Below are 144179 nucleotides of genomic sequence, written 5' to 3' on the forward strand. Positions count from 1 at the left end.
TCACTATCTTCCGATGGTGTAACTATACGTTTCCTGCTAATGTATAGGCTTCTTAAGATCAATATCACGTACATGTCAGATCAGATTCCCCAGTAGCGCCTGGGGCCTCTCACCCCCTTGGTCTCCTGACCTCTGCCAGTCTCCAGCTTGGGGGCAGTGTAAGCACTTTCTCAGCTGGAGCTCCTAAATCCTCCATCTTGCAAAGGACTGGGATCAGCTTTCCTCATTTTTACTTCTCAATTCACCCCCTGGTGTTCTCATCCATTTTCTGATGTCTTTGTCTATTGACTTCCATGTGGATTAATCTTAAATATACAGCTCTATACAAATAGTTTAAATTAGTTCTTTTGTGTTTCCTTTGTCAAATCAATGACCATTGCTTAAACACGAAAAATACACACACACACACACACACACACACCAGCAACAACTTATTTCTTTTATTCTTGGGTTGAAAATGTGGCAAATCCACTAAAAAGGTGATCTAACTTTTAGTACTGGCCTTTTTTTCTAATTTTCTGCCTGCCTTTACACTAGCTGTTAATGTCTCTGAACCTCAGTTTTTTGGCTCTAAAATACAGGGGGTTGAAATAAAGAATTTCTTAAGTCATCTCCAGTTCTAAAATGTTATGATATTTTATCTATTACATGTCTTCACCCCATTTAATTTGTCCAAACAACTACTATCAGAATTTCTTTAAAATTTGAAATTTTGTTTATCATATTATTTTTCTGACCTTTTTTCCTCTTTAAATTGGATATTTTTAATGAGAAAATATTTTAAACATATAAAAAAGTAAATAGAATCATACAACAGACACCCAAGTATCATGTGTGATGATATATATGCACCTGGCACACAGCAGGTGATCAATAAATACTCCTGGAATGAGGGAATGATCTGGACCATAGGGAAGACAGTTTAAAATAGCTATTTTCCCAGAAAGGCCAGCAGAGGGCGAGCTTGTACATTGACAAAACCGACTCTTGGTTTAGATGGGTTACCTAGGTGTGTTAGCTCCCCTCAGTGTACAACTCGATTATTGTGCAATTACCAGCACTTTTCCAGCGACAATCTATTCGCACCTTGTTAACCATACTAAATAAGCACAACTACACATGTGTAAAAATTGTTTACAGACCTCAAAGTGAGTGGCATTTTAAATAATTATTTGGAAAATTTGCAATATTTAAGTCACCTATCTAGATCATTCTAAAGCCCCCCACCCCCAACTCTTCTTTCTAGGTTGTAGAGATATATCTAAATCATGCCAGTCAGGATAACAAAGCGAGGGTCTGAATTAATTATCCAAGTTGCTGCCTATTTTGTTTCACTAGTATTTTATACACACAGACACACCCACACCCATTCTTTATCCCCAGAGGAAGACACTGTTAATGGTTTTTTGGATCTTCCTAAAATTGCATATACATGTACCACTACAGGTATATAGCATTTTTTTCTATAAATGGGATCACAAAGGCACACGGTCCTATAATTTGATTTTTTCAATGAATATCTTCTGATATCTGCACATATAATTATGCTTCATTTTTCCTAATGACCATGTAGTCTTCCACACTATAGGTGTGTTAACCAGCAGAGATCTTGACAAAGAGCAAAAGGCCTGACTATTTCTGGTCATGATTACTGAGTATCCGTTCGGCCCAGCTAACACCCTCAAACTTCTGCTGCCTTTTGTGTGTAGATATGTGCTTTTAGTAGAAAGCCATAAGCAGAAGTCTTGAATCTTAGTTATCCTGGGTTTGTACATCTGCACAAGCAGGTGGAGAATTCCCACATCAACATGACACAACTCTCAGAAAACAGACCTGCTTTGCGGCGTGGCTGAGCTCCACAGCCAGGTCTGCGCCAGAATTCCCAAAGCCAATCACGAGGATTCTCCTTCCCATAAATCCCTCCGGACTCTTCTATTCCTTGCTGTGGAAATACTGACCTTTGAACTTCTCAATCCCTATGCAAAGAAAAAAATGGAAAATAGCAGTTTAGATTCAGGAAATGCAAAGCTTACTGTAGCTATTACATTGCATTTGCACAGTTTCATAGTAAACCACTTTAAAACCAAAATCTATATATAGTACCACGTTCAAATTCTTTTCCAATGGTCCTCTTATGATTCACAAACAATTGATATTAACAGAAATTTGATTTATCATAGCACACACGAAGTTATTTTATATACACATATATACAATTATATATACTATATATATATACACTTATATATACAACTTTTACGGAGCAAATTCACTTTCGTGATACCCAAATTCATACAGCATTCTATGTTTTTTCTGTGATTATCATTAGGGACTCTCAAAATTGGAAAATTAGAGTCACCTGGTCCAACCTTGCACTATATATTAATATAGCTTTGCTATGAAAATGCAATTCTCAGACCAGCAGCACCTGGGAACTTTGTCAAAGGCGAATTCACGAGCCCCACTCCAGACACATTGAATCAGAATCTCAGGGAGTTGGAACTAGCAATGTGATTTAACAAAGTCTCCATGTTATTCCTACCATACTAAAGTTTGAGAGCCACTGATCTAAAAAGTCCTCGTTAATGGTTATTGGTTTCTGCTTAAACATCTCCTGAATTGGGAAACTCACTACTTCACAAGGAAGACTATTTCATTTTGGGACATGACTTCTTGCTGGAAAATCCCTTCTTCTTTTGAGCCAAGTCTATCTCCCCAAATCTTCTACCTGTCAGCTCTCGTCCTGCCCAACAAGAACACACACAGCGTGATTCCATCCTTTATATGATGGTCACATCACAGTCAAAGATAGTGATCGTGCTCCTTTCTCACCCACAACAAGCACCTTCCTCCAGGCTAAACAGCTTCTGTAGTTTTTATACATTCACGATGTTGCATTTGCCTAAGTCTTTACTATCTTGGTTGTTCTCCTCTAATTATGTTCCCTTTTGTCACCACTCTTCTTGAAGGGGACACCAGAGCAGAGCACAACACTCCAGGTGTGGCCTGACAACACAGGTAAAACAGATACCTCTCTTTTGTTGAAAGTTAAGTGCCACTGGCTTGTACTCAGACATTCTGATTATAATAGGCTTTTTCCTTTATAAAACTTAAAAACCCACAGATGTCAGGTTTTATTCTAATTGCATTATTGGGGTTAATGACTTATTATATGCCATTATCAAGGGAATTTTAAATCCACTTTACTTAACCACAGACCATCCACCCTTAGGATCCCCTGAGATGAGAAAGCTACATACGTGGGAAAAACTGAAGTGGTAAATGAGGTCATTGTGACGGCCACTGCCGACCACGCCTGCATCAAAGGCAGATGGCCTTTGCTCGCCCTCAGCTTCCGCCACAACCCCCCGTTGGCCAGTGGAAAGAAATCAGGAGGCTTCCTCACACTGTACACCTTTGTCTGAGAACAAAAGGACAAATAAGGGTGTCACGTGACCATCTGCTTCCACCTTCTGGAAACTAGAGGACCACACCTGGGCCAAGAGAGGTCATTCAGTTTATTTCCCAGATTCCGGGGAAAGTGGACCCTGAATAATCATTTTCTTGTAGATATTCCTATATTTAAAAATCTTCAGTGAGATTTTTATGATCTTGTTTAGATTTCTTCCACAATGCCCCTGAAAATTGAGAAATGGGTAATAAGTAAGGTGTTTGGTTTCCTTTATACCTGTTGCTTGACTTTTTCTCATGCCATAGAGCTTATGAAGCAGATATATGTGCCAATATACCCTTGATTTCAAGTCTTCCAAATGGATGACCATATGGATGGATTAACAGACAGATGAGATGGTAAATATAGGGACATATGTCCAAAAGTTGTCTTTTTAGAGATTTATGCCACAGACACATTAAACACTACCTAATACTAAATCAGACTCTCCTGTGAGGTGGTAAACAACCTGCTGTGGGAGGTAATCAAGCAGGGACTAGATGTCCAACCATCAGAAAAAATGAATTGGAAAAGAGATAAGGCTGGCGTAGCCTTTCCAAATGTGAGTTTCTATGAGTCTAGAAAAATGATGATGATGATGATGATGATGATGATGATGATAACGATGATTATGGTAGCTAACAGTTACTGAGTATTTATCTTATGATAAGCACTGTTGTAAGTGGTCCAAATGCATGCACTCATTTAATCTGGAAAGAGATCCCTCTGCAAAGAGGATTATAGTGATAGTCTGAGTTTGTGCAAGGAAAATGCCAAGTGAGAAAGTCATGTGGTTGATGTATGCATATATATGCAAGAGACCACCATACAGGCAAAGAGCTTTTGCAAATAAATATAATATTTCCTCTAATTCAATAGTCAGTGTTTCTAAACCAAGTATTTAATCCCCTGAAATTGCACACAAAATGTTATATTTATGTGTCTATCTCTAGAAAAAGGTGACAATTGCCTTCATCAGATTCTCAAGAGTCAAGACAACAAAAGACCCTAAAGCTTACCTGGAAACAGCTGTACTTCACAAAGTCAAGGTGCTTGGCACACATCCTCAAATACTCCAGGAGCTGTGAGCTGTGCATGTAATTTGGAAAATGATCAGAATGGAGAAGTCACTGAAGCAGGGCATTTCCCTGGAAGTGTTGATGTTCACAGATCTGTAGATGCTGGACTGTCCTTCTTCTGACTTCTCCTTTAGAAAGTAAAGGAAAACACTCCCAATGAGTTCCTGGTGAATAATGCAGTGGAGAAAGATTGTGCTTTAAGAGGCGTGTGCAAGTCTACTCTGCTGCTAGATTTCTCCAATGCCTGCAAGGCAGAGCATCGACCAGTGCTTCCTTTCAGCTGACTTTTGATTCTGACATGCCAAGACCTCAGTTCTCCAGGAGGCCAGAGGCTTGTAAGGGTTTTGTGGGTTTGATTCTTCCTACTGACTCATTCCCAAGCCTGCCAGCCCTTATTGATGTACCAGACAGTACTCTCGAGAAACTCATCACACAGTCTTGCTTTTCTTCACAGACAAAGAGGGACTGTATCTGATCTGGAGTTCAGTTACATAAAACACATTTTGCCTGTTCTGAAGGATTTAGTGGCACCAAAATTCCTCCCCAAACATGATGGCTAAGGAAAAGAAGAGAGAGAGAGATTGCTGCATACCAACTCTGTAACCAATGACTAGGTTAGGTATTCTCACAGAGGCCACCTATGAACAACTGATTACTCGTCTCTTCTTACAGATTAGGAAACGGGGGCTCTGAGACTTGCTCAGCAGAGGGTTCCCTCCTGTTCTAGGGCCTTTTCTTGCCTTAGGGCTGCCCGCCTCCACACCAGCCTGTGCACCCACAGCACCTCTAGGACCCCTGGCTCAGCACTGGGCACTCTCTCTTGTACGGCAATGATCCGTATCGACATCTTCTTTCCTTTGCCATAAACCCCGAAAGCCAGGAACTGTTCATGTTCATCTTTCTATCCCCCACAGGGAGCACAATTTCCAGCTCACAGCAGGTTCTTGTTTTACATTTGTCGAGTTGCAGATTAGATGTGCACTGCATTCCATCCCAGGAACATTGAGACTTACTTGGAATCTCCAGAGTCCCCCAGTGTCGTCACAGGTGGGCTCAAAGCAGGTGGGCTCCAGCCCTTCATCCAAGCAGCACTTAATGGCCCCCACACCCCCGATCCCAGCTCCCATCACTGCCACTCTCTTCTTCCCCACGTTCTTCTGCATCATCTGGAGGGACAGAGAACATCGTCGGTGATGCAAGTCCACGCCACTCAATTAAAACACTGCTATGTCCATAAAGATCTCTAATAGTTCATTTTCTCAGAAATAATCCAATGTCCTAGAATTTTGGTTGATTCCTGCCTTCCCAGCCTTTCCCTGATGGAATCAGTGATGATCCAGCTCCACTCGGTTCCTAAGTCTCCTGACCATGGAAGGGAGAACAGGGGCCTGGATACTAGTTTAGGACATTAATTTTTTTTTTCTTTTTTTGGGTGAGGAAGATTGGCTCTGAGCCAACATCTGTTGCCACTCCTCCTCTTTTTGCTTGAGGAAGACTGGCGCTGGGTTAACACCTGTACCAATCTTCCTCTACTCTATGGGCCACCGCCGCAGCATCACCCTCTGAGCAGTGAGCAGGTCTGCGCCCAGGATCTGAACCCGCGAACCAGCGAAGTGGAGCACATGAACTCAACCACTATGCCACCGGGCCCGCCCCAGGACATTAATTTTTAAATCTCTCTCCTTTACCTCCATTCAAGCAGGTTACAGGCTCTCTGAGCCATTGTTTCAGGGAAGAATAAGCCAGGGCAAAATAGCAGAAGTTCCCATTTTCTGCTGTTCTCATCCTGAACGAGATGGAGGTGGGGACTAAGGGAAGAAACAGCAGTTGAATGGGCGGGAGGCAGGGAGGGGCCTCGCCCGGAACACACAGGCCCCACCTGCCTCCAGAACCACGCCAGAGTCTTCGGGCCCTGCTCTGCCCAGTCTCGCCCGCTCTCCCCCACCCGCCGTTTTTGAATGGAAATCCCTCTGTGCTTTGCCTCCGAACCTGCCCTTGTTGCAGCTAGTTCTGAAAATGTTCGCTGATAAATTCCCATGGCAACCTTACGTTTGTCCATTGCTTAGTTGTCTTCCCCCTGCTTTAGTAAGCTTCTTTCTTCTTTCAATTTGGTCCTCAGAAAAAGCAGGGAGGGCGAGTATTACTACAATCCCATTTTCCTGATGAGGGAAACCACGACTCGTTGATGAGCCGTCAATTGTTCAAGCTCCCCCGTGGCACACAGTGAAGCTGTGCCCAGCACGTGGGCTGACTGACTTCCCCAGCACTTCCCGGGACCTGCCCACCATACGTCACGATGTCCACCCACCCACACTTCCTTCTGGGGAATTCCTGCCTGCACCCCCTCCTGTCCTAAACACTCATGCTCTGGACAGGGTGTCTTTTCCCAGCCCTGGACTGGGAGTGAGCTCCTAACCCTTCAAGGGTTAGCACTGAGGGGAGAGGTCAAAGGGATGTAACATAGGGAGAGTCCCAATGCTACAGAGGAGGCTAGGGCAGCCTTTATGGGCCACGGGCAAGGTCAAGTGACGACATGACCCAGCAGGGGGAGAGGAGAAGACAAGAGAGAAGCAGAAGGTAGAGGCCCAGCCTTTACAGAAGGAAATAGAGAGACATCCCTGGGTTTCCAAAACAGCTGCGCTGTGGCTCTCTGTATCCTTGAAATCATCCCATTTTCTTTAGCTAGCTAGACTCTGTGCCATGATTTAGGGCTAACCTGAGTCCCAACAAGGTCAGAGCACTGAGCACTGAGCCACTTCTACCAAGGGTGCTGCCTAAACAAGTCAGATGCCACAACCAAAGGGGCCTCTACCAAGACAGAAGCAGGGAATACACGCAGGAAATAAAATTAGTCTGAAATCCTGGATCCCTTCTTCATCATGCACCTGGGGGATATTTCTTTGAACTATTACTTAGTCCCTCAGTTTTTTTAAGCAAAGTTTTATTAAAAATTCTAATCAGTTGTTCATCTCCTTGGCTCACATAACACTTTATTTCTGTACTAAAATATTCATATGTTAAATTGTGATTTTTTCACGTATTTGTTTCTCTACTAGACTGTGACTTCCGAGACAGAAGGGGCCAGATTACTCATCTTTGAATACCCTGTGTGTAATGCCACACTTGCACGGCATAGGGACCCAATAATAATGTGAAAAAATGAATGAATGAGTAAATTACCAAAGACAGCTTTCCCTCAGTAAATGGTGCTAAAATGTACTCTTAAAGCAAAAATAAATATGTAAAATTCTTATTACTGATCTAGAGTCAAATCCCCTCCTCCCACTCCAATTAAAAGAACACGATAAGTAAGCAGTCATAGCATAATGAATACATTTCATATCTTCTTTAAGTTGAATTCCAAGGCAGAATTATTGAAGCCCCATGGTACAGTTTTCACATCCTCTCATAGTAAAACATCACTGCTGGCTGGGTTATGGCCATGCTGCCCCCAAGCCTTCCCAACACTTGGCCCAGATGGTCTGCCCTCTGACTCATGAGCACAGCCTGCTACCACAACTGACTTTGCTTTACTGAGCGCTTTCTGTAAATGTAGCCAGCTTTCCAGGAAATGGCTGCAGAGATTTCTCCCCTAAGGGCCAGAGGCTTTGTGGAAGTGATCATTTACCTAGACACAGGTAATTTCTTTATCAGAGAAGCATGTACACCAGCCCACTAGAATCAGCTCATCAGACTCAATTGTTAAAGTTTCAAGGAATTTTGCAAGCCGGTTGTTAAACACAGTCATTAGTAAAATTTATGTAAATTTACAACAAAAATAATTTTGCTAAAAATGAAGATAAAAATTCAAAACCCATCACTTCCTAATTATTTTGCTACATTTTACTGTGATCCATAATCATGAGGTTATTTATATCTATCGTATTTGTATGGTGGAACCACTACATAATGATGTTCTATTATACGTCTCTTCCCAACTCCACATTCAGTGATATCACTTGCAAGCTTAAAATTGGCCTTGGTGGGAGTATTTACACCTTAGAGACCAGCAAACGCTACAAAGCAGGGCTATCCCCCACGCCCCAGAGCCTGTTGTTAACCATTTGCCAGCACACCACTGATGTACTATGGAATAAACTCTTAGCCTTCTCAGCCTGGCCTCAAATGAGAATTAAACGTTCAAATGAGGATAGTGCTTTAGAAGGCACATGGAGGATGCCGTAAACACCTGCTCAACAGTCTCTAATCCCTGAGAGAGAAAAAGTCCCATAAAATTGCTGGACTGAAGCTCCGCGGCTTTACATCATGAAAGCGCCACGTGTAGACCCTCCCTCTCCCTGGGAACAAAACCCTAGAAACGGATTATCTCTCAACTGTATTTTAATACTCTGGCTGAAAACGTTTAATAAAAAAGGCAGATCTCTTCAACAAATGGTGTTGGGAAAACTGGATAGCCATATGCAAAAAAATGAAAGTAGACCCTTACCTTACACCATGCACAAAAATTAACTCCAAATGGATTAAAGACTTGAATGTAAGACCTGAAACTGTGAAACTTCTAGAAGAAAACATAGGCAGTACGCTCTTCGACATCGGTCTTAGCAACATCTTTTCAAACACCACGTCTGACTGGGCAAGAGAAACAATAGAAAAAATAAACAAATGGGACTACATCAAACTAAAAAGCTTCTGCACAGCCAAGGAAACCATCAACAAAACGAAAAGACAACCTAACAATTGGGAGAAGATATTTGCAAACCATACATCTGATAAGGGCTTAATCTCCAAAATATATAAAGAACTCATGCATCTCAACAACAAAAAAACTAACAACCCAATTAAAAAATGGGCAAAAGACCTGAACAGACATTTCTCCAAAGAAGATATACAGATGGCCAACAGACACATGAAAAGATGTTCAAAATCACTAACTATCAGGGAAATGCAAATCAAAACTACAATGAAATATCACCTCACACCTGTCAGAATGGCTATAATTAACAAGACAGGAAACAACATGTGTTGGAGAGGATGTGGAGAGAAGGGAACTCTCATACACTGCTGGTGGGAGTGCAAACTGGTGCAGCCACTATGGAAAACAGTATGGAGATTCCTCAAAAAATCAAGCATAGAACTACCATATGATCCAGTTATTCCACTGTTGGGTATTTATCCAAAGAACTTGAAAACACCAATTTGTAAAGGTACATGCACCCCTGTGTTCATTGCAGCGTTATTCACAATAGCCAAGACTTGGAAGCAATCTAAGTGCCCATCAAGGGACGAATGGATAAAGAAGCTGTGGTATATATACACAATGGCATACTACTCAGCCATAAGAAACGATGAAATCCAGGCATTTGTGACAACATGGATGGACATTGAGGGTATAATGCAAAGTGAAATAAGTCAGAGGGAGAAGGTCAAATACCGTATGATTTCCTTCATTAAGTAGTAGATAATAACAACAATAAACAAACACATAGATACAGAGATTGGACTGGTGGTTACCAGAGGGGAAGGGGGGAGGGAGGAGGGTGAAAGGGATAATTCGGTACCTGTGTGTGGTGATGGGTTGTAATTAGTGTTTTGGTGGTGAACATGATGTAATCTATGCAGAAATAGAAGTACAATGATGTACACCTGAAATTTTTGCAATGTCATAAACCAATGTTACTGCAATAAACAAAAATTTTTTTTAAAAAAAGGCAGAAAAAGTACATTAACGCCTCATATTGATCCATCAGGCTTTTTATGATCATGGACACAGAAGTGGAGTGGTAAAGCAGAGGCTATTTTCTTACTGTGATAACAGCAGGACAAATAAACAGGAAAACATTTAAAAAAAAAGTGTAGGTATGAGCTTAAGTAAGCAGATTGCAAAGAAGTCACCACCCTTGGGACTTCATCATTCAACAAAGCGATAAAAGAGTCAGTGATTTCAACCAGTAGCAGACAAAGGTACAGCCTTACAAATCAGATACTTCTCATCCCAATACAACTGCTAAAATCCAATTCTTTTGGAACAGTCTGCATTTTTTAATTCAAAATAAACCAAGAAATTATTGCTAGAAATTTATGAGGGAATAAAATTTGTTTTTCACCCAAAATTAGGTCACAGTCCAAAGAATCAAGTCACAGATTTTTTTTTCCTGTCTAGGAGAATGTATTGTGAAGATGCATGTTAAAAGAAGACAGTAAATCCTTGCTTAAAAAAAACAACAGACAATAGTAACAATAATGAAAATAAACATTTACTCAGATGCCATATTAAACCTGATCATAGTCACTGGGTCAGAAAGGTACATATGTTGGCAGGTAATTCATTCTTTTGTTCATGACTTTCTCAGCCTGGTGATACTATGGATTCTGGAACTCAGAACACTCTTCTACTTCTACGATACTCAAAAAAAGCAGACAGTTTTATGTATTTCTTTGCAGATAGTAACTATTGTTTTCTTGAACCAGTTTGCTCGATTTTTGCTAAAGCAATTTTCCTGTGAGTTATTGTTGAAGTTGCTCACAAAAAATTTATAAGCAAATAATGTCAGTAATTCAGGTTAAAAAGAAAAAAAATCAATTTGTTAAAAGAGTGGCTGTTGTGAAAGACACACAAATGTTCTTAGGCTCAAAAGAAAGTATGCAGTATGCTGATCACCTGGCCTTCTCTGTTTTTATCTTGTTTTAGGGGCAGCCTGGGAGAAAATTTTGCGTGGGTTGGAGGGCTGCCTCTGGGTTAATCTGCTCATTCAATGAAACTAAGAAAGATTATTTTCTATTTGCCCCTCTTGGTACTATTTCTATCCCCATTTCTGAAAAACAGAGTGACTCCTTCCTTTATTTCTACTTTGGAAAAATATTTGAAAAGAAATTTGTCTTACCCGGTGAGCCCCAGGTTTAGCTAGTGTGACATTTTACACTATATAAATTTCCACTGTTGAAGCATTTCTAGAAAAATTAAAATATTTCCCTCAGTAAACACAGCCATAGCCATTGCCCCTTTCCAAGAGAGTAAATCAGCCTTTGATTCATTTGGACATGTAGTTACAACATTTGTGCATGCATGAAGATAAAACGCAAAACATACATTCTCAGGATCTCATAAAACACACATATTCACAGGATCTCAGAAAATTGCCATGCCCCTTAGTGAGGAAATTTGATAGCCTTCTAACCAGTCACCTGCTTCCTATGTCTCTACATTTAGAGGCCAGAATTACCTTTGGAAGATTACTCACATCATTCCCCTGCTCAAAAACCCTTTGATGGATCCCTGTGGCCTACAGAATAAAGTTGAAAATCTTTAATATGGCATTCAAGGCCCTCCAAGACTTAGTTCCAACTTTCTGGCTTTCCTTCCCCTACAATTATCCACAGGTGACTTATGGCACTTCCAAATTCATTAAATTATTTGTATCTCATGAGAATCCTATGAAGTAATGCTGTTATTATCAGCATTTTACAGAAAGGGAAACTGAGGCTCAAAAAGGTTAAATAACTTGCCTGAGGTCACACAAGGGGTCAGTGGTAGAGCCTGACGGAGGCGTTCCTGCTTCGGCGTCCCGCTCTAACCACTACTCCACCACCCCTGTGTTCCAGAGACCCGCTTACCCCACTCTGCCTTTGCTCAAGCTCGCTCTTCGGTTTGGAGCGCCATTTCTCCCCCAACTCCCGCCTGTCCTTCAGGATCCAGTTCAAATGCTGCTGCCTCCCAGCAGTCTTCCCTAATCCCGCCTGCCCCACCTCCCTTCGGGTTTCCCTCCCTCACCTCCTCCTTGAGCCTCTTAAAGCATTTCACTCCTCTGCTCAAAAAAGGTCTGTCACTTCTACAGCGCCTTGAAGGCAGCGCAGTCTCCTCTTCCTATGTATTGCCCACAAACACCTTCCATAGAATCTTGTAATTAGTTTGTGTTCAACAGATTTTGTGGAGTTGAATTGAACGTGGCCGCTTCCGGAATAACCGTTCCTTACTACAGGTGGTTACATTGAACGAACAGCAGGGGGCAGCAAATCTAGTAAAAATCTGAGACACAGGATGAAGACCTAGGGGACAAACATACATACATAGTGATGGGAGTCAGTGTGGTTTAACGAAAAAAGTATTTTTAGTGGAAAAATATGAGTACCAATCCTAGCTACTCCTTCTTAGGTGAGTAAGTCGTTAATAAAATGTGGATCCTCATGCCCCGCAGGGGCATCCTAAGAGCTATGGACTAGTATACACGTGATCACATTGTAGATAAATGACAGCCTTTATTACGGATTCGCTTAGTGTCTGGTGACGTGTTTTGTACCACGGTACGTCTCTAATTCTCCCCTCCAGCTTGCTCCCCACCCGTACCGTCTTCTCCACCTCATCAAATAGCGTCATGGTCCCCCCAAGTGCTTCACCCAAAACTGGAAGCCTTGCGCAATTTCTTTCATTCTTCCATCCCCCACAACCAGTACAATAGCGGATTATATGGACTCGGCCTCTCAAAAGTATCTAGCATCTGTCCATGTCTCCTTATCACTGCTGCCACACCCTAGGCCAAAGCACCATTATCTCTTGCCTGGGTTCCTGCAATGGCCTCTAAATGGGTCTCCCTGTTTCCACTCCGGCTCCTTCAATCCATTCTCCACACAGTATCTGGTCACCTTTTTAAAGTCCAAATCGGATCCCAGCCCCCATGGCTTGAAACCACCATTGGCTTTCCATGATCCTTAGAATCAAATCCAGCCCCTGCTACTCCTCCAACCCCTCACAGCACTCTTCTCACCCTCCTTCCCAGCCTACTTGCTTTCTTACTGTTCCTCAGACACGCTGGGCTCATTCCCAATTCCGAGAGCCTGCTGGCTTCTGACATTCCTTAAACACACTATACACGAGCTGTTTCTAGCTCCTACAATGCTTTTCCTTCTAGATTTTACATGGGCATCTCCTAGTCATTCAGCCCCCAACTTAAATGTCACTCTCTATCATACTTTATATATATAACGTGTGTGTGGAATACATACACACACTTTTTGTTTGCTTGCCAACTAAAATTTAAGGTTCATGAGAGCAGGAACCTTGTTTTTCGTGTTGAAATCTATATCTTTACAGGATAAACTATTACTTGATACATGGCAGGTGCTAAATAAATAACTATTGACTAATGAATATTAATAAATCTGAATAATAACTAATAAATCTGAATAATAAGAATCCACATTAGCAAATAACTGTAAAATAGTCATATTCATACATTAAACAAACAAACATTTATTAAGTACCTGCCATGTACCAGATGTTGTGTTAAGTGGTGGGAAATCAAGAGTGAAGCACATCACATCCCTCAAGGTCTGATATTATGTTTTTATTATGGCAATTAGGACTTTTTTATAATAAGAAAAAAGTGCATTCTTTATGTTATTCTCTTATTTCTTCATCTTTCGAGTCCTTATTGTCCACATGGCCTAGTGGGAGGGTGGGTAGGTTAATAGACTTTGACAGGCCTGGGTTCAAATCCCAAGATTCCCCCAACCAGCAGCATGTATATGAACAATTTATGTAACCTCTTTGGATCTTTTTTCTTCATCTAAACGAAAAAGAAGATAACAATACCTCTCTGGCAGGGTTCCTTTGATACTAAAATGAGTTGACACCTTTAAAGCACTTTCTCCTAACTTTTTACTTAGCTGGTCATCAAGATACGAGATACCCGATCCTGTGATTTCCTCCAGATATAAACCATGGTTGAAACATGTCTGTATCTTACCTCAGATCCTGTTTTTGAGTAGCATGACAGCAGAACGGTTAAGTGTGCAGGGCCTTAGGGCAGGACTACCTCTGTTGGATTACCAGGTGTGTAAATATTCAATTTCTGTATGCCTCAGTTTCTCTCAATAAAGAATGAGAATAACAGTACCTCTTCATAGGATTGCTCTGAGTGTCAAATGAGCTATGACACAAGAAGCATTTAGAACAGTGTTAAGCACACAGCAAGCACTCGATAAAGGTGCACTATTGTTCCAGTTATTCATTGCTGGGTTAACAGACCACCCAAACTTAATGACATAAAGTAGCAACCATTTTATTGTGCTTCTGAATTCTGTGGGTTGGGAACTTGGAAAGTGCGTAGGGCGGATAGCTTATCTCTACCCCACTATGTCCGAAGCCTCAGCTGGGAGGGCTGTGAGCCTGGGTTGATTCTACGGCTGGAGGCTGGAAACATCTGAAGGTGTCTTCACTCACAGGTCTGGTGGTTGATGCTGGCTGTTGGCTGGGACCTCAGCAGAGGCTGTTGGTCCAATACGGGGCCTCTCTATGTGGCCAATTGCTTCTCTCAGCATGTGTCTGGCTTCCACGAGTCAGTATCCCAAAAGACAAGAATTGCAATCTGTAAGTTTCTTAAGAACTTAGCCCAGAAATTGGCACAGCATCACTTCCTCTGTATTCTTCTGGTGACAGCAGTCACAAAGTCCTCCCAAGTTCAAGGGGAAGGAACACAGACCTTACCATCTGATGGGAGGAATGTCAACACCATGTTATAATAAGAGCATGTAAAGTAAAATATGTTGTGGCGGCCATCGTTGGAAAATACAGCCTGTCACAGCTATTATTATTATTAATATTATGCCCTAATAGTCATAAAAAACACTTAAGCCCTTAAAGCAATCCTGAGAAAAAAGAACAAAGCTGGAGGCATCACAATCCCTGACTTCAAAACATACTACAAGGCAATAGTAATCAAAACATTGTGGTACTGGTACAAAAACAGACACACAGATCAATGGAACAGAATTGAAAGCCCAGAAATAAAACCACACATATATGGACAGCTAATCTTTGACAAAGGAGCTAAGAACATACGAGTGAGAAAGGAAAGTCTCTTCAATAAATGGTGCTGGAAAAACTGGACAGCCACATGCAAAAGAATTAAAATACACCATCTGCTATCGCCATTCACAAAAATTAACTCAAAATGGATCAAAGACTTGAAGGTGAGCCCTGAAACTCTAAAGCTCTTAGAATAAAATATAGGCAATACACTATTTGACATTGGTCATAAAGGAATCTTTTCAGATGCCATGTCTACTTGGACAAGGGAAACTAAAGGAAAAAATAAACAAGTGGGACTTCATCAGATTAAAGAGCTTCTGCAAGGCAAATGAAACCAGAATCAAAATGAATAGACAACCCACCAGCTGGGAGAAAATATTCACAAAACATATACCTGACAAGGGGTTAATCTCCATAATATATAAAGAACTACCACAACTGAACAACAAAAAAACAACCAGATCAAAAAATGGGCAGAGGAAATGAACAGACACTTCTCCAAAGAAAATATACAGATGGCCAATAGGCATATGAAAAGATGTTCAACATCACTAATCATCAGGAAAATGCAAATCAAAACAACACTAAGCTATCACCTTATACCCGTTAGAATGGCTATAATCATCAAGACAAAAAACAACAAATGTTGGAGAGGATGTGGAGAAATGGGAACCCTCATTCACTGCTGGTGGGAATGCAAATTGGTGCAGCCTCTGTGGAAAACAGTATGGAGGTTTCTCAAAAAATTAAAAATAGAAATACCCTATGATCCAGCTATCCCACTACTGGGAATCTATCCAACGAACCTGAAACCAACAATCCAAAGAGGCTTATTCACCCCTATGTTCATTGCAGCATTATTCACTATAGCCAAGAAGTGGAAGCAACCCAAGTGTCCCTCGACTGATGATTGGATAAAGAAGATGCGGTATATATATACTATGGAATACTACTCAGCCATAAAGAAGACAAAATCGTCCCATTTGCAATAATATAGATGGACCTGGAGGGTATTAAGTTAATTGAAATAAACCAGAGAGAGAAAGACAAACACCACATGATTTTGCTCATATGTGGAATATAAACCAACACACGGACAGAGAGAACTGTGTGGTGGTTACTAGGGGCAAGGGGGCTGTGGGGTGGGCACAAGGGGTGAAGGGAGGCATGTATATGGTGACAGACAAACAATAATGTACAACCAATATTTTGCAATGTTATGAACTATTAAGACATCAATGAAACAAAAAAAAAAAACTTTTGTCTTAAGGGATGCCCTCTCCAGGGCCCGAAAAATTGGGATAAGAGAAATGAGAAGAGAGAAAGGGACAGTAAGCATTAGCCATCCGTGAAGCATCACAACTTAGAAATGTTAGTCAAATGCCGTTATTTGACAGATGACAAAACGTGGCTAAGAGAGGTGAAATGACTTGCCCAAAATCATACAGGTGCAGAAGCACCAGGATATTTCTATTTCCAACACATTGCAACACCTGGAAAAGCAACAAAAAGTAGTTAGAAGGAGAAGAAATAGGAAGATGATAAAGAGAGTACGGGAGAACCAGAGAAGGTCGTGGAGAAGGAATGGGTAGGAAAAACAAGTAGAGAGTTGTCAGCAATAATGTTGCCTTGGAATAACATTGGCAAAACTCCTTGGGCCTTTGGGAGGACTTCTGTTGCTTCCTCACCCTGAGCATAGATTTTGGGCTGGAGAGGTGAGCGAGGAGTGGAAATTCACCAAGTTCTGCTACAACAGATGCCTCTTTCTTCCTGTTATTCCCTGTTAGCTTGTTTTCCTGGTTGCCTGGACTAAGCTTCTACATCTTGTGTCATCAAACTCTCTCTAAGGCCAGTCTCCACCTCACCCCTCTTAATGGGTTCTTCTCCACGCCTCCAGTGTCCCTCTGGTCACCTAGTGTGCATTTGATTTGGGGTCCTGTTCACTCTGGTGTTTGGTCTCAGATTAGGGCTCTAAGCCCTTGGGGACAGAGTTCATTCTGAAGTTTGGTGCTTTGCAGAGCCTCTGTGTGTGGTGGAAGCACATCCACAGTGGAATCTCCAGCCTGGTCCTTTACCATCCTGGCTCTCCTGCCTTCATGCTGCTCTGTCCCACCACAGAGAACAACGCTGCTCTAAGAGCCACCCAGAGAAGTTCACCTTTTTTTTTTTTGTGAGGAGGTCAGCCTTGTGCTAACATCTGCCAATCCTCCTCTGTTTTTGCTGAGGAAGTCTGGCCCTGGGCTAATATCCATGCCCATCTTCCTCCACTTTATATGGGACGCCACCACAGCGTGGCTTGCCAAGCGGTGCGTCGGTGTGCGCCCAGGATCTGAACCAGCGAACCCCAGGCCACGGCAGCGGAGCGCGCACATTTAACCGCTTGTGCCGGCCCAAGTTCACCTTTCTTTTAAACTCACTTCAGTATGAACCACCAACCTTCCTACTGGAAGGCCTCCTCTATAGCCAGCTTAATTATGTCCAGTCACTAAGTAATCCTATTTCTCATTTTTGTATGCTCAGTGGTGCCAGAGACCAATAGCCATAAGAGCTAATATAATAGACATTCTTACCACTAATAGAGCAGACCTTCCCTCTTTCTTCTCCAACATAATTGTCCAAATTTCTTATTTTTACTACTTCATCAAGCATTTACCAAGAATTTATTACATGCCAGTTTCATTGGGAATACAAATATGAATAAAGTACCATCTCTGCCCTCATAGAGTTTATGGTCTAATAAAGAGATTATACACTTAGAATCCCTGGACTGGACTCAGGGAGTCTGTGAACCCCCAAAATTACATGCTAAGCTTTGAGGGGTATGTGCAATTTTTTGAATGCAGGATAAATCCCTTTTACCAGATTCTAACCAGGCACCTTGACACAAAGATGAAAAACAGCTGAGATATAGATCAAGTCCCAAGCAAGTGTCACTTTCATGATCAGAGACAAAGAGAGAAGGGGGTAGGGTTTACTACGTGTAGTCTCAGTAGAGGAGAGGTCAGTATTATGTCCCGGCAGGACTGTAGAGGGGAAGTGATGGTTTACAACCAGCTGGTAGGTGCCTGATGTTGAAAACACCTACTTGACCACTGGGTTGGAGAAGGAGGCTGGTTGCAGATGGAGGTGCAACTTTAAAAACCTTGTCTCAAGGGAGGCCCTCTCACTGTTATTTAATCCACTTGGGTGACCTCTTCTTCATATTTTCCACAGCTTTATCATTTTCATTATTATTCTCAGAACACATTTCACCACCCTTTCCATGTGCCTCTTCATCTATAAGCCCAGACCCAAAAGGGTTCTCTGGTGAGTTGCTTACACAAGCATGTCATGTGGTACTGAAGGACACTCTCTTCCTGGCCTCAGTCTGGATCAATTTGGCCAAAATAGTCACAAGTTAATTTAAAAAATGTTTTGCATAGTACTTGCTCATTCAGTTTAAGATCACTGTGCCCTAAAAATATTGTTACTATCTTCCAAAGTTTGCCATTCTTTTGAGTTTTTTCCACTGCTGATATATATAAAATGATACACAATAAATATGTATATATGATATGATATTAGATATTATATGATATATACATATATATTATCATTCAAACAAGCCCTCTTTTATCAGAAGTGGAAAATAGAAAGAAAGAAGAAAATTTGGAGAAACGAAAAGAGTGAGCATTGAGGGCCCCCACTAATCAATTTTCTGATATGATTTGTATGTCATTGACAGTTGAGGGAATCCTATTACTGTGCGAGAACAACTCATAGTTTTTATAGCCAAGAAGATCATAACAAAGCATTAGAATGAACTTTCCTCAGGTTAGGTCAAGTTATTTTGCTGTTATCCAAAGGCTGCTAAAATACCCATCTAGTAAACAGGCAAAATGTGACGTCTAGAGTAAGGAGCAGATTACACCAAGTTCCTTTGCATGAGGAAATTTGGTGTTTCAGAAGGAATTACATTAAAGAAAGCATCTGATCAATCATTCCATTCTGTCAGTATGGCAGCAGAATCTAAAAATAATTTTAGCTCTTACTTCTTAAACATCCACTTTTAATGATTTCATAACCTTTGTCACACACTTAGAAACTAACTTCATTAGAATATATTGAAGTCATCAAGCATTCACAAAACACCTATTGTTAGCAAGGTGCTGTGCTAAGCTTTGCAGAGGATACAGCTATGAAGAAGAAAGGGTCCTTCCCTTAGGGAATTTACAGGATGGTAATACAGACTCATATATTTATAAGCAACTATAAGTCAAGGCTGAAAATATTAAATGCTATAGTAGTAAAAAATTCAAAACTCAAGAGAAGCAGAAATGAAGGAGAGAGTATGTGGATTTCCAAAGCCTGAGAAAGGTCTCACGAAGGAGGCAAAATCTGAACTGGGCTAGGAAGGTGTAGGATGTCACTAAGTGAAGAGGGGGACAAGGTCATTTCAGGCCCAGCATATGGCAAGAGGCAGAGAGAAGGAAATTATAATACACGTCGTGGGAACAGCAAAGAGCCAGTTTGGTAAGAACAAATATCTTGAGGAGGTGAGTAGAAAGCAATACATCTAGAAAATTATGTTAAAAAAAAGAATTTTAAGGGCCAGCCCCGTGGCTTAGCAGTTGGGTGCGCGCGCTCCACTGCTGGCGGCCCAGGTTCGGATCCCGGGTGCGCACCAACACACCGCTTCTCCGGTCATACTGAGGCCGCGTCCCACATACAGCAACTAGAAGGGTGTGCAACTGTGACATACAACTATCTACTGGGGCTTTGGAGGAAAAATAAATAAATAAACTTATAAAAAAAAAAAAGAATTTTAAGAGTTTTAAATACATAGTAAGGAATTTAAACTTTTCCACAGGCATAGCCTATGGTTTGGATAGGGAGGGGAGTTTTTAACCAAAGTAATAGCATAAAAGTTTAGAAATTGAAGGGGGAAAGACCACTTAGAAGGTTATCACAATAGCCCATGCAAGTGGAAATCAGGCACTGGCTGAAGATAAAAACGTGAGACTGGGCTAGGAAGAATATCTATGAAGGCAAGGGATATTGGCAAGGTGACAGTCTCCAAAGAAAGCTGGTTTGAATTACCCTAAAGACCTTCTGGCATGAATCCTAATATACAAAGTAGAAAAAAATAGACAATATAGATGATTATCTGGATCAGGAGATCAGCAAGTATAAATTCTCTGAACCCAAGCAGTCCAGTGGCATTGCATTTAATCATGGAAGTCAGTCTGATGGACAAGGAGAGTTCCACAGAATCTCATCTGAAATCAGGAAGGATAAGATTAATCAGGTACATTATCCACAGTGATTATATTTGATTAATCTACTCTTCGTGGAAAATAATTGTGTTGAAAAATGTTATCTGATTGGAGAGCATTTTAAGTAAACCCATTAGCAAAGCCTGGTACTTGCTTGAACAATTACTTGTGAACTCAAGAAATTGCTATAATGAAGGTGAAAAACCCAGGTTCAAATCTTGCTTGTCACCAGCTACCAGTGTAACCTTGAAAAGCTACTTAAACTCAATAATAGTTGCTTTCTTCGTTTTGTACTATGTTGACAATAATACCTATCTCATTTGATTATTATGAAGATTAGAGGTGATAATGCATGTAGAAACTTGTCCTGGAACAAGGACAAGTGCAGTAATATTGGTTTTCTAGATTTTTGTTCTTTTTCTTTTTAATGCATTTGCATTGAAGTGGTATAAGCCCATCCATTTGGTTCCATGCTTGGGCATAGTGTGGTTTTGCTGGACTCTGAGATGGTGGCTACATGATTCTGCTTTCCAAGTGAGGGATTCCCACTACTGCTCCATTCACAGTTGACAGGTTACAAGAGGGCAAAATTGGAATATTATTTAGAATCTACTTGACCCATCATTTTATCCACCTCTCACTTGTCTATTCCTAATGTCATGACTTTTTTGCACCAGCGTGCCAGGCTGTGCGTCTTGAGATCTTGAGGATGGAGAGGCCAGAGCTGCCTGCTGAGCAGGCTCCTTTGAGCAGGAATGTGGGGACGATATGGCAACCATGAAGCAGCAGATGGAAGTATTCCAAACAGAATAAGAGCCACCCAGGCCAGGAGGGGCAGGAAACTCAATTCTTACTTCGAAAGGCTGACCTGCTTCTAATAAAGGGAGAGACAAATTGGAAGAGAAGAAGCTGGCTGGCAAGTCTTCAGTGGGGGAGAAAAACAGGCAGCAGGGTTGAACAGACTAGGTCTACCTTTTTTTGTCCCTCCAGAAAATAAATCCAGAACTAGAGAATTAAGAAGCCTGGTCATGTGTCTCCCTGTCTGTGGCTGCTGTTGGAGTTACGTGAAGTCCAGTCAACCACTCTGCCAGATCAGCTAACCAATAGAAGAGTTTCACACCTGACGGTAGGTTTACTTGGACACTCCCCTTAGATGTCATAATAAAGCTCTCACTGCAGCTTGTGTAACTCAGAAGAGAAAAATGAGGACTGAAACCAACGAAATTTATAAATGGTTCTAATTTTAGGGGCAAGTATAAATATGAGATATAGCCAAACTCTCCATCATTTCTAAAAGAGGCAGCATGGCACGGAGGTTACAAGTGAATGTTCTGCAAGTAGCCTACCTAGATTCAAATCTCAGCTCTATCACTTACGAGCTATGTGACTTCTGACAAGTTGTTTAATCTCTCTGTGCCTTGGTTCCCCATCTGAAAACAGATGATAATAATACTACATATATGTAACAGGATTCGTTGTGACAAATAAAAGAAGTAACATGTATGAAGTACTCTGTGAATGGGATCTACTGTTGATGCAGGATAAAGAAGCATGTGTAATGATGATCCTTAAAACTTATTTTAGTACAACCCCTTCTTACTGCACAAAATTTTCCAGAAAGTAGCTCACTCCCCTGTCTCTGGAAACAGCTGTTGAGCAAAGAAATAAAAAGGAAAAAGCAATACTTGGAGAGCGGAGATAAGAGGTAAGAAAGCCTGCATAATTTCCCTCTGGAAAATCCCAGATGGCCCTGTCGCCCTTCCTGGAGTGCTGAGGATGACACCTGATGTCATATATGATAAGAAGGGCAAGAGCATGATTAAAGAATAGACAGCAGGCTCCTTGCTTCACACCTTCTGCAGGGGCAACACCATGGGTATCAGTCCGCGAGTAACAGAGCAGCAGGCTTAGAGGAGTGAGTGCCAGTCCCAGCTCCTTCGCCGTCTATAAGAACTAGATTCAAAAGCAAGATGGTGTCTTCCTAGATTGGGTATTTTTGCATGGGTTTTGTCTTAACAAACAAGCCATCTGTAAACATGATAAATAACAAAAGGCAACTGGAAAGGTAGAAGCACATTTTGCACCATAAGACACAGGAACCCTGTCCACTGAGCTGTCTGCAGCCCTGGCCGTGGCCTATGTGAAGGAGTGAAGGAGTATATGCAACTTTTAATAACCATGCATCATTCATTCATTTCCTCAACACACATTTTTAAGTGTCTACTGTGCCCTGCACATGTTAGGTGCTTATGCTGATGGTTCCTGGCTGAAAAAGTACACAGCTCAGGGGTTTGCATGGTGGAGCAGAATACCGCATTCTGTAGGCAAACATGAAGACGTCAGCTGGAAGTAGCAACTCTTCTACTTCTAGAATTCTAGATAAATGACCAGAGTAGACGCACATCTCTATAAAATGAGAAAAGACAGCAACGGTTACCCATTCTCCCTAGGATGGTAGGAAGAATCATTTTCATTATCCATAAAAAAATATGTATAACTCCAGAAATACAGATAAATATTCTTTATAACTTTCCCAAAGACTCCCAAAGACAATACTTTTCCAGCCACATCGAAGACATTTCCACCCACCAGAGTGACATTGCTGAGGCCTTTCAGCCTGATTCTGAAGCCATGGTTACATTTGCTATTTAATTTAAATGAAGCTTCTCTCTACAAAGAGCCCTTTGTGCTTGCTAAATCCCCACATACCCCTGTGGAGCTCTGTCAATGATCCTGCGGAGGGTGATTTGATCCAGGTCTAAATAGCGAGGAACAAACAGCCATCATGAATTTCAGTCCAAGGCTGGGCTCTGGTAAAGCCAAGCCTGCATCTCCTACAGAAGGCCCTCAGATGTCTTCTGGAGCACCCTTCTCCACCCCAATAGCCAAAAGCTTGAATAAAATTCTATTTAGGAAGTATTTATCATGTAGTAAATTCTGTAAAGAACAGCGAGGAAGATTAATCCATTTTTCGAGGCTGGCTCAAGTCTACTTTCCTCTCTAGTCACAAGTTTCAATGAATTCACATATTGTCCCCACCATTCATTTTGTGTGGTTAGTTAACTCTCTACAAGTGTCATTTCTCATTTGTGGTTTTATTTTTCTGACTAGAAAAGTAATTTAGAGACAGCATGTAAAGGAAGTTTATTTCCTGGGCTTTAGGGTCAGTCTAGTTTAAAATTCTGTCACTTCCTACCTGCATACTATGGCAAGTTACTTGTTAACTGGGGACTATGATGTAGACATGAGAATTAAATGAGATAACGCATTTATTGCACTTGGCAGACACTCATTATGTTGATGATCATCGCATAAACTGTGGAAACACAGAAAAGAAAAAGAAAATAAAGCACACCCATAATCTTACCACCCAGGGGATAAAGCACTGTTGAGATTTTGGTGCATGCCTTTCCTTTATCAAGGAATACATATGGATACAGATGTCTTAGAAATTTTGCCCAAAACTAAATGTAGTTATATAATCTTTTTAATGTATTATATAATGAGATTTTCCTCACAATACTTATTTACTTCAAACTCATGATTTTAAAGGCTGAAAATTATTATTCTCTCATATGAGTTTTACATAATTTAGTTGACTCTCCCCATATTATAAGATGTTTTATTTACATTCTTCTTCATTATAAACAATGCAGCAATGAACATCTTTATAGATAATAACCTTTATATGTTAGTTGGTTTTTTTTAGCACAGTGGCTTTGAGGACAGAACTGGGTTCAAGTCCTGGCTCTATGACCCACTAGCTGTGTGACCTTGAGCAAGTAACGTAACTTCTTGGAGCCTCAGTCACATTATCCATAAAATGATGATAATAATAATACCTACTCATAGGCTTATTGTGAAGATTAAACTGATAATCCATGTAACGTGCTTAGCAAAATGCCTGACACAGAGTAAGCGCTCAACAAATATTATCTACTATGATTATTTTTTATAAGGGGAATTACTGGGACCAAGTTCGGGAGGGATTTGAGCAGCATACATAGGAGGTGATCTTCACAGGAAATTTGGGGATTTCTATTCAAAAGGGTTAAACTGAGACTACAGGCTCGAGAACTCTCACTGGGGTTAGTGCAAACAATAACCTGAATAACTGTGGACACCTGTCACCTCATCTGTCTTGTCTTGTGGCATCACTGAATGGAAGTACAGCCTGGGGGCAGCATAAATGTTTGAAGGGGAATCCCTTGTTATTTTTAGTTATCTGGTGGTGTGCTTGCCTGGAGCAGCCCTTGTGAGGTGTCTGTGGGATTCCCAGAAACAGCGCTCACTCTGTGATCCAGAAGGGGGCGCATCTGCTTTATAACAAAGCCCACTGCAGAAACTCCGGAAAGAAAGCAGCAGGGGCAGCACCTTATCCATTAAAGGATCAGGCTCAGTAATGGAAAGGCTGAGAAGGGATTCTTCTTCCGTGGGCAGAGCAGGTGGAGTGGGGGTTTGCCTTGGAGAAGGAGGCTGGGAACTGAAGGCAAGGAGGTCATTACACAAGCTTCGGCTGTGGCAGCGGTTAGGATAGCAGGGCACACTGCAGGTGTGCAGAACCGAACCCAACCCTGCTCTCCGCCCTCTCTGACATCTCACTAAAGGGTACCATCTTCCACCCAGCTGCTCAGACCCCAAAGCCCCACATTCGATCTATCCGAAAGTCCTCCTACCTCTCTCTCCAAAATACATCTGGAATCCATATCTCTCTTCATCCCCACTACTGTGACCCTGATCCAAGCCACCATCGTCTCTCACCTGATTACTGCAGCAGCCTCCTGACAGGTCTCCCTGCTTTCACTCACACCATGTCTCCCTCCCGCGTACATGCTCCACAGGACTGCCAGAACAATCTTTCCAAAGCATAAATCAGATCCTATCACTCTCCTACTTAAAATCCTCCTGTGACTTTCTCTGTAACTAGAATAATGTTCTGACTCCTAACCCTGGCTTACAGTTACATCATCTGTCCCCGGCCTGCCTCTCTGGCCTCGCCTCACCCCCCATCCTGCAGCCCCACTGGTTGTACTTCTCTTTCTCTGGAAGACCACCTCCTTCCTATTTTAGGACTTTTATTAACTGCTCCCTCTGTTTGAAATACTCCTACCCTGACCTCCACATGGTTTATTCCTTCTTCGACATTAAGATTTCAGCTGTTATGTCACCTTCTCAGAGAGGCCTTACCTGATCACCCATACTAAAATCTCCACTAAGCCATCCCCTCTTATATCCCTCTGTTTTGGTTCTCTGATACCACTTGTCATAATCTTACCTTTTGCTCATTTAGTTTTTGCTTCTTTTCTATCTCCCTCCACCAGAATGGTGGCCTCAAAAGCAGGGACTCTCCCACTACCCTGTTCACTGCTCAATCTTCAGGGCATAGAACAGTTCTCGGCACATGATAGGTACTCAATAAATACAATATTTGCTGAATAAAGTAGCTACAATTGGTGAAATATTGGTCATACTTTGCCAGAGAGTACGCCTCTATGCTGGTCTGGTCTGAAAATACTCTTTTCTACTGCATCCTGTTATTCTCCTTCTGCATCCCTCTCAGATCTTTGCCAGTCTATGTCACAGATACTTTCTTGTATCAAGTTTGAGGGACCAATAGCAGAAAATTCTCTTTCTGTCTACAATTACTCAAAGTTAGGCTTTAAGTTTCATTACGCCAATAACCCACACTTCTATAGCTCCAGAAGTTTCTGTTTCTATTGTTACACAAACAACTATATGTAAGGAGACATGGCTCTTCTTTGATACCTGCCTGAAAGAAATGCCAAGCGATGTGTCCTGTGCTCATGCAAGAAAGTAAATCTTATTAGTGTGCTTAGTTGTTCATGGGAAAAGAATTTCTTGAGGAGAGAAGTCAAGATGGCGGCGTAGGCAGAGTCTGAACTCACCTCCTCCCGCAGACACAGCCAATTTACAACTACTCGTGGAAAAATTCCCCCTGAGACAGAACTGAAAACTGGATAAGAGGAACTCGTGTAACAAAGGACAATCCTAATTCAGGTGGAAGAGGCAGAAACTCCCTTCTGGAGAGAAAAAACGCCGCCTTCACAAGCCACCAGCTTCACAGCCGCCTGGGAGCAGCCCACAGGTACGCAGCCCTCCCTGGAGGAGCAGGGCCCCGAGCCGGGGAGCACCCCCGCTGTGGGCATTTTGTGGACCCAGCACAATCCAGACGAGTGGCATACTATCTGACTTTGCCTGCTACTAAAACACTGGGGAGTACCCCCAGAAAACCTGGTTCACAAAGAAATTAAAACCGGCTCTTAAAGGGTCTGCGCACAAACTCACGCATTTCAGAAAGCATCTTAAAATCACCAGAAAGAAAGGTGCATAGTGCTTTGGTGAACTGAGACTCACCTGATAGGCCCTGAGTCCATCTCGGTAAGAGGTGAGACCTCTCCAGGGACTGGGACATTGGCGGCGGCCATTGTTGTGGCCTGGTGTGGGCGTGCTGACACAGAAGCCATTGGAGTTCTCCCTGGGGCCTCCTAGCCCAGGTCTGCCCCACCCATTAGAGCACCAATTTAATCCAGCTCAGCCAGGGCAGGCAGCCCACCCTAGAGACTGGCCCCACCCAACAACAAGCCCTCAGGCAACTTGTGGGCCTGCATAGATTGGTGACTGGATTCTCTTCAGCCTGGCAACTGAGCCAACTTCAGTGGAGCAGGGCATGCACAAGGAGCAGGTGGAGAGTGTGGGGCAGTGGTGGAGTGTGAGACTGGGTCCACTTCGGGAGGTCGGGGCACACACACGGGGCAGGACTGTGTTGACTGTGTGTGGGGACCTGTGGGCAGCAGGGCTTGTCAGCTACAGAAGACTTGAGCTTCTCAAAGACCCAAGTGGGGGTTTGCCCCACCTTCCAAAGTCTGAAACAATTGGGTGCTCCTGTGCCCAGAGCAGAAATAAATGAAATAGAGACCAAGAAAACAATAGAAAAAATTAATAAAACCAAGAGTTGGTTCTTTGAAAAGATCAACAAAATTGATAAACCTTTAGCTAGACTCACCAAGAAAAAAAGAGAGAAGGCACAAATAAGTAAAATCAGAAATGAAAGAGGAGAAATTACAACACACACCGCAGAAATACAAAAAATTAGAAGAGAATACTATGAAAAGCTATATGCCAACCAATTCGACAATCTGGAAGAAATGGATAAATTCTTAGAATCATACAACCTTCCAAAACTGGATCAAGAAGAAGTAGAGAATTTGAATAGACCAATCACCAGTAAGGAGATCGAAACAGTAATCACAAACCTCCCCAAAAGTAAAAGTCCAGGACCAGACGGCTTCCCTGGTGAATTCTACCAAACATTCAAAGAAGACTTAATACCTATCCTTCTAAAACTCTTCCAAAAAATTGTGGAGGGGGAGAAGCTCCCTAACTCATTCTACGAAGCTGACATTACCCTGATACCAAAACCAGACAAGGACAACAGAAAAAAAGAAAATTACAGGCCAATATCACTGACAAACATCGATGCAAAAATCCTCAACAAAATACTAGCAAATCGCATACAACAATACGTTAAAAAGATTATACACCATGATCAAGTGGGATTTATTCCAGGTATGCAGGGATGGTTCAACACTCACAAATAAATCAATGTAATACACCACATTAATAAAATGAAGAATAAAAATCACATGATCATCTCAATAGATGCAGAGAAAGCATTTGACAAGATACAGCATCCATTTATGATAAGAACTCTGAATAAAACGGGTATAAAAGGAAAGTACCTCAACATAATAAAGGCCATATATGAGAAACCCACAGCTAATATCATCCTCAATAGTGAAAAACTGAAAGCTATCCCTCTAAGAACAGGAACCAGACAAGGATGCCCACTGTCACCACTCCTATTTAACATAGTACTGGAAGTCCTAGCCAGAGCAATCAGGCAAGAGAAAGAAATAAAAGGGATCTCAATTGGAAAGGAAGAAGTGAAACTGTCACTATTTGCAGATGACATGATTTTATATATAGAAAACCCTAAAGAATCTACCAGAAAACTTGTAGAAGTAATAAACGTATACGGTAAAGTTGCAGGATACAAAATCAACATACAAAAATCAGTTACATTTCTATACACTAACAACGAAGTAGCAGAAAGAGATATTAAGAATACAATCCCATTTACAATTGCAACAAAAAGAATAAAATATCTAGGAATAAACTTAACCAAAGAGGTGAAAGATCTGTACACCGAAAACTATAAAACATTGCTGAAAGAAATTGAAGAAGACACAAAGAAATGGAAAGATATTCTGTGCTCTTGAATTGGAAGAATTAACATAGTTAAGATGTCCATGCTTCCTAAAGCAATCCAGAGACTCAATGCAATCCCTACCAAAGTTCCAACAACATTTTTCACAGAAATAGAACAAAGAATCTTAAAATTTATATGGAACAACAAAAGACCCCGAATAGCTAAAGGAATCCTGAGAAAAAAGAACAAAGCTGGAGATATCACACTCCCTGATTTCAAAATATACTACAAAGCTATAGTAACCAAAACAGCATGGTACTGGCACAAAAACAGACACACAGATCAATGGAATAGAATCAAAAGCCCAGAAATAAACCCACACATCTATGGACAGCTAATCTTTGACAAAGGAGCCAAGAACACACAATGGAGAAAAGAAAGTCTCTTCAACAAATGGTGTTGGGAAAACTGGATAGCCATATGCAAAAAAATGAAAGTAGACCCTTACCTTACACCATACACAAAAATTAACTCAAAATGGATTAAAGACTTGAATGTAAGACCCGAAACTATGAAACTTCTAGAAGAAAACATAGGCAGTACGCTCTTCGACATCAGCCTTAGCAACATATTCTCAAGCACCATGTCCTACCAGGCAAGAGAAACAATAGAAAAAATAAACAAATGGGACTACATCAAACTATAAAGCTTCTGCACAGTGAAGGAAACCATCAACAAAACGAAAAGACAACCTAACAATTGGGAGAAGATATTTGCAAACAATACATCTGATACGGGGTTAATCTCTAAAATATATAAAGAACTCATGCATCTCAACAACAAAAAAACTAACAACCCAATTAAAAAATGGGCAAAAGACCTGAACAGATATTTCTCCAAAGAAGATATACAGATGGCCAACAGACGCATGAAAAGATGTTCAAAATCATTAACTATCAGGGAAGTGCAATCAAAACTACAATGAGATATCACCTCATGCCCGTCTGAATGGCTATAATTAACAAGACAGGAAACAACATGTGTTGGAGAGGATGTGGAGAGAAGGGAACTCTCATACACTGCTGGTGGGAGTGCAAACTGGCTGGTGCAGCCACTGTGGAAAACAGTATGGAGATTCCTCAAAAAATCAAGCATAGAACTACCATACAATCCAGCTATTCCACTGCTGGGTATTTATCCAAACAACTTGAAAACACCAATGCGTAAAGATACATGCACCCCTGTGTTCATTGCAGCGTTATTCACAATAGCCAAGACTTGGAAGCAACCTAAGCGCCCATCAAGGGACAAATGGATAAAGAAGCTGTGGTATATATACACAATGGAATACTACTCAGCCATAAGAAACGATGAAATCCAGGCATTTGTGACAACATGGATGGACATTGAGGGTATAATGCAAAGTGAAATAAGTCAGAGGGAGAAGGTCAAATACCATATGATTTCCTTAATTAAGTAGTAGATAATAACAACAAGAAACAAACACATAAATACAGAGATTGGATTGGTGGTTACCAGAGGGGAAGAGGGGAGGGAGGAGGGCGAAAGGGATAATTCAGCACATGTGTGTGGTGATGGGTTGTAGTTAGTATTTTGGTGGTGAACATGATGTAATCTATGCAGAAATAGAAGTATAATGATGTACACCTGAAATTTATACAATGTTATACACCAAAGTTACTGCAATAAACAAAAAATTAAAAAAAAAAAGACATCATTGAAAGAAATCCAAGAAGACATAAAGAAATGGAAAGATATTCCATGCTCATGCATTGGAAGAATAAACATAGTTAAAATGTCCATATTATCGAAAGCAATCTACAGATTTAATGCAGTCTCAATCAGAATCCCAATGTCATTCTTCGTGGAAATAGAACAAAGAATTCTAAAATTTATATGCAACAACAAAAGACCTTGAATAGCCAAAACAATCTTGAGAAAAATGAACAAAGCTGGAGGCATCACAGTTCCCGATTTCAAAATACACGACAAAGCTATAGTAGTCAAAACAGCATGGTACTGGCACAAAAACGGACACACAGATCAATGGAACAGATTTGAAAGCCCAGAAATAAAACCACACATTTATGGATTGCTAATCTTCAACATAGGAGCCAAGAGCATACAATGGAGAAAGGAAAGTCTCTTCAATAAATGGTGTTGGGGGAAACTGGACAGCCACATGCAAAAGAATGAAAGTAGACCATTATCTTACACCATACACAAAAATTAACTCAAAATAGATTAAGGACTTGAATATATGACCTGAAATCATATTTTCTAGAAGAAATATAGGCAGTACACTCTTTGACATTGGTCTTGGTGGTACCCTGCAACTTGGGCAAGGGAAATAAAAGAAAAAATAAACAAATGAGACTGCCTCAGACTAAAAAGCTTCTGCAAGGCAAAGGAAACCAAGAACAAAACGAAAAGAAAACACACCAACTGGGAGAAAATATTTACAAATCATATATCTACAAGGGGTTAATTTCCAAAATATATAAAGAACTCATACAACTCAACAATAAAAATACAAACAACCCTATCAAAAAATGGGCAGAAGATATGAACAGACATTTTTCCAAAGAAGATATACAGATGGCCAATAAGTACATGAAAAGATGTTCAACATTACTAATTAGGGAATTGCAAATCAAAACTACAATGAGATATTACCTTACACCTCTCAGAATGGATATAATTAACAAGATGAGAACAGTAAGTGTTGGAGAGGATGTGAAGAAAAGAGAACCCTCATATACTGCTGGTGGGAAGGCAAATTGGTACAGCCTTTATGGAAAACAGTATGGAGATTTCTGAAAAAATTAAAAATAGAAATACCATACAACCCAGCTATCCCACTAGTGGGTATTTATCCAAAGAACATGAAATCAACAATACAAAGATCTATGCACACGTATGTTCATTGCAGCATTATTCACAATAGCAAAGATGTGGAAGCAACCCAAGTGCCCATCAACTGATAAATGGATAAAGAAGATGTAGTATATAGAATAGTACTCAGTCATAAAAAAGACAAAATTGTCCCACTTGCAACATGGATAGACCTTGAAGGTATTATGTTAAGTGAAATAAGCAGGCAGAGAAAGACAAACACCGTATGATTTCACTCACATGTGGAAGATAAACAAACACATAGATAAAGAGAACAGATTAGTGGTTACCAGAAGAGAAGGGGGTTAGGGGGTGGGCAAAAAGAGTAAAGGGGCACATATGTACGGTGACGGATAAAAACTAGACTGTTGGTGGTGAGCACAATGCAGTCTGTACAGAAACTGATATATAATCATGTGTACCTGAAATTACACAATATTATAAACCAATATGACCTCAATAAAATAATTTAAAACAATTAAATAAAAAATTTTTAAAAATGAATAAATAAAAAATACAAATAATAAAAATTCAAAGAAACAATTCAGTAAGTTGCTGGAGTAAGCGTGTAGGTTAAAGTGTTTTAGAAGTTCAAGGAAAAAGGAAAAACTTATATATTATTATATATATATTTATATAATAAATGTTATATAAAGCCACCAAAATCTGTTGAGGATCCTGGGCTGTCCCGTTCATGAATGTCCCATTTGTGACTCTGAATGAGGTTTAAACCTTGGGTTGAGTGCACCGAGCAGCACATTGCCTGACAAGGTGCCCAAGTAGGATCAGCCACCAGGTTAGCTGAGTTAATGCTAAATATTGTGACAGATATTGCTTGAGACAGTTTCAGGGGATTATATAGACCACACCAAAGTATTTCCATTATTGTGTCTTGAAGTCTTGAGTTTTGCGTTTTAGGAGTATGGAAGATTCAAAGGGCAATTTCTTTCATCTTTCTCAGGATATCCGAGGGGGTGCTCTTGCGTCTCTGCAGTAATGATTCCATACAACTGAGGAGAAGAAAAGCAATAACAACAGCCAACCATGGTGCAAAGAAACCTGGCAATAGAACAGGAAGGGAAGACAGACTTTGGAGTGGCTTGGACCCCAGAGTAAATTTTCAACTGGAAATTCAAAGACAGCCCCAGTGGAATACTTCCTACCCCAGCTGTGGAAAGCCAGGGAGACTCTGTAGTGGCGACAGAGCCTCGTGCTAAGGAGGTGAGACAGGATTCGACAGGACTGGGTTTGCATCCTGGCTCTGTCACTTCCTAGCTGAGTAACATTGGGCAACTCATTTAACTTCTCTGGGCTTCTGTTTGTTTACCAGTAAAAGGGGCAATATCATCCCACAAAAGGTTGTGAAAATAAATAATCTGTGTCCAATACTGAGCACAGTGCCTGGCACAAATAAATGGCTGCAGCTCTTATTGTGTGATTTAGGAAATCATTAGTAGCAGAGCCTTTTAAATGTGTAAATTAAGACCAGGTTGTTCAAAATATTTGCATTGGTATGTAAAATATATACATATATGTATTGGTATTTAAAACCCAGCACACTCAGACTGAAAGTGAAAAAAAGGGCAGCGTTCTGTAGGGAGCATTCCTTTCTCATTCTGGGCACCAAATCATGACTCTGGTCATCAGTGGGCACACACTGGCCCAGATATTTGACTGTAACAATGAGACATGAGTTCTTTGTGAAGACAATAGAGGGTGTAGCTATATACGATGGAATTCCTCACTTTGGAATAAGAACTAATGTATGGTCTATTGTACAGTTAAATCAATCATGAACGCCACATTTTTCAGGTCCTCTGTAGTACAGAGTTAAATTAAGCAAAAGAGAGGACATTTTGATAAATGTGCAGGACTGTCTAACACAGGCCAGACTGTGCCTGGCCTCAAGAAAGACTGGCTCCAGAAACTGGAAACTTACTAAAAACCCAGACAGGACTCTCTCCCTCCCAGATCTCTGCTCTGACAGCTGCTTCCTTCTCCCATCTCTCCACAGAGCAGCTTCCTCTGCTGCCAGACCGCAAGGTGGAATGTGACAGTCCATAGCTTCCCAGCTTAAGTTAACAGGTCCAGCAACATGAGGAGAATAAGTGTTTCTCAATTCCTGTTCTAAATTTCCAGTGAATGGACTACCTCAACTTGGGTCAAATTCTCACCCCTAAACCAAGTAACTATGGCTTATTGGAGAGGTAGGGTTATTTTACACTCACATGGCTGCTGGGAGCCCATCCCATGAATCGAGAGGGGGCAGTTAAGAAAGAAACTGAAAGCTGGGTAGATCTCTCCAAAAATGTTCACAGTAGATAATACACAGGAGTTCTGATTTCTGTCTCTGTATACAGAGACAAAAGCAAAGCTTCCTCTCTGCAAAATCTTGGAAACACTACTTCCTTATAACAGGATTGCAATAAATTCTTAGTCTATTTTCATTTGCTCAAAGGTTAAGTGCGAGTCCTCTTCAATTGTTTTTCCAACTTCCTTTCTCTAAAGTCTTCTGCTACATCTCTGCCACAGAGTTCCTTAGGAACGGCTTCTCTCCTCACCAGCATAGTTGTGAAGCTGCCCCTATCTCCTCTGAGCTCTGTCCCAGCTACTTCTGTGTTCTCCAGAAGCCACTGTGTTCTCTCTTCTGCTCCCCACTCCCAGCTCCCAGGGCAGCTTCCTGACTGGACTGGACATGAAAGAGAGGCCATTATACTTCCTCTGTAACACCCACACATTGTACAGTTAATCCACTCCTCACTCAACAACCTGCATGTACTGCAGATGCTGCAAATATGGGAAGTAATGACCTCGTCTTCAGGCTGGGCTAACTCTCCCACTTAGAACAGGTGCCCCTCCTCTCTGCACTGCCCTGGTATAAAATCTCCGAGTGTCTTGTCAGGCTGTTTTCTGCTCTCCAATGGAAGGCGGAAACCAGGTCTTTTCCTCTTTTTATCCCCACTACCTAGAAAAGTAAGCAGCACATAGCAGGTGCTCTATAAACATTTCCTTGGTGAACGAAAAAAAATTCCAGCCACAAAGTGGATTTATAAGAAGCAGAATTACAATCACTGAACAGATGAAAGTAAGGTGAACCCCACTGAGTAAAGTCACACTGGGGACACATTTTTAAAATGCTCTATCAGCCACATATAATTTGTGAATATTGAGTACTCTCTGACAGGTAGGAAGGGTGGTGCAACTGCTTCAAAACAATGCAGTGATTTAGGAGGTTTTATAATGTGACAACAATATTTCTTTTCACTGCTGACAACTGTTTATATTGTACCACTGTGAGGCTAACCTAATGTGTACCTTGTCACTTTCTCTCTCCTGCAGAGGTAAATACTCTGTCTATAAATGTATACAACCATAATCCCAGGAGTTTCGCAGAGACAGCCTAACAGTTTTGACTGAGTAATATAATATTTAATAGCTCAAGGAGTAGCTGACAAACAAATAATTAAGAGAAAACATATTTCACAAGCAGATAGAAATTCTTCCCATAGCACAGTTTGCTAACTGCAAAGGTAGGATTTAAATCCAGAAATAAATATTAGAGATAATTAGCACCTGGGCTCTTTCAAAAATAAGCTAAAAATAAATTTGAGCTTAAACGCACTGAATGTAATTAATGTCAGTTAAATTTCAGTTAAACCTTATTTCTAGGTTTTTGTAATTTTTTAAAAGTTGGCATTGAAAGATGATCAGAAAATGCTGGAGTATATTTAACTTTAAAGCATGAAATTCTTTCAGTATTTATGATTGTGGGCCTACAATATTCCAGATACTGTCCTTGGCCCTGGGGTACAAAGAGAAATAATACATGGCCTCTGCTCTCAAGAAGGTTACTATCTAGGGTGAATGAGCTTGTGACTCTATTTTTATAATAATCATTCAAAATTGAGGAAGCCTGGAATATCATAGACCTCTGGAAGTTTGTTCCTTAGCCCCAACCAGGTCCCATCTAAACCATTCCAGATGTCTGTGCGTGCTCATTTCTCTTGACAAGAGCTTTGAAAGACATAGTAAATGTCTACTTTACTACTATTAATAATGTGTGCCTTTAATTCTCAATAAAAACCATCAAAAAGAAAAGCAAGATCGAATAGATGTTCAGTGTAAACAGGATCAAAAATTCATTAGCTGGTATCAAATAATTAAAAGTTGATGTCTTAGAAGCCAAATTACAAATTTTCTGTAAAATTTTCTCAGAGAGCTTAAAATATCTGTGAGATCTTTGAAGTCTAGCCATATTCTATCATGGTAGGATGATTTAACACATAAATTCATTTTCCTTAGCAGGACTTTTTATGTCTGTAGTCTCCTTTAGGTGTCCACAGCCACATAAAATTCCTAGTTCATAGTTTCTTTAGTAACTGCAATGTCCCTACTGCCTAATGAAAATCTCCACATTACTTGAATGGACTAGAGTTGACTTTTAGGTCATTGCTGCTTTCTCCTTACTCTCAAAGCAAAAATACTCTCCAAAAAAGGGAAGATGAAAAGAGAGTTTTGATAACAGTACAAAGCCACAGTCATGCTAGTGTTAGAATTTTGATGAGGTAAAGGCTACATATTCCTCTCAATACACCAGGATACCAGCAGTTCTGCTGCTTTGACAACTACAGGCAAACCAAGATGGCATTGTCCAACCAGTATTTCCACTCTTGGTCTAGACTTTTCCCTCTCTCCATGTCCTGCCTTTCCTTCAGAGAGGTAACTGACAGTGAGGTAAGTGACAATATAAAGTTTACAAAGTGAGGGGAGGACTTTAAAGTGCAATTTCACTTGACTATAAGAAACTTACAAAAATGCAGTTTAAAAATACTTCTGAAGCATTTGAATGTGTCCACTAATAGAAGATCTATGACTTCTTCCAAAAAAAAAAATGATAGCATATAATGCGAAATAAGAAAACTTTAAAAAGCACAAAGAAAAGAAAACATAAGATGACACAAGAAACACAAATTACATAAATTAAGGTAAATAAATTAAACTTCCTCATTAAAAAAGAAACTCTCATATTGGGTTAAAATGCAGAATCCAACTCCAGGTTGTTTAAAAGAAACATATATATAACAAAATTACCTGAAAGGGTAAGATTAATGTAATTGTCCATGATATATCAAGCAAATGTGAAAAAAAGCAGAGTTTACTGTATTAAAATCATATAAAAAAGAATTTAAGGCAAAAATTTAACAGTTTCTGTTGATTAAACAGTACAATTCAAACAGATTAATAATAGCTATGAACCTTCATGCTCAAAAATCTCATTTCAATACATAAGGTAAGATAAGTTAGAAATAAAGAAAAACTTAACTAACACCCATTACTAGTGGCTACCTTTCACTACGTCATGGTCTATAATTAATATCCTTAGAGAGTCTGACAAAGTCAAATATAAAATCAATCTGGATGAAAGCATCAACAATCCAGGACACACAGGACTCTCAAGAAAAAAAAAGTTATCAAATAAGAATCATATAAGATGATCTGTCAATCAAAAATTATAAAATACATCTCTAAACATTCCATCAAAAGGGACTGTGTCTAGGTGTTCTAGGCACTGGGGATCCTGCAATGAAAAAACAAAACAAAACATTCAACTGAGGGAGTCTATAAATATATAAATATGTAAATATATAATATGATGTCAGACTAATACATGCTAAGGATATAAACAAAGCAACGTAAGGAAAAACAGAATGGGATGCAATTTTGAATGGGGTGGTTAGGGGAGATGTCTTACATTGAGTTCACTCAAAAAGCAGAGCCTGAGACAAAGGCTTGTGTGTAAGTGGCTTATCTAGGAGGTGATTCCAGGGAACAGGAGTGCTGGAACAGAGAAAGTGGACAAGGAAGAAGAAAGAAGCCAATTAAAGTGTGTATCATTGTTGCCTAGGGCAACAGGGGTTTGATTCCTCCCAGAATTGTATGCACAAAGGACAGGAAGCAAGAGAATTTATCCACTGGCTCCCAACCATCATTGACTGAGAGTTGTCCATGGGAGTGTTACTCCTCAGCACTTCCAAGCTGCAAGTGTGTATGGCCTAGTGAGCTCACACCAGAGTGCTAAGCATTGAAGAAGTCCCTAGACATAAAGTGAATGACTGATGGATGAGCTTGAGATACATACTGTCAGCCTGCGGTTAGATGAAGCCCATACATACCATCTAACACAGCTGTAGCTAGAGATGAAGCAGAGAGGATATGAATTTTATCAGATACCAAAGGAGTATGATAAAAACAGCCTCCTTGGGAGGCTGGCCTGTGGTGTAGTGGTTAACTTTGGCATTCTCTGCTTTGGCGGCCCAGGTTCAGAGGTTTGGATCCTGGGCGTGGACCTACAACCACTCATCAGCCATGCTGTGGCAGTGACCCACATATAAAGTGGAGGAAGATTGACACAGATGTTAGCTCAGGGAGAATATTCATCAGCAAAAGAAAAAAAAAAATGGCCTCCTTGAGTGGATGACCCTTTAAATCCATCCTGTAAACTAAAACTTCAATGAAATCTCAGACAAATCTCAAAACTTTCTGGTCACTCTCAGCCATTAACAAGTGGATTTGTTCATCAGATGTTAAAAACTTCCAGACCAATTGAACATCGCTGCTTTAATCAGGCATCCATTTTAAGCTCTCCAAGTTGAGCGTCTTTCTGAAGTCTCCCACATTAGTCCTAAGGGAGTACAGCTCCCTCACCTCTGTCCTCACCAAAAGATATAAATAGGTAAAAAAAAAAAAAAAGTAATGTGCAGTGTGTAGAGTATGCTAAAACTTGTGAAAGAACAAAGAGAATGTGTAAATAAAGTTATATAAGAATTGTCATTACCCAAGAAACTAGTACCAGAGGTTGTCTCCAGAGAGGAGAACCAGGTGGCTTACTTTTGAAGTTATATCCTTCTATACTTTCTAAATTTTCTACCATGCACATCCATTGCCTAGTCAAAAAAATAATGGGATAAAAAAGGGATTGATAGTATATTGTTAAATAGGAAACAACATAACATTATAACCCCATTTTTATAAATCATATACATATATGTGTCACTTAACAACAGGGATACATTCTAAGAAATGTATCATTAGGCAATTTCATCGTTGTGTGAACACCATAGAGTGTACTTACACAAAGCTAGATGGTATAGCCTGCTATGCACGTAGGCTATGTGGTACTAATCTTATGGGACCATCATTACATATGTAGTCCGTTGTTGATCAGAAAAACCATTCTCATGCAGCGCATAACTGTATATGTGAGTTTTAAACAAAAATTTTATCTTGATTTTATACTTTATGTTTTTCTGTATTGTTTTATTTTTTCAATGAGCTTATGGTTTATAGATAGAAAAGTCATTTCCATTTATAAAATATGTAAATAAGCAAATTTTGAAGTTGAGGGAAGCTGTTCAGCGTCCTGGTTCATCTTTGACATTGAGTGAAACTTGCACATCAGTTTTCTGCTGTGCAGTGTGCATTTTGACTGACAAGCACATAGTATAAAAAGAAGGCTAGCCACAATTAAATACATGGCCTAAGTTTTTACTCAAGCATTGTGCAGCTCTACTTAATTTGATTAGCAAGTCCTTGTGTCATGCCGCTTTCACTGAAGACAATTCATAGTGTTCCCAAACACTTATAAGATGAAACATTTCTGTTTCAGGAACATGATTATCAAAGATTTAGAAGGTTATTTTCCTAGGTTTCTCAGTTACTCAATAGTACCTGAAACCTCTGCTTGCTTACCAAACATAATCTATACTTATGCAAAGATACCAGGCATAGGGAAATCAAAATGAAAGCCTAAAAAGCATAGCCATCAGGATCCAGATATCAGAATTAGAAGTCTAAGTGTAGCTCGATTCAATGCCAATGACATTTCATATTGCATCATACCCTCTAAAGCAAGGATAAGCAGGGCTTATCCAAATAATGGGAAGCTTTATGTGATTACAACATAAAATTAAAAAATAACCTGTGGTGTGAGTTGTGTGTGGTCAGAGGTTTTAAGCCTGGTTACCTCAGATAAATTCTCCTCTGAAAACACCTCTACTTCACAAATCCACTGGGAGCTAAGATGTGGTTGTCCGTATTCAACAGGCTTCCAATTATTTCTAGAGCACAGATAAAGGAATATTTTTACAGTTCTCAGCAGCTTTTTCTGAGGTTCAGGTCATAGCAAACACTAACTTCAGAATCAACGAATAATGTTAGATTCATTAAATGAATGCTATGCATACAGGTAAGTTTACTGCTCTAAGCTCTGAAAGGACATTAAAAATAGACAATGTCTAAGATCACAGCCATTGGCTTCTTCTGATCTAATAGGGTGGCAAAAAACACACTCAAAAACTTTAATCTGAACATAAAATAAGTAGACATATTTAGGAGAAACCACACAAAAATGCAAATATCTTTAACTGCAAGTGTTTATTTGTTAAAGAAGAATTTAGTGGAAGAAAGTATATCTTAGGTTTTAGCCACAGGAATTCAGATATTGAATGAGAAAGAGGGCCTGATCACAAGCAATATGTATAGTTATTATACTTTAATTTAATGAACATTTATTATGCACTTGATTTGCTCACTGAATGCTGTGATGAAGATTAGATAAAGGTGATCCTTCATAGGAGGCATGGCCTTTGCAGTCCTGAAATAGCATTTTTAAGGGCAAAAATCTGCTCTAATCTGTAGTCATTTAGGAAACGCTGTCCTGTAACAGCCACATGAGATCCTTTGGTAAGATGGCACTTCAAATCTGGCTCAAATTTTTACCTATAATTAACAAAATCATAAGAAATCCCTTCCTAAAGCAGAGCATTGCACAATCATTTCCAAGTTCTGGTCCCTCCTAACACAGCCCTGAGCAATTCTTGTTGTCTTCCAAGGAATGTAGGTGTGGGCAGGGCAGGAAGAGAACATAATCAGGAAAGGCTAGTTAGCACCATTACATCCGTCAGTCTTGAAGAGACTTGTTTTTTGTTGTTGCTGTCGTCGTTTTTAAAGAATAATATTTTAGCATTATAAATTAATTATACTGTTTTCCTATCTTCTAATTCACTATTTTCTTGATTAGTACATTATTTCTTTTTAAACTTAAGGTTTTGTGTTTACCAACATATTATTATTAACTCTAGTTTAAACTTCATTTTACCTTTGCTTCTGTATTGTCTATTTTAAAATTTTTCCTGTTTTAATAAGTTTATTTCTACAGCTTTTGGTCTCTTATTTTAAGTTTTCAAGATCAAAGCACATGCGTAAAGAGGGGCCGAGGAGACAAGTCCTCATCCTGTGCTGGGAGTTAGACAGCGGGCACTGTCCTGGGCACCCAGATACCACAGGCAACAAGCCAGAGTGGCCCCATCTTCCACAAACTCACAATCTGGAGGGAGAAAGAGAAACACAGTATAGGAATATTTTCAGTAAAAGATGCCAAACACAAGCATTCCTATGGATGGAAAACTTAAATGTAGACTCTGAGATGGTAAATAAAGTATTGGATATTCTTTTTTTTTTTTTATTTTTTTTATTATTATTTATTTATTTTTCCCCCAAAGCCCCAGTAGATAGTTGTGTGTCATAACTGCACATCCTTCTAGCTGCTGTATGCGGGACGTGGCCTCAGCATGGCCGGAGAAGCAGTGCGTCGGTGCGCGCGCGGGGATCCGAACCTGGGCCGCCAGTAGCGGAGTGCATGCACTTAACTGCTAAGCCACGGGGCCGGCCCTGGATAGTCTAAGAATAAAGCTCCTCCTCACAAAATGGGAGAAAACACAAACAAAATTGTGAGGAAAAGGACATAAAAACAGATACAGAGAAGATCAAAAAATTAGATGACTACTCTTATGCGTTAATATACTTAAAAATCTCAATTAAGGATGGTGATTTTCTGAGAAAATATAAATTTCCAAAATTGTCACAAGAAAGAATAAAAATGTGACTAGACCAATAACCAAAAATTAAATTGGGAAAGATATCGAGGAATTATTCTAAAAAATCTCTGGGCCAGATGGTTTTACTAAGTTCTCTTAAACTGTTAGAGATTCTTGCTACTTCCAACGCTAATAGGAACTAAATATCTATAAAATGTACTTCTCCAATTGCCAAAGCTGCCACCCTCCATTACACTTCCTCACAGCAGAGCACTTTGCTGTACTTTTACCATGGCATAGTATTTGTTTATACATCTGTCTTTGCCACTAAAAGCATACTCCTTGAGGATAAGGACTGTATCTTATTTGTGTTTCTACTTCAATGCCTGCCTCCAATGTCTACCACGTGGTGGGGCTCAAAAAATGACTATTGAACTATACAGAATGAATATGCTTTGATTTCTTGCTCAGCCCTTCAATAACCCACAAGAAGTAGAGACATGTCTAAATTCCATTCCACCTGACTAGACCTCTGACATTCTGCCTGGAGAACAACCCCGGGTGCTGGTGTCTAATCCTTATGTCTCCAAGTTAGATAGATCCCTGGTCCCAACAGATGGTTGTATAACCCAGAGCTATTTTCTCACATACCCATCTGAATTCAAGTCTTGACTGCCTAGAACCATTAGCTGCCATGTCCTACTCATTGGAAAGGACCTCTAGAATATGAGGGGAGACCTGAAGCATCCCCAAGTTTCCCCAACCTTTTATCTAACAAACACTGTAGTTCCTCTTGGAGACAACTCTATGAGTACCTCAGGTTCTCATGTCACAGTATAGATTTGTCCAGGCTTCCTTCTCCTGCCTTCCTTGTCTCTTTGGAGAATTTCTAGGGATTCTTACTGCTAGTAAATACCAAATTGTAAGGGAATATCATAAAACAATGTTTTTGTCTCTTGATGGAAGCTTTCTTAGAGCAAGAAGCAGATTTGTTTGTTCGTTGATGTCTCCCGGCATATAATTGTACTATCCACTATTTAATTGAATTAAATTTAAATTTTACATACTTTATAATAGTAGTTATTCTTCTTGGTCATTAGGACATAGGATTATCCAAATCCTAATCTACAACGAGACTGGACTACTAATCATAGTCACAGTCATAAGCAATCCACAGCTGTAACCCCTTCAGATATTTAGAGTCAAGAGATCCAAAACCATTATGAAAAATAGCTACCTTTGTGATATTTTCAGAAACGAAGGAAAAGCCTAGCCCTTAGCATCATGTCTGGCATATTTGGAAGCTCAAAAAATTTTACTTTCCTTTCTCTATAAGACCTATGTTTGAATACAAATATTTCTGGGAAACGTAATAGAGAAATCAAAGTGATAGATACACATTAGCATAAAGAAGTATCAGATTCTTTCTTGAGCATAGAATTTTATGAGAGAATGAAATATGTAAATCCTGGATTTGGTAGGAGGAATTACTGTCAAAGGAAGAGGACTAAGAAAAGAGAACTTTAAAACCAAACTCTCCAAATGGGTCCTTGCTAAGGTAAGGTAAGTGCACAAGGTAAGGTTTTACAACAGCCAGCAGACACTAGAGCCTGCTCTGAGTGCCTGCCTGCCTCCCAGCTATTGAGTTCCTGAATATTATCTGATGGACATCTTCTCATACCTCAAGGGCTCCCAGGGGTCCTGGCTTTCATGTCACTCAAGGTGGAGGCTACTACATGTTTCTGGACTCCAGCTGGCTGGTGCAGGTGCAATTGACCCGGAGAGTTCAAGAGCTGCCTTCATTAGCGTGCCCTTCTATGTCTTCAAAGAGACCCTCATGACAGGATCCTCCAGGCCATGTTCCTCTTTCTTGATTTTTCTCTTTCTTATTTATGGAGGAAAACCAACATTATTCTGTACACACAAATGTATACAGACACTCCGAGTCATCCAGTTTTATTTATACATATGTGTGTGTGTGTGTGTATATATATATATATACACACACACACACATATGTGTATACATATATATATACACACACATATGTATATATATATATACACTCATAATGTGTGTATAAATGCATACATGATTAAGTATATCTTAATTACCAATACATAAATAAAAGAGGATCTGTAGAGACTATCAAAAGTCTCTGGGTTCTAAAAATTAGTAGGATTGAAGGACTTCTATTTCCACCAATCTAGTAGACTGAGCTAACATGGGAAACCATTCACCCCTGTCAAACAAATATAACAATAACAATATAAAATTAATTCAAATAAATATGGGAAGCTCCTGGAGTCAGAAAAGAAGAGAGAACTTAAAGCCAGAGTAGTAAGCTCTCAATCTTATGTCAAGATGGCCAGAGCAGATATTAGATTGAACAGATCCTACAGGCTGTGGGATGGAATTTTAAAACCAAACAGTCCAATGACCACATGACATGGGGATCTCAAAGTATGACCCCGGCATACAGCCAGGACCTTAAAGAGCTATGCTCTGAGTAAAGCAGTAACTAAATAATCTTTACCTAAGCCCTAAGGAAGCATCAAAGGAGGCTTATCTTTTCCTGGGACTCTGAGTGATAAAAAATAGGCTTCCATGTGAAATAGGAACACCAGGCATATGATACACATGGGTGTGGAGTTCAAATTTACACTACATGCATGTTGCATAAATTCCCAAAGCAAGAAATTGAAAGACCATAAAATTGCTCAAGTACCTGGAAAAAGCAGACGTAAAGCTGCTCTTCTATACTTCAGGTGGCATGAGACTCCCATGGGGAAGACAAAATCACCACTGAAGATGAGATTACAATAAAAAATTGCAAACCACACACATGGAAATGATGCAAGATGAGACAATGTCAATAGACACAAAAAATAGGGTGAATAGCTCCCCATGCATTTGAGATAACAACTATTTCCAATGTAAGAAAATAGGACAATCTTACAAAAAGAACAATACCAAAGTAATATAAAGTAAGTTTTAAATTATTAAAGAGATAAAAGAAGGACTATAAATCATAAGAAAAGGACCATGAAAAAATCAAATGAAAAGAATTTCTAGATATGAAAAATATAGTCATAGAAATTAGACTAGACATAGCTGGAAAGGGAATTAGAGGACTGAAAGATACATCAGAGGAGATTATCCAGAATTATCAAGATTATGCAGAATGCAACATAGACAGATGAAGTGATGGGAAATACTTTTAAAAAGAAGTTAGGACACATAGAATTAGTATAATGAGATCCAACATATGACTAATAGAAGTTACAGAAAGTAAGAATAAAAAAAATGGCAGAAAGGCAATGTTCAAACAGATAATGGCTGAGAATTTTCCAGAATTGAAGACTGACAAGAATTCTCCTTAAAGAGTTCTGAGCAAAGTAAGTTTTTAAATAAATTCCACTTACATATATTATTGTGAAACTGCATAACATCAAAAAGAAACAGAAAATATTTTAAAATACTCAGGGAGTGGGTGGAAAACATTCTTTTCAAAGGAACAACAATTAGATGGACGGATTTCTTATCAGCAACAAAAGAAACCAGAAAAATATCTTCAGAGTGCTAAGAGAAAACAACTCTAAGCCTAAAAATTCTATATCCAACTAGACTAAAATTCAGAAGGGCAAAATAAAGCCTATTTGGTTTTTTGTTTTGTTTTTTTGTTTACAAAGAACTTGTAAAAGGTTCTTTTTTACAAAGAACTTTTACAAGAACTTAGCAGTCACAGAACTTACCACTCACTGATTAATTCTGTAAAACCTGTTAAAGCATGTTCTGCAATGTAAAGGAAACTCAACTAGGAGCAACAGTATAAGAAGCAACAGAATGCACAAAGCATTGATTTAAAAAATGAGTAATTCTAAGGAATCGTCAACTAGTAAAATTAATAATAACAATTATGATTAATTGGGGATGGTTAAAAATAAGATAAGAATGAAATACCAGACAACAGTAACTCAGAATAAGTGAAATGTAAGAAGATGAGTAGTGATTGGAATTAAAGTATTCTGAGGTTCTTATATTATTCATTAACTGTCATGGTTAATCAAGTATACATGTTAAAACTTAAGAGGGATCAGTAAAAGAATAGACATAGAATATATAACTTCCTGATCAGTTGAAAAGTAGTCTAGTGGTTACGATTCAGCGCTCTCACCGCCAAGGCGCAGGTTCCTTTCCCCGTCAGGGAATCACACCATCCTTCTGTTGTTGTCATACTGTGGCGCTGTGTGTTACTGTGATGCTGAAAGCTATGCCACAGGTATTTCAAATACCAACATTGTCACCCATGGTGGACAGGTTTCATTAGAACTTCCAGACTAAGATGGACTAGAAAGAAGGACCTATCCACCCACTTCCAAAAAATTGGCCATGAAAACCCTATGAACAGCAGCGGATCGTTGTCTGATATAGCGCCGGAAGATGAGAGGACGGCGCAAAAAGATCAAGCAGAGTTCTGCTCTGCTGTCCCAAGGGTCACTAGGAGTCAGAACTGACTCCACAGTACTAACAACAAATCAGTTGAAGGAAAGAAGATAGTAAAAAAAAAAAAAAAATTAAAAATGCAATTAGTCTATTGGAAAAGTAAAGGAGGAAGAGAGAGCTAACAAAGGACCAGTTAAATAGGAAACACAATCTACTAGGGCAGCAGTAGATCACAATATGTCAGTAACCCTAATAAATGTGAATGAATCAAACTATAAAAATCTCAAAAATATGCCTAATTAAAAAATAAATTGTGAAAGAATGCTGACAGTGTGAGATCACTTAGGTAAACATTACGTGCACATGACAGTGTGGATTGCTGAGTGGACATACATGTGTAACTACAGCATTATGCGTGCACAGGAAGCACACACACCACTTCCAGGATAGTGGTTAACCTTCAGGGAGGGCAGGAAAGGAGCAGGATGGGGAAGAGCAGCTTTAGCGGTACCTGTGATGTTTTATTCCTTCAAAAAGGATTCTAAAACAAACATAGCAAAATGACAATATATGCTAAATCTGGCTGGTGTGTACACAAATGTCTTATGCCAGTGCTTCCCAATCATTTTCAGTTCATGGCACACATCAAATATAAGGAACACATGAGGCTGCTGGCAGTGTAATGAGACTGACTTGGGAGAGCCAGCAGACCCAGGACACTCCTCACCAGCACTGAGGACTGAGGGGATTCATAACCCAATAGATTGGGTCTATCATAAGCACACTATTCACTGTAGAGCCCATGACTATCAAAGCAGCGTCTGTTCTCACTTGGGGGATCACCACAATTTCCACAGGGTGCTGGCACTGTTTCAGTTCTTCCATGTGTCTCTTAGGAGAAAGGCAGACTCACACATCTAGAACACCGTGGACATGTCTTCCAATCCTACTTTCTTAGTTACATGTGGGAACATGTAGTTATTTAATAAATTAGGTGCAATTTGTGTCCTATGCAGCCACAGCCACAGCCTTCTTCTCAATAGAATAGGCAACTGTAAAATCCCCATAAGAAAATTTCCAAAGATTTCCAATAGAGAATTATGTGCTAGATCTTACCCTGGGTAGGAGGTATGAGTCATCTATTCTTTAAGTTCTGGAAAAGGATGGAAGTTTCAGAATGATGGCCTCATTAAGATGAAGAATTCCTCTGTTCCCAGTCAAAGGTGTGCAGTGTGCAAGTTTTGCAACATCTCTTCCAATGGCCAATTGGATGTTGTGGTCAAGACTGAGGGGAGGCAGGAAGTCCACATCTTCGAGGGGTCATGGTGTGCAGTGGTCACGACACTGACCTTACTTTGCCACTGCAGTTCTTCCTGGGTAGGTCACCCAAAAGACTGTTTCTAGAGATCCTACTGTTCCTTAATCATCATCACTCATTATAATGAATGTCTGGGTAGGAGGGTTGGATAATGGTTATTGCTACTGAAAATGTGCAGTTTTTGATAATCCAGAGTTTTGTGGTTCAAGTGTTTGCTTTTCTGGACACAAAGTGCTGGTTAATTAAATAATCATCTATCAAAAATCAGATTGTATTTTGTCATCTTGGTCAGTATGTCACATAGAATATGTCTCATATCTAATACACAAATCTATACATGTCTGCAATTACCATCGCCTTTTTTTATGTATCTCAGAAAGAATATAAGCCAAGAAATGAAAAATATGTTTACACTGTTATCTTTGCCTGAATGCTTTTAGTCCACATGTCAACAAATCCAAAACCCACCTACTCTTTATCTACAGAAAAGGGCACAAAACTCCTTGGATTCTCAAAGTAAGTGCTTGTTATGAGAGGTTTGGGGATTCGATCGGAGACGTAAAGGAAACTTTCCACTCCAAACAAATGGATTGAAGGTATATTTTATTATATAGAGGATAGTAAAGGCGATAGTCCGCAAACAGATCCGAATAGGTCAAATAATAAGAGGGAAAAACATCAGATCGATCGGAAAGGGAAACACCAGATCGACTGAAGGGAAATGACACAAATCAACCGGAAAGAGAAATATCAGGTTGACCGAAAAGAGAACATATCAAATCAGTTACTTCACAGTAAATCAATTACTCACAACATCCATGCCCCACTGCCGGGAGAGTCCTGTCAATCGACACGGCTGGGCAAGGATCACACATCTGGGCAAGGCGTCCCTTCCACAGGTGGAACTCTCACCAGGTCTCAGCTTTTAGCAGTTTATATAAGCAGTTACAGAGTTTACAGAGCAAGCATCTAGTGTTTCCATGCACAAAACAGTTATCAGTGGCGTACGTGCACTGAGCCCCTTGGCTAACGTCCCAGCCCAGTGGTTGTGTACGTGCATTGTTTTCTTTGGTTATCGTCTTAGCCCGGCACAGATGGCCAGTCCATCCCATGCTACGACGCTCCAAGAGCCTTGAACTGTTACAACTTGCAACTCCCTCCGTGGGAGAAAGGCCAGTTTTCGGGAAAAGGCCAGTTTCCACCACACAGAAAGCAGCTTTGTATTTTTTTTTTGTGTTGGTGGCTATAGGTCAATGGAGCGGCCAAACATGGCTGTACTCATGTCAAGACATATTCAGCCGTGGCCGTCTCCATTAACCATAAGACACCATATGCACAGACAATGAACTTTGTATATAAGCCCATAAGGCACATCCAAGAATCTAAAATCCAATGACTACAATAATTATAAAACTGTTTTGTAATAAAAGACCCAAACCCCAAGGTAGCCAATCAAATAACCCCTCAGAATATGAAATGTTATTAACTTGATCTTGTAAATCATATATAGCATCAAAGATAACATTAGATAAGGTAACATTTAGGCATAACAAACTAGCTTGCAGAAGTCCAGACCAGCCCCCATTACGGAGGGTAACAGAAGGCAGGGTAATAGGGAAATTATAACTAGTTTTGTGTGACTGATCAGATATAGGCTTGTACCGAGAGATTGCTTGATGTTTTTGAGACCAAATTTCTCGGCCATTTATAGTCCAGGTTATAGGTCCCACTGGTGTAGAGCAGTTGGTCTAACAGTAGAGGGTCAAAGGTTGTCCTACAGAGGCATTAGTTGGTGTGTAGGTCTGTAGCAGACATGGAGGTGCAGCACAGCATAGTGAACATAGCAGGAATATCTATTTACGCAAAGAAACAGAATTTTTAGGAACATGATATAATTGTTTATTTTTTGGATATATAACTATGAGTGTTGTAGTGGGCCCTTGGGCCACTACTTCTGTGGCACGGGGAGCCGCATTGGGTGGATGTGTCACCCACACCTTTGTTCCAGGTTTTCATCCATCTGTAGACCCAAATCCTTGCATTTCTCTTTTAGTTAATTTACTTGGAGGCTGTCCTTGTGACACATTTGGAGTCAAAAGGGGAAGCACCAATAATTGTCCCACTCGTTCCCCAGACTCTACAGTTAGTACTGTGTCACTACCATTATATAATATAAATTTTATTTCTCCTTGGTAATCGGGATCAATGACTCCTCCCAGTACATCAATACCTTTTGCTGCCAGTCCAGAGTGTGCTTTTAACAAACCAAAGGTACTTTTGGGAAATTGTACCCCTATCCCAGTAGGGACTATAGACTGCTTCTTAGGGGGCAATTGAATAGAATGAACAGTAGATAAATCCAATCCAGCCGCTTCGGCCGTGGCACGAAAAGGCGGTTTAGCAGACTGAGTCAGGGGCCAATAGGTTAAGGTCATAAGCTCATGGGTGGCGGCTGCCACTTCTGTAATCTTTGCTGGTAACAACCTTGACAGAGGAGTCTCATTAGGGCCTAGTGGCTTGTTATTTAACATATTTAGAGCAGTATTTAGATGGTTGTGTCACCCCTTTAATGAGCCATGACCAAGTTTTTTCAATTGTTGTTTAAGCAATCCATTCATTCGTTCTATGAGGCCTGCAGCTTGGGGGTAATAAGGTATATGATAAATCCATTCTATATAATTTTTCTTGGTATAGGTTTGAATTAACTTACCTGTAAAGTGGGAACCATTGTCACTTTGAATTTGTCTTGGTGTTTTATAATATAACTTAATTGTATCTAATAATTTTATGGCACTCTGTTGGGTGGCCACTTTAGTTGGCATAGTCAATAAATAACCAGAATATGTATCAACAGCAGTGTAGACATAAGTATATCCACAAGAATTTGGCAATGGTCCAATAAAATCTATTTGCCAGGTATGGGCAGGAAATAATCCCTTTTGGATATGACCTTGGTAGGGATGTGGAACTCCCCGTTTATTTAATTGTTGGCATAACTGACATTGTTGTATTGCAGTGGCAATATCATCATGGGTGACAAGGATTCTCCTTTGTTGTGTCCACCTGTATGACGCTTGTTTTCCCAAGTGTCCACTCTTTTTGTGGACCCATTGTGCTAAGCCTGGGTTGTGCGTTGCACGAATTTGCACCAGCTGATCAGCATGAGAATTATGCTTTTGTTTTGTAGAAATTAAAGAACTGTGAGCATCAACATGAAATATAGTAACAATTGTGTTTTGATACCATAATCATATGTCTTTTTATAATTTTTTTTCTATACTTTTTTATCATTAATTTTTTAATTATTTTTTTTTATTGTGGCATCCACGTTGTCAAACCTTGTGCCACTGCCTATGAATTAGTATATATATGACATTGTTGCCCCTGTTCTTGTTGAAGTGCCTGATACACCGCATAAAGTTTAGCATATTGGCTACTCATGTTATCTCCGGTGGTGACAATTGTTTGTTGGGTGGATGGGTTATAGGCAACTGCTTTCCATTTCCGTGAGCCCGATATTATTTTGGCAGAACCATCCGTAAACCAGGTATATTTTTGTTGTTTTTCATTTAATTGGTCATATGAGACACCCCATTTAACAGGAGATTCTGTTATATCAGTAATCAAATCAGGGACGGCCGCTTGAATAGCCGGAGTCACTTTGTGTAGCTCTTTGTAATCTACAGTCATTTTCCACGTCCCATCACCTTTTTTAACAGGCCAGATAGGATTATTCCAGGCTGTAGTTATTTTGCGAAGGACTTTTACAGCCAAATAATCTTTTATGGTCTCAGATATTTTTTGTTATCCTCCAGGGATGCGATATTGTCTTTGATTGACCACTTGCGTGGCAGGTGGAATTTTTACTTCATGATGTAAACATCCCATAATTACAGCATTAATATGAAAAGACAAAGCTCTAATAGCAAATTGGTATTGTCCATCAGCCAAATTTAATGTCAATCCTTTCAGAATATCAATCCCAATTATATATTTTGGTATTGGCACAATCATAACTAGATATGTGTCCCGGGGTAGTTGCCCAATTTGCATAGAAAGATTAGTGGTAACTGCCTGGATTTTTTTTCCTCCCAATCCAGTTATCAGAATTGATGTATCTTGAAACTTTGTTGGATTCCCATAGATAAGGGTGGCCTTGTATCTATAAGTGCCTGTACACTAGTTGTAGATCCATTCTTCCAAAATATTTTAATTGGTACATGTGGTCTAATACCTTTTTTTATAGTGGCATTAATCGATACAGAGGTTTGGCCTTCCCCTCAATCACATAAGTCAGCAAAAAGAGGATCCGAGGGAGGAGGCGGTGCACTAGGTGCAGCAGGCACTGGGTTGGAAGCATTTTTTATACTGTCCCCTCTGTTTACTTGTTTTACATTCAGCCCTTTTTCTTTATATAGTTTTCATAATTTTTTAGTGTGAACTCCACGAATTTGGTCTTTGGGTACTCCTGCCCGGAGTAGGGCCAAAAATATATCACCTCAAGTCATTTTATCCTTTTTAAAGAATGTTTTTCTTTTTTCTCTTCCTGGAGAGTTTTTAGTTGTCTGCCAGTCTCCCAAGTCTGCTAGCTGCATAAACTTATCTGCAAGTGTTGCTATAGGGTTTTTAGTTTTATTTATGAGAAGGGTTGTAATTATTTGTTTGTATGCCGGAGGTGCAGTTTTTATCAACTTGTTTTGCACCTGGACATTTAAAGTCATTTTATTTAAAGCTTCACCACACCCCAGAAACATAGCCCGTTTTATGTTTTTTTTTTTTTTTATCTTTTGGACACAATCTTTTAAAGTATACCACGGTCTATTAGTGTCTGGCCACATATCCTCCGTGGGGTATTTATCTTGAGCTCCCTTTACTGCAAGAGCCAATAAAGTTGTACCATCAGTGTCTTGTCCACGATTATTTGGGGGGTGAGCATTCATGCTCCAATCTCTGAAAGCTCCCCGTATTACTGGATCATTGGACAAAATTACAAATTTAAAAGCATCTCCTGCATCCAGATTAATTCTTGTAGCTCCCATATTATATAGGCGAACAAGCCAGGTTATAATGGCTTCTCCAGGCTTTTGTGTAGCCCGGGCTAAAATATCAGAAATTTTTTGTTGGTTAAAATCCTCAATCACATCTTTTCTTACAGAATGATTACCATACATTTCCATCCGCCGACGGTGAAGAGGACGTGCCTCTGTGCGTTTGGGCGGTTTTTCCTCTTCCTCATAATCAGTTTTAGAATCATCATCCCAGAGATCACCATCCCATGTGTCCGGGTCCCACTTAGGACCGGCCGATGCTATAGCCATATGAACTTTTCGTTTATTTACCTTTCCTCTCCTCTTTCTATATTTATATTTGGCAACTCTTACAGCAGCCTTTTTTGCTATAGCTTGGTAGTTACGTGCCTGATCTCCCAGTGTATGATATTGACATTGAATCATAGCCAAGCGAAACTGCAAATCTGAATTTTCTTTTTTCAAGAGTGTCTTTTTTTTCTGTATCTTATCCCTATCTTCTATAGCCCGACGATAAGCAGTCAGCAAACACCAACCTCGCCGTGTCAAAAAAGAAACATCATCTTTCTTTTTCCTTTTCACCGTCTGCAAAGCTTTGGTCACATCCAACGGTTTAAATCGTCGCAGACGAGCATCCCAAGCTTCACATAACCCTGACCTACGAGCCCACTCCCCAGCCAGAGTGTAAAAGGGAGGGTCCTCCCATCCTGGAATTTCTTCCACCTTGGCTTCAGTTACCTTTCGTTTGAATAGGAAAGGCATCTCCTTAATCGAATCCTGCTCACAGCGCCAATTATGTTATGAGAGGTTCGGGGATTCGATCGGAGACGTAAAAGAAACTTTCCACTCCAAACAAATGGACTGAAGGTATATTTTATTATATAGAGGATAGTAAAGACGATAGTCCGCAAACAGATCCGAATAGGTCAAATAATAAGAGGGAAAAAACACCAGCTCGACTGGAAAGGGAAAACATCCACATCGACTGAGATAGCAGCAGATCCGAATAGGTCATATAATAAGAGGGAAAAACATCAGATCGATCGGAAAGGGAAACACCAGATCGACTGAAGGGAAATGACACAAATCAACCGGAAAGAGAAACATCAGGTTGACCGAAAAGAGAACACATCAAATCAGTTACTTCACAGTAAATCAATTACTCACAACATCCACGCCCCACTGCTGGGAGAGTCCTGTCAATCGACACGGCTGGGCAAGGATCACACGTCCTGGGCAAGGCGTCCCTTCCACAGGTGGAACTCTCACCAGGCCTCGGTTTTCAGCAGTTTATATAAGCAGTTACAGAGTTTACAGAGCAAGCATCTAGTGTTTCCATGCACAAAACAGTTATCAGTGGCGTACGTGCACTGAGCCCCTTGGCTAACGTCCCCCCAGTGGTTGTGTACGTGCATTGTTTTCTTTGGTTATCGTCTTAGCCCGGCACAGATGGCCAGTCCATCCCATGCTACGACGCTCCAAGAGCCTTGAACTGTTACAACTTGCAACTCCCTCCGTGGGAGAAAGGCCAGTTTTCGGGAAAAGGCCAGTTTCCACCACACAGAAAGCAGCTTTGTATTTTTTTGTGTGTTGGTGGATATAGGTCAATGGAGCGGCCAAACATGGCTGTACTCATGTCAAGACAGTGCTCTTCTGTAACTAGAAACCAGAGTAAGAAAAAGAACACTACCTAAAGTGTAGAAGCCCTTTGATGCCCCCTTCAGTTAGTTACTAACTCACCACTCTAACCCTGCAAAGAATTCCACCATCCTCACTTTTAACTTTTAACAGCACAGATTGGTTTTATGTTATTTAAATTTATACAAATGGAATCATACGTTATGCATTCTTTCTTTCATTTCTTTTTTTTTTTTTTGCTAAATGTTATATTTGTGAGATTCATCCATGTTGTATGTAGTTGAGGTTCATTCATTTTCATTTCCATTAAGTATTCCACCATTGTATCAATATACCACAATCTACTTACCTATTCTGCTGTTAATGGACATTTGGAGTATTTTCAATTTTTTGACTGTGAACATTTTTGCACATGTCTTTTGCTTAATATACGTATTTTTGTTGGGCAAATACCTAACGATGGAACTGCTGGGTCATAAGAGGTATGCGTGTGCTTGTTCTACAGTTTGCCAATGTGGTTGTACCAAATCGCGTCTGCCTCTGCAGAACACGGAAGTTCTTTACAGTACTTGCTATTGTTTAGCTATTTATTTTATTTATTTTGAGAAATTCTCTTGGGTCTGAGGTGGTATCACATTGTTCTTTTAATCTGCGCTTCCCTCATGATTAGTGAGGTTGAACTTTTCACATGTTTGTTGACCATTTGGATAACCTTTCACTGTGAACTGCTTGTTCAAGACTCTTATCCATTTTTCTAAGGAATGGTCTACCTAGTTCTATTTATTTGTAGGCATTTTTAACATACTCTGGATAAAAGTCCTTTGTGAGATATGTATTGCAAAACTCTTTTTCATGCTCTGTGGCTTGCCTTTTTACTTTCATAAGGTTTTCATAAGGTGTCTGATAAACACAAATTCCTAATTTTAATGTAGTACAATTTATCAAGTGTTTTCATTTTGATAAGGGTTTTTCTGTATCCTGTTTATGAAATCAGGCCCAGCAGCCTTGTGGCCAGCTCCGAGGCAGGCCGAGGCCGCTCTCCAGGTTGCATGGGGACTTAGGTGCAAAGCTCACCTCGTGCAGCCCCAGGCACCAGCACAGGCCTGTCTGGGGCAGGATGTCAGTGTGTCCCCCAAGATTGGCCTTGTTTGGGCAGGGATTTGTCCTAAGAAGAATGCTCAGCCCCTTGGGTTTCTGGTACACTTAGCTTTGGGATCCAGCCTGCTTCTACTACTACTGTTCCTGCAGAATTGTTTTCTGGAATTCAGTTGTTCTGACCCAAGTAGTCGACATACATTTTCTGAGGGTCTACTGTGTGTCAGGTGCTGAGGGTACAGCGGGGAACAGACAAACATCTGTTCTGATCCAGTTGACTGTCCAGGGCAGGAGCCAGGCACTAAACACTAATCCTATAGATAAAATGCTCAAGTAACGACTATATTGTAAAAAGAGCGAGAGTAACATGTTAGAGATGGAGCGGGATGGTCTTGAAGGAAGCGCCATTTGAATCAGTTCCCAATACCAAAGCACATTTTATTTTTCAGAGATTATTCTTATAATGCAGTTTCGTAGTACAGGGATTCCCTTCCCTAATATTTGTTTGTATTCTAAAACTTTCCATTATTTTATGACTTTAGAAGCTTATCAAAACAGTGTAGTAAGTGGAAACTATCCCATTGACTTCTGTGAGGCCCAGCTTTTAATTATGCGTGGAGACACAGCACAACAGGAAGTGAAGCAGAAATGAGAAACAGTATCTCAGCCTAAGTTCCAGATCAATCAACCCAGGCCAGTTAGCACCTGCAAAGCCTGAAAAAACTAAAGCAGTAGAGAATTATCTTATACAGATGGCAAGATATGGACCACTAAATGGGAAGGTATCAGAACAAAGTTGAGTAGAAATCTGTGAAAAAGTAAGCCAACAGACAGAAAAGAAAACAATAGATTCAACAGAAGAAAACTAATGGACTCTGATGACGATGATGATTATTGAATTAAAAATATTTAGACTGCGCTCGCTTTGGCAGCAGATATACTAAAATTGGAACGATACAGAGAAGATTAGCATGGCCCCTGCGCAAGGATGACACGCAAATTCGTGAAGCGTTCCATATTTTTAACTAGAAGGATGGGCAACTATGACATACAACTGTCTACTGGGGATTTGGGGGAAAAAAAGGAGGAGGATTGGCAATAGATGTTAGCTCAGAGCCGGTCTTCCTCAGCAAAAAGAGGAGGATTAGCATGGATGCTAGCTCAGGGCTGATCTTCCTCACACACAAAAAATATGTATATTTAGACTGGAACTTAATGGAACTATTCTAGAACAGATAATACTTGGCAGAAGTTAAGACCTGGTTAAATGTTTACTTTGTGTATTGTCTATATGCCTTTAAAGAAAATAAATTTGTTGTGCAAGAAAAAAAAAATCTATGCCTATCCCAAGGTCACAAATACATTTACCCATGTTTGGTTTTAGGAGGTTTATGATTTTACTTTCACAGTTAGATCTGTGATCCACTAGAAATTGTTATGTTGTGAAGTAAAGAACTAAGATTCATTTTTACCGTGTAGATATCCAACTGACGTGGCAACTTTTATTGAAAAGACCTCCCTTTCCCCCATTGCTCCGTAGTGTAACTTTGTCATAAATCAATTGACTATGTATATTTGGGGTTTGTTGCTTGACTCCCAGTTGTTAACCTTTGATCTATTTGGCTATCTTACACCAATACCACAATGTCTCATTCCCTATAGCTTTATAATAAATCTTGACTTCTGGCAGGGTAGGTTCTCCAATTTTGTTCCTCTTCTCCTCTTATTCCTCCTCCATGTCCTGCTTCATCTTCCTAGAAGTTGTTTTTACAATTTGGATCCTTCATATTCCGTTTGAATTTTAGAATCAGCTTGTCAACTTCCATCAAAGTCCTACTGACATTTTTATGAGGATGAATCATATCTATAGGTCAGTTTGGGACATCTACACAACGTTGTGCCTTCCAATTCATAAATATGGCATTTCCCTACATTTATTTAGATCTTTTATTTATCTCTTTAGCTTTCAGTGAAGAGCTCTTACGCATCTTGCATTGGATTTATTCCTAGGCACTTGGAATTTTAAATTACATCTTTATAAAAATGTCTTTTTCATTAACTTTGTTGACAGTGTATAGAGTACAATTGGTTTTTCTTATTGACCTTGTATTTGGTGAGTTGCTAATGCTAATAAATTTTCTACATATTTCTTTGGATTTTCTGAGTTCTTAATTATGTCACCCGTGAATAATAACAGTTTCCCTTCCTTTTCACTCCTTCTATCTATTTATCTATCTATTTATCTACCTATCTATTTATCAAATGATTGATATTCCATTTCCATTGATAGGACCTGCAGTTCAATGTCAAATGAAAGTGGTGATAGCAGTTGATCTCTCCTCTCTATTGATCTCAGGAGGAAAACTTTTAATAGTTCACCATTATATAGGATATTTGTTGTGGGTTTTTTGTAGAAACTCCTAATCAGATTGGGGGTGTTCCCTTCCATTCCTAATTTGCTAAGAGGTTTCTATTTTTATCATAAATAGGTGTTGAGTTTTATCAAATGCTTTTTCTGCATCTACCGAGGCTAGGAAAAACATTTGTTTTCCTGTTAACGTAGAGAATGCTCTAATGTTATTTGTAACTGCAAAATAAGCCACCACAAAACCTAGTGGCTTAAAATGACAACATTTATTTTGTTCATAAAGCTGCAATCTGGGAAGGACTCTCTGAGGACAACTTTGCTCTACTCAGTATCAGATACTCAGTATCAGGGGTGACTCAAAGACTGTGAGCTAGAGTTATATGAAGGTTTGCTTACTCATATGTCTACTACCCGAGCTGGGAAGAGACTATAAGCTGGGGGCTAGAATAGCTGGGGTTCCTCTTGTGTCCGTGTCTTTATGTGATATCTGTCCTTGGTATCACTAGTCTGGCCACTGAGGGGAGCTCCAACTATCAACTGCTATTTTAGAAGATACACCATATCCTATAGGTCAATACCCCAAATTCATAAGGTATTCTTTATCCACTGACTGAGCATTCAATAGAACATTCCACTCTTTTATGAAGTCAGCTGCTTCTGTGGGATGGGATACAAGGTAGGACCAGTGAATTTCAGGAGCATCAGTCCATTGACTTACTTTCCATCATCAAATAATTTTCTTGATCAGAAGCAATGTTGCATGTCCTACCACAACAGGGAATAGGCATCCAGTAAGTCCACAAGTGGTTTGGCTGGCAGAACCCTGGCCACAGGGATGGTAACTCTAAGTCCAGATAAGAATGTATTGCTGAAAAGACAAATCACTGTATCATCCAAGATGGGAAGTCAAGTGGTTGGTTGGCCTCCCTGGGATATGGACGTTGGTAGATAAAGTGCCAGCTTTCTTGTTCCAGGTAGGATATGTCTGAGGCATGTTCTACACTCACTGCCTAAGATTCCCTAAAAGATTTAGCTTCAGTTGCCCACAGAGGTAACCTGCTCACTAATGCAAGCTGTATTCATTTTCTTCCCTTCCATTTTAACGTCCATATTTCTTTAATGGTGCATTCTAGGATCACCTCTCAGATAGATTGCTAGCACTCAAATCCTTGTCTTAAGGACTGCTTCTTGGCAGGCTAAGGCAAATAGTGAGTTTTTATCCATTAATGTATTTTGTTCATTCATAGGTGTTGATGTGATCTTTTCGTGATGAATTGGGCCATAGGAGGAGGGTTTTATCACTTAAGATTTTAGCTCTGTTCCTGCCCTTCCTGTCTATTTAAGATAATAAATATTTTTTTTCACTTTTTTTTGCCATTATTGCACAAACTGAGAATTTCTGAACTGAAAATATCAGAGCCCATTCTAGTCTCAAACCCTTCTTTAAACATATGTGGAGACAGGCCTGAGTTATTGAGACCCGTGGCTAAGCCACAGGGCTAATTCTCAGTAGATCATATAGGGATTTGGTCTCCTGATAGAGCAGGTAGTCTGGGGTCTTTTCTACCGTAGTAGAAGCAGAACATTCCTAGGCATGGTCTCCTAAATGACAGGTTCAGGATCCTGCAAAAGAAACGTTTGCAATCTGATTCCATTAAATAGAAATTAGTTTGGTATAGTAGAAAGAGCTTGAGATTTGAATCAGACTGGGTTCAGAAACTGCCATTTCCTCTGATGAGAAAAGTTTGGGAAGTATACTCAGTCTTCTTCATCTGAATCAGTTTCTTTATCTGTAAAATGTGGTTGTAATACCTATGTTTAGTTTTGATTTAAGAAATTAAATGCAATGATGCATGTAAAAGTTTGGAAGATGGTTAATAAATAGATGCTGTTTTTTTAAAACAATCTTCTGTTAAATTACTTAAAGTCTCTCTTTTATCTGACATACTCTGATTTTATTCTAGTTCCTCTTTATAAGATTAAGCAACCACATGGTGAGTTTATTTGCTTTCCTTTCTCTTCAGGAAAGTTGAAATTTAATTGGGCTGTCATCAATTTTACAGAGGAATTCACCCAGTTATTTCCAGAGAATGTTCCTCTTTATTTTTGAGAGCTAAACAATTTGGTTGTTACACGGCTCATGTTGCACTCATTATAGTCCTCTCTGGTGGTAAAGGTCATTTTCGGACATTTTCCAGTGTTCACCATCCTCTGTAGATGAATATCTATGTATCTTCAAGCAACAGATATCCACAGCTGGTCCAAGGGGGAAAACATGAAATCCAGGTTGGTAAATTTACCTGTGGTCTTCTCAGAGACTAAAAGAAATTATCTGAGTGAAAGAATCAGATAGTTATTAATGGACTAGTCTTAACCCAGATAGTTATTAACAAACTAAGTCTTGGGGTTAACAAATATGCCTTTTGCAACTTATCATTTACTGCTTTTGTCGGAGATATAATGCTGGGCTGGAAAGTCCTTCACTCTGATCCCGTGCCATCAAGAAATTCTTGAAGTTGTCATGATCCTTTGTCAATTTGTAATGCTTAATCCTCTACCATATAATTTTCCATGCATGCTTTATCTGTGCTGTAAACAGCACTCTGAGAAATTTGCCTTTACTCTCTAACTAGTGTAACCTCAAAGTTGATTAATTTGGTGTCATAGATACTCAAGGCAACTTAAATATTGAGGGAATAATTGTTGTTTGGACTGTTTTTTTCTCTTTTCACAATTGTGGACTTGCATACTTTCTCTATTCCAATTAGGCTGTCAAGTGTTTAAGAAGAAATTTAACTAGAGTTCTTTTTTATCCCACCTTCCTACTGAGAATTAACACTAGTGAATGAAGACCTGACACTACTGTGAGATGGCATGGAATGTACCTCAGCATCTCACCCTGATCCCTGAAGGAAGTGTCACACACACTGTACCATTTTCTTAGTTTTCCTTGATTACTCACAGAGCAATGATGTCTACATAGAGGCAACAAGCCAACAATTCACCCCTACCCCCTACAACAGTGAGACAGTCTCTGGGTTATGATCATAAGTATCCACAGAATCTCAGAGAGCTTTCATGTCAAGCTCATATCATTCTCCCCAAGACTTGGAGCTTTATTTGCTTGACCGTTTTGGGTCCTGTCCAATACCTGGTCTACTCAATTCTGCCCCTCCCCTTAGTGACTCAAAGCTGTGGCCTTGCCAAAACTTAGTTCCTTGGTTCAGGCATCCATTTACTACTGACTTAGAACCTCCACTTCAGCCTGATTCAGGGCATCTGAGAACACTGAGCCCCACTGCTATCTCTCTGAGACTCTTCACCATGTCCCCCAAGTTGCAGGGAATTTTCCCAGCACTGTGCTTCCTTGGGGTCCTGTCTCTACTGCAATGCCCACATGTCCTGTGTGGTGAGTACAGAGGCAATTGAAAAGAGGGGAGAGTTTCAACCAAGGTATGGAGAAGAATTCTAATGACTAAGAATTAGTTAGATATCACCAAATGGCAATAATTCAGTACAATTTTGGAGAAGTACAATGAAGTATTTTGTTAAGAAATGTATGTAAATCGTTTTAGTCCCCCCAGTATAAGCTACAGTTACTTGGAAAGCAAAATATTACAAATCCTTGAGGAGCTTATCTAGCCACAAAAAAACCTTTCAATTTTTATATGAATGTATTATATTTAAATGGATACTCCTAAATTCTTAAAGAATTAATTCTTCTATAGGGTTAATTACTTTCCTATTGCATTAGTGATTGAATAGAAAACTTTTGCCATCCAAAAAGGAAAATTTTATGTTATTACAAATAATGAGTAAATTTATTAGAGTAAAATTACAAAGCATCGTATAAATTGAAAACATTATAAAAGTGTTAGGTATTTTATTGCAAATTAGGTTATAATCATCCCTAACCAATGAGCACTAAAAATGTTTGCAAGGACCCACAGTCCACACTAGAGTAGTGCTAGTTATAAATGCAGATATGAGTACTTGTTTTAGTTTATAAATGGAAATACACCAATAACAGTCACATTTCTTATTCATATGCTGCTATGACTTCTTCTTTAAAAGAAAGAATTTGTAAGACTATTTTTTAAATATATACATACATATCTCTTATACCATTTATCGGAGCATGTAATGCTCTATGACAAAATCATGCCGTAGAGAAGAGATTTCACCAACAGCTACGTCCATTTCAATGGAGACTCTGTTTTCTATTCATGTGATATTGGGTATTTTCCCCATTCTGATGATACAAGGATTACATGCCAAGCAGAGGGAATGTGGGATCCCACAAATGCCACCTTGTCATCCTTTGTCAAGACTAATTTCTAGGGCCCCAGAATGATTTCATGCTGTTCAGGCTTTATGAATTTTCTTTCTTTTTTGTTTGTTTTTTGTGTGTGTGAGGAAGATTGTCCCTGAGCTAACATTTGTGCCAATCTTCCTCTATTTTATATCTGGGATGCTGCCACAGCGTGGCTTGATGATCGATGTGTAGGTCCACACCCAGGATCTGAACCCATGAACCCCAGGCCACAAAAGCAGAGCTGCAAACTTAACCACTAAGCCACTGGGCTGGCCCCTCTGAACTTTCTTAATATCACAGAGTGACTTCGGAGTTGTTTTTCTAAGGAAAGTACAAAAGTATTTTACTTTGGAAGTTTTTACATCATAATGATGGCTATTTTAAGGGAAATTGTAAGGTTATATAAAATAATTCATATTTCCTAGGTGATTCTCCTCTCTTAGAAATTGAAATGGCTAAATGTGTTATTCTTCCGAAGCTCTACCCCACCTCGTCACTCTCATTGCCTTCCCTGAGCAACATCCCCTGGACCTTCCAGGCCTCCTCTTCCTTTATGAGGCAGTGATGGTAGATTACGTTCAACAAGTCACAGAGACTTGTCATGATTCCTTCAGGTTTCTTTGTATTTATCCCTTCCTCTTCCATTCCCTCAAAATCCCACCTTACCTCTGGTCCATGTTCAGTATAAGATATTCCCCAATCTGTCTCACTCTGGTTCTGAGCTTGCCTCTTTTTCATCCTTCAATAACAACTTTCTGCTGCCTCTAAGCCTTTGTTCAAATCATCACTCCAAGACAAAATGCCTGTCTCTATCTCATCCATCAAAGAAATTTCTATCCAAACCTTAAAATATACTTCCAGTCTCCTCTAGGAAACATCATCTTATCCTTTCTCCCTTAGTTTTCTCTTTCCTTCTTTTTCATACCTGTTTTGCTGGCATTCCTTGTCTTTAAACACATTATTAAAAACCGACTGATATTGTGGTTTTGCTATTCATGTGGTTGTGATTTATTTTCCTTACAGTGTTGCAAGAATTATGCCTCAATGTCTGCTGAACAGCCTCACTGGAATCAATTTACATAAATATTTGCTGGGTTAATTCATAAAAAGGCATTTTTTAATGATGTGTTTGATCTGTGGCTTAGAAAATTCCATTTGTGAACCCTAGGCTTGCAGACAGGGAATGTGCATTTTGGACCTACAATGGCAAGAGCAAAGACACGAAGATACTTGAGACGTGTTCCCTGCTCTCAATAGGGAAAAAATATAAATATGAATAGTATAAATTAGCTGTTAAATAATCACTAGAGAATATAGACTGAAGCCACACATAATATGGACTTTTGAGCAAGACAGATCTCAGTTGTCTCTGTCACTCAGTAGCTGCCTCACTTGGAACAAGATACTTAACCTCTCCAAGGGTCTGTTTTCTGCTATAAAAAAGTAGGGAAGATGATAATGTCTACCTCTCAGGAATGTTGTGAGGATTGAATGAGAGAATATGTGAAATGTCTAGATTACGTATACATACTATCTATAGTATACATACTATACGTATACTATGTATGGTGTACATTATGTCATAGTATACATAAATAATGTATACATAATGTGTAGATTATAGTAAGATCTTAACAAACAGTTGGATAGGATATATAATCTCTTCCTAATAACTGCTGTAGCAACTCAGAGAAATAAATGATAACTATTTGCTGGAGCAGTAAGAGACGCCTTCACAGAGCAAGTGGGACTTGAGTAGCAAACAGAGAAAGAGTAACAATCTAGGTAGGAAAGATGATATAAGCATAGGCACGGATATGGAGATGTGAGTGGCATATTTGGCTAGATGGATTAATTAGCCTACAGAAGAGAGTTCATATAAGAAAATAGTGATAGTCAAAGTTGAAAGATCCATGAGAAAGGCCAGGAGAGGGTCTTCTAAATACTCATGTGTTGTAAATGTTTTTAAACTTTTATTTCTAAAATGTATACACTTCTGAAACTTCATTACTTGGTTTCAGTCTTAATGAAGCCATAAGAAGATGGATGTTATTTGTCACTGTTTTTGAATAATTTTTAAAATTTACATGTTCATATAGGTTTAATTCAACTTCTCATTTTGGAGTCTCCTATGAAATTATTTAGTTGGAGGGAGACGACTGCGTTGGAGAACTTTAGAAAATCAAGGACAGGGAGAGCAGACTCCAACTGTCTCAGGACACTGTTTCCCCAGTTTCTCTTTGGTGATGAGATCTTCCAAAGGTGGAAATGAGATTGTCAGCCATAGGAGCCTCCGCAGGGTGATTTTGCTAGCCATTAGCCTCACTTTTTATTTTTCAGAGTAATGTTGCCAATACCAAAGCTGAAGAATGGCAAAATCACTCACCAGAGAAAAAGTGGTTCCGCTAATAGCTGTGTCTATTCCTACGGAGATGTGGTTTCATATATACGCTATGAAAAATATGTTTGAAGCCAGATGTGAAGCAGATGGTATGTGGAGTCCCAAAGCTCCAACATGTGACCAGAGTAACAGCTTATGGAATTACGTTACTTTAGAAGTTTCTTCATATCAAAGTGATGGAAGGTGTTAAAGGAAGGTTTCAAATTAGGTAAAAGAGTTTGTATACTCTGCGTGATGCTTGGAATGGATAAATTTCTTAAAAAGCACTGCCTTGGTTCCAACTTGCTCTTTTTTTCCCCATTGTTTACCACCATTCTCTTGACCTTCTGGTTTCCTTTTCTTTTCTGAGTCAGTAAAAATAGGCCACATCTAATAGATCAGCTAGACTTTTGAATTATTACCTTCTGTTTCCTGTTATTTATTCTCTTTTCTTCCTTTCCTTCTGTTCATATGCCTTAACCTGCAGTACAAGACCCACCCAAATCTATTTGAACCTGCCTTTCTGAACTTCCTTCCTTTCTTGCTTCTTTATCTCCTATACACTGGAGCATCACCATGCTAGCTACTTCTTGAGTTATTTAGTAGAATTAACAAGATACCATTCATGTACTGGATCAATGTGGTATTCTGTGGATGTCCAGATAGTCATGATATCTTCAGACTCTATTATGACAGAGGCAGGTGAGTTATCATAGCCCAGGGCTAAAACAGCAAATATATGATCTTGACCCCTCCATGTGTATGCAAACCGTTTCTGACCCTCTTTTCCAATAGAGATGGAAAAGAAGGCCTCTGATAAATCAGTTGCCTCATTTACCCAAAGACATATTAATCTGCTCTAGCAAAAATACCACATCTGATACAGTGGCTGCAATTGGGGCTAAAATGTTGAGTTTTCAGTAGTCTACTGTAAGTCTCCAGAATCCTAGTTTTTGTAGTAGACAGACTGGTGAAGTAAATGTAGTTATGATGGGGATGACCAATTCTGCATCTTAGTTCTTTAGGAGTGGCACTAATTTCTCCCTTTTCCCTTACCCCTCAGCACGTGATATTTTTTTCTAATTTACCTTCTTTGCCTCAAGGGGGAGGGGGTGGTATCAATGGCTTTTACTTGGCCTTCTTGGATACAATAGTTCCTTCCCCATAGACCAAGGACCCAATATAGATGTTGTGCCAACTACCAATTTCCTCTATTCCGATTATACTTTCAAATATAATGGAAAAGACCACCAAGTGGTCTAATAGGGGAGCCATGTTGGTTTCAGGTATCAATGTCAACTCAAGATCTATGTCCATTAATCCTTGGATTATTGTGCACCTTTTACCAGCACACAGTTAGCTGCAAACATAGACAGAGGTTCACTTGGAAGACTTGGGGACTCATTACTGTACATACTTTCCAAGGTGTTGTAGTATCTTTCTCCTGGGAACTGTCTTTTTCTTCAGTCAATGATCTCCAGGTCTGACAGCCAGCACAGGTCCAAAACTGAGCAAGGGATTGTGACTTTTTATTGGGCCAAATGCCATCAGTCTCCTGATCATCCATCCTTAATTTCTTTTGATGGTACAAATTGAGTAGTATCTTTGCCAGCTGCTCATCTATTTTCACCCCTATAAACAACGTGTTCTATTAACCATCTTCATAACTCTTAGGCACTTCCGGTTGTCTCTCTACCTTGCCACTCATTATGATGATTACATTTACTTAGCTTCTAAAGCATATGAGCACCTCTCTGATTGCTATTTCTAAGAGTGAAACTTGTTCTTTAATGGTCTTCCTATCATTAGCTCTGGCCTTTGATATTAGTGCTCCTCTTGTGGGGGAATTCCTTATGACCTTGGTAAATGTATCCTCCAGGCCTTCCCATATAACATAATTCATGATTATGTTATATGATTTTCCAGCATATATAGAAGATCCACTCCAGCATGCTCACTTCCCTGAGTCATTTAATCTTTCTTTTTATCATCTGCCATGGCAATTCCAGAATTTCAATCTCACTTACTGTGGGCCATCATGTTTTCCATGCCTCTAGGAGGCATCTTAGGACAGTACTTATAACTACTAAGTCCATCAGTATAGTATTTTATCTGACATTCTTGATGATCTGTTTTATTTAAATTTCTCAAGCAGTGTTTGTGGAACCTGACAGTGTTCTCTTTCAGAGAGGTGCTCTGCACCATGTCATGTCTATTATTTCAACATGCACGTCATCATTTTTATTCTTTCTATGAGCTCTTTTCTAAAGGATATTACAGTTCAGTAAGTATATTCTTGGTGGGGATGGATGGACCATTTTGCTTGGGAGCAATGACTCAGAGATGGTGAATTTATTTAGCATCTTTATAGTTTCTCACAGATGCACTTCTCTGCATCTAGCCTGAAATCGATGCAGTGTACCGTTGGTACAACGTAACTTTGGGCTTAATCTAGCCTTCACGCCAAAATAGTCCCTAACCAGTGTAAAGTTTAGTGCACTTGTCAAAGAAATGAAGGAAAACCTAAGTGCTTGGGGCCGGCCCAGAGGCGCAAGCGGTTAGGTGCGCGCGCTCCACTGTGGCGGCCTGGCGTTCACCAGTTCGGATCCTGGGCGCGCACACACGCACCGCTCGGCAAGCCATGCTGTGGTGGCGTCCCATATGAAGTGGGAAAGATGGGCACGGATGTTAGCCCAGGGCCAGTCTTCCTCAGCAAAAAAAGAGGAGGATTGGCAGATGTTAGCACAGGGCTGATCTTCCTCCCAAAAAAAAAACCTAAGTGCTTGTGATTTCTTTTGTACTACCTACAGTTCCTCAGCCTGAGGCTTACAAGAGGGCAGCACAGATCTTGGGTTTGGCTAAGTGATCCTATGGGCAAAGAAGATGAAAGGACAGAATGAAACCTCCTACAAACCACGCAGATTCTGGGATGTGTTATTTTTTATAGTCTCAAGCTCACACTCTCTCACTTTTATGTCTCACCAACAAGGTTGCTATTTTCCTCCTATCATTGCCCATGGACATCCTACCTACACAAATACAGTCATACACTTGATTCAGAAAGGAGGTTACGTATGAATGTGACAAAGGATACACTCTGGTTGGACAGACCTGATTCTCGTGCAGTTCTTTATGCTGGACACCTGAATCCCCTCAATGTAAAGGTAACCCCAGATCCCTTTTCAGCTCATGACTAAGCAGGTGGAACTGTCATGAAGGGATTGAGAGTCAAGTTTCTTCTCTGCCAGAGGAAACATGAAAACATTTGATTTGATTAGATTTATTTTGAATAATTACCATAGTCAGATGGTGCTCAATACAAATAATACAAAAGGCATACAGAAGCAGTCATCTCTCTCTTACTTCTTTCTCTCAGGCACAAAATTCAGCCTTCTTGAGGCATCCCCTATTCCCACTTTCTTATATATATTTCCAGAAATATTCTACAGGTGGTACAATTTATGTGATGGTAGCTGTGGCCTGTAGCAAAATTTTCATGGATACTTGTTCTAGCATGAATGTAGGCTCTCATGGGCTAATTCCAAACACCATGAAATGACAGATATTTCCATGGGATCCTTGTGCCCGGCACCACCTGCCCATGATGTGGGCATGTGGTGGGGGACTCCCGGTTTGCCAATCTGTTACAGGGACAGGAGGAGTCAAGATCGGGTCCCAGTTTTATGTGCACACAGGCTCAGTATCACTTTGCCATCAACACCTCCAGGGATTATTTGCCACCATTGTCTCCATTGCACACAGGAGGATAATAGGCAAGAGGGAAGATTTCATACCTAGTGTCTTGCCGGAATCAAGATACGAGAGATAGCTGCTTTGATAGCTGAGAATCTGGGGTCACACGCCTTTTTTATATCCTGTCATGTTATTTAAAAATGTTATAACCTTGGGCAAGTTTCTTTCTTTTTTTTTTTTTTTTGTGAGGAAGATCAGCCCTGAGCTAACATCCATGCTAATCCTCCTCTTTTTGCTGAGGAAGACAGGCTCTGAGCTAACATCTATTGCCAATCCTCTTCCTTTTTTTTTCCCCCCCAAAGCCCTAGTAGATAGTTGTATGTCATAGCTGCACATCCTTCTAGTTGCTGTACGTGGGACGCAGCCTCTGCATGGCTGGAGAAACGGTGCGTGGGTGCGCGCCCAGGATCCGAACCGGAGCCACCAGCAGCAGAGCACGCGCACTTAATCGCTAAGCCACGGGGCCGGCCCTTGGGCAAGCTTCTTAACCTTTCTGTATCTCATTTTCTCCTAGATTTCTCCTAGATAAAATGGAAATAATAACAGTGCTCATTTCATAGAGCTGAGTTGGAGTTAAATGAGGTAATCACATAAAGTACTAGCCCGAAGTCTGATACATAGCCAATGCTTAATACATACGTTAATGGATATTATTTTAATCATCAAAATGAAAGAAAAGATAAAACAGCAGCACTTAAATATAGTTAATTTTTATTACCATAGACTCATATCTTTCTTTTTAGATTTACAGATTGCTTAAAACTGTCTCCGTTGTAGCTGTGTCTGAAACCAGAGATAGAAAATGGAAAGCTGTCTGTGGATAAGGACGAATATGTTGAACCTGAAAATGTCATCATCTAGTGTGACTCTGGCTATAGTATGGTTGGCCCCCAAAGTATCACTTGCTCGGAGAACAGAACCTGGTATCCCAAGGTGCCCAGGTGTGAGTAGATGAGTGGCACAATCCAAAGAAGTTCCTGTGCTATCGAACCCTAAAAAACCCCCGTGCCACCCACAGAGCACTGTCCTAACCAGCAATGATGAGATCTGACTTGTCAGGATTAATTTCTCAGTTAGTCAATGGAACTCTTTTTTTTTTTTTGCCTTGAAGAAATCTGATAAGTTATGAGTGGCAAGTTTCTCTGCTCTCACTTGACAGCAGAAAAAAATGAGCCCCTTAGGGAGAAGAGGGTCTCATAGGCTTCTAACATTAAATTTTCTAGGCTGTATAATATAGTGTTGTTCCTTTTTTGGAGAAGAAATAGCCCGTCCCAATGGAGGCCTTCTGGGAAGCTGTCTCAGAACAGATCTACATCCCTCTGGGAAAGACTATGATAGGGCCCAAAGTGTATTCTGGTTTTCCTGCTCACCCGCCAGTCCTGGGGTTGGTCTTGGACCTGATCCTGTAGTCGTGCCATTGTCAGGATGTACCCTCCTCGGGAGGTGGAGAGAAGCCTCTCAAGCACATTTACCACCCATATCACTTTTAGGAGGTCCCTGAAGTCTGTGAGCAAGTGCTAGCAGGAAGAAAACCTGGAGGATGTGAAAATGGCCCTGGAAGAGTATAAGCTTCTCTGGAGATTCAACTACTAGAACTAGGAACAGACAAAGGAAATCCCCTCTGGAGTCATCAGTGTAATTTCTCCCAAACGAGGCAGAAAAAGGCGCCTTGCTGCTTTCAATTCAATATGGATCACATTAGTTTATCAACTTTACCATCTCTTTGGTACCAAAATTCACTGTAATAAATATTCACATATCAAAACTATTTGTCTCCATGCTCGGTTAGGACCCCATCAAAAAGTTCCTAAACAAACTCATTACATTAATACTTTTATTTTACTGCGGAGACCTTGAAAATGTACGTTTGCATAATCACCCCTGTATATTTCCCTTGAATACCTTTATTCCAGAGCTATACATGTCCGAATCACTCATGTCCTTAAAACCTCAGATTAAATGTCAACACCCCCAAAAAGCCTTGTCCATTCTCCCCCATCTGAAGGGAGTCATGCCCTTTTCTAAACCCCCATGCCCCGCTGCTTGGCATCTGGCTCACTAATACTACTTCTTCACTTTTGCCTTACACAGCGGGGACTTATGTTTGTGTCTGACCTCCTTATTCCACCCTCAGAGAACAAATTCTGAAAGACTGATGTGTGAAGCCCACGCGGCAGCCACCTGTGTATTTCCAAGTCCTCCATCTGATTTGGTCCTCATTGTCCTTGATAGAAAAGTAAAATGGCTTGAGCAACTATCCCACACACACGAGGAGAAACCCCACATCAATCAGTTTTATATCTCGGGGTACTTGGAGGCTTTTATTCCTTCCACTCACCACTTCCTCCAACTTTGCATCCTCTGAAATCTCTTTCTCACTCATATTTCAGCTCTGCTGGTTTTCTCATCTTTCCCTAGAACACAGAACCGTATGGGGAACAATGACCTCTTTTGGTTAATTTCTCCAAACATACTCAGAAGAGGAAATAGCATGTTGCAGGCTTTCACTGAACTTTAAAGATAACAGAGGGGCTTGAACTATAAGAGAAACCTACTTAACATGGAAAGTACATATCCATGTTCTTGAAAGCCATTACCTGCTTCTGCTGCTAGGAATTCTTTTGGTTGATATTTATTTTGGTTTCCCCTAGACAAAGGATTTGTGGGTAACTAGTTTCCTTGGTTGGTGGGCCCAGAAAGCATAGTGAGCAAGAGGATGGTAAGACGGGGAAGGGAGGTCAGCCTAAGGAGGGAGCATTATTGAGGGGATTATTGTCATTACTAACAGGAGCTCAATTATGCTGACTACCCTCTGAAAGTGTGTGCAACACACCTTTGATTTATCCTCCTGAGGATGAGGACCTGGGATATTTATCCACCAACTCCCTTTCCTCACTGGTAGAGGCTTACTCCGGTGGCATTGACTCCCAAGACATCTCACAGTTTCTGCTGATCAGCTGAGCAGGTTTCTGAGCACAAGGACCCTGGCAACTGGTGACATATGGGGCTGCTTGCAGTAACCTCCAGGGTAGGGACATGAGTGGAGCACAGATGGCCTTTTCTACAGTTGCCTTTTCTCTGTGACTCTCTGTTGACACCTGTTCTAGTCTACCAGTCTCTCTCTCTACTCAAATATCTCATTTTCCCTTATCAGACCCCTGCATCATTTGCTTTTAGTTTGCTATAACACAATTCCCTTCACTTTCTTAGAGTGAGTCATTTAGCTTTCCATCTCCCATTGGACTTTGTGCCCATAGTGATATCTCTTGTTATTTGCATCCTCACAAATCAAATATTTGCTAGACTTACCTGCAAAACAGCTTAATTAAAATTTACAATAAGTCAAAAATCCATTATAACAAATATCAAGTTTCTCTTTTTGGTTCAGGGCATGAGGATGTAGTCTGAGCACTTGGGGTACCTCAGACATTTTCTCAATAGGATCACCTCTCTGTTCACATTGTTGAAATGCCTTGTGCATTATACATAGCATTTCTCTACTTTATTCACTGAAAATATGATCTATGAAAGTGGAAAAGACTATTAAGAGTGTAAGTGAGACTAAGAGATCTAGAAAAGCCTCATTGGAAGAATTTATAAGAGAGGAACTCATTCAATCTGCTGCTCAAGATGATTGGTCAAAGAAGAAGGAAAGGACCCTGAATAATTTTATACCAAATACCAAAAATAAATTTTAGAACATACAGAAAAATAATTGCCAAGTCATAAGGTGGGCAGATGTATCACATTAAAAACAAAAAACAAAAAAACGGAATTGCCAGCATAGTCTCATGTTAGCAGGAGCTGTATAACTGTAAGCAAAGGAAACCCAAACAGATGTTCAATCTATGTCTGTGGCTTCCTGTAGTGGTTCCCTATGTACTTCCAAGGTCTGCATGGTCTGGAAGAGAGGGTGTTGACCAGTTCCTTGGGGTTAGATACGGAAAACATTCTGGTACTTACTGTTTCACTCACTTGCTCTCACTGATTCTCACTCACCTTCTCCCACCGTCAAGAGAAACTACAGCACCACCTCCATCTCCCTCCTCTTGCCACCAAGCCTCCCTCAGAAAAGTCTTCAATCATTAAGTAATAATTTTTGATTATTACTTCCTTGTTTATTTTCTTTGTCAAGTCCAATTTGAATTAATTTTCTATCTTAAACAAGGTATTCAACTGTTCATTTACATTAGATAAATTTTTTTTTGAAGAGTAGAATGAAAACCTAATTTGTATTTGGTATTGTATCATATCATTGCATTCTCCACACAAAAACCCATTTGTGAGTTCATTGTGTGTTAGATAATTAGATAACTGATATCTTAAGGGTGTTATATATTCATAAATACTTGGTGGATTGTTATATAGGTGCTCAAAAATGTTTTTATGAATATTTGAGAAATTGAGTGGGGCGGTGAGACAGGGAAGGGAAGGCAGACAATAAGATGTGTATTGTCAAGCCACCTACCTCTGTGGGTGAGTGGAACGTAAACCCATGGGGAAACTATAAAGGGGTGTCAGACACATACCTGAGAGTTTTCCCATTCAAAGGGCAAGGGAGCTGGGATATTGGTATAATAACTTCCATCACTCATGGACATTAAGGTCTGCTTCTGGGAAGTGTTAATTACTTGGTATTTTTGACCTGCTGTGCAAGTCATCAGAGTAGCCTTCAATGGCTCTGTAAAAAGCTTGGGCGAACAAAGCAGATACTGGCTTTTGGAAATTGTCTAGGGTGTTCTGTAGTGGTAGGGCCCTGGTGATCTTGACAGGAATTTGACAGTGTCTGCCATACACTTCAACATGAGTGGATGCTCTCATGTCTGTATACTCACCTTCCTGCTCTGTCTTTACTTCTTGGACTCATGTTCTCCTCTTTCTTGATTTATTTCCTCATTTTACTGGAATACATCCTCAAGGAACTACCTATGAAATGATGCATAGAAAGTAAAATATTGAGCTCCTGTATATTTGAAACTGTCTTTATCTGAATACTTGATTCATAATTCAGCTGAATGTAGAAAACTGAATTACAAATAATTTTCTTTTAGAATTTTTAAAGAATATCTTCGAATGATAGTTTCCCCTACTGTAATTGAGAAGTCAGAAGCAATTTTTATTACTGGTCATATAGGATTTTTTCTTTATCTCCATTCTTCTACATGGAAACTCATATTCCTTTTTTCTGAGAAATTTTCTCAGAAAATTTTTATAGTATCTTCAGTAATTTTCTCTTCTTTGAAGAGAAAAAGAAAAATCATTTTTCTTTATGGATATCTTACTGGTCAGATATTGGACTTCTTTATTAATCCTGTAATTTTCTTAAATTTTTTCTTCTCTTTCCTACACCATCATCTCTGTCTCACCCTTCCCCCACATTCTTTGGGGATATTTCATTGACTTTGTATTTTAACTATTTTATTAATTTTATAAAATGTTCCCATCATTTAAAAAAATTGTTCTATTCTTTGTGGATATAATGACTACTCCCATATCTCCAGAGGATATTAATAATAGTTTATTTGGATGTTCTATTCTCTGTAAACTTCTGTTGATGATGATTCTAGATTACATGTTCATTTTTAAGGGTGAGACCCACATAAGCTGTGGGTCTTATGGGGAGATCAGACAGTGAGCTATTTTTTTCTTATTGGGAGCTATAGCAGAGGCTGCTAATTGTTTCCAGTACCCATTTTCCCCTACCTGCTTTAAGTAATAGAAAATACCCTCAGACCTTTAAATATCAGCAGGGCACATGGCTCCTCAGCTAGAGTCTCCCGTGGAGCAACCTCCCAATGGCTGCAACTTCTGAGTCACTTTCTTAAAAAGGAAATTGCTTACCTTCCACTTCCTCTTTCCATCTATGAGGGTTGAGATGCTGACAGGTTGCTGGTGAGCTAGCTTCCACCGTGCTGATGAGGACAATACCCTAGGGGATGTTGGAGCAACAAAGAGGAAGGGACCTGATCCCTGGATGACCTCATTTGACAGAGCTGCTGACCAACCTGAATACACTTCCACCCCTGGACTGTTGCATGAAAGAGATATAAACTTGACCTTCATTTCAACAGCTTAACTTATACCCTAACAAATTCAGAGGAATCCCCAAATATCAGTGTTTACTGGTGTCCTCTCTGTTGTTCTCCAGTTCCTTCCAAGAAGGGTCCTTCAGTCTCCTGCCTGCTTCCTTATTAACTTGAATTTTTACTAAGCAAGATGGGGAAATTACTGCCTTTCTCCTTGTCCCTAAGCCCTCAGACTATTTCCACTGAAACATCACTTTTGCACTGTCACCATTGAGAGCGTTTACTTTCCTTCTTGAAATGATTGCTACCACCCCTAGAAAGTAGAGCGGTTATATTCGTCTCCTTGTTTTATGTGGAAGGTTTTCCCTTCCTCTAAGACAAGTTCATCTTTGTACTTCCCTCGGAGATCTGCCCATAGTATGTGTTGAATAATTATATCATGAATAAAGAGTGTATGGAGTTACATGAGACACCTATCTGGTGCTAATATAACCCAACGAAAGATCAATTAAAATTTTCTGCTGGTAAATATTGTTCTCTGACTACAGGGAAACAAACTATGAGTATGCAATTCGTTCTCTTTCCAGGTTTAATGAGAGAGCCTGGGGAGGAGGAAGCTGGTGAATCAAAGACTTTCAGATGAAAAATTATCTATGAATAGAGACTACAGATTGAGGTGCCACTTTGTAGTGAGGGAAGCAAAGAGTCAGAAAAGGAACACGGTTTTCCAAAAATTCTTCTGATCCACAAACAGTCCTGTGAATAGCTCCTAATCCTGCATTCCCATCAGTTTTAGCAAATTATCAACTTTCTGATACTGATATTTTTAGCTTTAAAGACAAGATGAATTATCACTCATAATGAATATTTATACATAACAAATGATGTATATTTATACAACTAAAATTTTTTCTTGCTAAAGAGTTTTCTTAAGTTTTTCTTTCTTTCATGTTTAGCTCAGTACCCAGTATAAACTTAATAATTTCAAAAAAAATTTTAGAATATATCAGTTTATAGTAGATATGCATAATTTAAACTTGCCAAAATAAAAGTGAAAAATCAAAATCATATAAGAAATAGAAGCAAATTTACTAAAATTTAATTTATATAATAATTTCGATTGAGCTTATTTTCAGTCAAACTAAAATGGAAATATAATGGATCAAAGATTTCCATTGTCTGGTAAAAAGAAACTTATTCGTTCTAAAGGATAGGCTTTTTTTGTCTGTTATGCAACTAGAAAATAAATTTAATGCAGGGGTTATTTTACAAGGAACAGTGAATAATATGATAGATAATGCCTTCAACCTCAGTTCATGAATTTTTCAAAAAGCCAACTGCATCATTGCTTTATAAAACTGAAAGGATATAGGAAAACATGAGTCAGCATCGACACTTTTGCAAGGAGTTAAGCCACTGAGGTCCAGGCACATAGGTGCTAGAGATCTAATCTTATAACAAAGATTAGACCCTGGAATACACAAAGGAATAAATGAATAGCATCTCTCTTAAACTAGTAGTTCCCAGATTGGCTAGTTTTACATTTATGTCTATGATCCATTTTGAGTTAATTTTTTCATATGGTGAAGGTAAGAATCAAGGTTAATTTTTTATGCATATGGACGTCCAATTGTTCCAGTACCATTTGTTAAAAAGACTACCCATTCTCCACGGAATTACCTTGGCACCTTTGTCCACAATCAATTAACCATATATATGTTAGTGTATTTCTGGACTCTATTTTTTTCTATTGATCTATAAATCCATTGCTATACCAATACCACAATATGTTGATCATTGTGGTTTTAATTATTTTTTATTTACTTTTTTTCCCCCAAAGCCCCAGTAGATAGTTGTATGTCATAGCTGCACATCCTTCTAGTTGCTGTATGTGGGACGCAGCCTCAGCATGGCTGGAGAAGCGGTGCGTCGGTGCGCGCCCGGGATCCGAACCCGGGCCGCCAGCAGCGGAGCGCACGCACTTAACTGTCAAGCCACAGGGCCGGCCCTGTAGTTTTATAGTAAGTCTTGAAATCAAGAAGTACAAGTCTTTTAACTTTTCGTTCTTTTGCAAAATTGTTTTGGCTATTTTAGGTCCTTGGCTTATCCATGTACATTTTAGAAATAGCTCATCAATTTCTACAAAACATCCAATTTGGATTGGAAAGTTTTAAAACTTGAGATCAATTTGAGGAGAACTGAAATCTTAATAATGTTGAGTCTTCCAATCCATAAACACGGTATATCACTCCATTACATAGGTTTTTTTTGTTTTCTTTGATAAATGTTTTGGAGCTTTCAGCTGCCATGTACCATATAGAGCTTGTGTCATTTTTTAAACTTTTTATTTGGAAATCAGTATAGATTTACAGAAAGTTGAAAAGATAGTACAGAGAGGTTCCATGTACCCTTCACCCAGTTTTTCCCAATGGTTATATCTTAGAGAACTATAATAATATCAATAATATCAGGAAATTGACTAGTTCAATGTCTGTATAGTTCTATGCTATTTTATCACAGTGTAGACTGATGAAACAACCACAGCAATCAAGATACAGAATTATTTCATCACCACAAAGATCCTCCCTGAACTACCCTTTTGATATTCACATTCACCCCTCTCCCCTGGCCTACCATCTCTAATACTGGTAACTACTAATCTGTTCTCCATCTCTATCATTTTGTCGCTTTGACAATGTTTTACAAACGGAACCATACAGTACAGAATCTTTTGAAAATGGCTTTTGTCACCCAGCATATTGCCCTTGAGATGGAGGTACTTTTTAAATTTAAATTTCCAATGTTTCTTTGCTAGTATATACAAATACAATTGATTTTTATATCTTCACCATGTATATTGTGATCTCATTAAATTCTATCATTAGTACTAGTAAGTTTTCTGTAAATTCCTTGGAATTTACCAAATAAATGATCATGTTGTCTACAAATAAACACAGTTTTGTTTCTACCTTTCCAAACTGTACACCTTCATTTGCTTCTCTTACTGAATAGGAATGATGAGAGTAGATAGTCTTGCTTTGATTTCTAATCTTAGGGGAAAAGCATTCAGTGTTTCATCATTGAATGATATTATTTGCAGGGTTTCTTTACAGAGGTTTTCTTACTGTGATAGCTCTCATTCCAAAAGCCAGAAAACTAGTGTGAGGATTCTACAAACTGCTATACACTTGAGAACCACAGAAATGATCACCAGGTGGGTCTATAAACCCAGTGGATCACTGTGAGATAGGAATCCTTTTATTGCCTGGCCCCTGTATCTCCTATTTTAAATGGACTCATGGTGACACTTTCCGTTTCCAGGTGTCAGAGACAGCTCAGATCCAACAGGCCTCTAAAGATTCTAGTGCACAATTACTTAAGTAAATTACTGAAGTTTCCTTTGGGGAAGGACTGAAGAATTACTACCATATATACTTGCTGTGCTGTTGTATGATCCTTGCTCATAGGGATCTGTCCTCACTTTCAGTCTGAGAACTGGTGAGAAAATTACCAGGGGGAAAACAAGGTAATTGGTCAACAGATCATGACTTTCTATTGAAGTGGCTTACCTCAGTCTTTGGATCATTCGTTCTTGATCTCTTTTGATTATATATCAAACAATACCCATGTTGGCTGACCTTTATGTTAAGAAACACCATATTCTATTAAACCTCTTCATAGATTCCTACAGGTCAGGAGGTCCTCTCCCAATGTGCATCCCAACACTGCTGCCCTAAATGCCTCACTCTTAAGGAGGCACTCACTCTCAGGTCAGCACTTGCACAACCCTGAAAATAAGCGCCTTCTTTAATTTTGCATTCTAGTCGCATGTCTTCCATCACCCTAGTCCTGGCCCTCCAGTATTTTTCACCCAAACTGCTTCTGAAGGTGCTGCCGCTTAGCCCTGCTGTCCTGGAATTCTGTAATCCCCACTGCTACTAGGCAGCCACGTTCGATAATAGCATCTCTTATCATAAGATGCAGCCTACAGAGAACCAGCCACGATCCAGTTTCTCTATACTGTTGCTCCCTGTCCTTATTCCTTATTGCCCTGGTAAACGGTACACCCTCAGGGTTCTCGTAAAGAAAACAGCTGGTAGGTTTTCTGGTTTTATAAAAATACATCTTTTTAGCATGTCTGCTTCTTTCAGCCTTTGATCACTCCCTACTTAGTCTGCCATGGCAGTTCTAGTATCTCTATACCATTTAATATTGACCTTTATTTTTCTTAAGCTTCCAGAAGCATATAAGAACTGACTCCCAGGGCACTTGCCAGAGTTAAATCCTGTGTTACAGGTGAGTGTCCCCATCCTGACAAACTCCCCCTTATCTAGCTTTAGGATCCCCTCCTAGGCATACTCTCCCAACTCCTAACACATGCTAGCTAGGTCCCAGAGATCCTGCATACGATTCCTCTCCTTTCTCTTCTCTTAACAGGCGCAGCATGTCCTTAGTCAGTTCATGCTGAGATTTGACTCCAGCTATTGGTCTGATGCCTAGAGGGGAGGTGGAGGCAGATCTTGAGGCGAGAAATTATGGCCTTGTAAGACACCTGCTGCATTTGATCCCCTTGCATGGTTTTCAAGCAACAGGGGTACTATCTTATAACAAAGCGAAGTGAGCCCATTACACAGGCTCTTTGGGTTTAGGGGCATCTGGAGCTCAAGGCTCTGTAGTGCATCTCCCCAGATATCCTCATGCCAAGTCTAAAGGCACTACTTCTTCCATAAAGGCCCTGACTTAGTAGGAGACTTGCCAGGGCTAAGAATTCATCCTTTATTGAAGTTCTGCTATTCTTTTATGATTATATCCTGAGCTTGATTCTTAGCATGATCAGCCTCCTAGCTACCTGAGATACGAGTTTCTTTAAAAACTAAGAAGGAGGGGCTGGCCCTGTGGTGTAGGGGTTAAGCTCACGTGCTCCGCTTCGGTGGGCCGGGTTCGTGGGTTCGTGGACCTACACCACTCGTCAGCCATGCTGTGGCGACAACCCACATAAAAATTAGAGGAAGATTGGCACAGATGTTAGCTCAGGCCTAATCTTCCTTAAGCAAAAAAAGAGGAAGATTCGCAACAGAGTTAGCTCAAGGTGAATCCTCCTAACAACAACAACGACAAAACTAAGAAGGAGGACTTTGGATTTGAATTGCGGTTGATTGCCTTCAGCTTTCGTTTTCAGCTAAGGGGCACTGAGCTTGCATCAACACTACTCAGCCACCAATTTCACAATCCTTATTACTGCTATTTCCACTGCACCTCTCAAATTTCAGAAGTATTGCACAAGCCAACGCATCTCCTTCCGTCTACATCCCATGACAGTTTATCAGATGAAATTGTTCATAGTTGCAATGCTACAGCAAGCCAGGACTATCAATACTATACCTATCACCAGTGATGGAGTCTTGATTGCCAATTGGCTAGTGGGTGACCCAATTCTAGAATTTTGTTCTTAGAGTTTGTTTTCTGAGTCCACTTGTGGTATAAACTGTCTTCAGTCAGTTTCTCCAGAAGGAATTCAGAAGCTTGTGAATTTTTGAGGGTGTGCTTTTCATGGAAAACAACAACAACTATCAGGGAATGAAGCAGCAGGATAGGGAGGGAAAGGAGCTGAACAAGGATGTTTTCTCAGGTTAAATGTACAGCTGATCCATGGTGGGTTCTAGAGTGTAAATTGCACCGCAGAGTTGTCCAGACTTGAGACAAGGAATCAGGGCGTTTGCACCCCAATATCAGTTGTGCTTTGGTTGCTCCTGGGAGGTGTGGTATAATGTCTAAGGCACATCAGGATGAGGTGGCCCCTATCATCCCAGCACATTCTCTGGAGAAGGTGACAGGTCTAAGCCATTAACTGCAGCACCAGCAGCATTTGGAGAGTGGGCATACTGTTGAGTAAAGGCCAGTAGTGTTGATTTACTCCCAAATGGTTCGCTCAGTGTCCTGACAGGAAACCATGATGGCCAAAAAGTAGACATTCTTTCAGTATAAAGAAAAAGCTTGGATTTTAGAATCAGTCTTGGGTTCAGAATTTGGCATAGCCGCTAATTATCTGAAAGGTTTGGGGGCAGTTTACTCAATCTATCTGAACCTGGTTCTTCATCAATATAATGAGAAAGATAAAAGCCATGTCACAGAGTTTTTTTGAGGATTAGTTATGAAAATTTACATAAAGTTCTGGTATACTACATGCTTAAAGAGGAAAAGTTTTACGAAACTTTCCAGTTAATCATTTAAATTACTTCTCTTTATTGTGGTTCCTCTTTCTAAAGGAAGCAACCATTTACAGGATTTATTTGTTTTCTCTTCTCTCTAAGAAGCTGAAATTTAATTGTGCTTTCCTCAATATTCCAAAGAATTTTCCTCAGTTATATTTGTTGATTCTTCCCATTTATATTTGAGAGAGAAGCATTTTGGCTATTGGTGGTATGGAGCCATCATTCCAGCTCAGCTGAGTAGCGAAGATCACTTTAGGAGAATTTCAAGAGCTTACTCTTTTGTTGCACAGCTATCTTTCTCTCTTCCAGGAACAGATATCCATAGTTGGTGGGCAAAATGTAGAATCCAGGTTAGTAATTTCATCTGTGCCACTTAAGGAGACTAAATTTAGGAAATGATGTGGATGAATAGCCAGGCAGTCCCAGGTGGTTAAGGAAAACTTAGTCTTGGGGTTAATTCATAAAGAATAACAAATGTCTTTCCATCCACTTGTCTTTTAGTGCTTAGAGACATAATGCTGGGCTTCACCCAGAACCAGCATCATTCAGATACTCTGAAAGGCATAATAAATCTTCCTTTCTTCTTAATTCATCCTCCTCAACCATTTAACTTTCAGTGCATGCTTTTTCTGGGCTGCAAACACATTCTGGAATAGTTTCCACACTAGAATAGTTTCATAGAGTGAATCATTTGGTGTTTTATGTACATCAGAAAACCCAGGAATTAGGAAAAAGTTCCCACTGAAGTATTGTAAGAATAATTATTGTTTGGACTGGATTCTTGAGTATTTTCACACTTAGAGACTTGTATTACTCTGTTCTGGCTAGACTGTGGGCTACCTAGAAAGAAGTTTAATTTTCTAGATTTAAAAAAAAAAAACGCTCTTCTATGGACAGTCCATACTCCTGATTAAAGAAACCACTTCCTGAACAGGCACTGCTTCTCAGACAATTTATTTTCTCTCATGCTCTGACTTCCACTTCCTGTAGAGCTCAACACATACCCCGTGCATCATGAGCTGCAGCCCCTGTGCCTTTTGCTCTTGTTTACTCAGAGAGGAATCATGTGTACATCCAGAAAGGAAGTCATCACATGCACCATCTGAACAGCAAGGAAGTCTTGAGGTTACAACAGCAAATATACACAGAAACCCAGAGGGCTCTTACATCAAGCCCCAGACTCTTCTCCCCTAAGAAGGGAGCCTCATCAGCTTGCCTCTGTCAGAGCTGTGCTCAGCTCCTGGTCTTCTAGTCACGTGCCCTGCCACTCTCCTTTAGTAACACATAGCTGGGACTTTGGCAAGGCTGAGATCCTTGGCTTAGGCACATTTCAACTGTTACTTAGAGAACTTTTCTTCATCTTGATTCAAGGTGTCTGAGAAGGCTGAACCCCAGTGAGGCATCTCAGAGACTCTGTGCCGTGGTCCCCAAGTTGCAGAGCATTTTCCCAGCACTGTACCTCTTTGGAGTCTTGACCCTACTGCTTGTGCCCTTCTGGCCTGTGTGGTCAGTACAGTGGTTATGGAGAAAAGGGGGTAGTTTCTCCAAGATATGGAAAAAAATACCCAATTAAGAATTAATCAAATATAGTCAAATGGTGGTAACCCATAACTTTTCTAAGAGAGTACGATGAACTATCTTATTAATAAAAACAAAGAATCTTAAAATAGAAAAGAAATTGTTCTAGATAGAGGCTGTTATTATGTCTAGAACAACAATGTGTTGCTATGCAAAAATCCTTGTGAGGCTGCTTTAACAAGGAATAATCTTTAATTTTCAAATCAATTTCTCATATTCAAATGCTCCAGAATGTTTAAAACATGTTTATTTTCCACAGGGGTTAATTACGCTGTCTACAGTCTTAGTTACTGATTGATTAGAAAGAAAAATTTCCATCCATAAAGCAAAAATATTGTCTGTTATGACAATACTGAGTAAATTTTCTAGAGTAAAATGTAGGGCACTTTGAAAACTGTAAGCCATTAAATAAATGTAAGGCATTGTTATGTAGGGAACAAACATTGAAATGTAGGGAAATTTTTAGAAATGAATGAGAAACGCAAGGGTTTGAGAGAACGTCCCAGAACTGGTTGAAGATCTGTCACCATGGAAATTAATTTGTTGTTATAGTATTTAAATGGAAACATCCTTTAAACCAAGTGATATTTTTCTCTTTTATTAGCTCACATTATTTTTTATCTGGGAGAATTAATTTTCATAATAAAGATATCTCTAAACATATTCCCTGAAACAGCTATCAAGGCATGAAAATGGAGGAATTGCGTTAGCTTAGAGGGGAAATACTGACCTTAAAATAATAGCTGAAAAATACTCTTTTGTGAGCTGGCAGACTGATTTAAAAGTGTGAAAGCCATGCTTTGTTCATCACTGAGAGTGGTGAAGGGGAAAGCATGGGTATATTAAGGAAGCATCTATATTTGGAAGATGATTTTTCACATCAGATGCATGAAAATTATTGAGGGACAGTATTAATCTAGGTTATAGAGTCAGTACAGGATACAGAACTTTATGCTCAGGGGATTTTCAGTCCTCCAACTTCACCTCTGAGTTCCCCTCTCTTAGAGTCTGAGTTAGTAGAAGAAGGCCTTATCAAATTTGTCACAAGTTTTTCAATTATTTCTTCATGTTTCTATTTCCCTTTCCCTTTCTCTTCTGTTCCTTCAAATCTTCCCATTACCTATGGCCCCAGCCCTCTAAAATGGTGCTTAATGTCTGTCAACTCTGGCCTGATTCTGCCTCCCCTTTCTCTGACAGTAACAATCTGTGATGCCAGACACTTTGTTCATTGCCTCAGTATGGATCTGCCTCTCCTATCTCATCAACTACTCAGCTTCTACTCATCCTTCAAGATGTATCTCCAACTTATTCCGAGATGCCTTGCCTCAATACTCCAATCCTCAGTTCTGTCAACACCTTCTCCTACAGAACTCATTTCCAGTCCTAATCTGGCACTAAAGTGACTGGTGTGGTATAAGTATTTATATGGCCATATCTAGTCTTTTTAAGTACATTGCAAATATGCCCTCTTAATATTGCTGAAAAGCCTAGCACAGAACTCCATATATGTGTTTAATCATAAAAATTAAAAGCTATTTTTTATATATCTATGGAGGTACTTAATCTGAGGTTTAAGAAAGGCTGTATGGAAGACTTATCCATGGTGACTTGTACACAGGTGTATTTCTTTTCCTCAATACTAAAGCAGAATTTACTTTGGACTTACTGTTTCTACACTTTCTGAACCCCTCCACAGTTGAAGCTTTGGGAGGAGCAGAGTTAAGGGAAACAGTGCTTGACCTGAGCTGATTCTTGTCCTCATGGGTGTTTAAAGCTTGCGTTCTCTTTTGTGAGGTTTTTTTTTTTTTTTGATGGATCCTTCATCACTGAGGATCTGCTAACTTCTGTTCCTGGAGTCTGGTTGATCGCAGGATCCAGCTCCAATTCTGGCTGATCACTTACTCTTTCCTACCTTCTATATACCTGGTGACTCCTAGAGTTGTTTTTTTTTCCCTAAAGCCTTTGTCTCTCCTCAGGTGGTCCTTTTGGACAGGCCTGAAGACAACTCCACCATAGCTGTCTTTCTCATGTGGCCCATATCTAATCTGCTGGAAGTACTCACTCATCCTTTGTTCTGAATAATGTCAGTAGTACAGGCCAATCTCAAGGCAGCAGAAATCTGTCCTTCACTCTCACCATCAGAGCCACTAGACAGCGCATCTTTTGCATTTTAGATTTCCCAGGCAGGAGCTCAAAACTGGTCCACTGTGTCTAATGTCTCTCCAAACTGAAAGCAAACATATTAGGTTTTCTCAGTGGGCTCCTTAGATCCCCTCTCTCAACGTGAAGGAGAAATGCACCCACACATGTGCCTCGCCTGAGACTGGGGGTGGTGTTCACAGGATATCAAAAGCTTTATAAAAAAGTACTTCTCCAAATATTATTCTTAAAAAATTTCTAATACCTAACCTTTTAATGTCCTTAATTTGGGTGAGGGTGTTAAGAGTTTTCTCTTTCATCAATTCTCTTTCATCAGTTTCTCTTTCATCAATTATGGGGTGTTACTTGACTTTGCAAGTAACAAGAAGAGTATTGTTCCTCAGCCAAAACTTCGATTTTATGGCTTTTAAACATCCATTGATTATCATATAAAGTAAGCATCCAATGATGGCTACAGAGAGCAGAAAATAGCAGTATTCCAGATAGTAGCAGTGGACTTTGAACTGATACAAACCTAAATTTAATCCCTAAATTTGATTCACGTTACTGGCATTTACTAGCTGTGACCTTATGTGGAATGTTTGACCCCTCTTAGGTTGTGTTTCCTCTTCTCTAGGATGAGTATGATGATCATACTGCCTCAGAGAGTTAATGTGAGGATTAAATGGTATAACATATATAAAATGATTAGTACAGGGTCTAGCAAGTAGTTAAGAACTCAGTAAATCATTCCTAGTGATTTTGTGAGGAAATGAAATATACCTCAGCAGTACAATTTACTGATTTAGTTCTATAAAATGGGAAAAGTCCCACACGCTGAAGTGTTAATTAAATTAAACTCTAGTTCATTCCACTGTTCTCTTTCACCATTCAAGATTGCAGAATGTCTCCTAATGTTGCCCACGGATCCCATGAAGACGTGAGTTCACTTTTATCCTTTACTACTGTGCTGCAGTATGAATGTGACGAAGGATATGTTCTGGTTGGAGAAGCTAAGATCACCTGCAGAAATTCACGCTGGTCATCTCCAGCCCCTCGGTGTAAAGGTAACTCCAACTTTACTGGTGGCCCAGGCTAAGAAAGTAGAACCTCCATGAAAGTTCTGACAGTTAGGTCTCCTCTCAGCCAGAGGCACCACTTAGAAATGTATTGTATTTATTTATTCATTTCATGTAGTCAATACAAGCATATAGTACAATGTTTTACAAGTCTGAACCATCACCCAGTTTATCACTCTTGAAGTAACCACTGTTACCAATGTGTATGTTTTCAAAGATAATCTAGAGGGCCACTTTTTGCTTTGTTTTAATAAAAGTTTTAATTTAAATATAACATACTACAGAACTGTGTACAAATTTTAGGTGTACAGGTCAATAATTATCACAGAGTGAACCCACCCATGAAATTATCACTGAGGTCGAGAAGCATTACCATTGCCAGCACGCCAGAAGTGTTTCACATGTCCTCTGCCTGTTACTCCTGACTCACCTCCCCAAAGACAGTCACCATTCTAACACCGTGGATTAGTTTTACCAACTTTTTAACTTTGTATAAAGGAAATCATGCATGTACTCTTTTGTGTCTGAATTCTTTCCTCAACATTATGTTTTAGAAAATTGTCTATGTGGTTACATTTAGTGATAGTTTATCCATTTTCATTACTTTATAATATTCCTTTGGATGAGTATACCATATTCTATGTATCTTACAGAAGTATGAGTTTTCCATGTTTTAGGCTGTTATGAATAATGCTCTTATGGGAAAAGAAGCCAAGATGGCGGCGTAAGCAGACTCTGAACTCACCTCCTCCCGCAGACACAGCCAATTTACAACTACTTGTGGAAAAATTATCCCTGAGACAGAACTGAAAACTGGATAAGAGGAACTCCTGCAACAAAGGACAATCCTAATTGAGGTGGAAGAGGCAGAAACTCCCTTCTGGAGAGAAAAAATGCCGCCCTCACAAGCCGCTGGCTTCATGGCCACCCGGGAGCAGCCCAAAGGTACGCAGCCCTCCCTGGAGGAGCGGGACCCTGAGCCAGGAGCGCCCCGGCTGTAGGCATTTTGTGGACCCAGCACAATCGAGACCAGTGGCATAATATCAGACTTTGCCTGCTACTAAAACATTGGGGAGTACCCCCAGAAAGCCCGGTTCACAAAGAAATTAAAACCAGCTCTTAAAGGGCCCGTGCACAAACTCACCTGTTTCAGAAAGCATCCTAGAATCACGAGAAAGAAAGGTGCACAGTGCTTTGGTGAAAAGAGACTCACCTGATAGGCCCTCAGTGCATCTCGGTGAGAGGTGAGACCTCTCCAGGGACTGGGACATTGGCGGCGGCCATTGTTGTGGCCTGGTGTGGGCGTGCTGACACAGAAGCCATTGGAGTTCTCCCTGGGGCCTCCTAGCCCAGGTCTGCCCCACCCACTAGAGCACCAATGTAATCCAGCTCAGCTAGGGCAGGCAGCCCACCATAGAGACCGGCCCCACCCTACAACAAGCCCTCAGGCAACTTGTGGGCCTGCATAGATTGGTCATTGGATTCTCTGCAGCCTGGCAACTGAGCCGACTTCAGTGGGGCAGGGCATGCACAAGGAGCGGGTGGAGAGTGTGGGGCGGTGGTGAAGTGTGTGGGGCTCCAGCTGTGGAGAGACTGGGTCCACCTCGGGAGGTCGAGGCACGCACACGGGGCAGGACTGTGTTGACTGTGTGTGTGGACCTGTGGGCGGCAGGGCTTGTCAGCTGCAGAAGACTTGAGCTTCTCAAAGACCCACGTAGGGGGTTTGCCCCACCTTCCAAAGTCTGAAACAACTGGGTGCTCCTGTGCCTGAGGCCAGCCCCACCCAGCTGCAATCCTCAGAGAGCTGACAAGAGACCTAAAGGCTGGAGGCTTATAGCAATTGTAAGCCGCTGAGCCTAACAACCTACCACGCTGGGGGCCTACTCACTTAAAAGAAATACTGCAACACAAATGTAGTATTAGAACTTGTAGCCAACTGAGCTGGGGCTCCCCACACCTCATAAGGAGACTGAAGGGCCCACAACAACTACAAACAGCTGAGCATTACAACAGCTGACCAGGAGCATAGCTCGGCCTCCCTGGGCACCTACAGGGAGAGCAAACAGGCCACAACAGAAGGACACATGTAGCCAACAGAGGAGTCACCCCTGGAACATTGAGAACTGAGGGAAGCACACTGCAGGCCTCCTAAGGCATCACTTGTATAAGGTCACCTATCCAAGAACATGAGACGTAGCTGACCTACCGAATACGTAGAAACAAGCACAGGGAAAGAGGCAAAATAAGGAGGCAAAGGAATACATTCCAAGTAAGGAAACAGGACAAATCCCGAGAAAAGGAACTAAGTGAAACAGAAATGAGCAACCTACCTGACAGAGAGTTCAAACTAAGAGTGTTAAGGATGCTCACTGATGTGGGGAGAAGAATAGATGAACTCACTGATAATGTCAACAAAGAAATAGAAGATATAAAAAAGAACCAATCAGAAATGAAGAATATGATACTGGAAATGAAAAATTTGCTAGAGGGACTCAAAAGCAGAGTAGAGGATACAGAAGAACGGATCTGCGAGCCGGATGAAAGACTAGAAAAATTACCCAAGCTGAACAGGTAAAAGAGAAAAGAATTAAAAAGAGTGAGGACAGTCTAAGGGACCTCTGGGACAACATCAGGCGCACTAACATCCGTGTTATAGGTGTCCTGGAAGGAGAAGAGTGAGACAAAGGGGAAGAGAATCTACTTCAAGAAATAATAGATGAAAACTTCCCTAACCTAAAGAAGGAAGCAGACATCCAGGTACAGGAAGCACAGAGAGCCCCAAACAAGATAAACCCAAAGAGGCCCACAACAAGACACATCATAATCAAAATGTCTAGAATTAAAGATAAAGAGAGAATCCTAAAAGCCGAAAGAGAAAGGCAAGTTACATACAAAGGAAACCCCATAAGGCTATCAGCTGACTTCTCAGCAGAAATCTTACAGGCTAGAAGAGAGTGGCAAGATATATTTAAAGTGCTAAAAGGAAAAAACTTACAGCCAAGAATACTCTACCCAGAAAGATTACCATCCAAAATGGAAGGAGAGATCAAAAATTTCCCAGACAAGCAAAAATTAAAGGAGTTTGTCACCAAGAAACCAGTGCTACAAGAAATGTTAAAGGGACTGATTTAAGGAGAAAAGAGAAGACCACAAATAGGAAAAATTATCTATTTCCATGATAAGAGGGCAATGGATACAAACGCACAAAAAAGAGGTTGGATATGATATCAAAAACATAAAATGAGGGAGGAGGGGAGTTAAAGAGCAGAGCTTTCAGACAGAGGTCAAACTAAGAGACCATCAATTCTGTATAGAAGGAGAAAGGAACAGAGAAGGACTACTAAAACACTGAGAAAAAAGTTAAAAAATGGCAGTAAGTACATACTTATCAATAGCTACTTTAAACGTCAATGGACTAAATGCCCCAAATAAAAGGCATAGGGTGGCTGATTGGATAAAAAAACAAGACCCATATATATGCTGCATACAAGAGACACACTTCAGACTTAAAGACACTCACAAACTGAAAGTGAAGGGATGGAAAAAGATACTCCACTCAAATGGCAATGAAAAGAAAGCTGGGGTAGCAGTACTCAAATCAGACAAAATAGACTTTAAAACAAAAACTGTAAAAAGAGACAGAGAAGAACATTACATAATGATCAAGGGAACAATCCAACAAGAGGATATAACACTTGTAAATATCTACGCACCCAATGTAGGTGCACCTAAATATATAAAGCAATTATTAACAGACATAAAAAGAGAAATAGACAGTAACACAATAATAGTAGGAGACTTTAACACTCCACTGACACCAATGGATAGATCATCCAAACAGAAGATTGATAAGGAAACATTGGCCTTAAACGACACACTAGAACAGATGGACCTAGTAGATATATACAGAGCATTCCATCTAAAAACCAAAGAATACACGTTCTTTTCAAATGCACATGGAACATTCTTCAGGACTGATCACATATTACGCCATAAAACAAGTCTCCATAAATTTAGGAAGATTTAAATAATACCAAGCATCTTTTCTGACCACAACAGTATGAAGCTGGAAATCAACTATAGGAAGAAAATCAGAAAAGCCACAAATACGTGGAGATTAAACAAAATGCTACTGAACAACGACTGGGTCAACGAAGAAATCAAAGAAGAAGTGAAAAAAAATACCTGGAGACAAATGAAAATGAAAATACGACATGCCAGAATTTATGGGATACAGTAAAAGCGGTTCCAAGAGGGAAGTTTATAGCAATACAGGCCTATCTCAACAAACAAGAAAAATCTCAAATAAACAATCTAACAACACACCTAAAGGAACTGGAAAAAGAAGAACAAACAAAGCCCAAAATGAGCAGAAGAAGGGAAATGATAAAAATCAGAGCAGAAATAAATGAAATAGAGACCAAGAAAACAATAGAAAAAATTAATAAAACCAAGAGTTGGTTCTTTGAAAAGATCAACAAAATTGATAAACCTTTAGCTAGACTCACCAAGAAAAAAAGAGAGAAGGCACAAATAAGTAAAATCAGAAATGAAAGAGGAGAAATTACAACACACACCGCAGAAATACAAAAAATTAGAAGAGAATACTATGAAAAGCTATATGCCAATCAATTCGACAATCTGGAAGAAATGGATATATTCTTAGAATCATACAACCTTCCAAAACTGGATCAAGAAGAAGTAGAGAATTTGAATAGACCAATCACCAGTAAGGAGATCGAAACAGTAATCACAAACCTCCCCAAAAATAAAAGTCCAGGACCAGACGGCTTCCCTGGTGAATTCTACCAAACATTCAAAGAAGACTTAATACCTATCCTTCTCAAACTCTTCTTAAAAAATTGAGGACGGGGGGAAGCTCCCTAACTCATTCTACGAAGCCGACATTACCCTGATACCAAAACCAGACAAGGACAACACAAGAAAAGAAAATTACAGGCCAATATCACTGATGAACATCAATGCAAAAATCCTCAACAAAATACTAGCAAATTGTATACAACAATACGTTAAAAAGATTATACACCATGATCAAGTGGGATTTATTCCAGGCATGCAGGGATGGTTCAACACTCGCAAATCAATCAACGTAATACACCACATTAATAAAATGAAGAATAAAAATCACATGATTATCTCAATAGATGCAGAAAAAGCATTTGACAAGATACAGCATCCATTTATGCTAAAAACTCTGAATAAATGGGGATAGAAGAACCTCAACATAATAAAGGCCATATATGACAAACCCACAGCTAATATCATCCTCAGTAGTGAAAAACTGAAAGCTATCCCTCTAAGAACAGGAACCAGACAAGGATGCCCACTGTCACCACTCCTATTTAACATAGTACTGGAAGTCCTAGCCAGAGCAATCAGGCAAGACAAAGAAACAAAAGGGATCCAAATTGGAAAGGAAGAAGTGAAACTGTCACTATTTGCAGATGACATGATTTTATATATAGAAAACCCTAAAGAATCCACCAGAAAACTTGTAGAAGTAATAAACGAATACAGTTAGCTACAGGATATAAAATCAACATACAAAAATCAGTTGCATTTCTGTACACTAACAACGAAGTAGCAGAAAGAGATATTAAGAATACAATCCCATTTACAATTGCAACAAAAAGAATAAAATACCTAGGAATAAACTTAACCAAAGAGGTGAAAGATCTGTACAGCGAAAACTATAAAACATTGCTGAAAGAAATTGAAGAAGACACAAAGAAATGGAAAGATATTCTGTGCTCTTGGATTGGAAGAATTAACATAGTTAAGATGTCCATACTTCCTAAAGCAATCTATAGATTCAATGCAATCCCTATCAAAGTCCCAACAACAATTTTCACAGAAATAGAACAAAGAATCTTAAAATTTATATGGAACAAGAAAAGACCCCGAATAGCTACAGGAATCCTGAGAAAAAAGAACAAAGCTGGAGGTATCACACTCCCTGATTTCAAAATATACTACAAAGCTATAGTGACCAAAACAGCATGGTACTGGCACAAAAACAGACACACAGATCAATGGAATAGAATCAAAAGCCCAGAAATAAACCCACACATCTATGGACAGCTAATCTTTGACAAAGGAGCCAAGAACACACAATGGAGAAAAGAAAGTCTCTTCAACAAATGGTGTTGGGAAAACTGGATAGCCATATACAAAAAAATGAAAGTAGACCCTTACCTTACACCATACACAAAAATTAACTCAAAATGGATTAAAGACTTGAATGTAAGACCCGAAACTATGAAACTTCTAGAAGAAAACATAGGCAGTACGCTCTTCGACATCAGTCTTAGCAACATATTTTCAAGCACCATGTCTGACTGGGCAACAGAAACAATAGAAAAAATAAACAATTGGGACTACCTCAAACTAAAAAGCTCTGCACAGCAAAGGAAACCATCAACAAAACGAAAAGACAACCTAAAAATTGGGTGAAGATATTTGCAAACCATACATCTGATAAGGGCTTAATCTCCAAAATATATAAAGAACTCATGCATCTCAATAACAAAAAAACTAACAGCCCAATTAAAAAAATGGGCAAAAGACCTGAACAGACATTTCTCCAAAGAAGATATACAGATGGCCAACAGACCACGAAAAGATGTTCAAAATCATTAACTATCAGAGAAATACAAATCAAAACTACAATGAGATATCACCTCACGCCCGTCAGAATGGCTATAATTAACAAGACAGGAAACAACATGTGTTGGAAAGGATGTGGAGAGAAGGGAACTCTCATACACTGCTGGTGGGAGTGCAAACTGGTGCAGCCACTATGGAAAACAGTATGGAGATTCCTCAAAAAATCCAGGATAGAACTACCATACGATCCAGCTATTCCACTGCTGGGTATTTATCCAAACAACTTGAAAACACCAATGCGTAAAGATACATGCACTCCTGTGTTCACTGCAGCGTTATTCACAATAGCCAAGACTTGAAAGCAATCTAAGTGCCCATCAAGGGACGAATGGATAAAGAAGCTGTGGTATATATACACAATGGAATACTACTCAGCCATAAGAAACAACCAAATCCAGCCATTTGTGACAACATGGACGGACATTGAGGGTATTATGCAAAGTGAAATAAGTCAGAGGGAGAAGGTCAAATACTGCATGATTTCCTTCATTAAGTAGTAGATAATAACAACAATGAACAAACACATAGAGACAGAGACTGGATTGGTGGTTACCAGAGGGGAAGGGGGGAGGGAGGAGGGTGAAAGGGATAATTTGGCACATGTGTGTGGTGATGGGTTGTAATTAGTATTTGGGTGGTGAACATGATGTAATCTATGCAGAAATAGAAGTATAATGATGTACACCTGAAATTTATACAATGCTATAAACCAATGTTACTGCAATAAACAAAAAAGTAAAAAAAAAAAATAAATAATGCTCTTATGAACATTCTTGTGCATGTTTCCTGGTACAAATATTCAAACATTTCTGTGAGGAATAAACTTAGGAGTAGAATTGCTGTTCCTTAGAGTATACACATGTTCATCTTTAGTAGATGATGCCAAATTTTATTCAAAAGTGGTGTTAACAATTTACATTTCTACCAGTAATGGATGAGTATTCTACTTTTGATAAACAGAAGTTCTAAATTGCAATTTATTTCAATTTATCAATCTTTTCCTTGGTGTGGGAGCCTTCTGTGTCCTGCTTAAGAAAGTTTTGCCTACGAGGTCACAAAAATATTTTCTTATGTTATCCCCTAGAGCTTTACTGTTTTGCCTTTCACATTGATATCTCCAACGAAGTGGAACTCCTATGTGTTTATGGTGGCAAGTAGGGGTCAAAGTTGTTTTTCCCCAATGGGTACTCAATGAACCATGTACCACTTATTAAATGGACTATAGTTTCCACAGTACTCTGCATTGCTATCTTTGTCATAATTCAAGTGTTCATATATGTGTGGTTCTGTTTCTTCTCTTCAAGACGGCAATTTTTAGTTTGGGAGTGTCAGTGAGAATTTAGCAAAATTTTAGTGAGCACCTGCTTAAGTTTGAATGAAGACTTTTATGGATAAATTCCAAAAATCCTAAGTATCTGATATCTCTACTGGAGCTTCAGGCATGCCACGACCTTCTCATAATGAAGTTGACCTGGTATGAGATTTTTGGTTGGTCACCAAGATTAGGTGTGCCTTTTTATCACACTGCTAATAGCAACTCAAGGGGCTAATTTCCCACCATTGTCTCCACTTAACACAGGAAGATATTAAGGGTATGAGAATAAAAATTACATACTTAGGATCATGAAAGGAATGAGATTTTGAGATATAGTAGTTTTTTTAAAAACTCAGATTCTAGGAACTGAATACCTAGATTTATATCATAATCCTGCCACCTAAAAGCTGTGCAACCTTAGACAAGTCACATAAATTATCCTAATTTTTCTCTCTAGCAAAATGGAGAGAATAATAGTGTTTTGCATTAGCGCTTTTTCTCTCTAGCAAAATGGAGAGAACAGTGTTTTATGTTGACAGTGGTATATACAACATTATTATTATTATTAATTTTATTGGTTTAATCATACAATAAATGGAAGTAAAGAACAACACTCAGCTTGCAGGAATAATTTATTATCAGTGTTTCTCAACCCCTCAGTATTCTTCACTTTCGTAAGATCTTATTCTGAGAATCACAGGATGATCAAAATGTGTTTCCATTACAGCTCTGTGTCTGAAACCGGAGATAGGAAATGGAAATCTGTCTGTAGATAAGGATCTGTATGTTAAGCCTGAAAATGTCACTGTCCAGTGTGACTCTGGCTATGGCGTGGTCGGCTCTCAAAGTATCACCTGCTCTGAGAATGGAACCTGGTACCCAGAAGTGCCCAAGTGTGAGTGGGTAAGTGGCACACATTTCAGGGTGTTCTATCACATTCTAAAAATGTAGCCTCCTCCAGAGTACTGTCAGCCATATTGATAAGATGTGACTTTTGTCAGGACTCGTTTCTGAGTTGTTTAAATCACTTTCAAAATCAGTAATTTTCTCCTCACAGCACTTTGTGAGCTCGGTAAGGCAAGATCTAATTCTCTCATTTTATAGCGAGAAGGACCAAGCCCCTGAATAGGAGGGTTCCATAGATCCGGGTGACCTGGCCCTCAGCCCTGTATTTTCTACAATTAATGCTATGCTTTTATATAGCCATCAGAACAATCCCTTCAGCTGTCCCTGAAGAGGCCTCCTGGGTGTCTCTGCAGCACTGTCCCCTCCCTGCCTTAACAGTTATTCATTGCTGCCTGAGAGCAGCGTTGGTCTGGGCCCTAGAGTGAACACTTTGCTGAAACACAAAGTATCTTTTGATTTCTTTCCGTCAGTCCTGAGGAGGGCCTTAATACTCCAATTTTGCTGTCATCAGGGAGGCATCCTGAAGGAATCTTATACCTTCACAGTTTGGAGAGAAGCCTCTCAAAATCTATCCTTTTATCTCTTTTAGGAAGTCCATCAGGGCTGTGAGCAAGTGCTAGCAGGCAGTAAATTCATGCAGTGTCTCTCACGCCCAGAGGACATGAAAACAGCCCTGCAGGTGTATAAGCTGTCTCTGGAGATTAAACGACTGCAGCAAGAGAGAGACTGAAGAGGAACTCCAGTTAGAAATCAATATATCTATTTTTTCCTCCCTCCTCCCCACAAAAATAGAGAAGTAGGTACATTTCCCTTATTAGCAACTTTACTATTCCTTAAATACTACTATTTACTGGAAAAAAATTTATCTATGTTAGGTGAATCTTGATATTCTTAGTGCCACCGATAACGTGGAGCTATTGCTTCAGGAGTTTCCTAGGTTTGGTGCTTTCCTGGGTTTGGTGGAATGGCCGAAATAAATAACCACCTGTCAAAAATCCAGTGTCTTTGTTTCCACTTTGATTCCTGTGTAATGAAAAATTAGGGCCCTATACATATCACTTCCTGATGTTTCTCTGATTAACTTTCTATTTTACTGTATCATAGAGTATACGTGGTCCTCGAAAATACGTACTTGTGCCTTGTCTGGAGTGTCTTTACCCTGCGTCTTCACTTCCTTCAGTACCCAGGTCAAATATCACGTCTTCCTCCAAGTCTTCTCCTTCCTCTCTCCATTTGATCACAGGTATTTCTCTAGAACAACTTCTCACTTCATCATTCTATTTAAGGTACATTTGGTTTTGCTTGACATCCCTTCCACTCAGTAATAACCAGCCTGAAAGTCTTTGAAAGCCTGATCTATATGTAACCCAAGTATTCCTCCTGGACATGCCAAGTCTTCCAATTCAATCTGATCACTCTTTTCTTTAATATTTCAATTTAAATGGCTTTAGTGTCTCTCTTAGATCAGATTCCCCAGAAGCAGACCTTGAGAAAAAGATTCATGTGCAAGTAATTTGTTAACGAAGTGTTCCAAGGAGAAACGGGAAAAGGAGTAGGATGAGCAGGACAGAACAGGGAAGGAACCTAGCAGGGCCATCAGGCAAAGTCCTATGGAGGGTGGCTTAGCCTTGTTCCAAGAGGAAAGTCTGGATTATGAATTTGCTTAAATTTTGTCCCAATTCCAGGTAAAAGAACTGTTCTGTCATTCTGCTATACCAGGCTGGGGGCACACGAGCCCTCAGGGCATCCAGTTCTCTGTGTGTGAAGGCAACGCTGTCTAGCAGCTGGAGGGGAATCCTCCCAAGAGATCAGAAGGCATGACCATGAGAAACCAAAGCACACAGAATCCTGCAGAGGAGTGCACAGAAATGGTAAAAGGATCTGAAGGAGCTGGGCAGAGCTCTTCAGGGCCTAACCAACATGTCTCCCTCTTAGATCTCGGGATATTCTTGGGAGCTTTATATTTCAGACAGTCACCTCTTCTTCCAGTTTTTTGCCTCCCCCGAAATCTCATTCTCCTTCCTGTTTACTTACCTACTATGGCTGGCCTCTGGTTCTCCACTGCATCTTAATCAATAATACAGAACATCATCTCTTTTCTTTGATTTCTTCAAAATAGCAGTCACACAAGAAAGTTGCACAGGGGACTTTTACTAAAGCTTTAGAATTAACAGAGGGGTATATGGCTGGCTACACAAGGCTGGACTTTCACATCGAATGTTACAGAACTGTGATCTAAAAAGACCATTGCCTTTCCCTGCCACCAGGAATATCTTCTGGCTGACTTTCTCTGCGTGACCCTGCCAGCCGCCAGGCTTTTCTGGCCTGACACTTTCCCTTCTCAAATCTCTCCTTGTCACACTTCATCCATTCTTGCTCCTACTACCCCAGAAATCCATTTCCCTTCACTTTATTAGGGAAAACATTTTAGCTTTCTGTCTTCCCCTAGTCTCAGGGCTTTTATATCCAAATATTCATGAATGTACTCAAATAAACAAAGGGCCATCCATTCCAGGTCTGGGCAACACGCCATAGAGAAGATTCAGGAGAATCTCTAAAATGTGAGTCCTTCCATATTTCCTTCCCTGTGGTCTCTACGGGGGGCAGTGTGGAAACATTTTTGCACTTAGGTGAATCATCCCACTATCTTTTTATTTGTTAACTCTAAATTAATTACACCTAATTATAATTATGAAAGTAATACATGCATATGAAAATAAGAATTCAAACCTTACAAAGGGATTTATAAAAAATAAAAAACAATTCTCTCCTGCTTCAGTCCTACTCTATTTTGAGTTTTTCTGCTAATTCCCTTAATCACTCTGAAGAGGATGCACACAATATATCATTTGACTTTTTATCTCTGAACCATATTTTTTTTTAATAATTTTATTTATTTATTTATTTTCCCCCAAAGCCCCAGTAGATAGTTGTATGTCATAGCTGCACATCCTTCTAGTTGCTGTATGTGGGACGCGGCCTCAGCGTGGCCGGAGAGGCGGTGAGCCGGTGCGCGCCCGGGATCCGAACCCGGGCCGCCAGCAGCGGAGCATGCGCACTTAACTGCTAAGCCATGGGGCCGGCCCTGAACCATATATTTTGATTTCCTGCTACAAATGATCAATCTAGCTCCTACTTTCCCTCTCCTCTCTCTCTCAGTCAGTCTCATTTAATTTTATATTCTTTTACTAAATACTTGTCTTTATGGGTTTAAATAATGCACTTAAACCTCTATTATTTATGCAATTTTATTTTTAATAATTTACTATTTTATTAAAGTAATACAAGTTAGATAATTAAACAGTCAAACAATCCCAAAAGACTTGTAATGAAAACTCTAGTATTCTGACCCACTCAATTCCACCCTTTGGTCTCATTCCTCTAAAATAACCACTTTCAACTCCTTTAGCTCTTTCTTATATTTATCTATATATTTCCAAATAATATTCTCATGCTACTTATGTTTATTTATTATTTTTAAACATTATGTATTGATTTACTATTGAAAGAGAATAAGAATTTAGGTCCTTTACAGCACCATCTTTCCTCACAGTGTCATTATATCCCACTCTTTGGTTAAATTAATATTCAACATTTATACTACTATGACTTAGCAAATCTTGATCTTTGCTAAACCAAGGTAAGCCAAGCAGTGGTCTATGAATATATTTCCTTACAAGACATCTCTTTAACCTTTATGGTATTAATAATTTATCTTGTTTTTTGGTTTAGTTTTCTATATTCCTGTTGCTGATTCTTGTTATATGCTCCAAAGATCTGTCATAGTCTAGCAATATATTTCCTAATGCTCAGACACATCAGATGCTGTTTCAACTTCACACACTTGCCCAACACCACACCTGGAGACTTCCCTCCCAGGCCCTCTGTTCAGTGGTTCTGAAATGAACTGTTTACTTTTAAATCTTAGGTCTTCTCTTTGCTGTTCTCTTTACTACTTTCATTCCAAATCTTAATCTGTTCTGGTTTATTTCCTCACTTTTGCTGGAACAGATCCTTCAGAATGTGCCTAAGAAAGGATGCCTGGGAAGTAAATTTTTGAGTCTTTACATGTCTTAAAATATCTTTTTTTGCTACCCTCACAGTTAATTGATAGATTGCTTGTATGTAGAAGTCTGGATTCTCTCAAAATTTTGAAGGCATTTCTCCATTGCCATGTGCTTTCCAGTGCTGCTATGGAACAATCCATGATATTCCAATCCTTGATACGTTATTGATCTCTTTTTTCTCTCTCTCTTTTCTCTCTGGGAGATTTTATTTCTTCTCTTTATCCTTGCAGCCTTGCTGTAGGATGTTTTTCATGTACTGACCTAGGTACTTGCTGGGACCTTTAAATCTGGAAATGCATGTGTTTCAGATCAGGGAAAATTTTTAGAATTTTTTTTATGTTATTTTCTGTTTTGATTTTATTTTGTCATATTTGTTTTGTTTTCCCTTGGAATGTTTTCTAGTAAAATATTGCTTTAATCTTTCTTTTCTGTCCTACTTCCCATATCTTGTTCTTTGTGTTTTACTTTTTGGGAGATTTTCTTGACTTTGTATTTTAAGACTTTTATTGAAGTTTAAAATCTATTTATCATATTTTAATTTCCAGCTGCTTGTTCTTGTTCTCTACATATTCCTTTTATGTAGTATCCTGTTCTTTCTTCATGGATGCAATGTCACTTTTTCTGTCTCTCAAAATATTAATTATAGAGTGGGTTTTGGGAGACATTCCTTGCTCTCTGTTCATATGAAGGAATGGAACCCTAAAATATTGATTTACATATCTGTATGTATGAGTGAGGTTTCTCTAATATTGAACTTCTCTGTAACATGATGGGCAGCAAGAAGATTTAACTATTTGTATGTTTGTTTTATTTTTAAATAGGACGTGTATCTTCAGGTCTTTTCTCTGGGGGTGCTCAATGCCTCCTGAGAAGATTTCTGGAATCCTCTCCCTATTGATCTATCAACCTTAGTCTTTATCTTGAGTTTCTATTACTTATATGTACTATGTAAAATGAAGAAATGAGTGCTTCTAAGTTTATGTTCAACTTCATTGCCCTTTCCACCTGTCAAGCTCTGTCTACATCCTATTATTTTTGTACTGCATCATTTATAGCACTTGGATTCTATCCAGTATCTATCATCCCTTCCCATTGAAGGCAGAACTAACCTGTGCCATATACTACACTTACTATTTCATTTCTGGGCTTTGTTCACAGTAAGTGTTCAATAATCATTTCATAAAAAGATATTTGAAGTTCCATGAGCTTAAAGCTTAGTACAGAAGATCAATTTTTAAAACTCTCTGCTGAATGTAATTCCTTCTATGATGCCACAAACCAAAAACAAGTGATCTGTTCCTTTTCTGCATTTAATGGAGAGCCCAGGGCCATGAAAAAGGTCAGGAATAGCCAAGACAATCTTGAAACAGAACGAAGCTGGAGGACAAATCTTACTAGATTTCAAGACTGATTATAAATCTATATTAATTAAGACAGTGTGGTATTGGTACAAATAGAATCAAGCTGACTATGCAGCTGAATAGAGAATCCAGAAATACATATAATTTATATTTATCTTAATATATTTACCTTAATTGTGACAAATTTGACTCTTCAATGTGATGGGAAAGGATATTTTTTTCAATACATATACCCTAGGTCAATTGTAAAGCTATGTGGAAAAATTGTATCTTGACCCCTACCTTATCTACCCAAAAGAAATACAAAGTGAATTATAGATCTACATGTGAAAGGTAAAAAAATAAATAACACACATAGGAGAATATCTTCATGATCTTGAAGTAGGTAAATATTTCTTATATACAACATAAAAAGCATTATGAAAAAAACTTATAAATTGTCCAATATTAAAATAAAGACTCTATTTATCTAAAGACACCATTAAGATTCTCCAAAGAGGATGTACAAATGGTCAGCAAGCACATGAAAACATTCTCAACATTTTTAGTCATGAGGGAAACACAAATTGAAACCACAGTGGCATACCACTTCCCACTCACTAGGATGATTATAATTTCTTTAAAAAATTGAAAATAACAAGTGTTGGGAGGATGTGGAAAAACTGGAACACTCATACATTGCTGGTAGGAATGTAAAATGCTGTAGCTGCTGTGAAAAAACTTTGGCAGTTCCTCAAATAGTTAGAGTTACCATGTGATCCAGCAGTTCACTCCTAGCTATACACCCAAGAGAATCGAAAGCACATCTTCATACAAACACATGTACATGAATGTTCACAGCAGCACTGTTTGTAATAGCCAAAAAGTGGAAACAACGCAACTGATGAATGGATAAACAAAATGAGGTATATCCATACAATGGAATATTATTCAGCCATAAAAGGGAATGAAGTACTGATACATGCTACAACATAGATGAACCTTGAAAACATTATGCTAAGTGACAGAAGCCAGACACAAAGGACCACATACAGTATGATTTAATTTATATGAAATACGAAGAATAGGCAAATACTAGATTAGTAGTTGCTAGGGAATAGGGGGAGAGAAGGAATGAGGAGTGACTGCTAAAGGGTATGGGGTTTCTTTTTGGGGTGATGAAAATGTTCTGGAATTAGATAGTGGCGATGATTGCACAACTTTATGAATTGTACACTGTAAAGTGGTTAATTTTATGGTACATCAATTATATCTCAAAAAAAAAGTCACTGAATTGGGCTGAATTTTGTCCCCCACAAATTCATATGTTCATATCCTCCAGAAATTCATATGTTCAAGCAACTGTATTTGGAGACAAAGTCTTTAAAAAGGTGCTAAGTTAAAATGAGGTCTTTAGGGTGGGCCCTAATACAATATGACTGGTGACCTTATAAGAAGAGGAAATTGGGACAGAGAGAGAGAGCGATATCAGACATGTGCACTTGCAGAGGAATGACCATGTGAAGACACAACAAGAACGCAGCCATATGCAAGCCAAGGAGAGACCTGGAGCAGATTTTCCCTCTCAGCCCTCATAAAAAACTATACCTTGGGGCCAGCCCAGTGGCGCAGCGGTTAAGCACACGCGCTCCGCTTCGGTGGCCCGAGGGTTCGCTGGTTCGGATCCCAGGCACGCACGGAAGCACCGCTCATCAAGCCAGGCTGTGGTGGCATCCCATATAAAGTAGAGGAAGACGGGCATGGATGTTAGCCCAGGGCTGATCTTCCTTGGCAAAAAGAGGAGGATTGGCATAGGATGTTAGCTCAGGGCTGGTCTTCCTCACGAAAAAGAAAAACTAAACATGCTGACGCTTTGATCTCAGACTTCCAGGCCCCAAAACCGTGAGAAAATAAATCTCTGTTGTTTAAGCCACCCAATCTGTGATATTTTGTTTTGGCAGCCCCAGCATGCTAATACAGGTAACCACAAAGAGAGTGAAAGGGCAAGCCATAGTCTGGGAAGTGATATTTGCAATATCTCTGTGAAGACTTATATCTAAAATATATAAAGAACTCTTACAAATAAATAAGAAAAATGTAATCAACCCACCAAATGAATGGAGAAAAGACCTGAAGGGCCTTCACAAAAAAAGATATCCAACTGGCCTATAGACATATGAAAAGATGATCAACTTCATTAGTCATCAGGGAAATTAAAATCAAAACTACAGAGCATGGTCGGGGCCGGCCCAGTAGCATAGTGGTTGGGTTCATGCACTCCACTTCAGTGGCCCGGGGCTCGCGGGTTCGGATCCCAGGCGCAGACCTACGCACCACTCATCAGGCCATGCTGTGGCAGTATCCCATATACAGGATAGAGGGAGACGGGCACAGATGTTGGCTCAGAGCTAATCTTCCTCAGCAAAAAGAGGAAGATTGGCAATGGATGTTAACTCACGGCCAATCTTACTTACCAAAAAAAAAAAAACCCCAAAGTGCATGGTTGGACCACAATGTGGATGAACCCCAAGAGCATTATGCTAAATGAAGTAAATCTGACAAAGAAAAACAAATACCATATGATGTCTCTTACATGTGGAATCTAAAAAAATATATGTGTGTGTGTGTGTGTGTGTGTGTGTGTGTGTATATAGATATATATATAAAAAACTAAGCTCACAAATACAGAGAATAGATTGGTGGTTGCCAAAGGCAGGGGGTGGGAGAAATGTGTGAACTGTTTTTGTTTTTTTTTTATTTTAAATAAATTAAAACAAAATTAAAAAAATAATTTTAAAAAGTCCTTTACCGTGAAAGTGTATGTTACATTTCATCTAAATTGATGAAACCTTTTTCCTTGTAGCTATGCATGCATACAGCAAAAGAACAATATTTCAGTGTACTATACTGCGCAAAAATTCCAGAAGACAAATTAACTCTTTCTAGAGTTAATGAGCATTTGCTCATTCAACTATAAATTTTAAGTATAACAGAACTTTGCAGAAGTAAAGCAGCTGCTACTGAATTTTGTTTCTTAGAAAGGGAAGTTGGAAAGAAAAAATTGGTTAAATGTTTTAAGCGGTTGTTGATTTTCCTAAGAGTTAAAGTAGGTCAAGGAAATACACTCACACATGCACACAGAGAGAGAGACCATTCACAAATACATGAGGGATCAGGCTAACTTTCGCAAGAAATTTCAGGTATAAGTACAGTAGTTATCTACTGAGAAGGTAAATTGGGCTTGGTGCTAGCAGCAATAAAAGAGCAACTATATTAAAAACAAACAAACAAAAACCACAGTGCAATTTCACTACGTACCCAGAAGAATTGCTAAAATGATAAAATACCAAGTGTTAGCAAGAATGTATTGCAACCATAACTCTGCAAAACTGCTAGTGAAAGTATAAATTCATCCAAGTGCCTTGGAAAGTTCTTTGGCAGTAACTACTAAAGCTGAGCATGTGCCTACTCTATGATCTAGTAATTCCACCCCTAGGTATTACCCCTCAGAAATGCATCCATCCATTCAACAATGGACATGTATTAGAATGTTTATAGCAGTCCTATCTCCATTAGCCCCAAAATGGAAACTGCCAAAATGCTCATTGTGCAGTAGAGGGGATAAATTAATTGTGGTATATCACATGATGAAATATACCACAACAACGGAATGAATGCTTGTATGGATAATTCAAAACATAAAATGTTTAGTGAAAGATGCCAGACACAGAATAATACATACAGTTTTATTTCATTTATGCAATGTCAAAAACAGGCAAAAGTAATCCATAGTGTTCAAAGTCAGAACAGCGATCCCTTTTGGGAAGGGAGCATGCGGAGGGCTATGAAGGTTCTGGTAATACTTTGTTTCCTCATCTGGGTGGTGTTACATGCACGTGATTCAGTGTGTTAAAAGTCAACTGGCTCTATACTTAAGATATTGCACTTTTTTGTATGTATAGTTCAATAAAAATTAAATAAAAAATTGGAAAGAGGGTGGCTCTTCCATACCCTAGTGATATGGGGGTTAACGGCAGATTTTCCCATTTACTTAGAATATTCTTACCAAAATGTACCCAGATACAGGAGAAATTGCCATTTTTCTCACAATAGAATTCATCTTTTCAACGTTTTTATTGGCTGCCACTTTTTGGCGTTTTACAGCTACACCTGATGTCCCCAAGATTACTATGTCACCAGTTTTTTGGGATGCTCTGAATAAGTCCCGGCATCCAGAAGTTTCGTCTGTGCTATTTGGCTCCCTCTACTGGCTCATTGATTTTCACCAGTGCAGTAAACAATAACCAGGATAATAGATTTTGTTGTTGTTCTCCAGATTATTTCACTAGACCAGATATTTGGGAATTAATGGTGTAGCTTTTATGCCCCACTGGTAAATTCTACCTCCCATTATACATCTCAAGGCTTTAGGTTTCTCAAACTACGGATGGTAAGAAAACCTGGACTTCACAAATGTCATACCTCTCCCCTTCATTGTCCCAACTTTTCCCTCACAGAGATTTAGACATAATGGGTATGGGGACTTTGCATCAACCCCACTGTTATCACTCATCTACTCAACGATAGTATTTACAGTATTGATAAAAGTCAAGAGGAAGCTTAGATTGATGGGAAGATCAGATGCTTGGGTAAATCAAATCATTTGCCTATATAAAAGATACAGAAATACCAAAGGAAGTTATCAAGGTCTGGGCACAGGGCAGAGAGATCAGTAACATCTTCCAGGTTAGGTGGAGGTCAAGTCTCCAGACTTGCCTTATAACGTTGGAGAAGTTCTACACTTTTACTTTTGATATATACTGAGCCCACTCATCTGGGCCAGGTGTACCTCATCAATATACAAAATGACTACAGAGGAGAGAAGTCAAGATGGCGGCATAAGCAGACTCGGAACTCACCTCCTCCCACAGACACAGTCAATTTACAACTACTTGTGGAAAATAACCCCTGAGAGAGAACTGAAAACTGGATAAGAGGAACTCCTGCAACAAAGAACAATCCTAATTGAGGTGGAAGAGGCAGAAACTCCCTTCTGGAGAGAAAAAACGCCGCCTTCACAAGCCGCCAGCTTCATGGCTGCCGGGGAGCAGCCCAAAGGTACGCAGCCCTCCCTGGAGGAGCGGAGCCCTGAGCCAGGGAGCGCCCCCGCTGTGGGCATTTTGTGGACCCAGCACAATCGAGACAAGTGGCATAATATCTGACTTTGCCTGCTACTAAAACCTTGGGGAGTACCCCCAGAAAACCTGGTTCACAAAGACATTAAAACCCGCTCTTAAAGGGCCCATGTGCAAACTCACCCACTTCAGAAAGCAACCTAAAATCACCAGAAAGAAAGGTGCACAGTGTTTTGGTGAAAAGAGACTCACCTGATAGCCTCTGAGTGCATTGCAGTGAGAGGTGAGACCTCTCCAGGGACTGGGACATTGGTGGTTGCCATTGTCGTAGCCTGGTTTCGGTGTGCTGACACAGACACCCTTGGAGTTCTCCCTGGGCCCTGCTAGCCCAGGTCTGCCCCACCCACTAGAGCACCGATTTAACCCAGCTCAGCCAGGGCAGGCAGCCCACCCTAGGGATGGGCCCCACCCAACAACAAGCCCTCAGGCAACTTGTGGGCCTGCATAGATTGGTCATTGGATTCTCTGCAGCCTGTTCACTGAGCCCACTTCAGTAGGGCAGGGCGTGCACAAGGAGCAGGTGGAGAGTGTGGGGCAGTGGTGGAGTATGTGGGGCTCCCGCCGTGGAGAGACTGGGTCCACTTCAGGAGGTCGAGACACACACACGGGGCAGGACTGTGTTGAGTATGTGTGGGGACCTGTGGGCAGCAGGGCTTGTCAGCTGCAGAAGACCTGTGCTTCTCAAAGACATAGGGGGTTTGCCCCACCTTCCAAAGCCTGAAACAATTGGGTGCTCCCGTGCTTGAGGCCGGCCCCACCCAGCTGCAATCCTCAGAGAGTTGACAAGAGACCTAAAGGCTGGAGACTTACAGCAATTGTAAGCCCCTGAGCCTAACTGCCTGCCACACTGGGAGCCTACTCACTTTAAAGAAATACTGCAACACAAATGTGGTATTAGAACTTGCAGCCAACCGTGCTGGGGCTTCCCACACCCGATAAAGAGACTGAAGGGCTCACGACAACTACAAGCAGCTGAGCATTACAACAGCTGACCAGGAGCATAGCTCAGCCTCCCTGGGCACCTACAGGGAAAGCAACCACGCCACAACAGAAGGACACACGTAGCCCACATAGGGGTCACTCCTGGAACATTCAGAACTGAGGGAAGCACACTGCAGCCTCATAAGGCATCACTTGTATAAGGCCACCTATCAAAGAGCAGGAGATGTAGCTGACCTACCTAATACATAGACACAAGCACATAGACACTCTTTCTCTAAAGAGGCAAAATGAGGAGGCAAAGGAATACATTCCAGGTAAGGGAACAGGACAAAACCCCAGAAAAGGTACTAAGTGAAACAGAAATGAGCAACCTACCTGACAGAGAGTTCAGACAAAGAGTGTTAAGGATGCTCACTGATCTGGGGAGAAGAATGGATGAACTCAGTGAGAATGTCAACAAAGAAATGGAAGATATAAAAAAAGAACCAATCAGAAATGAAGAATACAATACTTGAAATGAAAAATTTGAAAATACTTGAAAATGAAAATACTTGAAAATGAAAAATGAAGTAATTTTGGATTGTATCTTGAAGATTTTGAATGGACTGTTATATTCTCCCAAAAAGAAAGTTTTTGTTTAAGCATGTAATCAACTTAGTTGGACTGAAAATTCTATCTTAGATAGCAGCTCAAATCTTAGTTCAGTTCTCTCATCCTTAGCTGGGCTGTTTTTAGTCTGTCCCACTAAATAATGAATCTGAGATCAGCCAGAAATCTGGGAAGAGTTTATACATAGTATGGGTTCCCTTTCTCTTTGGATTTTCAGTTTCTAGGTACTCCTTCATTTTCCAGTGGCTGTTGTTGCCCCAAACTCTGTTTCCATTGCTTCACACCAGGAATACTACTGGTTTTCTATTAAAGTTTTATCCATCCCACACCATGCCAACTATTGATTTTCTCTCAGGTTAACAGCCCAGTCATAACAAGTGAGAAACTCACTCAGTGCTGTTCCTTTCTTCTAAGAGTTATTGCTCTTCTAGAGTGTATCTGCTTTGGTTCACTCTCTGATCTCTTTGGGTAGACCCCCCTATATCTTGTCCAGAGTTTACAACTGTTATCTGTGGGAAGATAGGACCATAGAAACTTAGATAGCTGTACTGAAAACAGGACTCTCCGTAACCTTACTCATATTCAGTCTTTTAAGCTTACAGGACATGCTGTTCCCTTTTTAGGGAAAATTTTCCCCTGGATATTTGCGTGGTTTACTCCCATACTTAATTCAAATCTTTGTTCTAATGTCAGTTATTCAGAAAGGCTTTCCTTGGCCATGTTATTTAATATACACTGCCCACCCCAGCTCACACATTACTATCTACCACTTTGTTCTGCATTATTTTATTTTCATAGTACTTCTGTTTCTGACCTTATGTTATACAGTAATTTATTTTTTTGCTTATATTTATCTTCCTCACTAGACTATAAGCTCTATGAGTATGGGAAATTTTGTCTGCTTTGGGTAGTGCTGCATCCTCAGCACCTAGAATAGCGCTTGGCTCATAGTAGGGGCTCAATAAACACTCATTGAATTAGTAGCTCATGAAAGATGGTTAAAAATACATGAACACACAAATATGTTCAACTGATCTTTGACAAAAGCAAAAGCAAATAATAGGGAAAGGGTAGCCTTTGCGACAAATAGTTCCATAGAGCAACTGGACATCTACAGGCAAAAAGTGAATCTTGACGTAAACCTCACCTCATATAAAAATTAACTCAAAATGAATCCCGGACTTAAATGTGAAACAAAATCAAAAAACTTCTAGAAAAATGTACAAGAGAAACTTTATGGGGTCTAACACTTAGATGTAAAGTGTAAAACTATAACACTTTCAGAAAAAATATAGGAGAAAATCTTGGGATACAGAGCTAGGCAAAGAGTTTTAGACTTGACACCAAAAATACAATTCATAAAAAAAATTGGTAAATGGGACCTCATTAAGATTAAAAAATTTTGCTCTGCAAAATTCCATGTGAAGAGGATGAAAGATAAGCTACAGTCTGGGAGAAAATATTTTCAAACCATATATCTGACAAAAGACTGATATCTAGAATAAATAAAGAACTCTCAGAACTCAACAGTAAGAAAAGAATCCAATTAGAAAATGGGCAAAAATCATGAATAGATATTTCACTGAAGAGAATATACAAATGGTAAATAAGCACATGACAAGATGTTCAACATCATTAACCATCAGGGAAATTCAAATTAAAACCATGAGATATCACTACACACCTATTAGAATGGATAAAGTAAAAAAATAGTGACATCATCAAATGCTGGCAAGGATGTGGAGAAACTGAGTCATTTATATATGCTGGTACCTAGTAATGTAAAATGGTACAGCCTGTCTGGAAACAGTTTGGTGGTTTCTTAAAAACGTAAATATGCAACTGTCACATGACCTACCAATTGTGTTCCTGTTGTTTATCCCAGAGGAATGAAAACTTTTATTCACACAAAAACCTGTACGTGAATGTTCATATCACTTTTATTCATACTAGTTGAAAACTAGAAATGGTCCAGATGTCCCACAACAGGTGAATGGTTAAACACACTGTGGTACATCCATACCATGGAAAACTACTCAGCAGTTAAAGGGAACAGACTGTTGACACACACAAAAACTTGAATCAATGTTGAAGGAATTATACTGAGTGAAAAAAAATCTAACCCCAAAAGCTTACATACTGTATCATTCTATTTATAGAACACTTTTGAAATGACAAAATTTTAGAAATGGAAACCAGATTAGTGGTTGCCAGGGGCTGGGGAAGGGGAGATGGCCAGGAAAAAGGTGGATATGGTTATAAAAAGGCAACACAAGGGATCCTTGTGGCAATGGAACTGTTCTGTATCTTGACTGTGGTGGTGGATACACAAACCTACACGTGATAAAACTATATAGAATTGAGTACACTTGCAAGTGTACACACAAGTATAAAAGTTTATATAAGATCAGTGGACTGTATCAGTGTCAATATTTGTATACACACAGGTATAAAGACTTGAAAAAGATCAGTGGTTTGTATCAATGTCAATATTCATTCATTTAGTAAGCTCTTGATTATGTCCTCTCATGATTTGGAAGTAAAAGATAGTCTTCTGTTTTCTAGATCTTAACTTCATTTCCACACCTTTTTTGTCTCTGTCTTGTTATCCATTTTTCTTTGACAATTATTTACATTATTTTAAAAGTACTAGGTTATAGTGGAAAGCACATATATGATTCAGATCCTGGCTCAGCCACTTATTGTTTGCAAATTTTTTGGCAAGTCTTACTCAACCTTTTTTGACAAGATGTAAAAAAAAAAAATCATAGGATTGTTGTAACATTAAATGGAATCATTTATAAAAAGTGCTTAGAACATGGTAGGTGCTTAATAGAGAGAAGGAATAATTCAAAATTGTCTTCTAGTGAATGTTTTAAATTGCCTGTTTTTTTCTAACTAATATTTAGTTTAGATTCTCTTTCTAACGTAAAGCAAATTCATGGTGAATTTATTTGCTTTCCTTTCTGTCCAGAAAGGTTAAAATTTTATTGTTCTGTCATAAATATTACATCATAATTTACCTAGTTATCTCTGGTGAGAGCTAAGCACTTTGGATTTTGAATTCCTATAACAGTCTTTGGAGCCGGACTCGGTAAGAAGGTCATTTTCAGACATTTCCCAGAACTCACTGTCTTCTTTTAATAAACATCAGCATATCTTCAAGAATTACTTCCCAGGAAAGATAAAGTACACATGTAAACAGTTATCTTTTGCTGCTTCTGTCGGAGCCATAACACAGGACTGGGTGTATCTTTTGGCTGATCAAACACCTCCCACACATTCTCAAGGTCTTATGGAACCTTCCTCTCTTCATAGTTCTCCACTCCCAACCTCTTCAATGTCTGCTGCGTGCTTTTTCAGTGCTTCAGACATCACTGTTCCCTCTTCCAACAGACTAGAATGGTGCCGAAGTATGATTCATTAGGTGTCTTAGGTAAATCAGAAATAACAAAAAGGAATGTCCACTCAAACATTGTCTGAGTAATTTTTCTTGAGTCTTTTCATACTTGTCTCTCTCCACGAGGCTTTAGAACCTCTGGAAGGAAATTTAACTTTCTCCATCATTTTTTGTTTTGTTTGTTTTTTTTGTTTCATCCTGCTATCCGGAGCCCAAACTCATAACTGAAGTCACAACTTTTCCTAATAGGTAGTGCTTCTCAGTAATGGCTTTCCTTCACCCTGGAATTTCCAAATTCCACGGGACCTAACACTGGTCTTTATCGTACTCAAGGTTTGCTTTGAGGGTTGCTGAGCCCGCCCACTCTGAGCCAAGGTGCTTTTTTTCCCCATCCTTTGTCTTGTTACTCGGAAATGAATTATTTACATTTCTAGATAGGAATTTCCCACTCCTACCACGGAAAGAAAGATTAGTTGTTACACTTCTAAATACCCTCAGAGTTTCACAGGCTGCTTGCTCCTGGCTTTGGACTCTAGAACTGAGGTTTCAAGTGCCCTTTGACTCAGTTGATTCTGAGAACCCTAATTCTGCCCTCTTCTGCTCAGCTTCTTCCTAACTCAGAGCTCAGTCTTGACTTGACTTTCCCCCAGGGTTTTGCTGACTATTACACAGCTGAACTCTAGTTTGGCAGGTGCTGCTGCTAGTTCACTCTCTTTCTTCCAGATATTTCCAGGCGAAATCTGAGACCTTTGAGCTTCTGTTGGCGCACATTCAACAAGTACCATGAGGCCTGCGTCAGGGAGAAACTCTCCAGCTCTGTATCTCCTTGGGTTTCTAACCGTGCTCCTATGCCCAGTCAGCCTATGTGGTAAGGAAGGTAGTTACTTGTGCTCAGAGCCCCAGGAAAAGCATAAGTCAAGAGTAAAATTAATGAAGAGAAGATAGTTTAGACCGATTAATTTCAAATGCATTCATTCCATATTAGGAATTTTAAGAGTATGGTCAGGGGCTGGCTCGGTGGCGTAGTGGTTAAGTTTGTGCGATCCACTTCGGGTGGCCCAGGGTTCGCAGGTTCGAATGCCAGCCATGGACCAATGCACAACTCATCAAGCCATGTGTGGCAGCTTCCCATATTCAAAATGGAGGAAGAAGAGCACAGACCTTAGCTCAGGGCTACTCTTCCTCAGCAAAAAGAGGAGGATTGGCAACAGATATTAGCTCAGAGCCAATCTTCCTCACCAAAAAAAAAAAAAAAAGAGTATGATCAAATTGGAGTAATTTATACCAATTTGTGGCAGGTATAATAACTTGTTTCATTAATGTTAATTTTTATTAACAATTATCAAATTGCTTTATCAGTGATATAACAAATTATTTATTAATTTCCATTTTATTAATGGAAAGATTGAACTCCAAAATATTTTCAAACTGTTTTAATACTTTTAGGTATATATTATTGCTATTACTAGAGAAAAAATAAATAAATTTGTATAAATTCTTGGGGATCTGTGCTAGTAAACAAATAAGAATGAATTGCAAATAACTTCACTTTCTTATATATCATTATAAATATTAATTCACAAATGCTTAATGAGTTTTAAATGAGTTTATTATCTCCAGCTATATTTTTGTTTCTAACCAATTGGCATATTTTTACCATCTATAAAGCAAAAGTGAAATTGTAATTGTTATCCCAAATTCTGAGAAAATTAACCCCTTGTGTATAAAAGGGGTTTATACATATAACATGAGTTATGGGTATAAAACTTCTTTGTAAACCATAAGACATTATGTAAATGTGAAATTTTATTTTTGCAGTTTGGTAAGTAACTTTCATAAACTAATCAGCATAGAAAAGGTTTGACAGTACTTGTAGAACTCCCTGGGGAAATATGGTGACTTGAGCATTTCATTATGTTTCATATGTTTTATGTAAATGAATATCTATTATTCATGTTATTCATTAATGAATGCATTAAGCTGATATTTTTACTAGGCAATATGATTTTTTTTCCCTTTGGATAATTTAAAACATACAAAAATTCCATGTACTCATCATCCAGCTTCAACAATTATCAACTCATAGCCAATCTTGTTTTATCCATATCCACACCAACTTTGCTCACTCTCAGTTATTTAGAAGGCAGTCTTAGACATATTATTTCATTTCTAAATATTTCAGTATGTATCACTAAGAGATAAGTATTCTTTTTTAAAAACATAACCAGAAGCCGTTATCATATCTAAAATTAAATAACAATTCTGTAATATCAAATATCTAGTTAGTGTTCAAATTTTCATGATTGTCTCATAAATGTTTTTGTAATGGTTTATTTTTCAAATTAGAATTCAAATAAGTTCCACACATTGCAATTAGTTGATACATCTCTTAAGTCTCTTTTAATTTATAAATCCCTCCCTTTTTCTTATATGATTTTTTACCTGAGTTCATTTCTAACCTGAATTTTAAAATATTTATTCAGAAATTCTCAGACCAGCTCTTATGGCATTAAAATACAAGATTTCGAATATTGAGGGAAGATGTGCTGATTACTTTCTATAGCTCTAAAGAAATTTAAGTCTTATTAAGATGCCTTAATACCATTGGGCATTGGGGCAGTTTTTTCTAAGGTGGATATAGAGGCATCTTTCTTTTGAAAGTTTCTCCTACTACAAAAAGATGAAAATAATTGAGAGAAGCCTGAAAGGTAGGCAAAAGAGTCAATCTAGAATTATGAACTTCTTCAAGTGTTTGGCTGGGAATTGGACCTGATGATTTTAGTAAAAAGTCACAGTCTCTCTTCTCTCTCTCTCTCTCTCTCTCTCTGTGGTATATTTATTCTATCAATCCTCCATGTTTGTCTTTGAATTTCTCCTTCCTTGTTGACTAAGTCAATGAAAAAAGGCCATATGCTATTGGTCAACAAGTTTTGTGAGTTATTCAATTATTTTTTGGATAAACTCCTTTTTCATCCCATTCAAAATTCCTCAGTTGTTTATGGAATTATGTCTTTAACTCAGTCTCTCGTTCAAAACCTGCTGTACTCTGATCCCAACTTATCTTTATATTCTTATCTCCCACTTCTTCCCATTCTCTAGTCAAATTAGTCTACTAACCGTGAATATTCCATGCATTTTGCCACCTCCCACCCTTGCTAGTATAATTCTCCCCAAATAGAAAATGCCTTCCACCAATGTAGCTACCTCTCCCATTCCAATTCCTGCACCTAGGAGGCATTTACTTGTCATATCTAACTCATGGTATTCTTTCTTTTTCTATAGTAAATATTTTCTGCTTTCTTTTGACATTTGTCACACTCTGCCTGGTATTTTGACTTAACTATTCATGTTATGCCTTAGCATCCCAACAAAATGCAAGTATGCTCCTTAATATTCTCCATGGAGTGTAGTGCAACAATCTTATGTCCATTGTGTTAATAAAAATTTACTTAATATGAGGCTCAGGAAAGGCCATATTTGAACTCTAGACTTTCTGTATAGGTAACAATATCCCCTTCACACAAATATGTATTTTGGAACTACTCTTTTCAGGGGAACATGCTAAGTGCCTGTGGCATGGAGAGGTATCAAATGTGCTTCCTGTTCTCAAGGTGCAAAAGTTAGAATAAAGATCCGTCCATCTATTTATCTACCCATCAACATAGATCCACACACACACATCATAATGCAACCGCCAAATCAGCGAGACAAAGAATAGAATGTCGTTAAGACCACAGATTTTGGAGGCAAAAAAACCTGAATGGTACTCCATTCATTGAATGACCTTGTGTGATTTATTTACTTAGTCTTTTTATTTATAACTTATTTATTCTGTTAGTCTGTTTCTTCATCTGTAAATGATGGTGATAATAACACTTAAGCAATAAGGTTGTCCTGAGAATTAAATGGAATATTGTAAGTGAAGTGCTTAACACAGTGCTTGGTACATAGATACTCCTGCTTTTACTAACAAGTTCTATACAGTTCAGGGAATCCAAAGACTGCTGCATGCCAGAGGTAGTCAGGGAGGTTCACAGGTGTGATATTGTGATTTATAAGAAAAATATATATTTCTCATATATTTTCGGTCTTTGTCCACAGTTCCTGACTCACAGCTCCCAAAACTCTGAAAATTTCCTAGGGGATGAGAACAACAAAGGTGTCTTTTGATGTTAATGAGGTGACTTTTGGACCCCACCTAAGCATGGGGGCTGGTTGCCAGGGGAGCCAACTGCATAATTAGAGGGTTGGAACTTTCAGTCTCACCCCCTGACCTCCAGGAAGGGGATAGGGGCTAGAAATTGAATCAATCGCCAATGGCCAAGGATTTAATCAATCATGCTTTTGTAATGAAGCCGCCACAAAACACCAGACGGACAGGGTTCCTAGAGCTTCCGGGTTGGTGAACATGTTGATGTCAGGAGAACGGCGTGCCTAGAGAGGGCATGGACGTTCCATACCCCTTCCCACTTACCTTGCCCTATGCATCTCTTCCATCTGGCTGTTCCTGAGCTATATCCTTTTACAGTAAACCAGTGATCTAGTAAGTAAAATGTTTCTCTGAGTTCTGTAAACCACTCCAGCAAATTAATTGAACCAGAGGCGGGGGTCATGGGAACCTCTGATTTATAGCCATGGGTCAGAAGTACAGGTAATAGCCTGGACTTGTGGCTGGCATCTGAGGTAGGGGGAGGGTGCAGTCTGGTAGGACTGAAACCTTAACTTGTGGGATCTGATAGTGTTAGAATTGAGTTGAATTGTAGGATACCCAGCTGGTGTCTGGAGAATTGCTTGTTCCAACAGACACCACAGGCACACATTGAAATGGGATCCAAGAACACTAAAAAGAACAGGGAAGGTGGGAATTGAACTAGATGAAAATGTAGAAGAGGAAGGAGGATCAAGAGAATGGTACGGAGAAAGGATTGCGTACGTAAAGACACAAATGTGGGAACACAAGGCATGATGGGAGAATGCTCTCTGAGCGTGAGTTTTCAATGAGAAAAGCCAGAGAAAAGTTTTTCTAAATACCCCGGGGTTGCTATATGGTTTTAATCCTTTATTTATAGAAAATACAAAATTATGAAACCCCTTTCAATCCCAATAAGACGTCTTTCCTAAAATCTCTTTCTTTAAAATTATCTGTATTTACCAATGTATTACAATTTTTATTAAATTCACCAATAGGAGCTTATGAAATTTGATACAATGTCTTTTCATACGGGCTAAGTCTTATTTCATTATTCAAGTAATTAAAAACATTTTTTCCCTAAGATTCTTTTCTATAAAAGATCCAAAAACACAGAGTATTCTTGGGGTTGGTGGGTAGGGAGGTGCTGGGGGATTTTGGATTTGCATAATCCTTCCAAGTTTTGACAGGGCAATGTCTGTTTTTAACAAATATTCTTGAGTAACTTCAGTTAAAAAAAGAAAAAGACTCCTCTGTTGCTGACTGTAAGCTTTATTATCTAAAGGTCTTTCATTGTCCCCAAGTAGCCTCTTCCCTCAGCTGAGGCAGCATGTTGTCAAGGGCATGGGCTTTGTGGAGCAAAATTACATCAACTATGCTCCTCCCTAGTTGTGCAACCTTGGGGAAGCTACTTTATCTCTCCATTTCCTCATTTGCAAAATGGGGATAATAATAGTGCTTACCTCACAGGATTGTTTGGGGGGGATTATATGAGTTAATATTTGTTAAATGCTTAAAATATTAACTGACACACTCACACACATTTTATTAAATATTTAAATGTATTGAAAAAAATAGTTCTATACAGGTGAGGAGTTATTTCTCTTTCCCCCAGATACTCATACACATATCCACTTTCCTTAGTTCCCAGCACGTGGTAATATGGGGGCACACCCTTACTTTGTGAATTATTCCAAGTTATCTAATGGGCAGTGAAATTGATTGGGAAGGATAAATCCCTAAGTGTGTGTTTTTTCTCTAATGAGTCAGAAAAAAATCACTCTCTTCCTCTCTCTCTCTCTCTTTCACCATTCAAGGTTGCAGGCCCCCACCCAGAATTAAAAATGGACGCTCTAAAGATACTAGTAAATCTGGTGGAGTATGAATACAGGGAAGGATATGCTCTGGTTGGAGAAGCTAAAATCTCCTGGATGTTTTCAAAATGGTCATCTCTAGCTCCTCAAAGTAAAGGTAATGCCAGCTCCCTGGGGTAGAATAGTGATAAGCAGATAGAACCACTGCAGAGTGGGTTAGAAGTGACTCTGAGAGAAAGGGTCTTCCCAGCCAGAGGCAGAGTCACCATGGGCATGTGCTTGAGTGCTGAGTGAAGTCTATCATGGCTTAATTCCAAATGTCCAAAAAATAACACCCTCAGGTTCTTATACAGGCCAGAACCTTTCACAAGAGAGTTGACCTATGGGGTTGACCTCCCTATTGGTCAAGCAGCTGTTATGGCAGAATAAGTAAAATGTTCCTAAGCAGGTTACTTACATCATTTTACTCATAACAATTCTGGGAGATATGTTGCTGTTTTATTTTACACAGAGGAAAACCGAGGCAAGAAGAGAGGCCCTAGAGTACAGAAGTAAAGGGCTCAGAATCTAGAATTAGACACCCCTGGGTTCACACTCTGGCTCTGCCACTTAAAAGTTGCTGTGTGCTTTGGGGCAAGCCATTTAGCTTCTCCATGCCTCAGTTTTCTTGTCTCTACAATGGAGATAACCATAGTGCCTCTCTCACAGAGTTGCTGAAGGCTTACATGCATGTAATGTGCCCGGTGCAAGGACTGATATACTGCAAGTGCTCAGTAAAAATATTCGCCAGTGACAGTGTTGGTAGAGATGGTAGTAGTGGTGGTGGATCAGCAGTGTAGAAAGAAAAGGTAGAATCCAGCAATATTTCTTATCCCTTTTATTATGATATTATCATGTTAAAATGTGTTTCCTCTGAGATATTCAAGACGCTAAGAAAATGTGTTTTGATTACAGCTGTGTGCCTAAAACCAGAAATACCAAATGGAAAGCTGACTGTGGAAAAGGATCAGTATGTCAACCCTGAAACTGTCACCATCCAGTGTGACCCTGGCTATAGGATGGCTGGCTCCCAGAGTATCTCTTGCTCAAAGAACAAATCTTGGAGTCCAATGTACCCAAGTGCAAGAGAGTAAATAATACTCATTCAATGCATTTTTTTGTCACATGATACCTTAAAATAAACTACAGGAAACTAGGATGATTCATAAAATAGGAAAAGTGATAATATGTCCTAAAGGACTATCTCAGTTGTTGGGGTTAATTTATAAGGTGGTTCTTTCCATCTTGAAGCATTGTGATGAGTCTGCAACGGTAGCAAAGTTTATTGCATCAATTTTATAACTGGTCAGCCCAGGTCTGTGAACAGGAGAGCCTCATTGACCATATATCCTGGCCTAGCCCTCAGTATTTTTTCCAATATATGATGTGCTTTTGCTCCATTTCTTGTTGGTCAGCAAAACTGACATGCCAGTTGTTCTTTCAGACATTTTTTGGGATTCCCTTGCTGCTTAAACGTCCTCTCTGCTTGAGCTGATACTGAGTATTACCTAAGAACACACGTGGATTCAGCTCTCAGGGAAATATTTTGCTAGAATCCAGAGTATTTTTCTGGAGTTTCCTGCCCATCAACCAGTCCTTGGGTGAGTCTTCATCTTCCAATCTTCCTCCGATCACAAGACTTCCTAAAGAAGCACAAGCCTTTACAAGGATAGGGAAACTTCCCGAAATCTCTCTTTTGATTTTCTCTTTCAAGAAGTCCCTGAAGATTGTGAGATACTCCTGAAAGGCAAAAAACTCTTACAGTGTTTCCCAAGTCCCCAGGACTCAAAAGTGACCCTGGAGTTACATAAACTATCTCTGGAGATTAAAAAAATAGAGCAAGAGAGAGACAAGGAAAAAACCATTTAAATACACTACACCTCCTTTTGCAACAAGATGGGGAAGAGATTTGCTTTTCTGTACAGCTCTAGAGAGACAAACCTCAGTTTATCAATTTCACTTAAGCATCATCATTTATTGCAATAAGTAACATTGCTAAAATTTGCTAATACACATAGTGATCCTGGAACATGGAACTACTGATGCTTTATATACCATTATCACTCAAGTTTTTACTTTTCTGGATTTGGGAAGCTAGCTGAAATAAATAATTACCTATTAAAAATCAGTGCATCTTAATTTTCATTTGGATATCTATGACATATAATATGAGGGCCCTGCACAAGTCCACTTCCTAAAGTTAATTAAGTTTCTTTTCCATTTTATTATATCTCAGTGAGATCGTGAAGGGCAAAGAGTTTACATAGTAGTGTTCACGCAGTTATTTCTTGCTGCACATCAGGTACATGTTGTTTAGCTCATAAGAGACTGTTATCCTCGGTGATTGTAAACATCCCTCTTCATTTTCTTCCTTATCTCCTGATTACCATTCCCCAATCGCTTCTCTCTACCTTCCAGGAACCCACACTAGTGTGTGTGATAGATACCCTTAAATATGCATGAAGGTTTGGGGTGTATATATGTTCATCACATTCCTTGCTCCTGAATGCTGCATAATATTCCATAACATGTATCCCCCATATTTTACTTATTCATTCCCATTGTGTGAACCCCTAGTTTGCTTCCAACTCCCCTTTACCACAAACAACTCTGTGATAAATATCCTTGTACATGTCTTTTTTGTGCCCGTCTCAACCTGTTAATAACCAACGCTGTGGCTGGACCAGCCCTTGTGGTTCTTATCGTAATTGCAAGACGCCCTTCAGAAATAACCATCAGGAAACTTTGGAAAAATAAAGGTTTATTACTTACAGGACCTGGAAATTACACAGCACACCTGGTGCCACATGACAAGGTCACAGGTAGAGAGAGAGAGAGAGCACAGGCCTGGGGTTCTGCTTTTATTGAGGTTGAGGGTGGGGGCCTCGGGTTTTACAAGCTCACACTTTATTGGTGAATTTAAAACATCAGAGAGGGAATTTAAAGCAGGGGAAAAGAAAAAACAAGCAGTCCAAATGATCAGTTATTGAAATCGACCAAGGTCTCTAAAACAAAGGAGCCTCAGTGGAAGGAGGTGGACTGGCTTTTTATCTAGTCCTGTGGCTGGCTATATGTTTATTCAAGATAGCCATCTTTGAAGTGGATGCTTCGGCAATCAAAGCTTAAATCACACACTTGCATTACAAAAAAGGAATAAAAACCAACGGTCAGGGCTTAGGACTACAATGTCTCTACAAAACTGCTTGAGCCTTTCTCTTGGATATATGCTCAAGAAATGAGTTGCAGTATTAGATTACTTCACTGTGCAGGAAGAGTTCTTTTCTCTCCACACTCACACAAAATACAGTATTATTTACCTTACTAATTTTTACAATTATGACTTTCTTATTATCCTTTTAATGTCTGTAGAATCTGTAGTGATGCTTATTTCTGATGTTAATAATTCATATCTTCTCTCTCTTTTTTCTTCCTGACCAGTCTGGTTATAGGTTTTTTGATTTTGTTAATCTTCTCAAAGAACTAGTTTTAAAGGTTTCATTGACTTGCTCTATTGTTTTTCTCTTTGCTATTTCATTGATTTCTGCTCCGATCTTTATTTCTTCTGTTTGCATTGGGTTTAATTGCCTCTTCTGTTTCTAGTTTAGTAAGGTGGAAACTGAGGTCGTTGACTTAGATCTTTCTTCTTTTCTTTTCTTTTTTTTTTTTTATAATTTTATTTATTTATTTTTCCCCCAAAGCCCCAGTAGATAGTTGTATGTCATAGTTGCACATCCTTCTAGTTGCTGTAGGTGGGACACGGCCCCAGCATGGCCGGAGAAGCGGTGCATCGGTGCGCGCCCGAGATCCGAACCCGGGCTGCCAGCAGCGGAGCGCGCACACTCAACCGCTAAGCCACGGGGCCGGCCCTTTCTTCTTTTCTAATATAAGCATTTAGTCTATAAATTTCTGAGAACTGCTATAATGGCATTCTAAAAATTTTGATACGTTGTGTTACAATTTCATTCAGTACAAAATACTTTCTAATTTCTTTTCAATATCTTCTTTGATCCATGGGTTATTTAAATGTGTGTTATTTAATTTCCAAATATTTTGAGGATTTTCCGAGTATCCTTCTGTTATAGATGTCTAATTTAATTCCAGTGTGAACAGACAGCATACTATGTATGATTTGAATCCTTTCAAAAATTTATTGCTGCATGTTTTATGGCTCAGAATGTGATATCTTGCTAAATGTTCCACGTGCACTTGAAAAGATTGTGTATTTTGCTGCTCTTGAGGGGCATTTCCTATAAATGTCAATTAGGTCAAATTGGTTGCTAGTATTGTTCCAGTCTTCTCTATCCTTGCTGATTTTCTGACTACTTGTTCTATCAATTATTGAGAGAGGGGGTATCAAAATTCCCAGTTATAATTGTAGATTTGTTTATTTTTCATTGCAGCCCTCAGTTTTTGCTTCTTGTATTTTGAAGTTCTATTATTAGGGGTATAAATGTTTAGAATTTATATGTTTTCTTGACGAATTGATCCCTTTATCATTATATGATGACCTTCTTTATCTTTTATAATGTTCTCAAATATACTCAAATATAATTTGTCTGATATTAATATAGCCACTTTACCTTTATTTTTCCATAAATTGCTAGAATAAATTCTGAGAGCCAAAAATGTGAGGCACATTGTGTAATTTTCTAGTATTTACATTAAGAAAGGTAAAAATAAACAAGTAAAATTAATTTTAATAATATATTTTATTTAACCCAAATTTGCAATATATTCTCATTTCAACATGTAATCAATATAAAAGTTATTAATGTTATATTTAACAATCTTTTCTTCATACCAAATCTTTAAAATCCATTATGTTTTTATATTTATAGCACATCTAAATTTGAGCTAGCTACATTTCAAGTGCTCAATAACCACATGTAGCTAATGGCTACCATATTATACCACGCAATTCTAGATTTTTCTGCAATGCAAATATTAACAAATATTAAAATAAAATATGTGTTTATCTTTTCATAATTCTGGGGGTGGATTTGACCTTGTAAAGTACACCTTAGAATCTGGAAGCCATACAAAAGAAATGTGCAGAGAATGCAATGCCAGGTACGAGAGAGGAGGATATTCATCTATGGGCAGAATGCAAAATATTTCAGGAATGCCATACTTGAAGTGAAGAAGTAATAGAGATTGAAATAACTCAAAGCTCTAATTCCTCCAGCTCTTGAAAATGCACACAGTAATGGTAAGTTACCCAAATTTTAAATATTGAGCTCCTGATTTGGAAACCATTTCTATCATTGTGTACAAAAGTGACAGACTTTTATCCCAAGCCATACAGAACAGCTGCTTAATGCTGTAGACACCAGTGCAGATTTGAGGAATTAGAGATGTTGGAGGGGTCCAGCCCAGTGGCGCAAGCGGTTAAGTGCGCGCGGTCCGCTGCAGCGGCCTAGGGTTCGCCAGTTCAGATCCCAGGCGCGCGCCGATGCACCGCTTGGCAGGCCATGCTGTGGCGGCGTCCCATATAAAGTGGAGGAAGATGGGCACAGATGTTAGCCCAGGGCCAGTCTTCCTCAGCAAAAAAAGAAGAGGATTGGCAGATGTTAGCACAGGACTGATCTCCTCACAAAAAGGAAAAAGTAAATTAAATAAAAAATAAAATAAAATAAAAAAAGAGATGTTGGAGGAGTGTCTCAGGCCTCTGAAGGGTCCTGGTGGGCTGCTGGGAGTGGGATGAGTATATGGAGTAGATTCACCACCTCTGATCAGAAAGCTATTTAGAGGAAGCCTGAGACCTGGGTTGGAGACTACCCTCTCATGGCAAATGGCAAAAAATGGCCACAGATGTTTCCTGTCCTGTATCCACATCCTTAATAATCCCTCCCATTAGAGGTAGAGTTTCTTTTCATCACTTGAGTTGGGCCGCCTATGATTGGCACTGGCCAATGGGACAAAATAGCAAATATGATGCAAGCAGAGACTTGCAAATCACTTTGTGCATTGGGACTTGCCCTGTTACTGCTCTTGGAACCCTGTGTCCACTACCATGTGAACAAGCCCAGGCTAACCTGCTGGGTGATGACAGATAGATGCCCCTTCTTTGCCCCAGCTGATAGCCAGTCAATTGCCAGACATGGGAGTGAGGCCATCAGAACTAGCTAGTCCAATCAACTCACCAAATGACGACAGACACAAGAGCTAGTCTAACTGAGATCAGCTGAGCCTCAGCCATACCAGAAAGACTGCATAGAAGAATCCTTGTTTATCAATAGTTGTTTTAGGCACTAAATTTGGGCGTTGTTTTGCAGCAAAGCCAATCAAAACACCCTTCTAATTTGCCTGCAGTTTGTTAAGCTAAGGCACAGAAAGGATTGCAGTTATCAACTTGGCAGTTATGCCAAGTTATCAACCCCAAGCATCTTGCAAGGGCTCATTATATGTGGGACAGATTCAGCTTACAAAGAACTGATCTAGGCTTTGACACATGAAATAATTCATTTTTTCTTGTTTTGTTGGGATGGTAGTTAGTGTGGTTTTTGTGATAGACTGTACTCAAGCAAAAATGTCAGACACCTTGGAGGAAGAGGCTGAGGTAGGGTACTCATCCAAGGCATTCTTTCCAGACACATGGGGGTCGACCCTGACTCAGGAGTTGAGTGGGAATGGAAAGGAAGTGTGACAAAAGACTTATTCTCCTAATGCTGCTACAGATCCTCTGATACCAAGGAGCTTCTCTTTGTAATGGATGTGAGAGGAGTGCCACAAGTAAGAGTGCAGACTTCCCCCATGGTCCTAAAAATCAGGCCAAGCAAGGAAGCAGGAAACAAGACGGGCTTCAGAGATGTCACAGGCAATGCCCTGCAAGAATGGTGGTCCAGAGTGAGGGTGTGGAGGGAGATAAGGATATGTCTCAAAATGACTATTATATTTTGTCTTCTTCCAATTTATCTGACAAAGAATTGTGTAATACATTTGTTGAGGTGACAAATAATTTTTTCGAGGAAGGTAGCAATGAAGAGAGAAAATTTTTATCAGAAACAGTCAGTCAAACAAGAGGTGGACTGCACTTACGAGGGTCATATATCTGGAGCATGGGCCTCCAGAAGGAGCCCAAAGTGCTCAGCCCAGCCTTAGGGGAAGAAATGAACCAGGGAGCCCACAGGATGTCTTCAGAAGCTGTACGGCACTCGATGTGGTCCTTCCTCGTGTATATTATTTGGAAGGAGCTAGGTTTGCTCTCATAGCAAACAATCTCAGGGGCTTTAAAAACAAAGGTTTAGTTTTTGCTAACACTACATGCCAATCTTGGGTTGGAAGGCATGGAGAGGGGGCTCTGCCCTGGTACCCATGGAGAAGGAGCCTCTGCTGCAGGGGCAAGGCACATGACAATCACATACTAGTTCTTTAAGACTTCACATTTTATTGGCCGAAGCAACTCACTTTAAGGGAACTTGGAAAAGAATAGGGAAGAACAATCATACTACGTGCCTGGAAGGAGAAGGAGCAGAATCATTGGTGAACCGCATTAATGACTACCACACTGGGACTACAGAAATTTCCAGCAAAACCTATACAATCATACATGCTCATTTCTTTTGGGCTTCTTGTGAATACCAATTAAAGGCAATTTCTCAGTTGATCACACAGGAAGCAGAGCCTATGCTAAGGAACATGAATATAGGCGCACAGGCAGAGGGAGTCAGGAGGATGTAAGGACCAGTGGATTCATCTGGGAAGGCATGGCCTTGCCTAGAGCAGTTCAGGCCAAGTTTATCTGTAATAGCAGTAAACTGAAGACAACCCAAATGTCTATCAATAGAGGACTGGTTTCAAGTATGATGTGCTTACAAACAGTGGAATTTATTCATTCACTCATTCATCAAATATTCATAGAGTGCCTACTGTGTACCAGGCACTATTCTAGGTACTGAAGATAGAGCACTGAATATTAAAAAGTCCTTACAATTAAATGCAGCCATTAAAAAGAATGAGGTGCATTTATATGTACTGATGTGGATATCTAAAATGTATAAAAAGAAAAAAGCATGTTGTGAAACAGCATGTATCATATGATTCCATTTGTGTAAGAAATTCTTATACATTCATATATACTACATACATATATACACAATCTCACGATTATCTCTGGGGTATATATTTGGGAGATGGTTAGGAAGAGAAAGTACTTATTTGACATTTTATACTTATGCAATGTGAGCATGTTTTTATATATAATATATAGATTATATGATGTAATAATCATAATTTTTATATTGATTCTAATAATAGAAAATATTACTATAATTTTAAAGACTAACAAAATCATATTTGGCTTCTGTCAGTGAATAAGAGCAAGTACTGTAAGAGAATCAAATATATTTATTTGGGGTCTCAGGAATTGCAATTCAGGAGACATAGATTCGAGTAGAAACTCAAAGGTGTCTGAGGAGAACAAAAGCAGCAAGGGTTTATAAAGGCCAAAAAAGATAAATTCCAGCAAAGTTGAACAGGTTGTTTTGCAAGATTTGTGATTGGTGCTGGTAACAGCTGTTACTTCTTAGCTATCCGTGATTGGTTGCTAAGGCCGTCTCTAAGGCAGAAAGCTCTTATCTATGGGAGTAATCATATTTCTTGGAAGAAGGTCAGTGTGACAGCAGTGAAGCACAGTTCAAAAGTTTACACTCCACTGGGGTAGAGACATGCAAAAGCCCCACGTCCCTAATGGCCTCCCGTCTCCATTTTAGGTGCCCTTGATGTATGTGTGTGTGTGTGTGTGTGTGTGTGTGTGTGTGTGTGTGGCCATGTTGTAATCATCTTCCACTGACAAAGGTGCTAAAGAAAGTAAAGACAGAGGAGGCAGTAGCGGAGCAGGACATCAGGTTAAGGGATACATTGGCTACAACAGATGGAGGAAGCACAGAGGGAACCTGGAGGGGAGAGTAGCACAGGTTTCCTGATAAAGCACAGAGGATGAGATTCAGAGCTGTGCTGGAGAAAATGGCCTCAGATAGGAGGATGGGCATCTCCATTTCACAGGGGATGGGCGGTGGGGAGGAAAGAATAGGTGAGGATGCTGTTTGGTTGTGTACGAGGCATCCTTTATTAGGGCTTCTGTCTTCCTCCGAAGTAGGAAGAGCACCTCCTCAAAGGAAGAGAAGAAGTAGGGAGGTTTGCGTTTCCAGAAAGGTAGAGAAGGGTATGAAATGTTGTAGAAAGTGTAAGAGCAACTTTATGGAAGAGAGAATTTCCAGAGTCGGAGTCGAGGGCCCAGGTGAATCTGGTAACCATGAATTTATAGTGCTTCCACTCTGCCTAATTTTATGCATGTTTTTTTCCAGAGCTCTGTTGGCATGGAAGAGCAGAGCCTTAATTCATTTAAGGGTAGGATTTGATTACATGGATGTGATGAGAAGACAAAGCAGAAAAGCAGTTTAGGATATTGATAAAAGATTGAAATAGTGCACCATTGACTCTCAGTTGAGAAAAGAAGAAAATAAATGAAAAGAAGAGGAGCTGGTGGATGGTGACATTGAAAAAGAAAGGGTTCAATGGCAGGACTACTAAGAATGAACAAACAGGAAAGACAAAAGGTGTGGTTACAGAATGGGGTATCTGAAATTTTTATTCTTCAGGTGGAACAGTTCTGGATAATGACAAAGTCTAGGATGGCCACTGGAGAGGGTACTAAGTGAGGAGAAAGTCACTGGAGATACAGAGCTGCTTAACCTACAGAAACAGAAACCAGTATAAGAGGTAAAGTGTTTATTTTGGATCAAAGAATTGCAATTTGGGGAGCACAGATTCAGGCTGAAACCCAAATAGCGTCCTGCTAGGGAGTAAAAGTCAAGGGCTTTCAAAGGCAAAGAAGGGAGGTTTGCATTACAAAGAATGTTAATTGGGGTTGGCGCAGAAAGCTAGCCTTGGCTCAACATAATTGATTGCAAAGGCTGTCTCTGGAGGGAGACAAAAGTCCTTCACTGTGACGACTTGCGGTTTCTTGCAGCATTCTCAAAATATTTGTGTCTTAACTCAGTTCAAAAGTCCATGTTCTGCTTGATGAGGACGTTGTGCATAAGGCCCATTTCCTTAATGGCCTCCAGGCTCTGTTTCAAAGCCCTTAGATATAAATGACCCCGTTTTGTTTCACATTTCACAAGCTCAAGGAACTGAGAATCCACGCCCTAGCTGGGATAATTTCCTTACTTTATATCTTCCAGTTAGGAAGCCAGGCCAAGGGAGCAGGGATGGGGACAGGCAGGAAAGGTGGGGTGTATAGGGGAAGGCATAAGTCAGGTATTCCTGAGTCCTTGGGTCATACTGCTATTTATTGCCATCCAAATCCCTGTGTGATCTCTAATAATGCAATCCCTGGGCCTCTGGAGATCAGGACTCCTCTGCCTTAGCTCCTGCCTCCTGGAACCTGAAATTCCACCACTGGCCTTGTTACTGCCCAAAAAGGGGGTTCATCTGCCCGCCGCAAGACATGCCAACAGTCAAGAGGCAAACTGGCAGGAGAAAAAGGACTTTTTATTACAGCTTGCTAGCAAGAGGGAAGATGGCCAACTCACGTCCAAAAGAACCATCTTAAGGGGGCACGAATTCTTATAGCAGTTATATAGGCCATTGGGTTATAGGGGAGAGGGTTAGGAATGTTGACCTTCTGGTGTTACAGACTGGGAGTCACCACACCAGATCTTTCAGTTTTCATTGATGATGGCTATCAGCATAGACTCTCTGTTCGGGGGTCATCACATTCCTAAGGAACTCAAAAGAACGCAGTTATTGTCTTATCGCAGCTGGGAAGTTCATGCATAAGCAGGTTTGTAAAATCTACAGAGCAGGTAGATCTCCTGGAGGGTGCATATCTGGCTGGGTTAGTTTGTCAGAGGTCATTCAAAGTTACAACAGGACTTCTTTTCTACAATGGCTTCCCTCATGTCAACCTTGTCTTGAGCCAGTATCAGCCTGATTGATTAGTGCCCCAGGTCCTCCAAACAGGAGCGCTCACATATTTTGCTGTAAACCCATGTTTCCTTTATCATACCATTTACCAGGTCTACTTTGTGACCACGGTCTATTCACTGTCCCCAGAAAACGTGGTACCAAGACAGGATTAAGCCACCTCCTCCAGGAGGTAGCAGCCCTTGAATGCTAATTAGCAGAGGTTCTGCTGGAGATGTTTTCCCTCTCTCACAGGCCCTGCTTTTCACAGCCTTCCAAACCCTCCCAGGGCTGCCCCTATTCCAAACTTCAGAATTTGTATGGGAGAGTAACCTAAAGTCATTGTAAGGCTTATTATGCAAGTTCTATCTTTTATGAGTAGTATGGGTTCTTGGGATGATTGGAAGAGATGTTGCTTCTAGTATCCTACCTGATGTGGAAGCTGGAAGAAATTAGTGTTCATCCACATAGAACCTAACTCCTGTTCCCAGAGATCACAGAATGGTTCTGAACACTATTTGGGGGCATGTCAAACATGGAGTGCTTGGCTAATGCTATTATTTTTTATTTCTACCAAAGTACAGAGGATCATAGTAGACAATATTTGATGACTGCTTACTGAGAACCTGTAGGGATAATCCAAGCAATTAGGGTGCACGTCTAAGATGCTGAGCTGGGCCCAGCGGTCTCTGGCGATGTGCCTACAACTGACATCCTTCAATTCCCCACCACCTATGACACGTGCACCCAGGCCAGGAATGCATGCACCTACCCCTGCCCATGTGTCCCAAGACCATCACATTAGATTTCATAATAGAGCAACTCTCCATCCAGCCCTACACTACCATTTTAGTGGTGTAGATACCAGAGATGCACCTAGTAGCCTCAGTATTTGACCACAATTTGCTCTTCATCTTTGTCACGTGGAAGGCCAAATAGCTGAATGCCTCATCTTAGATTAGATATCTTAGATTAGATATGAATGCCATATCTAATCACATCTAATCAGAGTAACGATGATGGTAATGCATAAAAAGAATGTCATTCAGATTTATAGTCTCTACTGAAAGTTCTCTTTTAAATATCGGTAGGTATTCTAGATGTAACTCAGGGTGAAAAGTCTCCTTAAGTGCTTTATATTAAGATTCTGTCAGTCAGTTAAAGGATAAATATTCTATACCTGTATTATTACAAATAATACCTTATACGTATTACTGCAATTAATGATGACTATGAAAGCTATTGATTGTATGTACGATAAAATCTTTTAAATATTTAAATAAGTAGAGAAATAGTTTGATAGCTAATATAAACATTGAGAGTACATTATATAGATAACTTTAGGGAAAACAATTTTTCAGTCAACAAACATCTAATAAAATTAAATAATTATACAAGGCAGAATAATAGATTAGATTGTATCAACGTGATACTTTTTACAGAATTGCTTGATACACTGACACTCATTGTGTTGAACCAAATGACCTTTTACTGCTGTATTGAGTTATTTTATTTCATTTAGGCCACTACGTTTTTAAGAACAAGTCCTACAGGAACTCATCAAAGCAGAATGGAAAGGAGAATGTCAACAGTATCACTTCAAATTTGACAAAGAAAAGAAACTTCCAAATCGCTTCTAACATTCATGATAAATTATGATCAATCTGAATATAATAAATCACTATAAGACATAAGAACAGAAGAAGAAATTGTTAAGGAAAAATGAAGCAGTCCCCAAATATCTTGCTCTTCTTCTGACATCACTTGAAAGTGAAGATCTATGAAGTGTCACAAAGAAGCAGTATGGTAACCAGAGAAGCAATCAAGCCACTGGCAGTGCTGCTAAATTCTTATTCCTGCATCAGAATATGAACCTTTAAAAATTTGACTATTAAATTTTTATAATATATTGGCAACAATTATTAAACTGTTTTTTTCCTGCAGCATATAAATGCATTCCATGATATTGATAGTAAGCTTTGGCCTCCACTTTCATGAAATATTATACTTTAATATTTGGCCATTTGGCATTAGGCCAAAATGTATATTTGCTTTAACCCTAGAGATACCCTTTCCAAAATTTTACACTTCTAACTTAAAATCAAACTTGAAGCTCTTCCAGGCATAGTTCATTCTGCTTCCAAGGGCCACCCTGCCATTTGCCTAGCTTCACCTCCCAAGGCCCAAAATTTAAATCAAGATTCCTTTTGAAAGCTCTCTTCAGTGCTCTCAACATCTGTGTTCACAGAACAGGGTCAGACAAAATGTACCAAATTGATCCTGGAATCATTCCTTATAGTTACCCACAATGCAGGCAATGATAATCGGGTATCAATTTGCCAGCGCAGTGTTTTCTTCTACACCATCTTTATCCTCTCACTCAGAACACATTCATTTCATATAAAGTACTCCTTCTTCATTTACACTTCACCAAACCAGTGAACACCACCAAAATCTCAGCTTCTTGTAAATACATGATAGATCTTTCTAGAAGACCTTCAGACTGTGAAAGATGATATGAGTAGAGCCACATGAAAATAGAGCTAGAGCAGCCATTTCAGAGGAAGTGCCTTGCGGTACTTGTTTTCTTTATCTTCCAAACTGGACCAAACCACTAACATTCCAAGAAGTCAGTAAGAACAAGAATACCCTGTTTGCAAGGGCTGATGAAACTGGTCTTTGCTGAGGACCAATTGCTAACCAGTCAATGAAGTACAAATGTGGCCTTTGCCTGATGATCAAACCTTTTGCCTGAAGTACAAACCTAGCCTTAGTCTAGCAGGAATGAACTCTTCTTTAATTACAACTCACTGAAACTCGGGGCCAACTTGCTTTAACTAAACTCAGTTGTTTGTTTGCAAAAGCAGTTAGATAATACATTACTAAAACTCACCCTATAGATAACATCTCTGAGGCTTGGGTTACCATGGTAACAGGTGGAGTGCTTGAGGTTTTCAGGAACTGGGAGTTGACCCCTTGTCCAGTTCAGGCCAGTTGACACCACCAACCCATCAAATGGGCCTGCACAAATGTTTGACAAGTGACCTTTTTTGTTGTTGTTGTTGAGGAAGACTGGCTCTGAGCTAACATCCATTGCCAATCCTCCTCTTTTTGCTGAGGAAGATTAGCCCTGATCTAACATCTGTGCCTATCTTCCTCTATTTTGTACATGGGACACTGCCACAGCATGGCTTGATGAGTGGGGTGGAGGTCCATGCCTGGGATCTGAACCTGCAAACCCTGGGCTGCCGAAGCAGAACATGCAAACTTAACCACTATGCCACCGGGCCAGCCCTGACAAGTGACCTTTCTGAGGTCAAGGAGCACAAAACTCCACCCTCAGGTCATGGTAACGCCTTCATTTTGTGAGCACACGTCCTATGCAGAAGCATGAAACTTGACTACGCTTGCACAAATCATTAACTCCCTCACTTCTCCTTACCTCCAATCATCTACTCCCACACTTTAGACCACCCTGACCCCTTATCCCATAAATATCCCAGAGTCCCCATTTTCAGGGAGGTGGATCTGAGATTGATTCCCCTACCTCCTTGCTTGGCCACCTTGTGATTAAATCCTTTCTCTTTGCAAACTTGTCATCCTGGTGATTGGCATAATCATGTGGCAGGCAAACCAAACCTGGTTCAGTAACATCACCTCATCCTCCCTTTTTCCCATAAAAATCCTAAGCCCCTCTCCTGTAATTGGGACACTATTTGGATTTCTTCCTAAATCTGTGCTCCCCAAACTGCAATTCTTTGTTCTCAAAATAAATACCTCACTGCCTATCATTTTGACTCTTTATTTTTTGGTTAACAAGAACATTCTCCAAAAGGCCAAAGAAAAGTACAAAACATGTTCATTTAGTTACTCAGAACCTGAGGAACCAAGTCAGTAAATTCATCCACTCTCTTTTTTGTGCATATGCAAAATATAACCATGAGTCCGCAACAGTTGACTCAACTACTTCTGATTTTGCAGCACCCTGAGCCACAGGCTAGGACCAGGTGAGACAACTGAGGCACTCATCTTGGGCATAAAATTTAAAGGGGCACCAAAAACTCAATAATCAAGATTAATAATATCTTAGTGCAATGTTTTTAAAAATCAAAATTATTGTTAAAAAATCATGATGAACAACTCAATAGAAAAAATGCAAACTAGTCTCATTCCTGCTCAAGTATATGGCAACACTGTGATAATGTGATTTATAATAATATGTTTTGGTCTTTGTCCACATTCCTGGCTCACAGTTCTGGAAACTCTTGGAATTTCCTAAGCAATAAGAACAACGAGAACATCTTTTGTTATAATTTTTGGTCTGATGCCCTCAGTTCCTGAAATGGCTTCAGAGCTATTAAGGTGAAATGAGTGTCTAGTTATTCATAACAAGCCCCTTTCAATCACACCTGAGTTTATGTTAGTGAGGTGACTTTTAGAAAGTCTCTAAGGGTGGTGGCTGGTTGCCAGGGGAACCAACCATGTGATTAGAGGGTTGGAACTTTTAGCCCCACCTCCCAACCTCAGGGGATGGCAAAGGAGCTGGAGAATAAGTTCAATGGCCAATGGCCAAAGATTTAATCAAGCATGCCTATGTAATGAAGCCACCATAAAAAAAAAACAAAAGGATTGAGTTAAGAGAGCTTCCAGGTCAGAGAACGTATACAGATGCAGGGAGAGTAGCAGCCCAGGAAGGGCATGGAAGCTCCTACCCCTTCCCACATACCTTGCACTATGCATCTCTTCCATCTGGCTGTTCCTGAGTTATATCCTTTTATAATAAACTGGTAATCTGGTAAGTAAAATGTTTTCCTGAGTTCCGTAAGCCACTCCAGCAAATTAATGGAACCCAAAGAGGGGGACGTGGGAACCTCTGATTTATAGCCGATTGGTCAGAAGCACCAGTGACAACTTGGACTTGTGATTGGCTTCTAAGTAGAGGCAGGGGGAAGCCTTGTAGGACTGAGCCCTTAACCTGTGGGATCTGACACTATAGTGTTAGAAATGAGTTGAATTGTAGGATATCCAGCTGGTGTCCCAGAATTGCTTGATGTGTGGAAAACTCACACCTCTGGTGTCAGAAGTGAAGTAGTGTTGTAGTGAAGTATTGAGAGCAGAGGAAACACAGGAGGAGTGTGCTTCTCTTTAGGAGAAAAAATGCAAATTAGTCTCATCCTTGCTCGTCTATATGCTGACATCATCTAGAAATAATGAACTCACCAGCCCTTGCTGGTTGTGTCATGTCTCTGTAGAGATTTCTGTGAGATGTGAATACATGCTACTAAAAGCAGTGATACCAACCATCAGAAAGAACCAGCTGGCTGACAATCCCTTGTATTTGGCAGTTAGATTCTGAAATCATAAAAAACATGATGTATCACTGTTGCCTAGAACAAGTGATTTAATTTATTATCTAAATTTAAACACTCTAAATATACTTCCAAATGAGTTCCCTAGTTTAGAAAATAACAACAATAATTAAAAAAAGAATAACTAAAACCTAAAGACAGAACATGAACAATGTTAAAGAAGGAAACACTTTTGGGAACATGAAAGCCAGAAATAAAAAGTCTTCTAAAAATATTTTAAACAATATTTGACGACTACGTCAACTTAAAAACAAATTCGCCTGTTGTTTTACTGCAAAACGAGTTTATTCAGGACTAGCCAAAAGAATTACAATTTGGGTTGTGCATGCTTGAACAAACCATACGTAAAGCCAGAAACAAAGGAGGGGAGCTGTTTTTATACAGAAAAAGAGAGAATAGGGAGGGGCTGTTCTAAACGAAAGTCCACTGGGGGAAAGGAACAGTTCAGGACAGCAACAGCTTCTTATTGGCTGAGCCATAGCATTTCCCACTGGCTGCACTGTTGCTGGGTGGGGAGAGAAATCTTCCTTCAGTAGTAAAGTAGTTTTATTTCCAGTCAGAGATGCAAGCCAGACGATTCTTCCTGTTTGGTGTAATTGACGATATATGGTAGGGCGTGAGAGCTCCTTCTACAGGTCTCCCTGACTCCAATTTATTTGGAGTTTCTCTTACTATTTTCTACAACTATATCCATAAAAGTGACCACCTGCCATCGTGAGCATGACTAATGATAATTTTTAAATGAAAAATAATTCCAAATAAAATTGCTATCTTACATTCAGTGTAATGTTAAGAATGTAGACTCTGGAATCTACTGTCAATTCAAATCCTGGGTCCTCCATCGACCTGCTGTGTGTCCTAACCTCCTTGTGTGTCAATTTCCTTATTCATAAAATGAAGATTTAAAAAACATTATTTACCAGGGCTGGCCCAGTGGCATAGTAGTTAAGTTCACACGCTCCACTTCGGTGGCCCAGGGTTCACAGGTTCGCATCCTGGGCACAGACCTACACACCGTTTATCAAGCCATGCTGTGGCAGGTGTCCCACATAAAATGGAGGAAGATGGGAACAAGATGTTAGCTCAGAGCTAATCTTCCTCACCAAAAAAAAATTATTTACCTCATAGGGTACTCAAGAAACAAATATTTATAGAACATCTACTACACGCTTCTAAGATGAAGTGAAAAAAACAGACAAAGTTTGCTGCCTTGTGGAATTTATATTCTGGAAAGAAAAGGCAGGGAATGAAAAATGAGCACAATAAACAAGTAAAGAGTATAGTACATTGGAAAGTGAAAGTTACTGTGGAAAAGAAGAGAAAAAGTATGGACGGTAAGGGTGATTAGAAGTGGCAGGAGTGGGTGGGAGTGTAACTTAAATAAGATGAGAGTAGAATTAAACAGTTTAAGGCTAAATGAAATAATAGATATAATGTACTTACAGTGTGTGATATCTTATAAATATTAGCTATAATGATGATGAGAATGGTAATGATGATATCATGAATCCTATATCATAAATTTGAACATGTTTGACATACAGTTTTATTACTAGAAGTCATCTTCTTCCCATTTTACTAATAAGTACTGAACTGCAATTTAAATAACAACAACTTAAGGTGGGGCCAGTTATTAAAGCACCCATGTGTCTCACTCTGGTCCAGGATGCTCAGAGACCTCATAGCTCTAAGAGATGTCTAGCCAACACCCTGGTCAGATCTGATACCTAGTGCAGTGGAAAGGTGGTGAGCCAGCTGCCCCTCCCCAGATGTGCTCCAGTCTCACCACAGTCATATTGGATATTTATCATGGCATGACATACATAGCAAAAAATACTGAATGCATTCTAAAACGTGAAAAACAGGCTTCCCAGAAGTTTCTCTGGATATGTAGGGGTTTGTCAATTACCCTGGAAGTGAGTGAGCAGAAGCAGGTGTCCCACCAAGAGAGGGCAACGAGCACATAGCATTGTGATACGTATATGGATGTACAAGCAGTTTGGCATGGCTGGAATGAAAGATGTGAAATTTGTGGGTGGGGCATGTTAGAAAACAAAATTGAAAGATTAAATAAAATTGGAAAGATCCCATAACAAAGGACTTCTAAGCATGTAAGAGGTTTGGAATTTATTCTATGGGTTACATAGCATCATTAAGCAATTTTAAAAAGGGGAATAATATGATAAAGTATGCAATTTAGAAAGATTATTCTAGCTCCTGCCTAGAAGATGGATTCTATGCAACGGGTGGGAGGAAGGAAACTACTTACAAAGCTATCCCAACAGTTCATGAAAGCACTGATGAGACTAATAATTAGAATTAAATATAAATAAACACGAATTAGTAATCAATTCAGTACCCATTTATGGGATTAATGACTCTATATTGTGAATTGTAGGCGTTAATCTGCTGCTTAAAACCCCTAATGACTTTCCATTTCACCTAGAACAAATTCCAAACACCAGAACATGGTCTACAAGTTCTTATATAATCAGAATCCTATCTAACCCTCCAACTTTATTTGAAGCCACTTGCTTGCCTGCTCTTGACACACTGACCTTTCCTCAAATATACTCCACATCTTTCTACCTATAGGTTATTCCTCGTCATCTCTCATCCCTTACTTAGCTTAAATGCCAGTCCTGGGGAGAGCATTTCCATGACCCTCCCAATCTAAAGTAGGTCCCCCATTATTCTCTCTTAGTACCTTACACAGATATTAGTTTGTAATTATATGTTTATTCGTCCATTGACTTGTTTAATATGTCTCTTCCGTTAGACTGTAAATTCTAGGAAGGCAGAGGTCATGTCTCTTTTCTTCCTCAGTCATATCCCAGCACTAAGTACGTAGTGAGTGTTCAAAATATACTATGTTGGAAGAATGAGTGAGCGGAGGGATTATAGGGAACTATTGAAATATCTGGAATCACAGTTAAATTGGAAACTGTGTAATTATAACAGAATGAGTGAAAAAAAGATTGAGACACCAGAGATTCTGGTAACAGTCAAAAGTTGGTTCAGTGGTTATGGGAAAATGCAACATGTGGGTCAAGATAGAAAGAAGCGAGGAAATGGTTCAATAGGAGAATATGGAGATGGACTTACAAGGGGTTTGAGATGATTAGGGCCAGAGTGTGGATGTGCTGGTAGGAAGTGCAGAGGCTGAGCTGAGAAACAGGAACTGGGACATAAAGGTGTCAGAGGCTAACACAGTGTATACAAAAAGACCTGATACATAGGAGATGTTTTAAAAGGGTTAATCCACGAAAAGAATGATAATAGCAAGAATCTGGATGGAGAAGAAAAATGAGAGAGCAAACATCATCAGTAAAAGCCATCTGGACAGTGGATTTACATTCTGGAAGTAAATGTAAGGATCAAGGGTTGGAAAGATTTTTAACAAAATAGATGGATGGGCTGAAAGGCAGAATAGGATAGAAATTCCTCTTGCATCATAAACAAGTAGGAGTGGAAGGTGAGGATTTCACAAGAAAAATATCATCAAGATAGCTAGGTTTCTGTTAAGAGGAAATAGAGGTGAACCTGCTCAACTAGTCCAGGTGTGGATGTGGGCCTCGTAGGAAAATCTGATGGTGCAGAGCAGGACTGGAGTCACTTGGGTTATTTTGAAAGGAAAGCAGGTGATGGCTTTGGTTTATCTGTTTTTGTTGTTGTTGTTGTTTTTAGGTAGTGGGAGTAAATAGCAGGAGGAAACTGAAGGCTTAAGAAGTGGGCTGGAAACAAAATTTGGCCCTAGGGCTGGGAAGAACAAGCTAGAACAAATCCTATTGATTAAAGGGGTTTGAGGTGGGCGGCAGGGAGATCCCAAGTTGATAGATTTATTAATATATTAATATATGTTTATTCCAAATAAACACTCCTGAATTTGATTAGCTATTCAAGAGCCAAGCAATAAATTTTTCTAGAGCTGTTTCCTTTTCCAATGCATAGAAAAGACTTTGTTTTTGTCTGAATTCATGTTTAGGAACTCGCGAGTCAATAGGTCAAAGCCCATATCCTGCTTTTCTCAGGCATCAAAGGCCAGATGTTAAGAAATGGAGCCTTTTATTCCAGCTCATTCACCATTGTTTGTAAAGAGAAGGAAGGTCTTTCCATAATTCAGCAGGTTCCTTTTCCTACTCAGTAGCTTCCTGACATTTGTCATGCAGTTGGAATGATGAATTTAGAATGACAAATACAGATTCTCAATAACGACCAAATACCTAATCCTCTACGTGGGAACTGGAGCTTGTCCTCTGCAAAGCCCAGTTTCTCCTGACTGTCTCCACATGTCTTCTCTTGGCAAAGTCTCATACAACCTTCTCAAATAAATTCAGGGTCCTGGGTAGATTTGGGCAAGCTGATCTCATGAGAACAGAGTAAAGGAAAGACTTTAGAGATGGAAACCTTGCACAAATAAATGAGTAGTAGTCATTTTACCTAAATAGTGTATAGTGGTGGAAAAGTCATCAAGCTTCGTTGATTCAATAAGCACTCTAATGACATAAGCCCACTGATTAGCTACTGGGAAAGGAAAAACTTCGTATTTTCCAATGTTAATTCAAGGGTGGGGGAATAGCTTATCCTGATTTTTTTTTTTTTTTTTGGTGGGGAAGATTAGCCCTGAGCTAACATCTGTTGCCAATCCTCCTCTTTTTTGCTGAGGAAGATGGGTCCCAGGCTAACATCCGTGCCCATCTTCCTCTACTTTATATGTGGGACACCTACCACAGCATGGCTTGATAAGCGGTGTGGAGATCAAATCCTGGGATCTGAACCTGCGAACCCCAGGCCACCGAAGCAGAGTGTGGGAACTTAACCACTATGCCACTAGGCCGGCCCCAGCTTATCCTGATTTTTATGGGGGAAGGTACAGCTCTTGAGCTGCCCCCATCTCCTCACCCACTCTCTTTGTATGGACATGGGAATGTTATGTTAATCATTTATGATATTTTATATTATTCAACCTCTACAGGACGAAGGCTCCATCTGGTGTGTGGGGATGGGTGTGTGAGGGAGTGGGATCGTTCACGGCATCAATGGCTTGACTAAAACATGTGTTTTTCTGCTCAGAACATAGAAGGAGGCTCTGTTGATGCTGGTGGGGAGCGGGAAGGGAAAGGAAGCCCTGGTGGTCGAGTGGAAAACTCTCTCTCTTGATCTTGACCACAACGGAACCCAGACGTCTAGAAGGAGATTCAGGATGTTCAGATGATTTTCTCCACAGGACCTTCGGAACTTTGGAAGTGACAACACAGGTGGAAGGCTGTAAATTTGTGTCAGCCATTTAGGGTTAAGTAAAACCATTTCGGGGCAAAAAATTGGACAAGGTCTATAAGCCCCGAGTGCACACAAGTTCATATAAAATCAGAAAATTGTGGTTTATAAGCCACAGAATTTTCACTTATTTATATATTTCATGTTCCTTTTCTTTTTTTGTTTTAATGGGTCTTTAGAAAAGCTTTTGTGCAAGTTCCAATCTGTCTTAGCCGTACTAAAGGGGACACAAAGAAATGAGTATGTGCCCACACTTTGGCCAAAATTAAAGGGCACAGAGTTCAACTAGGGGTGCGTATAGGGTGGCAGAAACGACCAAAATGTGAGAGCCTCGAGCGCAAGGTGGCTTGGGAGGAGAGAGCCACTTAGCTAGCTGTTGGGCCTGTTTGAAGATTCTCTTACAAAACAAAAGCTTAACAGTGCTACATTTCCTTTTACTAATGGATTTGGCTCTTCCTTTCCAGGCAAACCCAGACGTCTAAAGTGAAACTAGCATCACAGTCTCAGAAATGATTCATTGCTGACCTTTAGCTGTTTTTATACCAGGATACTAGATCTCCAAACAGCTGAGTGAGATGATCTCTCCCTTTAAAACAACGTTAAGTGATTTTTGCAACAATATTTCACAACTTATTTCTGCAAGAGATGTTTAGCACAGTTAGAGCAGGCCTCGTTAATATTCACTGTCAGTATTTGCTTACCCTTCAATTAAAAAAACAGATTTTCTTTTCATCTGGATTGGGCTAATGCTTGAATTTCTGTCATTAACAACATATTAGTGTTAATTATCACTGTTTTTCTTCATCTTCCTAAAAACATTTTTCTTCAGAGGGGAAAAGTTATCAAGCTCCATTTGTTTGTAACAGAAGTTTTTTGAAGTCAGGAATAATAGTAGAGAACTGGCCAGTTTGTAGTGGAGAAAGCAATGGCACTGGGAGTGGGATATGAACACTGAACACATGAGGCACACTTAGGGCAAACATTACCTACATCCAGTCTGCTTAGAATTGGTCGTAGTTGATTTTTTTGACCAGATTTCTTTTCAGTTTGTAAATGGGAATGACCGTTAGGATTGCAACCAAAATGACAAAGGAAGAGCATCATTTAATAAAACTTTTAATCCCGACTTTAATCTTAATGTATGTAATTTCACCGCATTATCTGTTTCACTTTGTTTTCAATGACATTGTAGTGGGAAATAAGTTCTGAACCCTCCCTTCCTCTGAAGGGTGTTGCCAGGTTGAAGAAGGAGAGTGGCAAGAGCAAAATGTGTCATGTTAAGAATATTTCTGGCCGGCTCTTCCCAGATGACACCTGTTTGATTTTACTGCAGTCAGTCTTGTGAAGATTAACAGCCAGAACCACAAAAACTAGTCGGACTCTAGAGTGTAAAATGTCGAGGGAATTAATTTAGTCTGATGGGACTGATGGACGAGGAGGAAGGAGGAAGAATCGTTCATTAATTGAGCAAGTATTTAATGAGTGCCTAACATAGGCTTATTGAGGCAGGTGTTACTAGGAAATAAAAGGAAAGCTAAAACAAGGCCTCCCCCCTCTAACAATCCAAAATCCGCGTGGGGAGACAAGACATCAGTAAGAATAACTAAGTGGATGGTCAAAGTTGTTTGGGTTAAACGTCAGTGCCATGGATAGGAATTCAGGGCCAAGAGAGACCATTTTAGCTGGAAGGCTTTGTGGAGGAGGTAGGATTTTGGCCATGAACTTTACACTTACTAAGTGCCTCTTTCCATTGAGCATGCCAAAGAATTTTGAATATTGTAATTTTTCAAGACCCAAATTAGTCCAATTAAGGAAGGAACAGAAGTGACGTGGTACTTCTGTAGGTCAGTAGGAGTGGTGGAAGGGGATTACAGTAATTGACATGATTATTTGACATTTACTGAGTTCCGTTGATGCTTAAACCTCAGGTGAAAAATAGTTTTTTCTTCTGAGGGAGATTGAGAACAAAGCAAAAACCTGTCTTTGTGACTCTGGAGATGTAATGACATACACCTGGAGCCTTTCCAGCTCCCCTTCATCCAGGTCCACCCCGCGCTCGGCCCAAGGTATCTTAAGACACCCAGCAGTGTCTCCTTCCCTAGCTGAAAATTAAGATCGGACATTTCTCTCCATTCCTCACAGGAACCTGTCCCCGTGTGAAGCTGTGGCAGGAATAAGCCTGCCAAAAGGCATGCTCTTCAGATGTTAAAAAGAAACATGCAGAAAAAGAACATTTCAACGACATGAGATTTCACAATGTAGTGGACACAAGGAAGGGGAATTCTAAGGACGTAGAGCACGAAAGGAATTTGAAAAAACAGAACAATGACCTGTCCGATAGCCAATGCCTGTAAATTCTCTCTTACTCCTACAACAATGAATGCAGATAGTGGTCTCGGTGGTATCTTAGTTCTTATCTGTACACATGTCTATTATCTTCCCCGTTTATCTTTTCTTAGCTCTAACAAAGAAACCACTTAGAGGTGTGAGTTATTCAGATGGGTGTGATGTGCGTCTAGCATAGTACACTTTGTAAACACTTCCCCTTAAGCAACAGGGAGCTCTTGTGTCTACCTCCCCACCTTCACCAGTAACTCACGTTTCTTTCCTGTAACATTATTGGCAGGGCCCAGAGGCATAAATGTGCCCAGAACTCCCCAGGTTTAGCATCTCCACTGAGCCACTGTGAGATGTCTGTTTAAAGAGGCATGACTGTTTCTAGTCAGAATCCACCCTCCCCAGAGCTTTGCACTTGAAATATTGTGGTAAGGGATTTCTCAGATGCACAATAAGATATTTCCAGTTGAGAAAAAATGTTAACTGAATCAGCGAAATAGAAGGATGTGGCACTTGGTCAGTTGTTTCCTTGTGGCTCAGAGTCAATAGTGACCAGATTCTCAGCTTTCCGTTTCTGGCAGAAGATTGCTGATTCCAAATATAGCTTCATAAAGCATTTATACAGACCCATATGGGTGTGTGTCTCTTTCTTTCAATTCTCTCCTACAGAGTGCTTATTTCTTCTTACTCATCCTCTTTTGGATATTGGTGTATCTGTTTTGAGGAACTATAAGTAAAAACCAAACCCTCCCCATGAATTAGCCATAAAAGTCACAGAAGTTTTTTGATTGTTTCTTGATGGGAAAGATGTTTTTCCTGCAGATTTTCATCTGGTTTACAGATGACAAAGGACTTGCTCAGCATAGTTGTCTTTGGGTGGGCTGGTCACATTCAGGGATGCCAGAGACAGGGACAGGATGCTATTTTTGCTCTGAAACATTTTATATATTGACTCTGCATCAGCTATGCTAAAATTAACAAGAACATGAATATTTGAGTGTCTTTAGTGTCTATAGTTTCCTTCCCGCTCTAAACTAATGCTTCCAGATTCATCTGCAAAGCAGACACTTTGTTGTGAAATGGGGAGAGGTTCCAAAGTCATTTGGTGCTGAGAGCATGGATAAATGGCCATCACCTGGTGTTTGTGTAAACTGCATTACCCTCTTTTATGAGGACTAAATGAGTTTGGGCATTTAGAGATGATCTTATCATCACATTATACCATTCTGTAGTTCTAGATCAACTGGTAATTTAACAATGTTTTTTCTCCCTAGGAGACACTCCCTTGCAAGGAAAAGTAAGTTCCCTGCCAACTTTCCCATATTTCCAGGAATATTTGAGGAGAGGGGGAATTCCATAAACCGCAGAACAGTTTATAGGCCTTGATGTATCCAAATTGTTTTAGAAGCTGTTAGTTAATACTGACATTATATCTTTCAGTGGTCTGCAGTAGAGATCATTAATTAAATGCCATGATGCTGATGACTCGGGGGATCCTCAAATTTGTGATGTTGGCAGTTGCACTTGACATTGACACTGCAGTCCCCCTAGACAGTCACACAGACACGGTGCGTTTGCATCCATGGCAGGAGTTAGAATCCGTGTATCGGCTTCCAGGTAATTGAAGACAAAAAACTGCTTTTCTCCCTCAGGCTGCTGACGAGCAACCCTGGAGCATGCCAAGGGCTGAGGCAGCCAGCTGGGTTAGGCACACCATTTGGCACATACCCCACAAGGACTCTGCAGAGCAGCACAGCCTATAATTCCCAAAGCGTGAGTCCAAGAGGGAAAGGGGAAATAAACAGATCCCACCTGAAGTACATTCTAACCAGCCACACCTCTCTTTGGAAGAAACCAGCTCAAAATGTCCCTGGGAGTTGCTGAAGAGTCCAGTGATTACCCCATGAGGTTACGGCAAACATAAAGGAAAGGTAAAATTTGGGCGAAATGCTCTAACACGGCAGGGTCATTGCCCAAATAGGCAATTATCTAGAGGAAAGTTTCACAAGTGTGGTCTATGCGTAAATGGGCGATTTAAAGGTTAGCCTTTAAAAAATTGTTCCCAGCAGTGACTATCTCATGAGCCAGAATGAGAGTTGCTAAGCAACAAGAAAAACAAAGACAAGTTCCAAGAAGTTCATTAAAACCCACAGCTGTAGGGCTTTGCTCTACTAGTTCTCCACCTTAGTGGAAGAGACATACCCAGTCAGAACTCATCCCTCTTCTCTCTCTCTCTCTGCCCTCCTTGCACCCCTTCCTCTGAGCTCCCAAGGCACCCTATTTACACTGCTAATTTTAGCACAGAATACATTTTGCCTTGTACCATAGCTTTTAGTATGTCAATAAGTTTCTCAATGAGATCACTGGCCCCTTTAAGGCAGGACCCATGTCGTCTTTGTCTTCTAACCAACTTAGTGCCTAAATCAATATCTTCCTATACATAATAGGTTTACAATAAATTGAATGTTAACTGCATGTTAATTATCTCTGCCAATTGAAGTTCTAGGCTTTCTTTAAGGCCTATCTCAAATGTCTCCTATTTCAAGAAGCCTTTTCTTATCTCTTATGTATTGTCATTTCCCTCTGAATCCCTACAGAATTTCTTGTACCTCTTCTATGAAACTTATTTTGCCTCTTATGACAGTCATTCTAGTTTGGCCTTAACTATGTGCTCTTTTGGGATAGGAACCATGTCTTCCTTGGCTCTATATCCTTGGATACAAAGACTTGCACACAGCCTTGCTTATTCATTTATTCATTCATTCCACAAATATAACTGAGCATCAACTACATGGATTCTGTTCTAGGACTGGGGTATGAAGTGAATAACACAGACATGGCTTTTATTCTCACAGAGCTTCAAGTTTCAAGGGGAATTTTGACAAGTAAATACAAAATTAAAGCTCAGTGCTTTGATGAGGTATAGACAACATGAGATCATTTGCCCTGATTCAGGGTATCAGAGAGGACTTCCACGAGGAAGTGATATGCTGCGACTTAAAGAATGAAGGAAATGTGCAAAGGCCAGGAAGTGAGAGAGAGACGAGTATATTTAAGGAGCCAAAAGAAGTTCAAACTGGCTCAGATTAAGAATGCTTTAAATTTACATCATACTTTCCCTCTAGAAAACTGAAATCTACAGGGACCAGACATAAAAAAGGGAAACCCAAGTTCATATGTATGGCTAAACTAGCAAGGAACTCACGTATTCTGCCTCCCAGATCAGTTCTCTTTCCACTAAATATTTCTTTCTATTTCTGCATTTCTTTCCATGTCAAGCCTCTTTTTCCTCATCATACTCATGGAAACCTGTTGATGCAGAAAATAAATAAATACAAGTATTTGATGTAGTTAATGTTTCCTTAAATCATTCTTATATTTCTACATTCTAGTTAAACAGTGTTCTCTCTGATTGTTCATTCTTAAGTAAAAGAATAACTTAGGTCCAAGAGTCACAGGTGAAATTTTGCCACAAGTAAGTTGACAAGTAAATACTTATAAGTAAATATGTGGGGAGCAATTTTATAGTTTGTGAGCACATAGTCCTGAATGTGACCCGGGCAAAGCTGTTTCAGGAAACCAGCATTTAGAGGGCTTTTGTTTTTCCCATCTACAAAGTTTCAATGAGGAAGAAGGAATTGAGACTATAAATACGGTGACCATATAATTTCTTATCCCAACTGGGTCACTTTAAGAGTGAAATGGAGAACTCATAATAACTATGCACTGAGAAAATAGGTGCAAACTGGGACTGCCCAGGTAAATTGGGACATATAATCATTCTATCTATAACCCAAAAATTTCAGATTTAGAACTCTTAATGTTCAGGGTTTCTCTTTTCTTTGCCTTTATTCGAGATCACATTGTTATTGTTGTTGTTGTTGTTGTTGTTGTTTTTGTGAGGAAGATTAGCCCTGAGCTAACATCCGTTGCCAATCCTCCTCTTTTTGCTGAGGAAGATTGGCCCTGGGCTAACAACTGTGCCCATCTTCTTCGACTTTATGTGTGGGATGCCTGCCACAGCATGGCTTGATAAGCGGTGCATAGGTCTGTGCCTGGGATCCGAACCTGCGAACCCCAGGCCACCGAAGTGGAGAGCATGAACTTAACCACTATGCCACCGGGCCAGCCCTCGACATCACATTTTATAGAAGATGCTCTGAAAACAGCTAATGTTCAAAGAGTGTTAACTATATCCTAGAAAACAGAAGAACCACGTCTCCTTCCCTCATGCCTAGCAAATTGAGTCTCTCATCTCTAATTACAAAATCTGTAAATATTGGCCAACTGTACAGCCAAATTTCATGAGTATGAAATAATAAGCAATATGTATATTGGTCTCTGCCCCTGGTTCCTGCTAATATTTGCTCTTTGACTCCTGTTCCTGACATAGAGCTCCTTAAACTCTTGTAATTTCCTGAGTGATGGGAACATCTGACACAGAACTCCTAAATCCCTTGGATTTCCTGGGTGATAGGAGCATCTTTGGTTTTAATGAGGCTACTCTTTGTAGGCTACTGAATGGAGGCTGGTCACCAGAAAGACCAAGCCATGATTAGAAGCTTGGAAATTTTAGCCCCATCCCCCATTCCCCAAAAAGGGGAGGCGACTAGAAATTGAGTTAATAGTCAATCATGCCTACATGATCAAGCTTTCATAAAAGTTCCTGAAGTATAAGGTTCAGGGAGCTTCCAGGTTGGTGAACACATCCATGTGCCAGGAGGGTGGTGTACCCCAACTCCACAGGAACAGAAGCTCCTGTGCTTGGGACCCTTACAGGCCTTGACTTATGTATCTCTTCATGTGGCTGTTCATTTGTATCCCTTAACATATCTTTTGT

The 144179-nt window shown here is 39.7% G+C and overlaps 2 protein-coding genes, 1 long non-coding RNA gene, 1 other non-coding gene and 1 pseudogene across 4 annotated transcripts; 3 read left to right on the top strand and 2 right to left on the bottom strand.

Moving 5' to 3' along the window:
* LOC131404730 (flavin-containing monooxygenase 5-like) overlaps nt 1–6364 on the bottom strand; it is a 10395-nt pseudogene extending 4031 nt beyond the window's left edge.
* A 13761-nt stretch (nt 6365–20125) lies between these two features.
* Nucleotides 20126–104796, bottom strand: LOC131404733 (uncharacterized). Its single transcript, XR_009219840.1, has 3 exons — nt 104648–104796; nt 72747–72837; nt 20126–20553 (listed from the first exon to the last, which is right to left on the bottom strand). It is a non-coding gene; the product is annotated as an uncharacterized LOC131404733 (long non-coding RNA).
* LOC131405051 (U6 spliceosomal RNA) lies at nt 56016–56118 on the top strand. The gene has a single exon (XR_009219913.1). It is a non-coding gene; the product is annotated as a U6 spliceosomal RNA (small nuclear RNA).
* Nucleotides 84712–95459, top strand: LOC131404731 (C4b-binding protein alpha chain-like). The gene is made up of 3 exons (XM_058539726.1): nt 84712–84933; nt 93675–93850; nt 94443–95459. The coding sequence occupies exons 1-3, from the start codon at nt 84771–84773 to the stop codon at nt 94581–94583; spliced, it is 480 nt and encodes a 159-aa protein (XP_058395709.1). The 5' UTR covers nt 84712–84770; the 3' UTR covers nt 94584–95459.
* A 10621-nt stretch (nt 104797–115417) lies between the features above and the next one.
* Nucleotides 115418–117557, top strand: LOC131403643 (C4b-binding protein-like). The gene is made up of 3 exons (XM_058538060.1): nt 115418–115566; nt 116364–116538; nt 116893–117557. Exons 1-3 carry the CDS (start codon nt 115440–115442, stop codon nt 116936–116938), a joined length of 348 nt encoding a protein of 115 aa, XP_058394043.1. The 5' UTR covers nt 115418–115439; the 3' UTR covers nt 116939–117557.
* The last annotated feature ends 26622 nt before the right edge of the window (nt 117558–144179 follow it).

The sequence above is a fragment of the Diceros bicornis genome, chromosome 4, assembly GCF_020826845.1.
Source record: "Diceros bicornis minor isolate mBicDic1 chromosome 4, mDicBic1.mat.cur, whole genome shotgun sequence".
NCBI classification, from domain to species: domain Eukaryota; kingdom Metazoa; phylum Chordata; class Mammalia; order Perissodactyla; family Rhinocerotidae; genus Diceros; species Diceros bicornis.

Excerpts from the sequence above, each read along its gene's own strand:
- LOC131403643 (XM_058538060.1), top strand. The coding sequence starts at position 115,440 with ATGGACGCTCTAAAGATACTAGTAAATCTGGTGGAGTATGAATACAGG. Across the intron at positions 115,567-116,363 it reads TCTAGCTCCTCAAAGTAAAG|CTGTGTGCCTAAAACCAGAA; the intron begins GTAATGCCAGCT and ends TTTTGATTACAG. Across the intron at positions 116,539-116,892 it reads ATGTACCCAAGTGCAAGAGA|ACATTTTTTGGGATTCCCTT; the intron begins GTAAATAATACT and ends TTGTTCTTTCAG.
- LOC131404731 (XM_058539726.1), top strand. The coding sequence starts at position 84,771 with ATGTCTCCTAATGTTGCCCACGGATCCCATGAAGACGTGAGTTCACTT. Across the intron at positions 84,934-93,674 it reads TCCAGCCCCTCGGTGTAAAG|CTCTGTGTCTGAAACCGGAG; the intron begins GTAACTCCAACT and ends TTTCCATTACAG. Across the intron at positions 93,851-94,442 it reads AAGTGCCCAAGTGTGAGTGG|GAAGTCCATCAGGGCTGTGA; the intron begins GTAAGTGGCACA and ends TATCTCTTTTAG.